Source organism: Schistocerca piceifrons, chromosome 5, assembly GCF_021461385.2.
Source record: "Schistocerca piceifrons isolate TAMUIC-IGC-003096 chromosome 5, iqSchPice1.1, whole genome shotgun sequence".
Lineage (NCBI taxonomy): Eukaryota > Metazoa > Arthropoda > Insecta > Orthoptera > Acrididae > Schistocerca > Schistocerca piceifrons.
In genome coordinates, this window is record NC_060142.1 from 546004409 (window position 1) to 546148587 (window position 144179).

Sequence of the window (144179 nt, forward strand, 5' to 3'; positions counted from 1 at the left end):
GGTTACCAGTTCACATAGCATGTTTATTAGAATATTTGGTACAATGATGCTTTAATTATTAGCCAGTGACGTAATACTAACATAGCGGCTCTTGTTGCATTGGTCAGTAAGGTTGTCACAGGGGACAAGAGTTTGCATTGCACAACAAATATCGGAATTAACTGATGCATTTTGATGTCGTGGACAGTAATGATCTTGTTGGTGTGTTTACTGAAGCCAATTATTTGCATTATCACAGTGGTGATATTTCACATTAAAGTGTAACGAAGGCTAGTCAAAATGCAAGTTCTTGTCATCTAAATGTGTAACAACAGAGAAATGAGCAGTAGAGTAAGATACGAGAGCTACTGGTGGATTCAAGCACTTATTGCTAACTATTTACTGCGTGTATTGATCAAAGTTGGTGGACTGACTAGCTCAGCAGCAGGTCTTTGTACTGGTGGACAAGGATAAGGTTAAACTCACAGTCGAGTAGTGGTGGCAATTGCTTAAGTGATGATAGTTAATGAGGTATGACATGATGTCATAGACTTACTATATTACGTAACCAGTATGTAACTTGTGGTATATTTCGTTGTTTTTTTTTTTTTTTTTCTCAGTTTAATTTCTCTGTAGGTTTGATGTACATTTTAGAGTAATGGTATGGAGCCTGATATTCTACATGTAACTAGTGTACGCAATTTTTTTTCTTTTGTTGATTTTGTTTTGTATTTAGACATTGCCGTGTAAAGATTATTACAATGCAATTTATGAATGTCAGATTACTTGTTCTGTGTTTGGACGGTGAGCTAGTTAAAATTTTATGAGTACAATTAGTATTTTTTTTATTTGTTTTAGAATTATTGAAGTTTGGATTACTCCTAAAAATAACGGAGATCCCGGTAACTAAGCAAATTCTTATCTCACCATTATTTTTTATTTTTATGATGTAATGTTTTATTTGTCATGTGGATTGTTGTAAATTTGTATGTGTACGTTACTCCGGATTGTGGAGAGTACAATAATGCAACAACTGTGTCAATAATTTGGTAAAGTAACAGCATTTGGTTGTCTATTTGAGGTCACCAGGGGCTAAGGTCTCCCCTGGTTATTTTGATGACTTGCTACGTTTGTTCTAATACAGCTTTCTTAAAAAAATGTTCGGAACTACCCTCGCATTGCAAGGATAGTACCGTGCCATTTTTTTCTGCATGGGTAGCCGGTGGTGAAAGGGTACAGTACCGCATGACATTGAAAATAGGTACAACATACTTCATTATTTTTATCAGAACAACACATTTTTTTCTAATAATAACTCAATTTCAATTCATACAGCGAAGCCGGATACCAGTGTGGGAAAGAATGACAATTTATTTATTTAATTGATCACATGTGCACTCCCACAAAATAAATCCCTACATCCAGTTTGGTGAGATCTGTGAAATGAACGAATGTATGGTCGTCTGCTAACCGCAGATAGTGAATGTGAATATATGATCATCTTTGAGACGATCCTTTGGCCACCTTTGGTGGGACCAAAGAGATGAAATTTACCTGAGCTTTGAGCGCCTGAAATGTGGCTGACCAATACGGTAGCAAGGTGCTCCCCCACTTCGGCAGAGGTGCGAGAGAACCTGAAGAACAGCCATGTTTCGGCACTCTGCCGCTGGATCTTGTGTTGTTAAGACCTGTCTTAGGTGTGCTCCATAAAGACAAAAGAGTGGAGACCTGGTATGCATGTGGAATACTTAAGAGTAGTTTAAAATAATAATTTCTCTATTTCAGGAACTTTTGTGGGGAGAATTAAATGTCAGGCAGGTACTATTAATGGGACCTTAGTAATCTTCGGAAGTGACCAACGGTCACAATGAAACCACGTGTAGCAATAAGTTGAAATACTTCCGTGTGCTTAAGTTAAGCTGAATTACTAGCGTGTGTACTATAAGTTGAAATGTTTAAGAAATGGCGTGTGCAGGACTTGAAATTAGAGACCAGTACTTCCACGTGGTGAGTACTGTGTGAGTCTCAATCTGTGTATGAGACAAAGGATAAAGAGAAGTATTCGTCCATGGTATCAGTTGAGGACTCGCATGTGTGATGAATATGTTCTTAATATTACTTTGTGTGATATGTTTGCGTGTGACGTTTGATTCAAACTCTGAAAGAGAAGCAAGGTGAGTCAGCCGTCTATCCAGCAACGCCACTTGGCTTGCATTGCACAGGAAGACGTGCATATATCTCCAGAGTTCATAGTAGGAAAGTAGAATTACGAAGTGGGGCAGTGTCATGTGAAACTGGGATAAATACTAATTGAAGTGGGAAAGCTGAAAGTGATAATGTTGTGACTATTCCCTGTGTTGTATTCCATGTTGTAGTGTGGTGTATGTCATGTAATTTAAGTATGTGTGGTTTGCATGGGAGAGTAGCTAGGTAGTTTCAGAGGTAGTGGGTTATGCGTGTTCCTTTTGTACCGCTCGGTCTGGAGGAAAGTTTCGTGATGATGGTTGTGAGAGTCGAAGTGTGAAATATAGAAAAAGATCCACCATCCTATCCAGAAAGTGCACTGTAGCGTTAAATAATTACGAGACCATAAGATAGAGAATCACCAATGTAAAGCCATGCCCACTGGGCGGAATTTCTCATGTGTTATTGTTGTAGGTTATAGAATTTGTGTGTTTAGGTTATAGAATTTATCGGAATAAATAAGATAGTGAAAAGAAAAAGATTGGTGGCCTTTTCCTTCGAATTGTATGTTGTCATAATATCCAGAATTTATAATGTGTGCGCCACTCATATTCAGTGCGATGGCCACGTGTTGATAAAAGCTGTTAAATAAAAAAAAGAAAATGTGCTATTGCCAGTGCGTAGTGAACGGTCAGAGTTATGTAAATTACTGATAGTCAGATGTGCGTTTCCGTTGTGTATTATTCATACAGGAGGATAATTTGTAATTTAATTGTGAGTACGAGAGTTCATGTTACTCGATAAATAAGAATGAATCCACTCGCTTGGCAGACCACTCATCTTGCAGGCCTGACTGCTTGATGCCACAGTATGAGCAAGGCATGTGGGTGCCTCTCAAGGTTACTGTATGTTCTATTCGTGAGATTCAGATACGAGGAGTTACTCGTGCCATGCAGCTGTTCATGGGCAATGCAGAGGGTAGTTCATACCAAAACGAAGTGATGGAACCAAAGCTGAACCTCCAGCAAGCAGGGCTACATTGAGTGTTTTCAGTGAACAAGATGTGTATTCGCTATTTTTGGCTTCATTAAAACAGCAAATAGTTAATACTTTCAGCCAGAAGGCAAATACTTGTTTATAAAGAATGATTAATGTATAATAGGCGTCGCATAGCGACGGTGTAATTTTCTAAATAATGTAACTCGTCGTCTTTGGGCGCCATATAAACAGAAAAATATGGATAGATATGCGATCCTTCACTATTTTGTTCGCTAGAGAACAAATGAAGCCTTGAGCGCTAAGAGACTTGTACTCTTTTTCTTAAGTAAGACGGACGCAGATTTGTAGCATATCTACGATCATGAAGTAATTAGAAAGACAATAATGCAATTTCTTAATCAATAGCACGCTAGCTGTGACTGCTTCAAGCCACGAGAAACTGGAAGTAAAGACTATTCACATTTCATAATTTTATGATAATGGTCAATCCATGATTCTTACGCCAATTGTGATTAATAAAACAGTAAGTGAAATCTCAAATTCCAACTTTTCCATTGAATAACATCATCACTTTTATTTTGTTACATCACAAAGAACACAGTAGTGGTTGGGAGTTGCTACGAGCAAAGGAAGTGCAGGGGGCCAGACGCTAAGAATTAAGATGCAGTGGGTAGCTGATAAACAGAACCATGTGTGATGTTAGGTGACCAAATTTTCATTTACTGGCTATCACGACATGAGTTACTCTGTTAAATATAATGCAACTGCAGCTGTATTGGCCAGACTAGCGCTTGGAGATGTTTCCTAAGCGGAAACTAACCTTCTTGAATGATACATGGGAACCAAGCCTAGTCCAGTCACTAAGTCAGACGATAGCCACACAGAAGGTGCACATCACGGCAGAGCAGTTAATGCAGCACGTGGAGTTGGATCAAGTTGGTAGACAGTAAATAACTGTGACTGACTCTGATTTCGCTTACCCTAGCTTTTGTATATCTGAGACGTTGAGTTGTTCAGAAATCTGATCCATGGGTAATCCACAAGCTGGTGGACTAGATCCTAAGTGCAAGATATGGAAAGAGAAACTGTAGAGTGAAGAGGATAGGAAGTAGTTATAAAATTTTAATATAGTTTTACTGACAACATGACTCGTACATGTGATGTGATTTATATGTATTTAACGATGGTGGTGCTGATTCCGCATTTAACATTTGACGATGCCACTATGGCTGCAGTACATTAGGACGTTGTTTTTATGAAACAGATCTGATGATGGTCATTAAAGATCGAAACCGGTAGTCTGTTAAACAAAAAAGATTGTGACCATAGACGTAAATTAAAAAAACTTATTTAATATAGTAAATGTACAATATCTGTAGTTGGCAGCTTAGTATTATCGTGGAACCAGCCCTAAGCAAGACCAGAGGGTCCATGTCTTCGCCATGGAAGGAGTTAATGTATTGTCACTACCTAGTTTAAGTAGAATTCTCAATAATTTGTAAGAAGCCATTGTGTAAAATTGCATCGAGCTACCACAGTGTATAACGTAGGGACTGAGTAGCCTAAGTACGAGTGTCCACTGTTGCAGGGTGTTGTCACAGCAGCACAACACAGGGTGATGCTGACGACGAGGTCGAGACCCACAGTCAGGCCATCAACCATCACGCTGCCCAGCTGAAGTACCGCAGAGTTCTGACACTGTTCTTTCTAGCCAGAGCAGAATCCGATGCCTGCGAGCATTCACCGGCCTGGGTTGCACGAGTTGGACGTGTCTGCCTCGCATTGTTAATGACGTGATGTTAATAAAGTACTGTTTCTCAGTCATCAGCGTATCTACTAGGCTTCATCAGCCTGCAATCTCATCACTGACACTACTGGATGCTGCTATTAGCACCCACCAGCATTGACTGTTGTACAACAGCAGCAATGAATGAATCGGGCTTACTCAGGAGAAAACTGGAAGCCATGGGAAATGGTCCAAGTGGAGGCCCTACAGATAGCGCCTTTGAGCTGGCGTTAAGCCAAGGCTATAGATAGGGATATGTATCAGGAGGAAAAATCATTGACATGTAACCTGCTGGTGGCCAGTGGACCAACAGAGATCACTAGCCCACTGATGGTGATGAGGAAGACTGTAACATTCATCCATGAGCCCTCAACTCTTTTCATCCTTTGAGGAGCTGAGTGTTGTACCAACCCAACCCGCAACCACTGGTAAATTAAAAAAAAAGTCGAATGAAAATCATTAGGGAGCCTTGAAAGCTCAAGTCAAAGAGAGTGAATAAAGTGTGACGTCACCAAGTGATTGCGTGTCCCTTATGTAGGTCAGAATGACTGTAATGAGAGGTTGGCGTTTAGGAAAGCCTCTCAGATTGCTGTTTCCGATCTAACCAGATGATTTGGTGTGGACTGTCCCACCCAGAAACCACACTGATAAGGATACAGCATAATTGTCAAGCTATCATCGTTTCAGGCAGCAAACCGAATGTTGTCTGTGCATGGACATTGGATTTTTGCCTTGTTCAAGGATTGAGATAACAATGCTATCTCGCCAATGTGAAGAGAAAACACCTTCCAGCGAAATACAGTAGAAAGCTCTGAGAAGATGGAGTCTTTGAGTAACATTCAGGTTTCGGGGCATCTCATTATGAATCAAATCAGGAACGGAGGCAATGTCATGTGATGAGTCAAGATTTTGAAGTAGTTCCCAGTCAGTGAAGAATTCATTGTATGGTTCTGCGTGATGGTGAGAGATGTCTTCAGTTGGTCTTTTATGTGTTCGAAAGGTAGCTGTGTAGTAAGAGAACACCAGTGCAATAGCCAAGTAGATCATGAGGTGTTGGGCAAGAACCAATGTATCAGTAGACATACAACCAATAAAGAGGACACCAGAAAGTTATTGATCTTTGGTGGCCCAGAACGCTACAGAGCTTGACCCACACCTAGGGTAACAGAAGCATACAGCTGCTAGTTGGTCCTTCGAAGAGACCAGCATGGTAAGTGGCCTGCTGAACAGTGACAAGAAAGTGACAGTATCACCGAAAAGTTCCCATTGTCAGAAAAGTTGGCATGCAGAACCATTGTAGCAAAGCCAAGATACTGTGCGAGGAGACCGGGGAGGTAGATAGCCAAAAAGGTGCTACATGTGGCACTAAAGTGGGTAGGAGTACCGTCACTGAGGGGAGAAACATCATGATAAAAAAGAAGCTGGCCAATCAGGTCCCTGTAAGATGATTGTACTTTCCTCACAATTATATAGCTTTCAAGATGATGTGGAGGGGAATCCACTCACTGATGACATCTGTGTGAACCAATTTACAGACCTCTCCAGACGCTCTCTCAGGACCAGTACATTTCTGACAGACACCGCTGTAGCTTTGAAGAGCTGGAGAATGTGCTGGCCAGGGCAGCAGTCGAACATTTTCTGTATCCAGAAAGGCCACTACAGGACCTGCAACATGCGGTCGTGCATTATCCTGCTGAAATGTAGAGTTTCACAGGGATCGAATAAAGGGTAGAGCCACGGCTCGTAACACAGCTGAAATGTAATGTCCACTGTTCAAAGTGCTGTCAATGCGAACAAGAGGTGACCGAGACGTGTAACCAACGGCACCCCATACCATCACGCCGGGTGATACACCAGTATGGCGATGACGAATACATGCTTCCAATGTGCGTTCACCGCGATGTAGCCAATCACGGATGCGACCATCATGATGCTGTAAACAGAACCTGGATTCATCCGCAAAAATGACGTTTTGCCATTTGTGCACCCAGGTTCGTTGTTGAGTACACCATCACAGGCACTCCTGTCTGTGATGCAGCATCAAGGGTAAACGCAGCCGTGGTCTATGCTGCTGCAAACGTCGTCGAACTGTTCGTGCAGATGGTTGTTGTCTTGAAAACGTCCTCATCTGTTGACTCAGGGATCAAGATGTGGCTGCACGATCCGTTACGGCCATGCGGATAAGATGCCAGTCATCTCGACTGCTAGTAACACGAGGCCGTTGGGATCCAGCACGGCGTTCTGCATTACCCTCCTGAACCCACTGATTCCATATTCTGCTAACAGTCATTGGATCTCGTCCAACGCGAGCAGCAATGTCGCGATACGTTAAACCGCAATCGCGATAGGCTACAATCTGACCTTTATCAAAGTCGGAAACGTGATGGTACACATTTCTCCTCCTTACACGAGGCATCACAACAATGTTTCACCATGCAACGCCGGTCAACTGCTGTTTGTGTATGGGAAATCGGTTGGAAACTTTCCTCATGTCAGCACGTTGTAGGTGTCGCCACCGGTGCCAACCTTGTGTGAATGCTCTGAAAAGCTAATCATTTGCATATCACAGCATATTCTTCCCGACGGTAAAATTTCGCGTCTGTAGCACGTCATCTTTGTGGTGCAGCAATTTTAATGGCAAGTAGTGTATATTTAAATGATACAGGTATTAGAATTGAACAGAAGAAAGGAAAATGGTAATGACCGAAAGGAGATTCTATCAAGTGATTGCCACTCTTGTGCGCGTTATATATTCTACACTTAAAGGAAGTGCTCGAAGAACATGGGCCTTTGTTTAAAAATTTGATTCCACGTGAAATCGACCTCAACCCCCCCCCCCCCCCCCTCCTCCTACGCAGCGAGCGAACACTCTGCAAAGGAGCCACACTGCTTCTCGAAAAATCTCTCTCTTACAGTGAATCAAACGGCAATTTTCTTAGGTTTCCGTATAACAATAAATGAATGAAAGGACAGGAATTTTTCCATAACAGACGCCAAGTGTGGCCTGCCAACATGGCACGAGGAAGAAAACAAAGACTGCATTATGTATGTCTGAAACAGTCGTTATTGTTACAGTATAAGTATATGGTTCAAGTAATAGCATGATAAACGTGGTCAGAAAACTTTGAACATGACTTTCTCAAGAATTTTTGAGACTTGCACCGGACTTACACAGGAGAGGTAAATTTGGATTCTGAATTAGAAGTGCTACAAAAATGCGATTGTCATGTGGTGGTCTACCAAGTGCATTTTACAATTAAGAGCTTCAGTGTACGCGTTGTGAGACAAGCGAAAACATGGGTCGTTTGACAAACATGACATACTGTCCACGGAGATTCAGTAACTAATTATGTTCTTAATTATGCTCTTACAGTTTGTCGTAAAAAATTAAAAAATAAAAGAACATGGGCGTTGGTAGTACGTAAACAACATCTTTGATAAACGTCGAAAGAAAGAAACTGGATGGTGGTGTGTTCGTCGGTCATGGAGCAATCACTTTACCTACAGAACTTTTTCCAGGTGTCGACAATCCAATTTTGCCAGGTAGTTGCACAGCTTGAATCATTTTCGTATACGAGTCGAAGGGAGGAGCGGATGACGTTGCACGAGTACGAAAGTAGTGCGAAAATAGTACTCTGGGGAAGTGACTTCCATCGTAAATGTACCACAAACAAATCTGATATAATCTTGATGCACTGAAGAGACCCAGTGTCTTCCTATTTTGTGTTTCTACATTCGGTTCTGTAGTGGCACAAAGTTCCAGCTGCTTCAATCAGAACTCAGGGTGTGCTCGCGAATGTAACTTTTTCTGTCAGCCTGAAACTACAGATGTGCAAGGCAAGTTACTTGCACCAGAAGGCACAATAATGATCTCCCACAACTCTACCCTTTTTGAAACACTACTTGCCACATAGGTCGTGTACCACACACCGCCAGGATGATTTTAGAAATGCGAATTCGCAACCAACATAAAATAACGAAATTATTTCCCCGTCACAATCTAATCGTCATCAGCGACTTTAATGTTAGAAGACTAAGGCAGCAACAGCGGAACAGTAAAGACAACCAACTTATTTACTTTTGAAGCGGAGACGTGTGGTATCACCGCTTACGGTCATTAACGTGCGGTGAACCGGCTTTATTGCCGTGACCACGCACTGTGTTCAAGGGAGAGGCTTGGTGACGGAATGACTAGAGCAGATTTGGTCATGACACATTTATTCTTTGGAAGTCTTACACTACGTTACAAATGCAATGCATCATTAACATTCGTCCGTACAGGCGTGTTGCCCTAGTGGTACGGCTCGAACACAGGTCCCGGAGGGTATACACTCCAGTGACGAGCCGCGGCGTGACCGCTTGGACCGAGCGAGACAAAGGCCGCGTCGCCAAATGTCCAGCTCCTGGGAGGAGGGCACTGTCAAATGGAAGGCTGCACTCCGCGAAACGAGCGACTACATTTCAGAGCCGGCCACGGTGGCTGTGCGGTTCTAGGCGCTGCAGTCCAGAATCACGGGACTGCTACGGTCGCAGCTTCAAATCCTGCCTCGGGCATGGATGTGTGTAATGTCCTTAGGTTAGTTAGGTTTAAGTAGTTCTAAGTTCTAGGGGACTGATGACCTAAGATGTTAAGTCCCATAGTGCTCAGAGCCATTTTTTGCATTTCAGACTGCGCGTATGCGTTTGCGGGGGAGTTGCGTTGACTCAATGCACGTGGTCAGCTGCGGCGAAGTCGGTGGAGCGGAGACATGTGTCGCGTTGCGTTGACCGGCTCGCACTGTCTACTTGCTTTGTTCCGTGCGTCCGGTGCGCAACGCACCGTTGCCAAAATTTGGCGTAGCGGTATAGCTGCACTCGTGAATGCCGGGCGTCGCTCACTTGTGTCGGCTGTGCCGTAGTTCATCCCTTCGCGTATTTGAATGGTGCGGCCGCCACACTTTCACAGGAGCAATGGTACCACGACTGGCAAAAGCTTTGTGCATTGTCTCACATCATCTATGTCTGCGAGTCAAAACCACCTATAATCACCAAATAAATTCATTTCCTACACGACCCAACCTTAAACAACATTATTTATGAAATATCCACAAAGTATGTTTTGCCATAACTGTGGAGCCACCTTTTACACACTCCAGGCTCCAGCCTTAGTCTTCTGAACAATGATGTCTCCTCCTGCCTGCTGTCCCTCCAGGGTGAAAGTGACATCACCTTTACTAATTGTTAATACTTTTTGTATTAGAATACTTTCTATCGATACCTCCGAATGACTCTCCTAAATATTACAGTCCGTAACATTATCAGACCCTACTTTGTCTCTGCCTTTTTATGTTACTCTGTACTCCCAACTGTTCGGAAACGAGTGGTGCCCGCTGCTGCAAACTATGCAATATTTCTGGATGAGGACACGTTTTATATCCACCTGCCAGCCTTCGAACTTTTCAGAAGTGATGGCTGTTCCCACTCCCAGACGTCTTGCATTTCTTGAACAACAACACCCCACTCTGCATCACTGGCTTCAGGCATTCGTAAATTGAGATCGACCAACTGAACTACAACATAAATATCTCACGGTCACCACTGCTATTCTAATAAAATTCTCTATACACTGAGTATACTAATACTTGTGCAGTTCTTCTTTAATCACGTTAATTTACCCAACAAGCATTGACAGTGGCCAGGCATACCACTGCCGTTTCTCGATCAGCAACCATGAATTTTAAAACAACAATACTGCAACCTTATCTTTTTCTGATTATTCCATTATGGATATACATTTCGTTTTCTTCCTTATTTTCTTTTTTCTTATGCAAGAAATTACACTTAACAGCCTCCGAGTATGGATTTTTCATCTACTTTACTAATTGATGTAGAACATAATTCTATTATAAAGTTAATGCTGCAACATCAAATTACACTCATCCTATTTTATGGCTAATTATTCACTGTATTCATGGTTACTAGGTTGCCTCGGATAACACATAAAATCAGATCTCACCACACTGTTTCACATGCTAGAGTTGATATGGTAATTGATAGGACCTGGAATGAGCGACACTTAATCTCCACCTTGAGAAGTATCACTACACTTGAAACCAAGAAGAGTACTGACACACATCAGCTCTGTAGTGACGTCGCGTCGTCCTTCGTGACTGCTGTTGGGTTCTCCCACCATAGTCTCTTCGCTCCCTTACTCAACTATGGCCGAGCTTTACAGTTCTCTGACTTTCGGCCATGCAACGATGCCTGAAGGCTACAAATTCTCTCACTGTGTAACAATAAGGATTGTCGACCTAGATCCAAATTCCTCTGTTATTAATTTGATAATTATTAAGTTAATAATCACAACTATTACGTTAAGAAAATTAACAACTCCTTAGACTCTGCATACAATATGATGCAGAAAGATCCATACCACAGAGGTCCAACATGCCTTGAGCACCAACAGCTTCTAATGATGAGTTATACAGTATGACTTCATTTATACATTTTTGACTTTACTTTATTTTTCATGTCCTGGTGAAATACCCACAGTGTGCACAAGTTATGGTGCAGTGTTTCAGAGTGGGTTGCCAGGAAGTGGATTGGTAAGGCCCAAATTAGACTATAATAAAATTTGATAGTGTAATAAGGAACTTTTTCAAAGTTAGGCATTGCTCAAATTTTCTTTGAACAAATCTAGCGCCTCGCCTTAGATTTGATCAATGGAATCGTTTGTCTTATGTTTACTGCATGGAGAAATCAACCGCTTGTAGTGCTAGCACCACTACAGCTGTCTGACACACAATGTTTATCAATATGACTCCCAAATTTACATGGTGCACCGCATATCTAACGAAATTGACAAAGATATTGGAAACAGATGAAGCACTGTGTAAACATTGAAAAAAAAGAAGAAATGAAAATAAACATTTTACAGGTACGATTTTTAATTGCCACTTATATCATGTTGAGCTACTGGAGACAAAGAACACTTCAAGAAATCATTAATGAATTTGTTTCTTCTGATAGGCAATGCACTACATTTCAGCTTCATGACACAGAGTTTCAGACGATATCATTCGGAACAGTTTCCGAAAATCTGGATTTGGAAATGAAGTCCACGATCATGGTGGAAATGATCATACTGATGATATTTCACCTAATGACGAAGAATGGAACAAATTTGATCAGCAGGCATCATTTGAGGATTACGTGAACGTTGATGAAAACATCGTCGCTACAGAACCCATGACTATCGCTGAGATAGTTCAGTGTGCATCGCGGGACATGGACGAGGAAGAAACTGACGATGAGGATGAAACAGAAGAGCATCAGCATTCCTCCATGACTACCGATGCAGTAAATGCATTAGAATTAATTAAACAATTTGTGACGCACCACAATGTTTGTGATGAAATAATGACAAAGTTATCCCGTTTTGAGGGGTACAGTGTATGCTATTGCTGAGTCAAAGAAAAACAAGCAAAAATTATGATCTTTTTTACAAAATGACGTTTTCTTCTGTGTAGAGGTTTACATTTATCTTTGTTAAGTATGGTATCTAGTAAGCCTATATTGCGCTTTGTAGAATGTAATCTTTTTATTTACTGGATGTTTCATTTTTGTTTACAAATTAATTTGATAGTACGGTGCTATATTTCATATATACATTTTTCACTCTTAAACTTTTTTTTCTGTAGTCCATTAGTTCAAATGGCTCTGAGCACTATGGGACTCAACTGCTGAGGTCATTAGTCCCCTAGAACTTAGAACTACTTAAACCCAACTAACCTAAGGACATCACAAACATCCATGCCCGAGGCAGGATTCGAACCTGCGACCGTAGCGGTCTTGCGGTTCCAGACCGCACGGCCACTTCGGCCGGCTGTAGTCCATTGAAAAAAACGTATAAACAAAGTTTTACTGTATATGCCAAAATGGCCTGTGCCTATTTGTACTGACACAGTAATCTTTGAATGTACAAAGCAAATTGAAGGGAATGTTACTGATACTGGTGCTATCCATTCCACTTGCTGATGCTACTGCTTACAGCAGGAAGACTATCACAAATACATAAATGTGAAAAACCACTGTGAGAGTATTTCCATAGAGAAGAAATCTGTTTTTCATATAGAAGTGCAAAATACTGAGTGATAGCACAGTTCGTTTACTATAAAGAAACTATAGTTTCTATCACAATAACTTTCTTCTCACTTCTAAACAATGTCAACGGTCTACAAGCCAGACTGCATATACTTATGATGGATGGAACCATGAGCTATGAGTTACCATTTCCCTTGGTGAGTTTGTGGCCCTATATGAGATGTAAGCAGCGCAGCAGGCAAATGATTCAAATAAGCCACTAAAGAGAGAGCACTATCAGTGGTACCACCAAGCTGGATGGAACTTACATGCTACATTATGTGTTGACCTGTGAAAGGTCAGCTCACAAAGTAAATATCTGTCCTCAGTGCGTAAGTATAACAGTTTCCAACAGGAGGGTAATAAAGCAGCTGTAAAATAATTACCAACAGAGTTGTTTCCTTCACAAAAATAGTGCAAATTGAGTTGGTCACATTACAGAAAAATCACTTTCATTTTGTCCTTTACGGCATCAGAGTGCTACAAACAGCACAGCAACTACACATAAAATAAAAATGCCACATGGACTAAAATCTGAAATGGTAACCTTTTGGCTTCTGAAATAGACTAGAAATTCATAAACAAGTACTGTTGTAATAAACCACCCAAATAACTAATCACTGCTGCATGACAGCAGACTTCATTACTTTGTCTTCAAGGTAAAAAATTCATTATGTGATGATCCAACGACTGTCAGAGAATCAAATGAAACCTTCTGGCCATTTGCTTATTTTCTCTGCAACCTTCTTGCATATCAACAGCCAGCCAACAGCTATCTCAGTAATAATTGATAGATGGCTGGACAAGTTGCAAAACATATTTTCAGTGATTTTCCATCAACCCAGATACAAATTCCTTGACATTTCTAGCAAAGACTGCCTCTGTATTTATTTTATGAATTAAAAGTCCATACATAACTCAATAATTAATATAATTTTGCTTGTTATAAGCCCCATTGTTATAAATGATCTAGTCTTATGAACGAATTCATTGTTTTTATACCCTACATTTAAAGTATTTGAGGTCTTCTGAAATCAATTACTTCGTTATTGGTTTCACAGCCATCTAAAAACATCTTATGCTACATTTCCTCTTTGTCACATGCTTCATCATTCTGGCAGCAACTTCCATGATCTAGTGATTAGTGTCATTAGCAACTGAAAATGAAGTCTTGGGTTCAGTTCCCAGTGATCATCACTGATTCTTCTGGTGAGGCAAGTTGGGGGATGCAATAAATTTTTATTTTTTTTATTTTTCAGAACATGCTGTTGAATTTTCCTGATGCCTCACGTGAAATGTAGTCCCTGTTATGTGATACACCAAATAATGTTTAACAATTCATAAGCATACACTTTTGCTGAGGAAAGGGCCAATAAGAAACGGTCAGTAGCACAGAATGGACGGCTACAGTGCCACCAGTTCCACATGGCTTGTGTAGTGTTGGCCTTATGCCACACCTAACACTTCAATTGCAAATCAACAACACGTATCAGGGAAAAATAAAATATTAAAAAGCAAACAATTTTTTATCTTTACTTAAATACATTCAGTTAATGTTAATTTCAGTGAACACAAATTTTAAATATTTTTCACTCTACTGCACTATAATAAATACATTCAGTGTCACAACTGTTCATTCCATTTTCATATTTTAAGTACACCACAATCACTACTATTTTTCATTAACTGTGTGGCAATTTCTATGCCTTTACACTCTCTGACAAGTTTCTGATGGCTGACAAACCAGAGAATTCATTCTCACTCACCAATACATAGTAAAGCCTTACAAACAATTAATGACTGACATTTCACATATGTAGCTCTCATACCTATGAGTTTCATGCATATGGTTAATAACTCTCTTTTTCACTATATAAATACTTTTTAAAAAGAACAGAAAATTATAAAGAGGCACACTCTAACATTAGTCGTCTTGGATTATAGGCACTGATAAATATCAATTCCTTGCGCCCGTCTTCAGATAGTCCTCTTTCATTTTGTATCCATCGTCTGTCTGCATAATAGTCCAGGCAGCTATGGATTTCCTTATCACTGTATTCAGGCACATGAATTGGAACAAATGGATCCAGATGCTCAAAACCCTGAAATGTATAGAGCATACAGCACCATGGCAAAAAAGGGAAAAAAGAGAACAAATTTAGTAGATAGGCAGTAAAACACAAAGAAGTGCATGTGACATGACAGACACTGTTGAAGTGTTCTCAGTTTACATTGCACAAATGGTTAAATAGGGAAAAAGCAGGAATCCATGAATTTCACTTGATCATGCTAACAAATTTATTTTTAGGAAATTTATAAAAGAACTAGGCTTCCCATGTGCCATTATTTATGTATCAAATAACTAGAGTGGAAAGACAGTGATCTATTTAGTGAACTATTTGCACCTAATCCATTTTCTGTTTCAATTTTTTTACTGAAGAAAGACAGCAGTTTTAGTCATGACATGCAGTTTGATGTTATCTCAATATTATTTATATTCAGTATACACACAACAGCAGCAAAAATCACGCTACGCTAAAAACAGTGTTTACATAAAATGTAACCCACCTCTTTCCCAAGCAGGTTTACTGGTAAATCACTCTGTCGTCTCTCCCCATAAGCGAGAAGTTTATCTACAGTGAGAACTATTGCACCATTGCACTGAAATTACAAAATTAATCAAAATTTTGCACATTATTATGCTTACGGTGCTATTATAAACAGTCAATTAATAAAATTATACCCAGTCAAACTTTGTGATGTTTAACAATGCTTCAGTTAAAGTTATATTTGATGGAGGAACAGCTTTCTTTGTCTCTGAAAAGACACGAGTTGTGGGGTAGAAGAATGCATTGAAGCCATCAATGACAACAAGAGTCTTGCACCTGAAACAAAATAACGAGTAGGAAATAATCGAGTTTTCTTTTATTTTTTCTTTAACTATGATTTCAGTATGTTCCAATTTACCTCCCAGCAGTTGAGTGTAATTTAATTTCTTCTGCAATTACACTGACAATGTCACAAGCATACTTTACTCGGTTAATTCCCAATTCAATCAACTCCATCAAGGGTGCATCTTTACTTGTTGATTCTCTTTTACTCCACGTAAGATCCCTAGATACCCTGAGCTGCAAATTAATTCATATATTTATGAATCTAACACAAATTTGGTAAGAAATTTCTACACAAATAAATAATCACTAAAAGAGTGTGAAGACATTAACTTCTTACAAACCTCTCCCATCAAGCCCTAGAACTGAGTTTGAGATAACAGCCTAAGTAAGTTAAATAATTAAATTGTGGAAGTTTAAAAGTTTCTTTGCCAATGGCCTTCCTGCAATGGTGGCACCAGTCCCCATCAGATCACCGAAGTTAAGCCTGTCAAGCTTAGCTAGCACTTGGATGGATGACTGCCCAGGTCTGCTGAGCAATGTTGGTGAGTGGGGTGCTCTCAGCCCTTGTAAGGCCAATTGGGAAGCTACTTGACTGAGACATTGCAGGTCCAGTCATGAAAGCTGATGATGGCTGGGAGAGCAGTGTGCTGACCACATGTCCATTCATATCTGCATCCAGTGATGCCTAATGCCTACCACCTGAGGATGATACAGCCTTCTAAGGCCTGCTTGAACAGACAGAGAGAGAGAGTAAGAGAGAAAGAGAGAGAAAGAGAGAGAGAGAGAGAGAGAGAGAGAGAGAGAGAGAGACGTCTCTTTGTGGGCAGTGGACTGGTAATATGTAAAGGCCATTTTATATGTGGAAGGTCTATGAAATCCTCATACTAACAGAGACTTTCAATAATATTTTTTGTGCATGTATATAGTGTTTGTTTAAAAATGTAATTTCCCTTTCTCTATTTCTAACGACTAGTGACTTAAGAGTAGAACTAGCTGTAGCTCCAGAAGACACTGTTTGCCGCTACCTGAGTAACTGAGAAAATGATGGCAAATCTAAATTAGAACACCTGGTTTAGGATTTGAAGCTAGCTCTTATCAAACACGTGTCCAGCAGTTTACGACAGTGCCCCTCCAGTTTATGGACTTTGCGTGATTCAACATGATCCAAGAGCTGACAGCACAGTTAAAGACCCTTATGATAAACACAAACCTACTGCAAAATGGTGACACAACCAGTCCGTAAATGTAGTAAAGGACAGTAGAATGATTATCCACCAAAAGTATCCTGCCATGCTACATATCTCACACAGAAAATATTAATTCAACAGTTCATTCTGAGTTACACAGATTCCTTCTCAAATAAGGTTCTCCAGGGATGTAGTACAACTCAAGGCACTGTACACACTATGTAACTTGGCACCTGGGGGCGGTAGGTGCAGTTGTAAGTGAACCCTGCCTCCCAGATACTCTCTTCCCAAAGGTGAGGCAAGATGTAAATCAAATATGCACTGGTTTTATATAGTCAAAATTTTCATTAAATGAAACAATCGAAATCCAGGGTGGACTGTAACAATATTATGAGAAGTTAAGTTGCTACTCACCATATAGCGGAGACGCTGAGTCGCAGATAGGCACAACAAAAAGATTTTCACACACACACACACACACACACACACACACACACACACACACACACATAGACACACACATGCAAACGCAACTCACACACATGACTCATGATTGCATTTGCATGAGTGTTTGTGTGCATATGTGTGCCTATTGTTGGCAAAAGCCATTGGCCGAAAGCTTTTAAGAGTGAAAATCTTTTTGTTGCACCTATCTGCGACTCAGCATCTCCAGTATATGGTGAGTAGCAACCTTCCTTCTCACAATATTGTTATTTTCGTTAAATGATGTGATATAATCAACACTGAAAAACTGTTTATGCAAATCACAAAATACTGCTACACGATGCAATGTGAACAGTACTATTTGCTAATTAAGGTTGGCTATGAGCAAAAACAATTCAACACCAGCTGACTTCTACTAATTTCACTGGTCTCAGCAGCTCCTGCGGCAAGTGCCTCTTATCATACTTCACACATCAAAACTCCATTCATAAATCTTGGTACTGTACAATTTCCAAACTAAGACACCAAATAAAGGACATTTATTAAGTTAATTAAGCAGAAATGTCATCCACAGTGTGAACAAGACAGATCAAGGCCTTCAGTATGTAGCAGACGTAGTAATGCATTAACAATCCTGAGTAACATTCCTCTTTATCTTCAAAATTAATTTTTATGATGACATTGTTTAACAGAGCAAGGTTGGATTATCTTACTTGTTCCCATACCAGTCTTGATGCCAATAATATTTTTCCCCTTTTCTGATTCTGTTCATTACTAATGCATATACTATGTGTACACAGAATTACCAGATTCTTATTCATGCAGTATTTCTCAAAATTTCATTATTCACAGTATAACTAACCAATTATTGATGACAATGGTATATTTAGTTCACATGGAAACACTTTATTTAAAGTAATATTAATAATTTACTACACCTGTAAACCAAGTGCTCATAAAAATTCCATCCACCTAAAAACTGCTTGTTTCCAGACTGACATAGCTTGTTCAAATGCCAACACCTGTTTGAAGGAAATATTTTACTTTTTCTGAAAACGCAATATTTCAAACGTTGTGTGGTGACCATCAACCACAAAGAGAAATCTGAAATCAATATCCTGGCATATCTTTTGTATGTATTTGACTTTTCTTCAGTCTCTGCTTCTCTCCCATGTCCTTCACATCTGTTTACTGTGTCTACTGAATACAGTAATTTGGATAATAAGTTGTTGGGATTCGTTCTACTCATAATCCAGCACGGTACCTGAATCCCACATTGCTGACCCTAATGATCACGAAGACCCCAACACTCAGACAATCAGTTTTTCGATGACTACAATGTGTTTTTGACATCCACCATGAGCTAGCAATTCAGTGCTGTTCTGATGTTTTGCCTTTCATCATATCCAAGAGATTTTTCAACATGGATTATCTACTTGGCATGTACAGTGCACAACAGTGATACTGTGTTCTTCCATTGACTATTTTGACTTGTGTGTTTTCCTGTAGTGTTACTACACAACAGATAATGACACTCTTCATATTGTTGTTGCTACAGGACCTGATTGTTACTGAGAATTGTGTTCCAAACATTCAACATGTCACCAACAGTGTTCACTGCACTGCACACCACAGTGGCGATGCCAAATATCATTCGCTGGACAGCTCATCATTGCAAAGTTTATTTATTGCACAATGTTGTTTACTACACACAATGCCTCATCCACCATTTCCAACGCCATACCCAGTGCTTTCACAGAACATTCTGCAATGGAACTGTGGAGCTCCAGTGCAACACTCAGTGCAGAATACTGTAGAAACGTAATAAGAATGTGAAGCACACTGCAATCGCACACCCTAACCCATGACGGCGCGATCTTGCGCAGCATTCCATGCACGAGGCCATCTGTTTTCCGCACTCATTTCCCACACAGTTGCCTTTCATGTGAACCGCAGCCTGTCGCAATGGGCTGCCCACTTCTGCATTCCTCACCCCTTCCACAAGGGTCCCATGTGACACACCACATCTTGCAATGACACCGATAATGCAATCAATGACCACAGCCATCACAGCCACACTGACACCACAACAGGCACTCACATTACGTGCCACCATGAAGGGCAATGCCCTCAGTGACCACGGCCATCGAAGCCACACTGATCTGGTGTTCGCATTACATTCTGTGAATGGCGACTGTGCTTCTGTATCACCCACTGCCCCCCACCCCTCCATGGGACTCTCGGGTGATCCACCGTGCAACACATTCTCATCACACCCACAGACTGATCATTGCTGCTACGCCGGTTGACTCTGTCACCATATCCACTACGTTTGGTTCCTTATGTACTACACCATGATGACATCGGGTGATGATCCTACTGGATAAACTACTCTAATCAATCACGATTTTGCCACTCACAACCATTCCTGCCGTCAAAACCTGTCAAACCTGCTATTGCCACCATTTTGTCCAGACAACCCCCAAACATTGTTTACAATTATGGAAAATATGCTTGCTGTTAACAACATGATGCAAGATGCCAACATTTAAGTGGCTACTATGTGATTATCAGTGACATTACTGTTGCACCACTGACTCACGATAAGTACAGTGCTGCGAATTCGGCACTCGTGTAACAAGTTTTGCCTGCCTCCATTGTGCCACCTCCACAAGTTTACTATAGCTAACAGTATCAACACATTCCCACTGTGTACGACACCCACTACAGTGCTACAACTGAGTCTGTCCAGACCCACAGAATGCTGCCAATGGTGACATCACAGATGTTGCCAAGCAACCCAGCATTTGCTTGGTCAACATAAACAATAACATGCAGCCCCAAGTCATTCCTATTACGTGTGATGCCCACCTTCATGCTTCACCATGGTCCATCTGGACCCACAAGAGTGCTACTGACAGTGACGTCACAGTCACTTTCCAGCAACTGGACCTTCACGCTGTCAACACAAACAGTAACACGTCGGGCGACCGTGCCCTCTACGCTGGTGCACTCACGCGGGAGGAGTTTGTTGCCAGCATACCCCCACAATAACAAGCTGCACGCCCATGCTTACTGTGCTGCAGACATTGAGTGTGTCTATTTTCCGGCTTGGCTCTTCTCTAGCTGCCTTCTCACTTCACACTGCATCAATTCTTCATGCCCTTCACTGACTACGACTGCTGTCGAATAGCATGCTCCAGGCTGTGCTCGCATTGAATATGACTCTGCGGTCAGTTCCAAGCTGTTGCACTTGACTGACACAAGTTCCGAATTCGACGTGCCTCGTGTTTTGATTCATTGATGGCAAATGGGCACTCGCCATTGCTTCTTCCCAAAACTGACACTGACCTCATTCGTCTTAAAAGTTCGATGCCCTGGATCTCATCTATACTCTTCCAAGCTGCCTTTAATGGACATTCTCCATGAGTGAAACTGTCAAACCCAACTTCCAGGTGACACTGTTGCGCCACACATGCTTTACTCTCCATGTCGCATATGCCTTGATTATGCACAACCACTGAGGAAACCGATCACCCTGATTTCACTAGTCCTTCCAGATCTATCGACGACTCAAGCCCAGTCACTCATGGATATGAACATGCTGACCAACTTCACCCAGACTACACTCAGCCACACTGGTTTTATCCTCCCTGGTTACCACACACTCACCAACTCAATATGCATGGTGCCATATACAGCAAGACATGGCATGTTCCACCCCACCTATGACAAACATCTTAACTACACATCATAAGGTTGGATTTTCACGTCTTCCCTTGCCACCACATGCCAATACCGTGCCATTCAATGACGCTGCCTGCTACTACTACTACTACAAATGCTCCACACCGATTGTTCAGCTCATCACTTTACTGGTCGAGCTTCCCTTCAACCACTCCACAAATGACGCCCCACGCATTGCTATGTCGACCTCAAACAATGGACCACTGCCACGTCAGTTAAACTGCAATGCACGTGCCACACTACATCACAGCATCCACTGTGTCACTGGTACACAAGGTTATTGTCCAAGGATGTTTCTGCCATTGATGAACCCCCAACATCCACTCCTCTTACTGACAGTAGTTCAGTGCGGCCGACCTCGTGATGACACACTCTCAGTCTTCAGCCTCACCCTCTTGCCATATTCACCATGCTCCATGCTACTGAGGGACTGTGAGGCACCCTCTGTGGTGAACATCAACCACAAAGAAAACTCTGGAAGCCATAACTTGGCATATATTTTGTAAATCTTTGCTTTTTTCTTAGTCTCTGTTCTTCCGCCATGTCCTTAATATTGTCACGTAGAAGAAGGTGTAATCGGATGAATGACGAACACTAACTTCGCTTAACGAAGGTTTATTCAACAATTGCACATACAAGAGCGCGGAGCGAACTGCCTCTAGCCATAACACATACAGTATATACAGCTACAGAACATTCCAGTATAATGATGCTTGACATTTGTGGATACTTCTAGAATGTACTCGAACTGAATAGAGAGACTAAAATTGTACATTCCAGGTGAGTTTTGAACTCACGACCCTCCATGCAACAGTTTAGTATCATAACCACTATACCACAGTGCTATTCAGCTTCTTCTGCGACATTGCTCCCTCCTTAAGATAACAGTGTCTCGGTGTTACGTCATTTTAGTCCGGGAACAAGTCATCAGTCCAGCATACTCCAACTCCCAATGACTGGTGCTCGCCCAGGCGGTGATCTTCTTATAACTTCTTTTGCCGCTACCCGCTACGCTCTTCATCACCTTGCCGCTTGTTGCCTATCACTCTAGCTTCAAATTTACCCTGGGTGGCAGGACCCTTGTAGGGCTCCATTCGAAGGACATGGACCATATCTCTGATCTTGCGCCGGGGTCGAAATCTTCAACTTCATAGCTAACATCAGACAACTGTCTGACAACCTTATGACGCCCAAAGTAGCGCCTAAGGAGTTTCTCAGAGAGACCAACCTTCCGAATAGGAGTGAAGATCCAGACGAGGTCATCAGGCTGGTAGATAACAGGGCGGTGGCTCGCATCATACCTTCAGCGGTCGTTTTCTTGAGCCTGCAGCGTGCAGAGTCGAGCTAACTGCCGGGCTAACTCAGCTCTGGTTAACACCTGGCCGATGAAGTCGTCGTCCATGTCATCAGGCTGTAACGGAAACACAGTGTCCATCGTCACAGTCGCCTCACGCCCATGCACCAGGAAATTGTGTAAATCCTATGGTGTCTTGTTTGGCGGTGGTGTAGGCAAAAGTCACGAAAGGTAGCACCTCATCCCATATGTTCTGCTCAACATTGACGAACTTTGATAGCTTGTCAGCCAAGGACTTATTAAGGCGTTCAGTAAGCCCATTAGTTTGTGGATGGTAGGCAATCATCATGTGATGAGTAATGTTCTACCGATGGTTTATCTCTGTCACAAGATTTGATTGAAAAACTTTCCCTCAATACATAATTGACGACCTCGGGGCACCGTGTTTTAATACAATGTTTTCCACGATGAATTTGGCTACCTCGGATGCTTCGGCTGTTTTCATGGCTTTTGTAATGGCATTGCGTGTCAGATAATCAGTGTAAACAATAATCCATCTATTGCCACTAGCAGACATTAGAAATTGTCTGATGAGGTCAATCCCAACATGCTGGAAAGGTGTTTTGGCTGGTGGAATTGGTATGAGTAGATCAGGTGGTTTCTGAGGAACTGCCTTTCTCCTCTGGCACTCTTGACAGTGTGACACATAGTGACGGACACTCTAAACAAACCTGAGCAGAAAAATCTTTTGCGGATTCTATCGTAGGTCTTAATAAATCCTAAATGTCCGGCCTCAGGTGTGTCATGGAATTTCTATAGAACATCTAAGCACATATGTTTAGGAACCACTGGTAGCCACCTCTTTCCAAACGAATCAAAGTTTTTTTTGCAAAGTGATCTATTAACAACCTTAAATTGTCCTTTCACATACTCTGACCGATTTAAAGCAAGCATAATTTGAGATACCTTGGTGTCCTTCTTCTGCTCAGCAGAGAGATCGTGGAGTGCAACAAGACAGTCACTATCTTCATCAAAGTCTTGATGGTCTTGCACACGGTTTCTTGAGAGACAGTCGGCATCTTGGTGTTTTCTTCCACTTTTGTACACTATGGTAATGTCATACTCTTGAAGACGTAGTGCCCACCTGGCGAGTCGTCCTGTTGGATCCTTAACACATGTCAACCAACAAAGTGAATGATGGTCCGTAACAACTGTGAATGGCCTTCCATAGAGATACTGTCCAAATTTGCACATGGCCCAGATCACAGCAAGACATTCTCTTTCTGTAGTTGGGTATTTTCTCTCAGCTTTTGTAAGTGCCCTAGAAGCATAGGCTATAACTTTATCTTCTCCATCCGAAATTTGCATCAGAACAGCACCAACCCCATACCCACTGGCATCCGTGTGTAGTTATGTAGGTGCTCTCTCATCATACAGACCAAGTACAGGGTCAGTCGTCAGAGCTTTTCGCAGCACATCGAAAGAATCTTGTTGAGCACCACTCCAGATACCTTCAGCATCAGCTTTTAACAATTCATAGAGTGGCCTGGCTTTGATACAAAAGTCTTAGGTAAAATGACGGTAATAAGAACATAATCCAAGGAAGCTTCTCACATCTCTAATACTTTTAGGAATAGGAAATTCCGTTATAGATCTCACCTTCTCTGGGTCTGGCCACACACCTTCATTTGACCCAAGGTGTCCAAGTATTTTGATTTCTTTTGCTCCAAAGAGACACTTTCTTGGATTAAGTTTCAGTCCGCCTTGTTGGAGACACTTAAGAATGGCTCTCAGTGTTTTCATATGTTCATCAAATGTCTCTGAGAACACTATAACGTCATCTAAATAACAAAGACACATCGTCCACTTCAGGTGACGTAGAAGATTATCCATCATCCGTTCAAAAGTTGCTGGTGCAATACACAAACCAAACGGCATTACCTTAAACTCATACAGGCCCTCAGGGGTGATGAATGCAGTTTTCTCATGATCAGCCTCATTTACTTCGATTAGTCAGGATCCCGAGTACATGTCCATGGTTAAAAAAAACTTAGCACCCTTCAGACAATACAGTGTACCATCAATTCGTGGAAGAGGGAAAACATCCTTTTTAGTCATCTTATTAAGCTTCCTGTAATCAACACAAAAGTGACAACCACCATCCTTCTTCCTGACAAGAACCACTAGTGACGACCATGGGCTGTGTGACGACTGAGTGATGTCATTCATCATCATTTTCTCTACCTCATCGCGAATTATTCAACGTTCCATTGCTGACACATGGTACGCTCTCTAGCTTATTGGTTGATGGTCTCCAGTGTTAATCTGGTGCTTCACCATTGATTTGTCTAATTTGCTCTTCACCTGTGGACTGAAGCATTCATAGAACTCTTGAAGAATGGCAAGTAGCTACTTCTGTTGTTCCTTAAAGAGATCTGTTGATAGTCAAACTAGAAGATCTTGTCTCGTAGTGGTAGCGCTAATTTCGCATACAGACTCGGCATGGGAGTTAACAGCTCAGTGTTTGCTAAGCACATGCATCTTGGAAGGATCTGCGGTTCTCGGCGACAGTTAACTATCCACAATTCACCGATTCCGTTCTTAAACGAGACGACAGAGGCTGGGATAACCAAGTTATGCTTCAGTGGTGTGCTTCTCTTACATTCCACTACAAGATCCACGGGGTGATGCATAGCATGACACATGACAGTTGCCTTTCTAACACTGACTGCAGGAATGATCACTTCATCCAGCACACACACACATCTTCCTGTCCACAGTATCTTATCTCGTCTAGCATAATCTTCGAGCGACCACAATCTATAATTAACTGGGAAGCTTTCAAAAAGCCATCCGAGAATGACGTCATGACTTCTCTCTTGTAAGACGAAGAATTCTAAGGGCTGTGTATGGCCACTTATACCCACACAAATGGTACAGTTTCCTGTAAATTCTACAAATTTACCATTAGCCACCTTCAGCAGACTTATTTTGCTGTCAACAAACGTGATTTTCTGCAACAGGTGACAGTACTACTCCAAAATATCTGAATTTGATGCTCCGGAGTCCACAAGAGCTTGGGCTGGTTGGCCATCCATGAGGATATCGACGTAGTTTCCTACATTTCTGTAGTGATCGACGACAGAGGATTTTTCTTTTCAGTGGCCTCACCTCCAAGGAAGGTCGCACCCTTTAGTTTTCCAGGTTGCACCGGCTAGGTGATCGGCTGGAGCTTCAAAACGGCGATGGAGACCTTGATCGGCATGTTGGGAAGCGTCCTCTCCAGCGGCTAGCTTGCGGCAATGGTGACCTGCGTCATCCTGCACCCACATCTTCTTGTTCATCTTCATCGCCCCAGAGTTAGCATCGGCTAAGATCTGTCTGCTGTCTTCTGGCGTGGGCGTCATCAAATATCCACCGTCTTTCTCGACAACAGCACATCACATGTCCCATTCATCCGCAGTGGAAACATACTGGTTGGTCATCCTGGGTCCTCCAGACATAGGGATCCTCCAGACGTCAGTCTTCCTTGGTGCCCAAACAGGTTCCTTGTACGGCATTGTAGGAACATAACTCCGCCTGGGTCTCAACTTTTTCAACGCTTTAAAGTAAATGAAGGATGAGAGATTGGGTTCAATGTCTGTTCCACTTCCTCCCTTATGACCTCTTGAAAGGTCTCAGCATTTTGCTTGCCGTGCAATCCAAGTGCCTTCTGAACTTCCTCTCTCACTATCTGATGAAGAACACTTGCGAAAACAGTTGCTTCCTCCATCACAGTAATCAATACAACGTTTGGAAGCCATTCAAACTTCTTGCATGTAATTCTTTTTTGATGCATTGTCTCGATATACTGGCACCATTTTATGAAATCATCTGCTGTCGATACCTCCTTCAGGAGTAGGGCTTGATACATGTCCTCAGCAAACCCTTCATGATATGTGCAACCTTATTTTCCTCCTTCATTCTAGGATACACTATTTCACACAGATCCAAGACATTTTGAATGTAGGATGCTGTAGTGCTGTAGTTTCTCCTGGATGCTGTGACCTGCACTTTAATTTATTTTCAACCTTGCACTTATGTTGTTGTGTGTCGCCGAAATACATTCGCAGTTCTGCCTGGAATACTTCCCAGTTTGTGAACTTCTCCTCGTTGTTCTCATACCATTGCTTGGCAGTGTCTTCTAAGTAACAAAATACGTTAGCCAAACACACGGTTTCATCCCATTTGTTAGATTTGGCTATATGCTCATATACCTTCAGCCACTTGTTTGGATCTTGACCATCATACCCAGAGAACCCGGAAGGATGTCTCATGTGATGGCACACAGTTGCTGTCATCGTAACGTCCTCTTCTTCTTCTGTCTCTGGTAGATTGCAATCTGTTGAATATGGCTCGAACTCGGGTTTCTCGCCATGTAAATGGTGGCTCTGTCATTGTCTGACGGGAGCCACCGTGTTGTCGATAATGTGCGCTATCAGAAGTTTCAATACCTGGCGCCTCCACCAAAACAGTGTCACACAAAAGAAGGTGTAATTAGGTGAATGATGAACACTAACTTCACTTAACAAAGGTTTATTCAGCAATTGCACGTACAAGAGCGCGGAGCGAACTACCTCCAGCCAAAATACATACAGTATATATACAGCTACAGAACATTCCAGTACAATGATGCTTGACATCTGTGGATATTTCTGGAATGTACTTGAACCGAACATAGAAATTAAAATTGTACATTCCGGGTGAATTTTGAACTCACGACCCTCCATGCAACAGTTTAGTATCATAACCACTACATCACAGTGCTACTCAGCTTCTTCTGCGACAATATATATGTACAATATTAATCTGCTGAATAAAGTGATTTAGATAATAAGCTACTATTCGTTCTACTCATCATCTGCTGTAGTACCTGAATTCCTTTGCATTCAAAATTTCCATGTTACATAATGTTCCAATACTAAAGTGTAATTCTTTCCAAAATCCAGTATTAGTTTAGTAGCCACGATTTTTATGTTTATGGAAATGTATACTTTTTCTAAAATAATATGTCAGTTTATTAATTTTCCCAAATACAAAATCTCACTTTCTAGAAAATTCTTGGGGAACTTTGAGGATCCCTGTGCATATTAAAACTTCCTGCTAATAAAGTAGTACTTATTGTCATTTTCTAATTACTCAGATTTTGGTTAGGCTAATTTACCTAACGGCCTATTATAGCTTTGCATCTTCTATTTTCACTGTATTTATGTTAACATTTAAAATGCAATGGCTCTATACTTTAATATTTTTTAATATCATACTACATGTACCATAAAGAGACATATAACACAAACGCACCATCAGTCAGAGGTGAGCATTCAATACATAAATACAGTATAGTTTTCAGAAATCATGGACTAGCTTTCAGTCTGTACAGTTACTATGTCAACGTGTAATTTCAGTGTCAATCTATTGTAAATAATCATTTAATATACTAATAGCAATTTGTTGTTTATGGAGTTGTATAACAATTTTGTTGATCATTGCCACTTATGAAATGTTTGAAACTTCAAGATGATGTAGCTTACCAGTCCGTGTTAACATACAGATGCTCACATATTCTCAAAAGCTGATCATCAAAACTGAACTTGGTACCAATAAATGAGAAGAGAAATGAAAAGCAAATTCTATAGTCTTCTGTAAATTATCTAATAACGTTTCACACATTTAATAGTCACAGGAGGAAGGTTAGAGAAGTCATTCGATGTGGCAAAGTCATATGAAACATCTTGTTACATTATACTTGGTAATTACCATCTAGAAACAATGAATAACCCTAATAATTTAATGAAAGCTAAAAACATTTCTTCGCAATTCCTGTTCTGTAAATCCCTACATAAAGGACAACCTTCAGGAATGTGGAATGAGAAGCAGCCACTGCAATCTACTGAAACTGATAATTTTTGAAATTACTTCTATATTACTTTATATATGTATTTTAGGAGTGAAGCCACTACTTTGATTTGAAAATAAGTAAGTAATAAATAAAAAAATTATGCTCTTCCTCTTACACTACTTAAATACTATTTTGTTTATAAAATTCTTCTACCAAATCATTTATTCAATTTTCCATAGAACTCTATCATGTATATACTTATGGCAAAATTAAAACCTGTTTAATGGGAACATAGGGTTATGCAGATTTTATGTCCTAGAGTGATAATATTCTGATAAATTATAGGAGTGGCTAATATAGTCCTAATATATTAGGGGTCAGAGGCAATGGGATACAAGTGACACTTCCCAGAAAATGGGATAAGTGCATCTGGTGCATTCTAAGGTATGTAACATAGCTGCTCCCTGGTGAATGAAAAGAAAACTAGTTACAAAAAAATCACTAAACAGTTGACACCAAAGAGATACAGCATACTTGTGTCTAACAATACACAACAGAAAAGGTGGAACTCCCACAAATGTCATCTTGTCACCTCTATACAACCAATCTCCAAAGTTTAAGCTTCCAAATTACAAAAATCTTTTGAATTTGCTTCCATTTATCCCAGCTAACCATCATGAATTATTCTGTTCACTTTCACATGAAGACAGACAACCAAAAAGAACAACCAGGGATGACCCACTTGAAGTACTTAAACCAGATGAAGAGAAAGACTTCCTGGAATCAGATTATTAATAGATTGTTTCTTGGAACTTCCTGGCAGATTAAAACTGTGTGCCAGACCGAGACTCTAACTTGGGACCTTTGCCTTTCACGGGCAAGTGCTCTACCATCTGAGCTATCCAAGCACGACTCACGCCCTGTCCTCACAGCTTTACTTCTGCCAGTACCTCGTTTCCTACCTTACAAACTTTACAGAAGCTCTCCTGCGAAACTTGCAGAACTAGCACCCCTGAAAGAAAGGATATTGCGGGGACATGGCTTAGCCACAGCCTGGGGGATGTTTCCAGAATGAGACTTTCACTCTGCAGTGGAGTGTGCACTGATATGAAACTTCCTGGCAGATTAAAACTGTGTGCCAGACCGAGACTTGAACTTGGGACCTTTGCCTTTTGTGGGCAAGTGCTCTACCATCTGAGCTACCCAAGCACAACTCGGTCCAGCACACAGTTTTAATCTGCCAGGAAGTTTCATATCGGCGCACACTCCGCTGCAGAGTGAAAATCTCATTCTGGAAACATCCCCCAGGCTGTGGCTAAGCCATGTCTTCACAATATCCTTTCTTACAGGAGTGATAGTTCTTCAAGTTTCGCAGGAGAGCTTCTGTAAAGTTTGGAAGGTAGGAGATGAGGTACTGGCAGAAGTAAAGCTGTGAGGATGGGGCATGAGTCGTGCTCGAGTAGCTCAGATGGTAGAGCACTTGCCCGCGAAAGGCAAAGGTCCCGAGTTCGAGTCTCGGTCCGGCACAGAGTTTTAATTTGTCAGGAAATTTCATATCAGCGCACACTCCGCTGCAGAGAGAAAATCTCATTCTAGATTGTTTCTTCTTTTGTAGCACTATTTTACATGCTATACTAAGAAAATGAATTATATTCACATAGGGTATAGTGATTTTTAATGTTGATATTATCAAAATAATCTTTTTGTAATACACGAGAAGAGATCACTGACCAGGTTGATCGAAATATTTTCAATAATGGGTTAATGCATTGACAAGAATTCTTTCTTATCTTGTTTCACTATTGTAAGCCACAAAAGAAATGGTATTCAAGTAGCATTACAGAAATGTTCCTTGTTACAGCTCTAAATACAAGTTTCATGATACTGAATTGTTAACAACCAATAATAAAGCATTATAGAGTAAGCATAAATCACATTCTTCTTAACTCACAATGTACAACAAGCAAAGGAGTACAAGTGCATATGGATTTTGCGATACATGATATAAAACTAATCACTTGCTATTCCAACATGGAAAAAGAAAGTGCTACAGAGTATTCTTGTGCCTAATACACATAAAAAATTCTAAAATTCCATTTTGAAATCTAAAGACAATTCTGAAACCTTGTGAACTTTAACTTCAGCTTTTCTCAAAACAGCATGAAGTACACTTATAACCCTTTGCTTCTGACCCGCTCAGATGCAATATATTCACATTACATGCACTTACAAACAGCAAAAACTGGAACATACCTGACAGAAACATTTATGAGACAGTTTCACCTTTCAAAATCTTTATCAGAAACACTTTGCCACTTTCTCCAGTTATTTTCAAGCACTTTTTACTCTCAGTTGTTTACCTCTTAGTTACTCATAAAGACCCTCTGACATAATGGGATATCAAATGCTTGATTGAGAACTGTAGCAGCTAAGAGTACATGCAAGCCACCACCCATCTCTAATAGTAGTACTACAACTGTGGTAAAAGTCTGCTATATGGATCTAGCTGTATTTTTGTCCAATTAGTTTGTAAGAATATATTGTAATTATTAATGTGTGAATGTTAAAGTTTTTGAATATTTTGTAAAAAAGTTTTTTTTTGTAAAAGTGAGAGAATGAATTCAAATATCTTGAGTCTATATATAACATGATGAAACAAATGTGTGTTCATTATATTTTCACGGGTGGCGACTGGTGTCAAGCGTATCTCGACAGAGATATTTTAGAGGTTTTGATACATATAGTCACGAATTAATAATTTGCCTTTGGAGAATAATAATCTGATCACAATAGCACAATCAAGAGAAAAGGTCCAAGGATCTTAACCGCCATGTAAAACAAAGCTGTCTCCAAACCACAACCATAACAGTATGCATTGTTTGTTTATTATTGGACTAGATATCTATCAGTTGAGTATTCTTTGATAAACAGTACTCAGTATTGTTTTATATTTTTCACTCTGATCTCTCACTTAATGATGCTTAAAAACTGAACAATGACCAGACTTTACATTGTTATACTGTCATGAACTAAAACGGACGATTTTCAGTTTACCTGTCGAGTTACGTATAGCACACAAAGTTATGTAAGTCATCTATTATTGAACTGGAAAATGTGGGAGATGATGAAGGAATCAGAACTGCTTTTTTTGATATGTTATTTATTTGATGTGCAATAAATGATACTTAGTTTTCATACATTCTTCCTAGTAGCGGATTAGGTAATGATTGTGTGGACTTACAGAATAGGTGATTAGCTAAGATTTTATTAGCTCAAGGTGACCAACATTAGAACAATTATTCACTTTAGTATAAACATATTTATTATTATTATTACCATTTAATGCTATTGACTATAATTATTGATGTTAATAATTAAACTGATTAATTAATTATGAATCATTGGGAGATAAAGAAATCCCTAACAATTACTGTCTGATTGTCTAGCTATCTACATTTTATACGGGTCATTAATTAAATAATTACATAAAAGTCTAAAGTGAGTAACTAGTGAATGTTATACAGGCTGTCCACATAAATGTTTCTGTCAGTCATACTGCAATTGCTGCTGTTGGGTCAAGTGAGTTATAGTTGATTATTCAAACAGTAGAAAGATAGTAGGATAGAATACAAAATAAATAAACTTCTTGTTCTGTAAAAATGCTTACATCAAGCCTGTTTAAGAGAGTACTGTTCTGCATTTTGAAATGAGCCAACCACTCTGCAGCATCTATTGGTAGATCCACACAACCCTCCCTTGTCTGTGAATTGGCAACTTCTTTGGGCATGTTCAGCCAGTTTCGAACTGATTCAAAAAGAAAAAAAAAAAATGATTTCACAAAACAGGCAGTTCAAATATATCAGTTATAAACAAAGAGAAAACAGTCACTATTGAAAGTTGCAACAACCTGGGTTTTGATCTGTTGTTATATTTTCAAGAATCACATGTGACAGCAACATTCTATTTAACCCACAGTTGAAAATTACAAGTTAATATATGTATCCTATGTTCTTCATAAGAACAACCCTGATGTAAACAAACACATATGTGGTAATAGGTTACCTGCTGTAGCACACATTCATGAGTGTTATCACCCTAATTACATATTAAATATTTTATGTTTTACTACCATTAATGAGACTTTAGGACAGTCTAAAGCACTGACAGACAGCAATGGTTTTGCTGATCAGGACCCTAAATGCATATTTCTTATTTTTAATATCAGTGTACAATCACTTTCTCTGAACAGTTCTGTGCGTAACATTATAGTTAGTTCTGACTGGTACATATTGGCCTGGTTTGTAAATAGTCTCTCCATTTCTCCCTTGGATGTGAAATGCCAAAGCACTTAAATTTTCTCCTTTTTAACAAATTTGAGAAACATTGTATAACATCATTATAAAAATATCACCAAATCTACACAGTTGTGGTAGTGAAGTGAATATAGTAATTGACTTGTATATGGAAGGTTGTGGTTCGATCACACTCCAAAATTTTTCTTCTTTTTTTAATGTTTATCAAGATGATTTCCTGTGTTGTACACTTGAGAGTAAATTCCTGCTAATCATTTCTTAGTTTGTTAGTGGTGATCTCCCTGTACATGAGTGTTCAGTTACATATGTCACATAATTTAGTAAACCATCACTATTTCGTTAAAAATGCTGTGTGCTCAAAGGTGCATGCACTTTTCTTCAGGAATAAAGTGCCTACAATGAACAAGATACTTCAAGCAGTAGATAATGATGACGAATTGCCTACTTCTAAAAGAACATTTCATAAACTGATAAAGGATATTGGTTTTCATTTCAAAAGTACGAAATGAAATAGCATTATTACCGTTAGAGAGGATATTGCTTTGTGGAGGAGATGTTATCTCCAGCAGATTCAAAGTTCAGATACGAGAAATGAAAGATTTATTACCTAACAAAACATGGGTTAACGCGGGACATGTAACACAGAAAGTGTGCACTGACAAAACAGTGACTAATAGAGACAAGCTTTTGTTGCAGGTCTATCACCAAGGTAACAAAAACTGACTATGCTGAGTCGCAGATAGGCACAACAAAAAGACTGCCACAAATAAAACTTTCAGCCAGTAACGGCTTTGTCAACAATAGACACCCCACACACACAAACACACACACACACACACACACACACACACACACACACACACACACACACACACCCCACACACACACACACACACACACACACACGCACGCACGAGTGACTGCAGTCACAGGAAGCAACTGAAACCAACTGGGAGCAGCAACACTAACACATGATGGGAGTGGCGACTGGATGGGGGTAAGGAGGAGGCTAAGGTGGGGAGGAGAGGGGATAGTATGGTAGGAGTGGCAGACAGTGAAGTGCCACAGGTTAGACAGAGGGGACGGGAGAGATGGGGAGGGGTGGGGGTGGGGGTGTGGTGCTGCATTCTATGTGGGCATGACAACCAACAAGCTGTCTGTCCACATGAATGGCCACCGACAAACCGTGGCCTTGTTTCCAAGGGACCAACCTGTTGCTGAGCACATTGCCAACATGACATCCTTCACTTCTATGACTGCTTCACAGCCTGTACCATATGGATCCTCCCCACCAACACCAGCTTTTCTGAACTGCACAGGTGGGAACTTTCCCTGTAATACATCCTACGTTCCCTTAACCCTCCTGGCCTCAATGTTCATTAGTCACTGTCCTCACCCATCCAGCCCCTTCTCTGTTCCCATTTCAGCGCTACACAGCTGCCATTCTACCATCACACCCAGTCTTTTTACTTCTCTCCTTCTCCACTATTCCCCCCCCCCCCACCCCCACTCCCGTCCCTCACCATCTCTCCCCTGCCATCTGTCTAAACTGTGGCACTTCACTGTCTGTCACCCCTATCATACTATCCCTTTTCCTCCCCACCTCAGTTTCCTCCTTACCCCCATCCAGTCGCCACTCCCATCATGCGCTAGTGCTGCTGCTCGCAGTGTGGTTTTAGTTGCCTGAGACTGCCGTTGTGTGTGTGTGTGTGTATTGTCGACTGAGGCCTTACTGGCCAAAAGCTTTATTTGTGGCAGTCTTTTTGTTGTGCCTATCTGCGACTCAGCATCTCCACTATATGGTTTGTAGCAAACTTTCCTTTCCATAATAAAGTCTTTCCCTCTCATCCCATACAGAAAGTCTCCCCTGACCCACGGTTCTGGATGAGTTTCCCAAAATATATCCCTTTTCCTTGACCTCTCCAGTCCTTTTCCTTCATCCTTCTTCCTTCCCCTTCAAGCCTTCTGCCTGAAGAACAAGCCATTGGCTCCAAAAGCTTGCCAATTACAACCGGCATTTTACACGTGTGTTCTGCCGCCACTTGGTGAATAGATTTTTTTTCTATACAATGAAATAATTTTGTCAATAATTGATTGTTTTTGTTGTTATAAAATGATTCATTGATATACCAACCAAATTCAATCCCTACAGTGTTAAAATTATGGACAATGCTTCATATCATAGTTTGAATATAGGCAACAAAAACATTGGAGGAAGGAAGACATTGTATATTGGCTGATGGAAAAGGGAGCACATGTTGATTCTACTGCAACTAAGCCTGAATTACTGAAACAGGTTGAAGCTTACGTTGTAGATCAGTACAGTACTGATGAAACAGCACTGTTTGCTGGTCACACTGTTGTTAGCTTACTGCCATACCACTGCAACTTGAACGCCCTAGAACTTGCCTGGAGAAATGTTAAAAGATATGTCGAAAGAAATAATATGACATGTAAGGCACCAGATGTGCTTAAATTAATGCAAGAGGCTCTGTCGCATATCACTGCCAAATGCTGGTGAGATGCAGAACAACACGTAATAAAAGAAGATGACAAAATGTGGCATTTCTAGGGTTTCATAGATTGTGTTGTTCATTGGCGACTCATCAAAGTTGAAGGTATCTTCTTCAGATTCAGAGACTGAAGGAGTTTTTTATTTAATCGTATGGCTAGGGTCCACCGCCGGGCAGACCGTTTGCCAGGTGCCGGTCTTTCAACTTGACGCCACTTCGGCGACCTGCAGTCGATGAGGATGATAGAATGATGATGATGACAGCACAACACCCAGTCCCTGGGCGGAGAAAATTCCCCGACCAAGCCAGGAATCGAACCCAGGCCCAGAGGACCGACAATCCATCACACTGACCATTCAGCTAGTGGGGGTGGACGTTTGAAGTAGTTCAGAGGTTCTCACATGAGTAATACCTTGACTTCAGTATTTCATTATAAAGTGAAATCTCTGCAATATACTCTTAAAATCACTAATTGCTCTCACAGACAAATTATGCTGTGTTTATTCACGTATTTTTTTAATATTCTTTTTATGCTCTTTTTCTAAGTTATTACCAGAGTATTACTCCAAATTAATCCATCCCTTTTAAAATTTTAATAGTACTTCAAGATTTATTATTTATCCGCTGTTTGATGATTTTGTTATCTGCAGGTGTAATGTTTGGTCTAATCTGTTACCAAATGTTTTAATTGTAATACTTCTGATGTGAATAATTTCAGTGTTCCAGCATTTTAAAATACCTGTCTGAGAGAAGGGTTAAAATAAAACAACTGGAAATAGATTACATTAAACATTATTAACATTCAATTGTGAAATATCGAAGAGAAACAAAAAGCTTCCGCACGATTATCTGCAGTTGCTCACATCCTTGCAGTCTTGTTGGACCTGCTTCTTTGTTTAAAAGTGCCAGTAATACATTGTGCACTGTGTTCTCTTCGCTGAGCACTGCGAGTGAGCTACGCTGCCGCATAAAACATAAGGTTACTATTGTATTCAGCTGAGGCTTTGGAGGAAATAAAATCCAATGAGGTAATAGCAAACATGGAAGAATACACAGCATAATGTTTACATGAGGATTGTTCTGATAGAGGAAGGTCTTTCACATTCATGCTTCACACAGTATTCATTCACGGACACCATTGAAGAAGCCAGGTTTGCATGAGAAATCTTTTATGATTTGAAAGTGGATTTGACTACAAATCAGTGCCTTGAACAGCAGTCAACATTTATACAGCTTCTTATCCTTCCATAACAAATGGTACTTTGGTTGTTCAATGAGTTAGTAAAGTCAGTGGTTAGAAAGTAATCAATTAACATTTTTATGCAAGTTAGTGTCCATTTGGATCAAGTTATCCAGTGAAAGATACAAAAGTTGCCCCCATCCTACTGGATGAAATAATTAACATTTGCATGCCATTTATCTTGTTAACAACATGTCTTAGAGAAATATCTCTGTGAACTTCTTTGGTTGTTGCAAACATGAAATGTGTTTACCGAAAGTGTTGCCACTGAATATGTGACTGATTTGGCAGTCTAGCCTGGTTATCTTGATAGTATATGACTAGAAGTGTTAATGAAGTGGTCATCACCCAACAGGTCAATTTCAAGTTAGTAAATATAATGGAAGGAAACATTCCACGTGGGAAAAATTATATATAAAAACAAAGATGAGGTGACTTACCGAACAAAAGCGCTGGCAGGTCGATAGACACACAAACAAACACAAACATACACACAAAATTCAAGCTTTCGCAACAAACTGTTGCCTCATCAGGAAAGAGGGAAGGAGAGGGGAAGATGAAAGGAAGTGGGTTTTAAAGGAGAGGGTAAGGAGTCATTCCAATCCCGGGAGCGGAAAGACTTACCTTAGGGGGAAAAAAGGACAGGCAAGTCTTTCCGCTCCCGGGATTGGAATGACTCCTTACCCTCTCCTTTAAAACCCACTTCCTTTCGTCTTCCCCTCTCCTTCCCTCTTTCCTGATGAGGCAACAGTTTGTTGCGAAAGCTTGAATTTTGTGTGTATGTTTGTGTTTGTTTGTGTGTCTATCGACCTGCCAGCGCTTTTGTTCGGTAAGTCACCTCATCTTTGTTTTTATATATAATCAAGTTAATAAATGTGTGACCAGGTGAAATTAAAAAACAATGGTGTTTCATCAAATATTGTATATAACATAGTTCAACACCAAGTAACTTTTCGGTTTCAAGATACTTGTACTTCTACATTACTGAGAAGTACAAGAAGGTGAGGCTGGAACCAGGTTAGCGCTGTTCCAAGTAGTGCTGCCACGTTAAGAAATGTTCTTGTTTTGGCTCGGTGAAAAGAACTTATGAACCTAGTGGACAGTGGCACTGCTGTTAATAAAGACAGTGACCTCAAGAACAGTGACAGCATACAGTATGTAAATAAAACTATATGTGGTACATTAGTGAAAAAAAGTGTTAGGGCAGTGAACATAACAATGTATATGGGATTAAAAAGAAGAAACAGAATTAGATGAGCTAAACCGCATAGAAAGACCCAACAAGAAAGCTCCCAAATTGAAAAACAATCAATAAGAAAAGTGAGAACCAGCTGCCATCTTTAAAAGTAATTGCAGCCAGCAGAAGAGCAGAAATTGAATAGCTACACTTGATACACCAGCCAATGAGGACCCAACTGGGAGTTCAGATGTCAACACTGCAACCTGGGGTGGGGATGTGAGTTAGCTGGAGTGACCAAGCAACAGTATCAACTAACATGCAAGAATTAAGGTAACATAGTCCTCCTAACAGTATCAACTAACATGTAAGAATTAAGGTAACATAGTCCTCCTACTAAGTGTTGTTCACTATTTGTTCAAAATGAGTGATAAAATAGTGAAAGACAGCGTTCTTTAGATGAAGAATAGGCAGTAGAAATTAAAAGTGTACCTTGTGCGGACAGTTGGTTCAAGTCAGAGTTAGATTCAATCTTGTTTGGAGAAGTGAATGACTGTCCAGTTATCAATGAAACATCAAGGGCTTCCCTACAGACTACTGTGACAATGAAGTAGAGGGAAGTGAAGCAGGAGTAATGAGTGAAGTGGATGTAAAGCCAAAAATACAGGCAGAAAGATATTTACAACAAGGAGCAGTAAATGTTGATAATAATGAGTGGCTATTGAATGCATTGAGTAAACTGAGCGAAAGAATCGTCCATAACCTTAAACACCAAATAAAATGTGACATTAGTGATCTAGAGTTGGAGTCAGAACATACCAACAGTGACATTAAGAAGGAAGTTAATGAGGTAATGGTTCATACTGATGGTCTGAACAAAAAGATGGACTCTGTACAAATTTGTTTAGAAAATAAATTAGAAGAAATAAAAAAAAAATTGGATTCAATATTAGATGTTTTTGGAAATGAAACGAAAAGAAAATTAAATGGAAAACATTTGTAATACGGGGATGAAAGTTGATGATTTTAATTATTGCCAGGTTAAAGCTGCAGAAGGCATGCAAATTTGCTCTGGTAATGTTAGTGTAATGAACTGATTTCTGATACTAAGCATAGAGGTAACATCAATGTTCAGAATCTGGAGGTAGATGAGGAAACTGTTAACGTAAATACTAACGCATGTGATTATGCTGAAACAGAAGATATGCAAGTAATGAATGAAATTACTGATAAAATATATGGCAGTGTGAATGAGCGCCAGTTTCAAAAAGAATGTAGAACTTTAGTAATTAACTATGGTGTAAATGAGATGCAAATGGTTACGAATAATGTCAACAATGTTGAGTTGAATGGGGCATAGGTAGGAAATGAAAGTGAAGACAAAGTTAATGATCTTATTAAAAAGGAATGTAAAGCCTTAGTAATTAGTAATAAAGTAAAGGAAATGAAGTTAGTAAAGACTGATTCAAGCAAAATTGTGAGGAAATGTGTGCATGCTGGAGAAGAAAATATTATTAAGGTAAATAAGCCTGTTGCTATATTACCAGTAGTAGCTATTTCGAACATATTAGAAACTGATAATGAAGCAGACACTATGCTGAATGCAGTTTTCGATATACATGGGCTTATGACAAACTTCAGCATGAATGCAATGTTGAAAGGAATTGTTTTTGTGAGGTGTGGAATGTTCAAAGATTTTGGGTGGAGTGCAATATTTGCAGGTGATGTGAATAATACGAGTAAAATTTCACCCAGTGTTGCAAAATTAGATGGAGGAGCAGGGGGTCAGGGTAACTGTGACTCTATGAATATGTAGGAACTTCACAGAACTTTACTGAACACGCTATTTGGCAAACAGTGCCTTTCTCAGCTGAGTGATTTGACTCCCCTTTTTTGAATCACTCAATTCTCTAACTATTCCACCCACAGAATGCAAGAAAAAAATAATCATCCTCTACTATTTTCAGTTCTAATGTGTAAAAGTATCAGGTCTGTATTTGTATTTTTCTATACACCAATAAGAGTATGGAAGCATACGCTGTGTCAGCTAAATTTTATGAAAAAATGTTTTCTACATGGTCAGATTTAGTTATGGTGAAAATTACATAAATAATTTAAAAAATCTTTTTCAGCTCAATGAGTAGTAAAATTAAAATGCAACAAGTAATGCAAATGTTAAATAGCAGCAATAGATGAAAAATGTTGAGCAACTAGGTTTCATTTTCGCAAATGTTTGACATTAAATTTAAGTTGATTACTTAAACTAAGGTAAAACTAGATCCAGTTTGCTGCACTAATGGGCCAGTTTCATAAAAACATATCACCATGCCGCCCTTCAGGTTGAAGTACAAACTAAAGAAACCTAAGTGAATTAGGTTTAAAGTAAAGTAATACCCTCACCTGGTGCAATAAAATACAGTAAATAAGCTTTTGTCTGTCAATAATGCGAGGGAGAAGTTTGTAAATAATGAAGAAATTTTGTTGCTATGATGTGGTATTTAGTAGAGCCATTTTTTATAATAAAAGACAAAGCATGGACTTTCATGTTTAATTATTATGTAATGAAGGAATATATGATACATCAGCAACATGGATTAATGATAATGAGGCAATCAACTGACAAAGTATAAGTAAGGAATGGGTCAATGAAGTCTAATCAAGTAATACTGTGATGAAATAATAACAGAATGTATGGAATGATGACTGTAATGAAATAGTAATGAGGTAAATGAAGCAGCAACAATTACAAAACCTGTCTTTGCACTATTTTATTTTGCAAATGCATTACTTCAACCAACAGGTTTGTACGAGAAAAATGTAATGAGAAAGCAGACATGAGCAAGTAATGAAGTATAAGTGTGGGTAAACCAATATGTTTTTGTAGTGATAAGACACCTATATGACTGGAAGCACGAGTGAAATAATTTATCTAATCTATGGCAATATAAGTAAAAAACCAAATGAATTCACAATTTTAACGGCTAATCAAATACACACTGCTGCATATTCTATTTTCAAAATGTTATAATACGTATTTAACTTATTCATGAAATAAGACTCATGTAAACTTATTTCAATTTGAATGATTCCAAGTAAAAAGAATTAAATTGATAATTAATCAGTTTCAACAAATGAAGAAACTATATTGGAATCTGACAGGAAAAAACAACAAAAAAGTCATTTTTTTTATCAATTTAGCAAATATTGAGAAATTGAGTAATTCAGATTTTATTTCAAGAGAACTGAGTGCTTAACAGCAGCTTCCATACCTTTAAATTAATTAACTGACAAGTATATAAAATGTTGTACACTCTTTTGAATATATGGACACTGAGTACTATTGGAACCACGGGACTGACAAAAGTACCTGGAAAACAGACTCACAGCCTGGGCCACTGGAAGCTGGGGGTCAGACTCAAAACAAAAGTGTGGTTTCCAAAACTCAGCAATATAGTGATTGATTAAATTTGTGAAGTGTATTTTGTTATTTATTGTCCAATGTTTCAAATTCTGAAAATTAATTTCTTTGTTCCAAAAAAATTATACATGTATATATAAATGATAGTAGAGAGTTTCTATTTTTTGTGATGAAGGACCATGGCCAGGGGGTTTCTACTGCCCAGGAATTTACAGTCCACAATCTGCATCTAATTTCAAAATATAGATTAAGACATTTGCCTGTTTGTTCAGCACTGAATCATCCAGTCATCTATTTATCAATATACGTCTGTATGATTCAAAAGGGGGGTTACCAATGAATTTTTTCCCCCTAATTTTTCATTTGAAGCTAGTTAGCTACAATCATATAGCAAATTCAATGGCCAGGAAGTAATCAATTAACATTTTAATCAAGTTTGTGCTCATCTAATTAAGTTATGCAATGAAAGACATGAAAGTCCACCATTTATGGAACAATTAACATTTCTTAATTATTTCTCCTGTTAACTACACATCTTAGTGGAATATCTGTGAGAACTACTTTGATTGTTGCGAACATAAACTGTGTTTTCAATCTACATTTGATGGATGTATAGAGTGTCTGTGTCACAATATATAATTACATCAAATGTATTTGCAGTTGCGTGTATGGACTACCATCAGCTGTATAATGGAATGATGACAATGAAGATTTGTGCTAGACCGGGAGTGGAACCCGGATTTCCTGCTTAGACTATCTGAGCATGACTCACGACCAGACCCAAACTTCCATTTTTCGTCAACCATGTGTCTAAAACCTGTACTTGCATATCCATTATGTATACACCCGCACAGGGGAGACATTTTACCTGAAAGTCGCTTGCCAGTGTCAGCAGATAAATACAATATTGCAGTGCCTGTGTTATTCCAAATTATGATGTAATGTTCCTTTGGACATGCATGTGTGTCCAAAGGAGCATTACACTGTAATTCAGAATAACACAGGCACTGCAATCCCATATAACTGTTTATGGTGACTTTAATAACAAACTGTATTCAATGTTCTGTTTCACAAAACTGTGGTTTATGGGATGAGGAGATTCATGGTAAGTATTGGCACTGAAACTGTGAGTGACTGGACGGTCTAGTCTAGTTATCTTGATACACACATATCAACAAAAGTTTTGCATCACACATTTAATTCAACATTCATTGCACAGAAAACAAAAATGGGCTCCTGGCATGCAACTCATTTGCAATCCCGTCATTCAATGCATTTGCATTGTGTCCAGATCACAAAAAAAGTATAACAAAAAAATCATGTTTATCATGGGAGGGTTTTCACAGCATTCCTGAGCAATGTTGGTATGTGTTGTAACATTCTCTTGCTCAGATACAGGCTTGAATCCATCGTGGTAGACCAAAAATGAGACCTTCATGCCAGACTTGGTCCAAATAGTCCCACTCTTCAATTGTAATTCTGCATAAGTCACACAGAGTACGTAGCCATTGTTGATGTTCAAATAGAGTTTGTTTCAATCAATCCCAGACATAGAGAAGCTCGGCATGAACTGGAGGTTACATGGGAAGGCAAACGACTGGAGCATTTTTCAACACCAGTATATCAGGGTGTTATCCTTGACCAAACTCTGTCCTTCAAGAAACATTGCCATAACACCAGGCTGAAAGTTAGTTAGTTCATGGAATAACATCTTGAGGAGGCTCACATCCACCACCTGGGAAGCAAGTCCTCCCATCCTGAGAATTTCGGCTCTTGCTTTGTGCGTATCCACTGCGGAGTGTGCTTCACCTGTGAGGAGTGCATCTACTCAGACCAAACAGGTTGATATTGCAATCAATGAGACTGTCCAAATCTTTTCGGGATGTATGAAGCCAACTCCAGTTGATAAAATCTATCCGATTGTTGGTATAGCTCCGCCCACTATTAGAAGGGCTGTTGCTGCTGTTGTAGAGAGGGTTAAGCAAACTTATGATCCCCGACATCCACCGCATGATCATCAGGCTGTAGTCAGTTGACTGAAGTCAAGAAAGAGCTTCATCGTCAGGACTCGGCCACTAGAGGGAACACCAGAGTCTAACCGCATCACCAGGCACAAGAGCAAGCTACCACCTGATATCGCTGTAAAGGAAGAGCTAGCTCCTGGAAATGACATGCCCTACCCTATTTGGAGATCGCTCAATCGTCTTAGGGTGGGCATTCCTCTTTGCAAGACCAACATGCAAAACTGGGGCATTCTTCCAGCTGATGGAGAGTGCAGAACAACCCAAGACCCAGCCAACCTGCTAATTTGTCCTCAACTTCAACAACCCTACACAACATAGGACCTGATGGAGAGAAACAACAAGGCAATCGGAGTTGTTACATTCTGGAAATGCTGACTGGACACAGAAATAAATTAAATGAATGATGTTTAATTGGATTCATGTTCTGGGAACAGGCAGGCCACTCCATTCTGGTAATCCTAGCAAGCTGAATGAACATGTTCTGGAGAACAGCACAGTGAGCAAGTTGTCATCCACCAAGATGAAACTGTCACCTAAATACTGGTGATACGGTACCACTATTAGTTGCAGAACCTCGTGGAGCAGTGAGCAGTGAGACTGCCCTCAGCACACACAAGAGGTTTATGGTAGCCCCATTTAATGCTACCCCAGAACATCACTCCACCACCACCTTGTTGTACACATGGGACACAGTGTTGCAGACAGTGAATGTTATAAAGTTGTCTCCAAAAACATTGTCTGTGATTATCAGGGTACAAACAGATCTGAGATTCATCCACAAACAGCATTCAACACTAATCTTAAAACATCCATTCTGCATGATTTCTTGTCGTTCTGTCACTTAGTCCACGGTGTTGTGGTATTCAATGTGGTGTTCACTGCGACCATCGGGAATGGAGACTCTCATCACGCAATAATCTCCTAACAGTTGGATGTAATACCTAATGTTCTTGTAGCTTCTTTGAACACCAAATTCAGTACTGGAGCACTCAGCCCACAGTGCCTTTGATTTTTTATCTTAAATATTGATCACGTACACCTGTCGAAGCTGGGTGACCTGTGTGATGTAACTCTACCAGTTAATTGGAACTGGCTCCATGTCCACACCACGTCACTTTGACTCTGGTGTAAACAATGAGCAGCTTCTCTGGCTGACCAACCTTCTACACGTAATGTAATGATGCGGACACGATCACTGGTCGCGATTGTCCTTCACGACATGCTGGATGTTCACTCTACTGCTTCATGGATGTCTCCACTACGTCCCTACTGGTAAACTACTTCTAACTGAAATGCTGCAATTGATTCAAGTGCAGTGTTCTGCCCGCAGGTAACAGTTACAAACAAATGTCAGGGGTGACCATCCAATCAGTACAGGAACAGTCACAAAGCATCACACTTGCACGAAATGTCGGGGTGATGCAACACTTTTATTGATATGTATATGAACAGAAGTGTTAGTGAACTGGCCATTGCCCAACAGATCAATTTAAAGTTAATATAAGTAAAAAAAAAAAAAAAAAAAAAAACGACAACAACACTGGAGTTGCATCAATCGTACAACATAGTCCAATATCCGAAAGTCTGGATTTTTGAGGCGATGAACACTGTTGAACACTGCCAAGAACAAGAAGGTAGGGCTCCAACCAGGTTAGTATTGTTCCATCTTGATAAAATTTCAAAAGAAAATGTTGTCCACTACAGGCTGAAAATTGTTTTCTTTTATTTGCTACTGGCCAATTTCAACTGCAGAATCATTATCAAGCAACATATGTGATATAAATGAATCAATCAGTCCACTTGTGGAACTCTACATAAATATTAGCATTATCTGTATCAAATATGGACAGTAAGTTTGTCACACTCTTGAGCGAACCATGTACAATACATATTAAGGACAAATTTGACATCCTTTCACTGAAGAACCCCATTTTTTCAATTAGAACATCAACTTGTTCTCTCTTTATATCCATATGCAGATGTATGTTTTTTGATGATACTGTCCAGCAAATGAAGAGAACATATGGAGTGAGTAAAAATATAATAGTCACTTTCGCACTTGCAAATGAACACACAATCAAAAGCACAGCTGATAAAACTAGGACAACAGGCACTAATATGCTCAGCTCTGGGTTGAAAGGTTGGAAGTCCTGATATCTCTAAAACCACCTTTCTGTACATATCTGGAAAAACGTGATTTTCTTTGTGCTCTTAGAAATGGCTGTTTGCCTTCAAAGCTCCCAGACCAGTATCATTACCAAACAGGTGCTTTACGGAGCTGTCAGTAAGGGTACACCAACCCATTAAACTCTATCAAAAATGCTTAGAAAAAACATCATTGTATATTAAAAAGACGGGAATCTGTGTTGCTGTTTTAAAACTTTCAAAGTGGCCAAAGTAAAGATGTGCAAAACATAGCAAGTAATAAGACAACAAGACTCTTGTCTTGAAATCTAGTGTAAAATCCAAAGAGATTCTGGACATATTTAAAGCACATCAGCAGGAAGACACAATCAATACCTTCACTGTGCGATAGCAATGTTAATGTTACCCATGACAGTGCCATTATAGCAGAGTTACTGAACATGATTTTCTAAAATTCCTTCACCAAAGAAGACTAAGTGCATGGTGCAGATTTCAAATCGAGAACAACTGCCAATGTGAGTGTAGCGAAACAGCTTAAATCACTTAATAAAGGCTTTTCCTCCAGTCCTGACTGTACATCAATTAGGTTCCTTTCAGAGTACACTTATACAATAGCTCCACACTTAGCAATCAAATACAACTGCTAGCTCAGCAAACAGATCCGTATACAAAGAGCGGAAAGTTGCACAGGTCACCTAAACAGTTGAGAAAGGAAATAGGAGTAATCTGCTGAATTACATATCCATATCACTATCGCCAATTAGCAGTTGTATTCTGGAACATATACTGTTTTGAATATTATGAATGGTCTGAAAGAAAGCAATTTATTGACTAGTAGTTAGCATGGATTCAGAAAATATCATTCTTGTGTAACACAATTAACTCTTACCAACATGAAGCAAGGGGTGCTATTTCAAACTGATTCCATATTTCTGGAGTTCCAGAAGGATTTTGACACTGTTCCTCACAAACAACTTCTAATCAAATTGTGTGTGTATGGAGTAATGTGTCTGTTGTGTAAATGGATTCATGATTTCCTGTCAGAGAGGTCACACTTCGTAGCAACTGATGGAAAGACATCAAGTCAAATCAAGTCAAATAGGAGTGATATCTAGCATTCCCCACGAAAGTATTATATGTACTCCGCTATTCCTGATCTATATAAAGGATTTAGGAGACAATCTGAGCAGCCTTCTTAAGATTGTTTGCAGATGATGCTGTCATTTATTGTCTCATAAAGTCAACAGACGATCACACTCAGTTGCAAAATGATTTAGATATGGCATCCGTATAATAACAATTAAATGCAAATGATGGATTAGGCATTACAATTACAAATATCTTAAACTGGAACATTCACATAGATATTGTTGTGGGGAAAGCTAACCAAAGACTATGTGATTTACTGGCAGAACACTTAGAAGATGCAACAGGTCTACTAAAGAGACTGCCTGCAATACACTTGTCCGTCCTCTCCTGAAGTGTTGCTGCACAGTGCGGGATTCGCAGCCTATAAGATTCACAGAAACATCAAAAAAGTTCAACAAAGAGCAGCTCGTTTTATATTATCGCGACATATGGCCCCGTTTTATATTATCGTGACATATGGGAGAGAGCGTCCCAGATATGATAAATGAGCTGGGGTGACAATCATTAAAAGAAAAAACAGAAAAAAGGGCATTTTTCATTGTGGCAGGATCTTTTCACAAAATTCCAATCACCAACTTTCTCCTCTGAGTGCATGAATATTTTGAAACAATCGTTGTAGTACAATACGAGAAACCAGAGCTCACAGGGAAAGACTGAAGTGTTAGTTTTTCCCACATGCTGTTTGAGAGTGGAACAGTTGACAAATAGCTTGAAGACGGCTCAATGAACCCTCTGCCAGGTACTTCACTGTGAATTGCAGAGTAGTCACAGAGATGTAGATGTAGACTTTGTCAAAGATTAAGAAAAGGACACTAACAGTAAAGAGATACAACCATTAGTTAATGTTACCAGCAAATTAATTATGTACAAGCAATAAATATCCATCTAATAGTTCTTATTAACATATTTCAGGTACACGTTTCATATTAAAAGTACTTAACAGTTGTGATGATGAAAGAGGAGAAACACGATTTCTCTCAGATGAGATAGAAGTATGCAAGGTATGAAACCACACTAAGAAAACTAGAGGCATGTGAGTGACAGAGGACAAGCCATTACGTGAGTGTAGTGTCTGGTGAGTGTGACACAAAGAATGGAGATGATAGATTCAACTCTACAAGAGGACAACAAGAAAGCTGCAATTTTTTTTCCCAGTTCTGGAAAATGCTTAGTAAATTTAAACCCATATGTAACTGTCGACTGGTCAATGATCATCATTTCATCTAGTGAGTGTCATAAGCCTATCTTACAACCCCTTTTCCTCAAAAAGTGCACATCCACTTTTTTAGATGACATGCAAATTGTGTGTCCTTTAAGGATGAATTGACTGGTAACCCCTACATCACTAAACTCTACCACAAACTTGAAGAAACTAAGTCCACTCTAAAACATCAGATATGATTTAAATAAAAAATTAATATCACTGAATAGTACTGAAAAAGCTGGAAATTATTTTGTCTCTCTAACTTTTTACCCTAAATCACCAAATAGTCTTCCTGAAATGACTATTAAAAAACAGTCTTGGTCGCAAATTTCTTTTAACTGCAGCAGTCAGTTCAGTGTCGTGGATCGGCGCAACCTGTTCTATGGAAGTCCACCTGCCATTCTGGAGTCTGAAGATGATCCTTAAGGATTGAAACCAGTCACTCCGATTAAATTTATTTATTTATTTATTTATTTATTTATTTAGCTTATGGCATGTAACACATCATATAGAAAAGACATAAAAATCATAAGACAAAGAAATAAAGAGTAGTCACAGTGTGTAACATATAATTGTAGATATAAAAGTGTTTAAAAATAGTATATATTAAAAAACAGTCTTGGTCGCAAATTTCTTTTAACTGCAGCAGTCAGTTCAGTGTCGTGGATCGGCGCAACCTGTTCTATGGAAGTCCACCTGCCATTCCGATTAAAAGAAATTTGCGATCAAGACTGTTTCTTAATTATCATATTAATATAAGATCGCTGATAATGTTTTCAAAAATTTTATGTCTTCCTGGTACTGGCAAGTTGAATAATGATAAAGAGATACTGAAATTTCTTGTCATTCCAATCAAAACAATATCCTTTCTTGTCACTGTACATGTTAAAAGAAAATATTATTTTAAAATAAGAATAAATTATATTTTTAGAGGTCTTCAACATGCCTTCCACATTTTAATCAGTCTTGCCCTGACTTGATGCACTTTGTCTATCCTAAAGTGCCTCTGCTACTGGCAGCAAAACACACTTCTTTAATTCAGTCACACCATCAAAATAAAGAGAGAAAATTAAAAGGAGTTAAGCCTGCCAACTATGACAAATGAGCCAACGGCCCCTTTAGTATTCCTGTCGGCAGATGTCAAGAGGGGTGCAGATGAGCTAGCACGGGTATCATAGCACAATAGTGCAAAACACTGACACCGAGGGCGACTGCGAGGAGTTATGTGGCAGAGCCACTGATCGCCGACGGCAAAATGCCTGGCTCAGTAGTTCTTACGCAGACATCAGCTACCTCAGACCTAGCCTTTGCCTTGCACTGTGGTATGTTTTACATGTAGTTAGTTACTCCACTGCTCATGCTAGTTGTGTTGTGTTTGCTGCGTGCTCATCTCTGCACAGTGTTCGGAATCTCTGCTACTCCGTAGAGTGACTCGCACATCGAGTTTTGTTGCCTCTTCCCATGCTCAGCCCCCAAAACTTGTAGTCGAGCCACCATCAGCTGCTACAGTAATATTTTGTGCCAATAGCTGGGAGCCAATTTATCGAACTAATTAATCACAATGACTTTGTTGCAGCTACCTCTGGTTTTGCTGACATAGAATTTTAGAGTAATTGCTGCCCACTGGCAATGTTTTTGAATGCAGTGTGACTGTTGTTGCTGAGTTCCAATACTGGATGGCAGTTGACAGTCTGCAGTCAGCAGGCAGAGCTGTGTTGCATGAGCCTCACAGTCAGGCTGTGGAATATGTATGGGCCGGCAATGTTCAGTTAAAGTTTTTAATATGTTTTGGCCTATAATTACTCACATCTCACATTTAAGAGTTTCAGTGTGCAATGATAGCAGTCACATAGTGGCATGCAGAATATTAATTAATTGTGAACATTTCAAAGTATTTGCTGTGACACATCTTCGACTATAAATAGTACTGTTCATGACCTCATAACAATAACTGTTCTTCACAGCAACCGTCACTATCCACTTCCTCAATCATTGGATCATATCAGTCCCTTAATGAATAGAGTTGAGAGCGGCAGCAGCGTCATCTTAATAAGAGCGTGCCATCGCTGTCCTGCTAAAGGTTCTTACTGTATACCTGGTACACCCTGCATTACGGGAATGGTTTTGCATCCTACCTACTCCTTTTATCTGTCAACTGTAACAAAAAGCAAATTTTGTTTACACCCAGATAAATAGTTTTTGAGAATTTTTTATTTTAAATGCCTTACCTTTTGGTGCATGAAAAAGCAGCCACTCAGAAGAAAGACCGTAATGCAGAACATGGGCCAAAGTCAAGGTCTTCCCACTGCCTGCACGGCCAACTGAAAGTTGTGCTAAGCAAAATAAAAGAAAAAGTTTGAAGACAGCATATGACTGTTGTTTAGGCAGTGATGGCAAAGTGTTCTTTCCTCAGTTTACTGAAAAGTCATCACTATTTAACTAGCAGCAAATGCAAACTGTATTATCCACTTCCCACAATATTTACGAATAAATACGAAAAACTGGAAACTGTATACTTCAATTATTACCATGTGTTGAACCAACAGCCTTCTTGAATATACTGGTTATAGTCAGATTACTGAAGTTAAGCAATGTTGGGCATGGTCAGTACTTGGATGGGTACTCTGTCAGTTATTTCACTTCTGCCTTTACAAAAAGAGGAAGAGGTGTGGTGGCAAAAATTTCCCAATAAACAGACTTTGTACCAATACCATGGATTACATTTCAAATTTCTCCATAGTGTCTCATGAAGAGAGGGCATGTGACACTGTTGGACATGATCCATTCATCAGATGGGGACATCAAGCTCAGCAACCGCCTTGATGCTGTTTGAGAGGAATAGGTTATGGCCAGCACTGGGTTACTCCATCTCCCTTCTCTCATCATCGTCCAACACAAACATGACACCACACTCCACCATAACTTTCACCTACACATATCAGGTACACTTAAATACACAACTAGCACACTTTGCAAAGGAAGGTGGTGCTGTGTGCAAAGGACAGATAAACCTTTCCAATTAGGCAGCTGAACCTGCCCTTCAGGGTCTCCCAGCCAACAATGCCACACAACTTTACTTTTTACTACCATCTGCTGACCCAATGGAAACTAAATAACAATACACATTCAAGAGGAAGTGATACTAAACAAAAAGCAGCTGAGGCGAACATGCCTTTTCTCTCAATGCGATTAACATCAAAGGTGTAAACTATCTACCAACACTTCTCCAAAGCAGCCATCTAGAAAAAATTATCACCTTACAGTACACAACAGTGCCTGGTATGTATCTTGTTTCTCCATCCATTCTTCTTTCTTTGTTCTATTTAATATTTTTCTTGGATTCATACAGGAGCTGAGAGAAATCTTATCTCTCATATCTGGAATTTATTATGATATGCAGCTGTGCCTCAATCCCTTACAAGAGGAAGTGAGAAATCAAACCACTATTAAATTCTTTTTATATTATACCATGCAGCTTTACTGTATGATTAAATGATGATGGCGTCCTCTTGGGTAAAATATTCCGGAGGTAAAATAGTCCCCCATTCGGATCTCCGGGAGGGGACTACTCAAGAGGACGTCGTTATCAGGAGAAAGAAAACTGGCGTTCTACGGATCGGAGTGTGGAATGTCAGATCCCTTAATCGGGCAGGTAGGTTAGAAAATTTAAAAAGCGAAATGGATAGGTTAAAGTTAGATTTAGTGGGAATTAGTGAAGTTCGGTGGCAGGAGGAACAAGACTTTTGGTCAGGTGATTACAGGGTTATAAATACAAAATCAAATAGAGGTAATGCAGGAGTAGGTTTAATAATGAATAAAAAAATAGGACTGTGGGTTAGCTACTACAAACAGCATAGTGAACGCATTATTGTGGCCAAGATAGACACGAAGCCCATGCCTACTACAGTAGTACAAGTTTATATGCCAACTAGCTCTGCAGATGATGAAGAAATTGATGAAATGTATGACGAGATAAAAGAAATTATTCAGGTAGTGAAGGGAGACGAAAATTTAATAGTCATGGGTGACTGGAATTTGTCAGTAGGAAAAGGGAGAGAAGGAAACATAGTAGGTGAATATGGATTGGGGGGAAGAAATGAAAGAGGAAGCCGCCTTGTAGAATTTTGCACAGAGCATAACTTAATCATAGCTAACACTTGGTTCAAGAATCATGAAAGAAGGTTGTATACCTGGAAGAATCCTGGAGATACTAAAAGGTATCAGATAGATTATATAATGGTAAGACAGAGATTTAGGAACCAGGTTTTAAATTGTAAGACATTTCCAGGGGCAGATATGGATTCTGACCACAATCTCTTGGTTATGAACTGCAGATTGAAACTGAAGAAACTGCAAAAAGGTGGGAATTTAAGGAGATGGGACCTGGATAAACTGAAAGAACGAGAGGTTGTAGAGAGTTTCAGGGAGAGCATAAGGGAACAATTGACAGGAATGGGGGGAAAGAAATACAGTAGAAGAAGAATTGGGTAGCTCTGAGGGATGAAGTACTGAAAGCAGCAGACGATCAAGTAGGTAAAAAGATGAGGGCTAATAGAAATCCTTGGGTAACAGAAGAAATATTGAATTTAATCGATGAAAGGAGAAAATATAAAAATGCAGTAAATGAAGCAGGCAAAAAGGAATACAAACGTCTCAAAAATGAGATCGACAGGAAGTGCAAAATGGCTAAGCAGGGATGGCTAGAGGACAAATGTAAGGATGTAGAGATTTGTCTCACTAGGGGTAAGATAGATACTGCCTACAGGAAAATTAAAGAGACCTTTGGAGAGAAGAGAACCACTTGTATGAATATCAAGAGCTCAGATGGCAACCCAGTTCTAAGCAAAGAAGGGAAGGCAGAAAGGTGGAAGAAGTATATAGAGGGTTTATACAATGGCGATGTACTTGAGGACAGTATTATGGAAATGGAAGAGGATGTAGATGAAGATGAAATGGGAGATAAGATACTGCGTGAAGAGTTTGACAGAGCACTGAAAGACCTGAGTCAAAACAAGGCCCCGGGAGTAGACAACATTCCATTAGAACTACTGATAGCCTTGGGAGAGCCAGTCCTGACAAAACTCTACCATCTGGTGAGCAAGATGTATGAGACAGGTGAAATACCCTCAGACTTCAAGAAGAATATAATAATTCCAATCCCAAAGAAAGCAGGTGTTGACAAATGTGAAAATTACCAAACTATCAGTTTAATAAGTCACAGCTGCAAAATACTAACGCGAATTCTTTACAGACGAATGGAGAAACTAGTAGAAGCGGACCTCGGGGAAGATCAGTTTGGATTCCGTAGAAATGTTGGAACACGTGAGGCAATACTAACCTTACGACTTATCTTAGAAGAAAGATTAAGAAAAGGCAAACCTACGTTTCTAGCATTTGTAGACTTAGAGAAAGCTTTTGACAATGTTGACTGGAATACTCTCTTTCACATTCTAAAGGTGGCAGGGGTAAAATACAGGGAGCGAAAGGCTATTTACAATTTGTACAGAAACCAAATGGCAGTTATAAGAGTCGAGGGGCATGAAAGGGAAGCAGTGGTTGGGAAAGGAGTGAGACAGGGTTGTAGCCTCTCCCCGATGTTATTCAATCTGTATATTGAGCAAGCAGTAAAGGAAACAAAAGAAAAATTCGGAGTAGGTATTAAAATTCATGGAGAAGAAATAAAAACTTTGAGGTTCGCCGATGACATTGTAATTCTGTCAGAGGCAGCAAAGGACTTGGAAGAGCAGTTGAACGGAATGGACAGTGTCTTGAAAGGAGGATATAAGATTAACATCAACAAAAGCAAAACGAGGATAATGGAATGTAGTCAAATTAAATCGGGTGATGCTGAGGGAATTAGATTAGGAAATGAGACACTTAAAGTAGTAAAGGAGTTTTGCTATTTGGGGAGCAAAATAACTGATGATGGTCGAAGTAGAGAGGATATAAAATGTAGACTGGCAATGGCAAGGAAATCGTTTCTGAAGAAGAGAAATTTGTTAACATCGAGTATAGATTTAAGTGTCAGGAAGTCGTTTCTGAAAGTATTTGTATGGAGTGTAGCCATGTATGGAAGTGAAACATGGACGATAACTAGTATGGACAAGAAGAGAATAGAAGCTTTCGAAATGTGGTGCTACAGAAGAATGCTGAAGATAAGATGGGTAGATCACGTAACTAATGAGGAGGTATTGAATAGCATTGGGGAGGAGAGGAGTTTGTGGCACAACTCGACTAGAAGAAGGGATCGGTTGGTAGGACATGTTTTGAGGCATCAAGGGATCACAAATTTAGCACTGGAGGGCAGCGTGGAGGGTAAAAATCATAGAGGGAGACCAAGAGATGGATACACTAAGCAGATTCAGAAGGATGTAGGTTGCAGTAGGTACTGGGAGATGAAGAAGCTTGCACAGGATAGAGTAGCATGGAGAGCTGCATCAAACCAGTCTCAGGACTGAAGACCACAACAACAACAACAACCATCATCTGCTCCTGTGTAAATCACTTTAATCAATAAGTAACCAAGGGAGTCCCTTTAAGAGCTAAACAGATCATGTATAAAACCTATCTCTCGCCAACCAAGATGTACAGTCTGGAGACCTGCGTCATAAATAAGAGAGTAAAATACAGGCATGTGAAATGAAGTTCCTTAGGTCAGCTCTAAAAAAAAAAAATAAAAAAAAAAAGCAGGAGGGACAAAGTCAGGAACCAATATGTGAGGTGAGATCTGTGGAACACATTGACCATAAAGTAAAGAATGAGTGCTGCAAGATTGCGAGATTAGGTTATGTGCCCAACTCGAATTCTGCATCAGTATTTGGAGATGGAGGTACCAGGAAAAAGACCGATTGGGCAGCCTAGGAAAATATGGGCAGACAGGTTAATGAAGATCTCAAGAGAGGAATAATGTTGGATGCAGTGGTGAGAGAAAGGCTATACAAGAACAGAAATCAACGGAGACATGTCATTCACAAAGTTTCTGCTTGGCTCGCAGGAGGGAAATCCTGACAATGATGATGATGATGATGATGACTGAACTCCTAAGGTCTTAAGGTCTCCAAGTGTGACTGATAGAACTTTTGCGAGTAACAGTAATAGTATTATTGGTAAATGTGGATAACTGTTTAACAAACAATGGAAAATCCAGGATGGAATGTAATAATATTATGAGAAGGAAAGTTGCTTCTCACCATGTAATGGAGATGCTGAGTTGCAGATAGGCACAACAAAAAGACCCTCAGAATTAAAGCTTTTGGCCACTGGCCTCCATCAACAATAGACGCTATTGTCTATTGTCAACAAAGGCCAATGGCCAAAAGCTTTAATTGTGAGGGTTGTTTTTGTTGTGCCTATCTGTGACTGAGCATCTCTGCTAAGTAGTGAGTAACAACTTTCTTTCTCATAATATTGTAACTGTTTAACAGTTTTTATATGTAGCTTTCCAAAATGAGTTACTCGTGGTGCAAACTTTAAGTTAGATAGTGCATGAAATGTTGCTACACACAGGTTTATTTATTGTATCAGTGATTCAAGAACTTACAATCTTTGTAGAGCTTTACCACCATAGTATGTAATTATTCTTTGGCTATTTCACTTGCAATAAAAATACTGCAAGGTAATATTCAATATAGTGCATTCACCATCATTATTTAGTCCTTAGGATAAACATTCCTATATCATCATCTCATTCATTTTTTAACCATATAACTTTACAACTGCTTGGTTGTCAAGAGTCATAATTTGATATTCTGTATGCCACTTACATATTGTGTTAATTGGGCCAAAAGGCAACAGTGTTCAGTCAAACCCCTAGAGAGCACAAGTCACATAATTAACAGGTTGCATGCTTGTTCATCCATAGGGTGACTGTTAGGTTCGCTCTATCGTAGTTATCAAAAATTCAAGTCACACACCCCACAGGTACCACTGTGACTGGGTTTGACTCATACATGATTGTGCTCATTAGTCATTATTTATGTATTTTTGGGATCTGGCATCCCAATATTTATTTGTGTCATCTGCAGTAGATAATTTATTTGAGGCTCTCAGCTAAGTTTGTGCAGTAGGATAATATTAGGCATTTTTGCACTGTTGTGTGTCTCCACCCCAGCTCAGTTAGGCCACATGTTTGTGCTGCAATTACGACAGGACAAGATGTGTGCCGCCACATGTTTACAGCAATATTATAGGACCACGATGATTGTGACGTAGTCATTCTCACTGCCTGATGATTCGTGAACACACTCTACCACGGGTGACATCACCGAACACACGTAGTCGTCCGTGCTGTGTCCACACTTTGCCACAGGTTAAGCCATCTTCGACAGAATGTCCACATGCTGCCAAGGGTCCACGCTTTCATCTGCACCACCAACAGACATGTTCACGTGCTGTCAGGTGTCCTTGTCACACCTCCTTGCTCCGCCGACTACGAGTCATCATGTTGCTGTGCTGCCACCGCTGACTGCAGACATTGCATTGCACAAAGATGTAAAAAGATAAGTACAACAGCAGTTGCATTTTCTGTACTGAGATTCGAATTGCCACCCATGGCAAATGAAATTCAGAAATCTGTGAGTGAGTGTGAGTCACATGTGGGAAGTGATGGCAGCAGTCCTCATATGCAACAGAATGAAATTTGAGTTAGTTTGGGAACTGGATCCAAAGCTTAGCAGTAAAACTGAAAGTAGTATGGACTCAAAATTTCTGTAGTTGGGAAATAAAAACTGTACTGCAAGTAATAAGACTGATCAGCTCGAGAATAAATTTGCAGAGGTAGAAAATAACCTTGAAAATAATGTCAGAATGGTTGAAGAAGTTTTTAATCAAGTAGATGTGTTGCAAAAGATATTATCTGATAAAATTGAAGCCATGAAAAGCAATCTTCTAGAGCAAATCCCATTACATGAACAAAGATGCAAATTATTTGAAAAACAAGCAGAGGCAGACATAAATTCCATCAGTGTAGGAATTTCTGGTTGTCATAAGGGGATCCTTGGTGATAAAGAGGAATAGAAGGGGAAATGAATGTGCTGAGGGGAAACAATACTGTAGTGGCAGGGAATGGAAATTTGTAGGTGGGATATCCTATGGGGCAAAGATTTCAATCAAAACCATTTCATAGAGAGATTAAATACCATGTTGTCAATATTTTTGGCTGCATGCAAGGATTTCTTTCTGGCAGGGATGAGTAATACGGCAAAACTGTGTTAAGAGGCAGTTGGAAGGGGGAGCTCAAACATGGGCTAACCAAAATGTTACTAAATTCTCTAATCTTAAAACCTTTGACCCTCTGTTCTTGAATAAATACTGGGACCCAGCAAAACAATTTTTTGAATGGACCTAGTTACAGGAGTGGAAAAGAGAGTACGAGAGTTCTGCTTTAGAGAAATGTATAAATTAAATGAGTGCGATAGGCCACTAGGTGTGTTAACATAAATTTTGGCACTAAGGAGAAGGTTACCAGACAATCTGCAATGGGATCTGATTTATAGTGCAACAGATTCAGTGGAAGAATTTCTAAATTTTGTGGAGCACATGGACAAGGCTTTGTGTTATAGACCTAGATATATGGAACAGAGGGAGAATGGAAGGTTATTACAAAAGGGAAACAGTAAAACACAAAGTACTCACAATAAGAGGGGGAGAGAGGATACAAATGGTCAGAATAATCAGGGTTGAGACTGGAGAAGCAGGGCACAAATGGATAACACAAATTTTGGAAGGAGATGGGACAATTTTGATCAGAGGAGTCCCGGTGAGAGTATGGGAATAGAGGAATTGCCAGATGCAAAAATGGACAGGGTAGGTAGTCAAAAAATTTGCTGATGCCACTGGGGGGCTGGTAATTATAATGTAAACAGGGCCAGACAAGGACATGATGGGATAAGGAATAAAATTAAGAAGGAAAACAGAGAAATTGGGATGTGTCATATGGACACTGTCTTAGGTAACAAAACTTTATGGAGACAAAAGGTAAAAAGGACAAAATGGTACAATTCTAATATCAGTAACTAATAGTGTGACTTAAGCATTTATAAGATGTTTAAGAGAGAAGAGAAATCAGAGGCAGATGATAAGGACAATATTGGTTTGTGTGCAGCAAAATTCATTGAAATATCATGAGACAGATGATGTGGTTTCATTAAAAGGAGCAACAGAAGTGAATATGTAACCAAGGGTCAATGTTCTCAGTAATCATGGGTGTGACAAAGGAGATTGAGTACAGGTAAAGTCTCTAGTGAATAGTACGGAGAATTATGCAGAAAGTGAGGATATGATTAATCATTGTGATTTAAAGGGTAATATGAGTGCTTTCTTTGATAATACAGCAAACGCTTATTGATAATGTTGTTGTGCCTATGTTTACAGGTGATATTGAATTAAATGTGGATATGGAAATGTGTAATGATACGGAAAATTTGCTATGGAATGGTCGAGAATAAAATCAAAGCCTATGTATTCTTAAATAGTGAACATGAAAGTCTGAATGATGTCAACTGTAACAAACAATTGAAAGCCCAAGTTGATATATCAACAATGAAGGAAGGGTACAATGCCACTCACCATAAAAACGACATGTTGAGTGGCCACAGCCTTCACCAGAAAAGAGAAGCACATGTGCATTCACACAACCAAGCACATCTCTCTCTCTCTCTCTCTCTCTCTCTCTCTCTCTCTCTCTCTCACACACACACACACACACACACACACACACACACAAAGCGCGCGTGCGCAGACCTGCCATCTAATTGCTGCTTCTGCTGGACACAACATCACTGCATTCTGGCTGCAGCCGGTGCAGAGAGCTGTCATATATGCATGATGTGTGCTTGCTTGTGTGAATGTGTGTGTGTGTTTTGTTTCCTATTCTGAAGAGGGCTATGGCCAAAAGCTAAATGTCTTTTTGTTGTGCCTCTCTACAACTCAATGTGTCGTCTTTACAGTGAGTATCAATCTTTCTTTTCTAACAGTGTTGACTTTCCAACCCCAACTTTCCTATTTCTTACTCATTCTCTCCCAGGGATGTGGTCTTATTGTAACACTGCCTGAATGGGCAGGTTACTGAGGCAACATCAGCAGAAATTGTGGCAAAACTGCAGGTGGAAAAGAGAAGTAGTGGTGGTGGTGGGGGTGGGGGTGGAGGATCATACGTTCCTATGGGACCACACTGGTGAGGTCATCGGTTCCTAGGCTTACACACTACAAAGGGGAGGGGGGAGCCACACAAACTGTGGCAAGGCACCTCAGATCACACGGCTACGCCATACAGCATGGAAAACAGATGCTATTACTTGTTAAACCTGGTATTAAAATGTAGAAACATATCACAACAATTGAAAGTAAGACTATAAAAAACACTACTGGCACAAGATGAAATCATTAAATCAACCAGAATGATACCCCTCCAGTGTGTTTGTATCTACAACGCAGCTACATGTGTCATTGAGGCACGCAAGCCATGGCATCTCAGCAACGTCCATGGATCAGCAGTCAACAGAACATGTATTCTTACCCTATTTCATTATGTGCCAGATAATGAAGGATACAAAGCACATATCTGATAGCCGGCTTTGAGTAATCAGCAGATCTGAGATACTCAAAAACCTCCAAAGCAGGTCTTCGCACCATCACACAAGTTTCTGCAAAAGTCTTCACTTGCTTCTTAAATATTGTAGGTAATCCTCCAAAAGTAAATAGCTGTTTTTGCACCTCAGGAGATATTGTGTAATACTTGGCTTCCTGTGATATAGTGTGCTGAATCTGCAAAAAATAGATATGTTCTTTATGAAAAGTATAGTCTAAACTTGTTTTGCTTATAGTGAACAGTTGTTTATAAAGTAATTTATTTGTTTAGGGTAATATCTGCAATTTTTACGCAAAAAATTTAAAAGATTTTACATGGCTGAAACACAAAAGAACTCTTAAAAATTGGAACTGTGTTGTTTTGGTTACACTTGTACAAAAATGCAATATGTATTTTGTTTTGTGTTTCATCTCAATTTATTATGAAGCATCTTTCATTGCCTGAAATATATCTAGGTTATACACAGTTATGGTTCTTCTCTGGCTTATCATATTTAACATTATGAGAAGGAAAATTGCTAGTCACCATACAGCAGAGATGCTGAGTCACAGATAGGCACAATAAAAAGACACTCACAATTATAGCTTTCGGCCATTAAAGCCTTTGTCAACAGACACGTCCGTGCACGCAACTGCGCGTGTGCCCCCCCCCCCCTCCCCACACACACACGCACATGTGCGTGCGTGCGCGCGCACGCACTACTACAGTCTCAGGCAACTGAAACCACATTGCCTATCTGCAACGGTTGGGTTGGGTTGGGTTGGGCAAGGAGGCCAGACAGCGAGGTCATTGGTCTCATCGGAATAGGGAAGGAAGTCGGCCATGCCCTTTCAAAGGAACCATCCCAGCATTTGCATGGAGCGATTTAGAGACATCATGGAAAACCTAAATCAGGATGGCCAGACACGGGATTGAACTGTCGTCCTCCCGAATGTGAGTCCAGTGTTCTAACCACTGTTTGTGACTCAGTGCCTCCACTATATGGTGAGTAGCAACTTTCCTTCTCATAATATTGTTACATTCCATCCAGGATTTTCCATTGTTTAATATATTTAATAACTGATAATGGGAATATTCTGAAAAGGGATTGACATCAACTATGATAAAAAGTGATTAACATATTTCTGGAATGCATGTATGGAACTACTTTTCCATAAACAAGTTTACTGGTCTCCTACCACTCTAGTTTTCTCTCAGTTAAGTTTTCCTCATTCTTTGTTCGATCCTTAATGGACTTCAGCAAAGCAAAACTGAGACAGAAAATGAATGATTAAAATCTTTAATTCTGTTACCTGATGTTACACTGAAGCACCAAAGAAACTGGTTTAGGCATGCGTATTCAAATACAGAGATAAGTAAATAGGCAGAATACAAGACTGCGATCAGCAACACCCATATTAGACAACAAGTGTCTGGCAAAGACACATCTCTCTATGGTATTTATTACTACCAATGCTCTTTTCTAAATGAACAAATGTCTCTGAGCACTATGGGACTTAACATCTGAGGTCATCAGTCCCCTAGAACATAGAACTACTTAAACCTAACTAACCTAAGGACATCACACACATCCATGCCCGAGGCAGGATTCGAACCTGCAACCGGAGCGGTCACGCCGTTCCAGACTGAAGTGCCTAGATCGCACGGCCACACCGGCCGGCTCTAAATGAACACTTCACGCCAGAGCAACACATGTGAAGTGATACTTCAGACTACTACTATTTGCACCACTTTCTGTTCTATTCAGAAATGGGGCTAAAACAATGGCTATTTGTTTACAGTCATGTGTGTCATAGTTCCGTGGCCATATCATTACAAAGTGAAATATATGAAGAAATATTTTACAGCCTACACTGAACAATCATTCATCAAACCTAAACGACTGACTCTTAAAAGAAGTAGCTTTCTTTTGATTCATCTATAATTCCCCTTGTCATTTCCTTAACACTCATCTATCATTGTAGCATGATTAAGGTAAGCAGTATTCAGTGTATCAAAAGATAATTGTGTTTGTATCATACTATGATGGTCTTCTGTTATTCTGAAAAGACACTTCTGTACGGACATTACCACTGCTAGTGAATCATCAGAGTAACTCTCACTCTGGACAGATTGACCTTTTACACATACTGATACATGAGAAGCCCTTTCAAACTTCTTGTAGAACAATACCTTTGTTTCTGACTGACACACACTATTCAGGAATATGCCAAAGATGTTTCACATCATTCACATACTTGATATATACTTCGTACGGCTGTATCTGCATTAGCAGCCTACAATGGATATTGCTGCTTCTGCACTCTCACTGTCATCAGATCTACTTGATCCTTTGCTCTCCTAACCACAGTCCAGAATACCACTGTATTTGGCAACCCACAAAAGCTATTCCACAACAAAGGACATAATTTCATCTTTTTAGCTTCCCAATAAAAATTAACACTGACAAGTTAAAGTCCTTATTTCTAGCTAAAGAAACTTCTCCTTCAGCAATTCTGCTTTGAACCCCAACTTCATTATGACTATATTAGACAGTCTCAAACATTAGACAAACGAATGAATCTATCTCATCTAGTAACTAATTTGGTATTAACTTGCAACTTAATCTGTGCCTTATTATGTTATTTTTAAACATAATTAATTTTGTACTCCAAATTTTTCTCAATATCTCATGAAATAGGTGACAAAATCAAACATAAAAATCAATGGACTAAGGCAAAGCAAAACTGTGACAGAAAAAGCTTTAGCTCTGTCACCTGATGTTACACTGAAGTGCCAAAGAAACTGCTATATTCAAATACAGAGATACGTAAACAAGCAGAATACAGCACTGCGGTCAGCAACACCTATATTAGACAATAAGTGTCTGGCACAGTTGTTAGATTGGTTACTGCTGCTACAATGGCAGGTCATTAAGAAGAAAGTTTGAATGTGTTGTTATAGTTGGTGCATGAGCGATGAGAGACAGCATTTCCAAGGTAGCAATGAAGTGGAGATTTTCCCGTACTACCATTTCATGAGTGTACTGTGAATATCAGGATTCCAGTAAAGCATCAAATCTCCAACGTCACGTTGGCCGGAAAAAGATCCTGCAAGAATGGCACAAACAACGACTGAAGAGAATCATTCAACATGATGGATGTGCAACCTTTCCACAAATTGCTACAGATTTCATGCTGGGCCATCAACCAGTGTCAGCGTGTGAACCATTCAACGAAACATCATTAATATTGGCCTTTCAGAGCTGAAGGCCCACTCATGTACCCTTGAAGGCTGCACAAAACAAAGCTTTCTGCCTCGCCTGGGCACGTCGACACCGGCATTGGACTGTTGATGACTGGAAACATTTTGCCTGGTTGGACGAGTCTCGTTTCAAATTGTATCAAGCAGATCAACGTGCATGGGTATGGAGACAACCTCTTCGATCCATGGACCTTGCATGTCAGCAGGGGACTGTTCAAGCTGGTAGAGGTTCTATAATGGTGTGGGATGTGAATAGTTGGAGTGATATCTATATATGATGCTCACAGGTGACAGCTACATAAGAATCCTGACTGATCACTTGCATCCATTCCTGTCCACTGTGCATTCCAACAGACTTGAGCAATACCAGCAAGACAATGTGACACCCCACACATCCAGAACTGCTACATAGTGGCTCCAGGAACACTCTTCTGACTTAAAACACTTGTGCTGGCCATCAAACTCCCCAGACATGAACATTATTAAGCATATCTGGGATGCCTTGCAACATGCTGTTCAGAAGACATCTCCACCCCCTCATACTCTTACGGATTTATGGACAGTCTTGCAGGATTCATGATGTCAATTCCTTCCAGCACCACTTCAGACATAGTCGAGTCCATGCCACATCGTGTTGTGGTACTTCTGCGTGCTCGTGGGGGCCCTACATGAAATTAGGCAGGAGTACCAGTTTCTTTGGCTCTTCAGTGTAATATACTTAACTATCTGAGTAGACTCCGTAGGTCAGAAGCTATTTTAGTCTCTCACAAAGAATATGTAATAGTTTAGCTGTTAGGCAAAAAAAATAATTCAAATGAACTTAATGTTACCATTCACAACAATCTCTGACATAACAAACTGCTGATTCATTCATCTCAAACACCCCAGTCATCAATGTTACTTTAAACTCTACTCCTGTTTTAATATTAACCCATTACAGAGACAGACTTTACATCTACTGCATTACACTTAGCATACTTACAGGATCATTTTCAGTAGTACGGAAAGTTTGTGTGCTCTCATTCTTGTTGATGTGTGGTACAGGCTCCGCAGATGCAGCTGACATGAACCGAGATGAAGGACTTCTTATAGCATTGCGCATAGTATCACAGACCACTGAAAATTAAAATGTTAGTAAAACTAAAAGAAAACATACAGCTATGCAAAGTAGCATTAACTTCACAACAGTGTAGATGTCTTTGTTGTAAAACATCAAATCTGAGTACTGTGTAACAGACTAACTGATAAACACACACTCTAGCCACTACTTTTTGCTTCCCTTTCTTTGACTAATGGTCCTGGGGGAGGAGGGGGGGGGGATATAATTTCTAATTGCCTGTGAAGCTCTACCAGCAATAAAAAGTGACAGACACTGCATGATACAATATCAGGGAAATATTCAAACACGTAATACTGGCCCATATTTTTCAGAGTTGAGTTCTTCATTTATCATCAGAGACATGCAATGGTCTGATTTTATGTCTCTATTTAAAGGGTGAAAGGTTCTCTGCATACCTCAAGATAAACAAACGTACAAAGAGATGAAAACAATGTCCGCCACCGTAGCTGAGTGGACAGCGCGCCTGCTTGTCATGCCGGGGGGGCCAGGTTCGATTCCCGGTTGGGTTGGAGATTGTCTCTGCCCAGGGATTGGTGTTTGTGTCGTCTTCATCATCCTCATTTCATCCTCATTGACGTGCAAGTTGCCGAAGTGGCGTCACCTCAAAAGACTGGCACCAAGTGGTCAGGCCTAACCTCCGGGAGGCCCCTGCCACACGACATTTCATTTCATGAAAACAATAAATCATTGTATTATGTATCTGAGGGATTTGGCTCATGACACAAACAGAGAGCATCAGGAGTGCACAGATTACACACTTTTTTTAGGTTAAAGAAATCCATCCATAGGTTTAATGTTCAAAGACCTGCTGTACTCAGAGAGAATAATATATCATCCACATCAAGTACAGAGGACACTATTTTGTTCTTGCAAGACACAAAGAGAGGATGTTAATACAGCAATGGATAAGGGCATGGGCATCAATAATGAAGTCCCCGAATTAGTCTCACATATTGATGGTAATAATGAACACATATTTAAATGAAATGATAATTAAATGGACACCCTAGCTGCAAACAGGGGTTGATGTACTTCATTGGGGACATGTTGAAAATGTGTGCCCCGACCGGGACTCGAACCTGGGATCTCCTGCTTACATGGCAGACGCTCTATCCATCTGAGCCACCGCGGGCACAGAGGATAGTGCGTCTGCAGGGACTTATCCCTTGCACGCTCCCCGTGAGATCCACATTCCCAACAGTCCACACCACTATTGGGAACAGATACTACCGTCATATATAACACATACTTAAGTGAACAGAAAGCTGACTCAAATCAGAAGTGAATAACAGCAAAGTCATAAGATAGACATCAAGAGTGGTGCCGTATTTATCACATTTCAGTAAAAACAAACAATGGAAACTCTATGTTGTAATATCAAAAGGAAAAGGGCAGATTGCTACTCCCTGTAACGCTGACCCACTGAGTTGCAGACAGGCACAACAAACAGACTGTAACACATGACAGCTTCTGGCCAAAGCTTTCTTCGGCAAAGAAAACACACACACATTCACACAAGACCATTACCACCATCAGCTCTGACTTGAATGCAAGTGTCACATGAATAGCAATCTGGAGTGTGGCAGGGAAGGGGGAGAGACAGTGAGGTATGGATTAGGGAAGAGAAGAACACTGTCTGGGAGAGCATGCAGGAACTAAGACTGTCAGGTGCAATGTCAGGAGCTCAGAATGTGCTGTAAGGATAACTATCTTCAGCACAGTTCAGAAAAGCTGACGGTAAAGGGATGGATCCAGATGACCCAGGTTGTGAAGCAGCCATTGAAATCAAGCATGATATGTTCAGCTACATGCTATGCCACAGGGTGGTCTACTTTGCTATTGACTGTAGTGAGTAGTGGCCATTCATCATGGTGGAGAGCTGGTTGCTACTCATAACAATATAGAAAGCTGTGCAATTTTTGCAGCAGAGCTGATATGCAACATGGCCATTTTCACACGTGGGCTGGGCTTTGATGAGGTGTGATAAACCTGTGACAGGACTGAAATAAGAAGTGTTGTGTGAGTGGACAGGGCAGGACTTGCACCTGGGTCTTCCACAGGAATATGATCCCTGTGGCAAGGTGTTGGGATTGGCAGTGGCAAGGGATGGACTAGGATGTTGTGGAGGTTGGGTGGGAAACAGGACATAACTTTATGAGGGGTGGGAAGGATCTTGAGTAGGATGCCCCACATTTCTTGGCATGATGATAGATAATCAAAGCCCTGAGGAAGGATGCGGTTCAGATATTCCAGTCAGAGGAGGAGGGGGGGGGGGGGTGGACAATGAAGGGGGCATTCTTTTGTAATTGGCTCTTGGTGGGTGGTGGGAGGATTGGGAATGTGTGGGGAAATGGCACAGGAATCTGTATGTGGCCTAGGTCTAGGGGACAGTGCCTGTTTGTGAAGACTCTGATGAGACCTTCCGCATAACGGAAAAGAGAGTTCTTGTCATTGTAGATATGCCATCCCCCGGTGACATGGGTGTACAGGAGGGATTTTTTGGTGTGGAAGAGATGGCAGCTATCAAAATGCAGGTACATGGGTTTAATGTGGATGGAGCCATCGGAGAGGAGGTGATCAATGTCTAGGAAGGTGGCACACTGAGTTGAGAAGGACCAAGTGAAGCAGGTGTGAGGGAAGTTGTTGAGGTTGTTAAGGAATGAGGGTAGGCTGTCTTGGCCCAGAGTTCAGATCATGAAGATATCACCAATGAACCTGAACTTTATCAGGGGTTAGGGGTTTGGGAGGATAGGGCAGTTTCCTCTAGATGGCCCTTAAACAGGTTGGCATAAGATGGTGCCATGCAGGAACTAGTGACTGTACTTCAGACTTGATTGTATATCTTCCCTTCAAAGGAGTAGTAGTTATGCATTAGGATGAAGTTAATTGGAATGATGAATGAGGTCATGAGTTTGGACTGTGTTTTAGCCACAGAAATGGGTACTTTGCTGAACTGGGCAGAAAAATGGAGCACAAAATGATGTAGGAAATGGCAAATGAAAGTGTCGCATGGTTGTGAGGTGAGCTGGATAACAGAAAAAGACACACAAAATATTTACAGGCACACAAAAACACATATGCAAGGATATACACGAACGCAAAACACACACAAATATGCAAAAACATGAAGATATACAATTTTTCCCCCACAACTCACCTCTCAACACTTCGCCTGGCAGTCTCTAGTCTCTGCCTGTCCCATCAGACAGAGCTCTTCTGTCCTCCCACCCATACCCAGCTATACCTCCCCCTTCCCTGCCCCACTCAAGATTGCTATTCACATGATAGTTCCATTCCAGTTGCAGCTGCCAGTGTCAGTAATCATGTGTGCATGAGTTGTTCTTGCTTGTGGGAATTATGTGCACTTTCTTTGCTGAAGAAGGCGTTGGCCAAAAGCTATAATGTATAACAGTCTTTTTGTTATGCCTGTCTGTGCAACTCAACAGGTCATTTTTATCATGAGCAGCAATCTATCCTCTTTCCAATGTTGTTTATATTTCAGTAAAGAACCCTAGCATATTTAGTGACACTATTACAGACTTTGATTGTAAAAGAATTTGGCTGAAAGTAAGCATCAAAGGTGTGTCAAATGTGGTAATCAGATGCTTTTATTAACCATCTTCGAGAGGAATTGTAGCTGCAGAATGCTTCAGGGAAACTTGGAAAATGTCAGACATAGTTTACTGATCATTCTGTGGTAACTGAAGAGCACAACAAGTCAGATACACACTGAATGAGTGTCAGGGGCAGTGATTAATGCAATATTACTGACACAATGTCCAAATTTATGTTCAGAAATTTCTTAGAGAATTGACTCAAAATAATAATGTCTTAGATCTTCTGGTGATAAACATACCCAAACTTCCCAATTTAGTTAATGTAGAGAAGAAAATCAGTAATCATACAGATGTTACAGCATCAATGAGAAAACAAGAAAGAAGAATGATAACAAAGTTGGGAAACTACATCTACTCCAAGTGCGACAAAAAACAGATTTCTGCGTATCTGAGTGGTCAACATCAAACATTTGTACCTGGAACTGAAAAAATGGAGTATCAATTTATACAATTAAAGAGTAATGCTCAATACACTTTAAACAGGTATGTGGCACAGAAGAGGGCCAAACTGTTGTGTCAGTGGTGCAGGCATTTACCTTGTAGGTGGATGTTGGCAATCCCAAGATGGCAGTAGCCAATGTGAGGATGGTATGTGGTAGTCAATGAGAATTAATGAAGCCAATTATGCCAATATAAAGGTTATGTCAATACATAAGTTGCATATCTATTTGAATCCTTGCATGTATCATGTCATAACTTGATTTGTATGGATATGTTATCTACATCTACATCTATATTCTGCAAACCATCGTGATGTGCGTGGCAGAGGGTACATTCCATTGTACCAGTTATTAGGGTTTCTTTCTATTCCTTTCATGTGTGGAGCCAGGAAGAATGATCGTTCGAATGCCTCTGTGTGTGCAGTAATTATTCTTATCTTACCCTCACAATCCCTGTGTGAGCAACATGTAGGAGGTTGTAGTATATCCTTAGAGTAATGATTTAAAACCGGTTCTTGAAACCTTGTTAGTAGACTTTCTTGGGAAATTTTACATTTGTCTTCAAGAGTCTGCCAGTTCAGCTCCTTCAGTGTCTCTCCCATGGATTAAACAAACCTGTGACAATTCATGCAACCCTTCTCTGTGTACGTTCAATATCCCCTGTTAGTCCTATCCGGTATGGGTCCCAGACACGTGAGCAATATTCTAGGATGGATCGAATGAGTGATTGTACACAATCTCTTTTGTGGACTGATGGCACTTCCCCAGTATTCTACCAACAAACCGAAGTCTACCACCTGTTTTACCCAGGAGTGAACCTATGTGATCATTCCATTTCATATCCCTACCAAGTATTATACCCAATAACGGAAATGCTGAATCACGATAGGCGCAACAAAAAGATTCACACAATTATAGCTTTCAGCCATTAAGGCCTTTGTCAGCAATAGACACACACAAACACACGAGCGTGCACTGCGTGCATGCATGTGTGTGTGTGTGTGTGTGTGTGTGTGTGTGTGTGTGTGTGTGTGTGTGTGTGTCTATTGCTGACAAAGGCCTTAATGGCCGAAGGATATAATTGTGTGAATCTTTTTGTTGTGCCTATCGTGACTCAGAATCTCCGCTATATGGTGATTAGCAACTTTCCTTCTCTAATATTGTTACATTCCATCCTGGATTTTCCATTGTTTGACATATTACTCCCAGGGACTCAATGATATTATAGTCATACAATGCTACTTTTTTTTCGTTTTGTGAAGTGCATAATTTTACATTTCTGAACATTTAGAGCAAGTTGCCAATCTCTGCACCATGTTCAAATCTTATCAAGATCTGACTGAATATTTATGCAGCTTCTTTCAGATAGTACTTCATTATGGTTATCATTACAGATAACTGCATCATCTGGAAAAAACCGAATTTTACTATCAATATTGTCTGCAAGGTCATTAATATTCAACATGAATAGCTGGGATCCAGCACACTTCCCTGGGTCATACTCAAAGTTACTTCTACATCTAACGATGACTCTTCATCCCAGATAACATGCTCTGTTCACTCTACCAAAAAGTTCTCACTCCAGTCACAAATTTCACTTGATACCCCATATGATTGTACTTTTGACAATAAGTGTAGGTGTAATACTGAGTCAAATGCTTTTCGGAAATCAAGAAACACTGTATCTACCTGGTTGCCTTGATCCAAAGCTTTCAGTATGTCATGTGAGAAAAGTGAGAGTTGGATGTCACACGATAAGTATTTTCTGAATCCATGCTGCTGTGCATTGAGGAGGTTGTTCTGTTCAAGATACCTCATTATGTTTGAGCTCAGAATATGTTTTATGATTCTACAACAAATCGACGCCAAGGATATTGGACGGTAGTTTTGTGGATCACTTCTACTACCCTTTTTGTAGGTGAGTGTGACCTTTTCCCAAGAATTGGGCATGCTGTTTTTTGTTGGAGGGCTCTATGATAGATTACAGTTAGAAGAGGGGCATAACTCAGCCGCAAATTCAGTATAGAATCTGACAAGGATTCCATCAATCTGACAAGGGTTCCATCAGGGCCTGGAGCTTAGTTGAATATTAACGATTTCAGCTGTTTCTCAACACCAGTGACACTAATTCTTACTTCATTCATCATTTCCTTGGTATGAGGATTAAATTGGGGCAATTCTCCTGGGTTTTCCTTTGTAAAGGAACATTTGAAAATGGAGTTAAGCATTTCAGCTTTTGCTTTGCTAACCTCTATTTTTAGTGGCTGTCTCATTCGCAACGGGCTGGACACTAACTTTGGTGCTGCTAACAACTTTTACATATGACCAGAATTTCTTTGGATTCTGTAAAAGATCATTTGACAATATTTTGCTACAGTAGTCGTTGAAGGCATCATGCACTGCTCTCTTGCCAGCCAAATGTTTTTCATTCCGTATCTGTCTGTCTATAGCCCTACACTTCATTTTACACCTATTAATCAGTAATCTCTGTTTCTTTACAAGTTTCTTTATAGTGACTGTATGCACTGGAGGTTTCCTCCCATTATGAACTGATCTACTGGGTACATATCTATCCAATATGTGGTCAACCATTTTTTTTTAACTTGAGCCAGATTTCCTCTACTTGCTCCTGACATGTGCTAAGAGTTTCAAAAGCTCCTCATTGAGATATGACATTACTCACTTTTTATCTGGTTACTGAACACATATATCTTTCTGCTTGTTTTAGTTGTCCTTCATACTTTAGTAATCATTGTTGCCACAACCGCGTCATCCAATTTATTTCCATCATAAGTGGGGTTCCTAACTATCTGTTATACATAGTTTTCAGAGAAGCCATTTATTAAAGTTTCACAGAATGTCTTATCACACCCACCACTAATAAAACTGTTATTTTCCCAGTTAATTGGATAATTAAAGTCTCCACTGATGATTACAGATAAGTGAACTGAGGTTTTCTCTGAAGTTTTCGGTTACATCAGGTGATGTGTCAGGTGAGCGATAGAAGGAACCAATTATCATTCTACACTCACCCCTGATATGAGTCTTGCCCAAACAATCTCACATGCAGCATCAATTTCTCTCTCAATGGATTTGAGTTTTTTGTCTACCATGACAAATACACTGCCTCCATTTCCCATTTGCCTCTCCTTTTGATATACACTTAAATTTTCCCCATAAATATCACTGTTATCAATTTCAGGTTTCAACGAGCTTTCTGTACCTAGTACTATGTGAGCTTCACTGCTTTTCATGAGTGCTTTAAACTCAGGAAATTCGTTGCAAATGCTTCGGCAGTTTACCATTATGATTTTAATTGTTTCACCAGTGGGAGGTATTTCTTTCGATCTTACATTGGTACTTCTGGATTTCCTATGGCTATAGATATCTGGATTAGATGGAGTCACCTAATCTAGAAAACCCTTGTGTGCACCTCACACACAGTCAGCTACCTGATTAGCAGTCTCTGATGTGTAGTGCACACCTGACCTACTTAGGGGGACCCAACAGTTCTCAACCTATGGCACAAGTCCAGGAAGTTGCAGCCTATCTTGTCACAGAACCTTCAAAGTCTCTGGTTCAGTCCTTCCACTCAAATCCGAATCAAAGGGCCACGATCAGTTCCTGGGACAATACTCCAAATCGTGAGCCTCGTTGAAGCTACACATACAAGGCTGGTCTTCTTAACCTTCCCTGCCAGTCGCCGGTCTGACCCAAGAATGACCTCAGAGCCCAAACGGCAGGCATCATTTGTTCCAACGTGCACCACAATCTGCAGTTGTTTCCTCACTGTTCCTTCAATGGCTGCCGGAATAGCCTCTTCAACATGTTGAATGAGGCCCCAGACATACACACTGAGAGTACCTGGTGTCCTTTCATGTCCCTTGTTGCCGTTTCCATAATTTGCCATACGATTCAACTGCAAATGATTAATAGACCCCAACCCTTTTGCATTTGTCTACTCCTGATGCCAGACAAAACAGGTATCCCCGTAACAGGTGAAGTGAGCCCCACTGGCTCCATTTCAGTTTCAGTGAAAGGCAGCACCTCAAAGTTGTTGGTTAAGGGGATTGGTACAACACCCTGAGTCCTCTCTGGTCCCTGTCCACCCTGTACAGGATACCTACATCTACCACTGCTACACCACTTGCAGTCTAGTGGACAGGTAATGACATTTCCTGTACTTTCTGCAGATCATAGCAGAGGATAGTACATGAGGTACCTCTGGTACAGTTCCACAGGTACACGACTCTCTGGAGCTCTTACAACACACCAATTTGCATCAGCTGTCAATAATTTGACAGTAGGCAACACTATTTCTAGCTGCTTATGAATGTCAACCAACTCAACCCACGATTGAGAACAGCATTCACAGTGGGGCTGCATTTTGGCTGGTGCAATGTACTACAAATGGGGAAAAAAGAAAAAAGAAAAAAAACCTTTAAATTAAGCCTGTTGATTGTCTTTTAATCTATTAAGCTAAAAAGTTATTAATTCCCTATAAGAACTGAAGCAGTTACACAAAACAGATTTCTATTAAGGCAACAGAAAAACCTATGGTAAAAATTACTAGTTTGATGCTAATTATAGTTGTTAGCAAACTTGAAAGTTAACTTATGATAAATGCTGATAACATGTAGGGCTACTCCTCTTTAAGGGAAAACTAGATGTAACACAAGATGTTTGAAAATCTGTTACAGTAACTGAATCACAGACCCCAATCATCAAGTTGTTTATAGCACACTGTGTTATTTGGAAACTGTCATGACTTCTGAGGTGACAGTTACATTGGAACATGATGATGTAGTGGTCTCCAGCCCAAAGACTGGTTTGATGCAGCTCTCCACACTAACATATCCTGTGCAAGCTTCTGCATTAATGTGACTTACATTCATTTGAACCTTTTTACTGTAAACAACAACTCTTGGTCTCTCTCCCTTCTCCTACAACCCCCTCCGCCCATACACAAACAAATATACACCTTTCTCGATTACCAAACTGACAATCCCTTGATACCTCAGATGCTATGAACAAATCCCTCCTTTTAGTCAAGTTATGCCATAAACTTTTTTCCTCCCCAGTTCAATTCAGTTCTTCATCATTAGTAATCTGATCTACTTATTTAATCTTCAGTGTCTTTCTCTACAACCACATTTCAAAAGCTTCTATTTTCTTCTCGCCTGAACCATCTACCATCCACATTTCATTACAGTACAAGACTACACACCATACAAACAGATTCAAAGACTTCGTAACACTTAAATTTACATTCAAAGTTAATAAATTTCTCTTTTTCTTGCTATTGCCAGTTTGCATTTTATATCCTCTCTAATCCAATGCCAGAATAGAACAACTCATCTACTACTTTTAATGTCTCACTCCCTAGTCTAATTCCCATAGCATCATTCCATTGCCCTTGTATTGCCTTTGTTTATAGCTTGCTCAATGCAAAGATTAAATAACATCGAAGACAGGCTACAGTCCTGTCTCAGTCCCTCTCAATTACTGCTCCCTTACCTACACTTCAACTCTTACAACTGCAGATGAGTTTCTGTAGAAGTTCTAGATAACCTTTCACTCCCTATATATTATCCCTCCCACCTTCAGAATTGTAAAGATTTTATTCCAGTCAACACTGTCAAAAGTTTTCTCTAAATCTGCTAAAGCTTTGTGATTCTTGACGTTTTCCCAGTGTACTGAATATTCTATGAGATTTCAGGATTGCAGCCAGATCACATTGACTTCTTGCCACAATACTGCCGCTGGTAACCATTCAGCCATAATATTGTGGCAAGAAGTCAACATGATCCAGCTGCAATTTCAAAACCTCATAGAATACAAATGCTTTAACTGTAGGTTTAGTTTTCTTGAATGTATCTTCTAAGATATTTTGCAGAATCAATATTGTCCAATGCATTTCTATATTTCTCAGGGACCCAAACTGATTTTTGGTGAGAGCAGCTTCTACCGGCCTTTCCATTCTTCAGTAAATAATTCATCTTAGTATTTTGCAATCACAACTTATTAAACAGATGGTACAGTAATAATCACACCTGTAAGCACCTCTTTCTTTTACCTGTAATTGATATGAAGGTAGAATGAAAATGATGGCTCTACCTTTCTAACCTGTATTTCAATGGGTATATTTTAGTGAATCAAATGCAAAAATTATCTTCTTATTACCAATATTGACTTTTTTACATAATTACCAGACAATTCGACAGACTTCTGCCAACAATGAACAAGTTTTCTGAAGGCTTAGTCAATGATGAAGTCAACACACTGTTTCCACAACAATTCTCTAAAAGTTCTCTCAAATTCTTCATTGACTGTGTAATCATATCCCCAGATATCTCCTTTCATTATCACAAACACATGGGAGTCAGACAACACCAAATCTGAACTGTATGGAGAATGTCATATGGTTTTGAGCTTCAGTCTTTTAAATTTTGCTCTGTGGCACGTGAAATGTGTGGTCTGGCACTGTCATGCTATTGGAAAACATTTCCCTTTTCCTTTGGACTCTTGTTAACAATTATATCACAGTTAGCAACCTTGGGATGTAACACTCTGAAATTACTGTTTTTCCACCTTCAAGAAAATCAACGTGGATAAAACCATGTGTCTCCCAAAACACCGATGCCATGATTTTTTTTCCAGCAGAGAACAGGGTCTTAGATTTCTTTTTCTGGAGAAAGCCTTTGTTTTGCTATTGATGGATTGCTGTTTTGTAATGGTGTTGTAATGTCTCGCCTCCTGTCACAATCAACCACAGAAAAGTGTCACAGTCAATTTCATAAAGGAGATCATGACAAATTTCTTATTTGTGCACTTTCATTCCAGACAACAGGATCTGACATACCAATCATCCACAGATCACCTGATAACCAAGCAAACCAACAATATGACCACACATTTTTGTCAAATGCTGATTATACTTGCCATTTCTCTCTCTCTCTCTCTCTCTCTCTCTCTCTCTCTCTCTCTGTGATACAACGATCATCTTGGATCAGCCTGTCAACATCTTGGATGTTCAGCTCAGTGGTTGCTGTCAGATAAGTAAGACATTCCCAACTCACTATTTTTAAAGTTACTCGACCAATGATGCATTGCACTCACATTAACAAAAAGACACATATGGCTTTCATTCTCTGAAGAATTTTCATTGACTGACCATTTCCACAAGATTCCATTTTTCAGTGCTGCCACCTTCTGAGGAGTTACAAAGGTGAAGCCATTACCATCCATTCAACCCTTTTACATTTTTGCTACAGTCTGATAGTATTTTGCATGTCTCATATATTTTGCATACCAGGTGCAATAGTTTTGTCATGATTAGCTCTCCAAAAGGCTACTCCAGTGTCCTTGTTTCAATTAAAGTCTTTCATTCTCTGTCATATTATTCTTGCAGTGTCATATCTCCCATCTTATCTTCATCTATATTCCCTTCCCTTTATATAATACTATTTCAAGTTTGTTTCCTCTGTGCAGTCCTTCTACGCATTTCTTCCTCCTTTCAGCCTTATCTGCTTAGTACCGGCTTGGCATCTGAGTTCTTAATGTTCATACAGGTGCTTCACTTTTCTCGAAAGCCTTGTTCTTTTTCCTTTAGGCAGCATTCTTTCCCATAATCATGCATGCTTCTCCAGCTTTGCATTTTGCCCCTAGCTGTTCCTGCTTTTCCATTTTGCACTTTCTGTCAATTTCAATTTTTAGATGTTTATAGTCTATTCAGTTTTGCATGCTTCATTTACTGCAATTAAAATTTTCTCCTTTCACCAATTAAATTCTTGTGCATTATCCAACAATTTGTACTGGGGCTTGGCTTTTTTCCTACATTTTCTACTTAACCTCTCAAACTCACCTATTCTTGCTATATTGTATTCCCTTCCCCTTTTCAGTTAATTATTGCCTAATGCTTTCTTCATAGCTCTCACCAACCCCTGGTTCTTTCAAATTATCTAGGTCCCATTTCCTTAGTTTCTTATCTTTCTCCAGTTTCCTCATTTTAACCCTCAGTTCATAACCAATGAATAGAGGTCAGAGTACACATCTGCCCATGGAGACTCCACATATACAAAATCTTTCACACCTCTTAAATCAAATGATAGCTATCGTTAAATTTCCCCCAAACCATGTTCTCCCACTATATTCTTCTCTTCATCTTTCTACAATCAAATTTCAGTCCCCAATCACAATTAAATTTTGGCTCCCTTAACAATCTGAATAATTTCTTTTATTTTATCATACATTATTTTAACCTCTCCATCAATGTCAGAGCTAGATGGCACGCAATCTTGTACTACTTTCATAGAATTTTTGTGTCTTGCTTGGCTATGATGATAAGATCACTATGCTATCTGTAGGAGTTCGCCTGCTTTCGTATATTCTTATTCATTATTAAACCTACTCCTGCATTAATCCTATTCCATAATCTTCATCTGGTGGCATATTTTTGCTGCCAACACAAACTCCTAATTCCCACTATATCTAACTTTAACCTATCCAATTCTGTCAAAAAAATTTTTAAACTAAATACACAATTAAATTCTGAAAGTCTTGTTTAAAATGATTCTTTGTTTAAAAAATATAATGATGGATTTTATAGATTTCAGACTGCTTAATCCAATGGAAGGGAGGTGTAGCCTCACAATGTAAGCCATGCCCATATTTCAGAAGCACTCATCAGTTAGTAATGATTTGTATAATTAATAATCCTGCTAGGTTTCAAGTTAATCTTGAGTGTCAATTTCTGAATGTTAATTGAGCCAAAACATTCAGCAAATTGTCATGAATTTAATTACGTTGTCATACCAGGGGAAAAAGTGTCTTCATGCAGGTTGATTTCAAAGCTGGTTCAATCATTTAACCATTAAAGTACTGAGGAAATGGTATGTAACATTTCTGAACATTAGGTGCAACGCACAGTGGTTTGGGATAACTTGTAACCACAACATAGCTGCTTCTAAAATCCCCTAGTGGAGAGAGACTTCTACCAATGGTAGTGCAGGAAATATTAGGGAACATCCCTCTTGGAAAGAAGAGTTGAGGGTCATCAAAGTAAAAGATGCAAAAGAATAATTACATCACTAAACAAAGGACAAGGGAAACCTATTAGTAGATGTGCCACACCTGTTTCTGGACTGCTTCTGCGGCAAAGCTGGCATTGGGCATCTTGTTGACACTTTATCATCTCACCAATACACTGTAGCAACGGCTACTGTGCCACCTATCCAAATATAGTAGGTATCTCTGATCACTGTGCAGACATTCTTTGTTTCCACACTTCCTCTGATTTAAATGTAGGTAAGCCAACATTTTACTACATCCATGTCTTAACAACTCACATCTACTGAAAAATGGTTAATTAATTATAAACTGTGAATTCAATACTCGTAATTTGAAACTGAGCATGTGTCAAGTAGTGTAACAATTTAGCAGCACATTTGTATAAGACATATTGAGTTTATTGTACCAAGAGTGACTGAGTTTAATAACACCAGTCTTACTCTGACATGCTCCATGGCTACAATGACTTTGTGTAGAAATACGTCAAAAGAAGATACCACCCAGGTGTCATTGTCGATCCCGAAGGCTTCCTACACACACACACACACACACACACACACACACACACACACACACACAGGGTGTCTCATGTAACTAGATACTAAGCGAAATTTTAAAACGTAAACAAGTACTACTTCAACACAAACTTGTGTATTTTAAATGGACACCCCTATTATTTTGTAAGCAGTCAATAGCATGAAAAATCACAAAAATAATGGTGTTGGTTGGATCGCAATACGCCAATTACATCCCGACAAATTGCGAAGCGAAATTGGCACTTGAAATAAATGAAGCACACAGCTAGCGCCCGTCCTGAGGCTCAAGCATGCACCTCATGCTGCCAGTACTCGTGATGTGATTGACATGCTACGTAAGAGGAGTGTTAATGTATGGTGTGGTATTCTATGACAACGCATCATTGGCCCACATTTCATTGAAGGCACTCCTAAATGGATATAGTTTAGCCCCTTCTTGAGTCGTACCTTACTTGAACCAGTCCACCTCTTATAATGTGTCAAATAATGCGGTATCAGAATGATGGATGCCCTGCGCATAATGTTTATTGTTGCGGAATGCCAACTAGAGGTACTATTACTTTAACACACTTTGTTTCATGTTTCTAAACCTCACAAGTTCTGAAATATGTGGCTTGTAAAGGATAGCAACTGTGTCACAGTTTCTGGCGTAATGCATTGCATGTAGTACTGTGCTCAGAGCAGGGGTTACCTGCACTGGCGCCTGTATCCTGCCATAAACATACCAATATCACCAAGGCACCCTCTACCTTCAGGAATGTAATTCACATATGTTACCACATTAAAACCTGTTTTCTTGCAGCTTGTTACATTTGCTGGCCTTCAGTACTGAAGAAAAACTAGATATTATTTTAATTTATGGTAAATGTCACAGAAATGCAATCACAGCTGTGAGACTGTATGCTGAATACTACCCAGATCGGTGGTGTCCATTGGCAACATCTGCAAGACACTCATGGAAACAGGAAGCTGGGCTCCCACAAGAAGTCGATGCACAACGCCAGCGACTGGCAATGGAAATAAAATTGCTGTTCTGGCTGATGTAGCGCACAATCCTCGGGTGGGTGTGGGAGAAATTGCACGAGGTGTAGGAATAAGCCACAGTACTGTGTGCAGAATCTTGCATCGACATCGGTTTCATCCGTTCCATATCTCACTGCACCGAGAACTGGACGGGAATAACTTTGAATCCCGCATTGCATTCTGTCATTTTGCATTTCAGCAGTTGCAAGGTAATCCAGTATTCCTGAGCAATATGTTGTTTACGGATGAGGCTCCATTTACAAATCATGGTAATGTGAATCTGTGGAACATGCACTACTGGTCCCTGCAAAATCCCCATTGGATTTGCCGAGTTGTTCATTAACAACAGTGGAGTGTCAAGGGGTGGGGAGGTACTGTGCGATGACCAGCAAAGTGCCTTGACATGATACAATTAGACTTCTTTCTCTGTGGCGCAGTGAGAGACAGGGTGTATCAAGAACCCCCAATGACAGTAGAGAATATGCAACATTATATTACTGTGGCATGTGCGGAATGTCATTTCGCTAGAATAAACACACATTTACGATTTGAAAAACATAAATTTGCGTTGGACGTGTTACTTGTTCATTTTTATGGATTATGCATACCTTCCCATTGCGTGAGCCCCTGACACAGGCAGCATGAGGTCACGCTTAAGTCTCAGGATGTGCGCTAGCTGTGCACTTCATTTATTTCAAGCATCAACTTTGCTTCGCAATTGCTCAGGATGTAATTGACATATTGCGATGCAACCAACGTCATTATTTTTGTGATTTTTCATCCTATTGATTGCATACGAAATAATAGGAGATGTCCATTTAAAAATACACAAGTCTGCATTGAAAATAGTACTTGTTTACGATATAGGGAATCATTCCACGCGGGAAAAATATATTTAAAAACTAAAATGATGTGACTTACCATACGAAAGCGCTGGCAGGTCGATAGAAACACAAACATTTTCAAAATGTCTGCTTGTGTCTGTGTATGTGCGGATGGATATGCATGTGTGTGCGAGTGTATACCTGTCCTTTTTTCCCCCTAAGGTAAGTCTTTCCGCTCTCGGGATTGGAATGACTCCTTACCCTCTCCCTTAAAACCCACATCCTTTCATCTTTCCCTCTCCTTCCCTCTTTCCTGATGAAGCAACCATTGGTTGCAAAAGCTAGAATTTTGTGTGTATGTGTGTGTTTGTTTGTGTTTCTATCGACCTGCCAGCGCTTTCGTATGGTAAGTCACATCATCTTTGTTTTTGCTCTTCCTGACCCCTGCAGTTCTTTGAATGTATTATACAGAAAGGGAGTATATATTAATGGTATCCCTGCAGTGATTGTAAAACAGGTAGATGAAAGAGTGTGACTACCAGCTAATCTTCAGAGTGGCTCTATAGTTTATGGTACGTGATTGCATATTCATGTTGGTGCTGTGCATCTCTCTCTGTGTGTAAACATCAGAGAGATTGTATGAGCTCCCAATGAGACGGAGCAAGTTTTTGATTATGTTTAGTGTGTTATGTCACTGAAATGGGATTGGTAGCATAGACTGCTGATACATTGGCACTGATGAAGGCCAATTTTAAGGAACATTTGCCCTAACAAGTGCTGGTAGATGCTTCAGTCTCTTGGGTTTCTGATGGTGTATTGACTTTGATGACTGTTTTCTTCAAGGCAGTTGCAAATGACATAGTAAAATCTGATGGCTGAATTCCTCTTGGCTTCACTGTACACATTTAGTTAACTGTGCCCTGTTTCAACTAAGGTCTATCAGCTCTCTGTCAAATTCTTCTTTCAGTGCCACACTCCATTCTCATCCTCATCTATTGCCTCTTCTCTTTCCACAATACTGTCTTCAAGTTTCTTTCCTTTACGCAGCATTTCTACATATTCCTTCCACCTTTTGGCTCTCCCTTCCTTGTGTAACAATGGCTTGACGGCTTAGTCCTTAACATTCATACGGGTGCTTCTCTTTTATCCATATGTTTCTTTGAATTTACTTTATGTGGCATCTGTCTCTCTCATTGTCTGCCACAAAACTTTGCATTTCTTCTTCAGCCCACTTTGCTATTTAGCACTTTCTGTCACATCATTTTAGAATTCTACCCACATTTGTCAATTTCATTTGCTGCAATTTTGTATATTCTCCTTCTGTCAGCTAAATTCAGCATCACACATGTTATCCAAGGATTTCTACTGGACGTTCTCTTTTAGTCTACTTGATCTTCTACTGCCTTTACTGTTTCATATCCCAAAGTTACCCATTAGTTTCCTCTATTTAAGTCAATTGTTACTTGCTGCTGCCTTTGAAGTTCTTACCAACCGCTGGTTCTTTCATTTTATCCGTGTTCCATCTCCTTTATTTCCTAACTTTTTGCAATCTGTTCAGTGCTTAACAAACAAATTACGGTTACAGTACACATGTGACCCTCGAAATAGTTTGCTGTTTAAAATATAGTTTCCAAATCTCTGTCTCACCATTATATAATCTATCTGTATCCTTCCAGTGTCTTCATGTCTCTTCCACATCTACAAAATTCTTTCATGTTTCTCATACCAAGTGTTTGTAATGATTACACTATACTCTGTTCAAAATGCTACTAGTCGGCTTCCCCTTTCATTCCTTTCCCTTTTCTTTCTTTATTACAAAGCGGTTCTTTTAATTCTGTTCTCTTCAAATTTTTGTCCTTTTTTGTTGCATTTCTTTATACGGTTTGGAATGTGGAATATTATAAACAAATTTACACTGTCAAGGATAGGAGTCTGGGAAGAAACATTCCAATATGAATTAATAAGATATGGAAGACATGAACAGCTTTTAATCATCACCTTTCTGTTTATTATTTATCGTCCCTTGCCAGTACAAGACTGAATATTAATAATAATTTCTTCTAAATATTAATATTTATACTTATGAGTGGACCCATAATCGTTTGAATGGTGTACTATAATTATCCGTCTTTGTTCACTATCTGTGTCTTCAGAAAGAAGGAAATAAATGAAAAGGAATCCATAGGTGAATTATTATTATTGTTATTATTACTATTATTATTATTATTATTATTATTATTATTATTATTACTATTACTATTACTATTATCATTTTGAGAATGAATTTTTCACTCTGCAGCTGAATTTGTGCTGAGAGGTGAGGAGATGAGGTACTGGCAGAAGTGAAACTTTGAGGTTGGGTTGTGAGTTGCATTCACGCAGCTCAGTTGGTAGAGCACTTGCTCGAAAAAGGCAAAGATCCCAAGTTGGAGTCCCAGTCCACCACACACTTTTTAATCTGCCATGACAAGTTTCATCATCATCTTACTCATTATCTGTGAGCTGTGTAATCATAGGTTGTATCTACTTATTGATAACAGCTTTATCTATCTTGTACTTAGTGATTTGTTCATAACTATGTTTAAGGCAAAAAATAAAGAATCTCTTAATACTTTTCCTTCCCTTCCTTTCCTGCTGTCAAATTTCAGTCTCTCATCACAATTAAATTTTTGTGTTCCTTAACTATCTAAATAATTTTTATCTTATCATACAGTCTTTCACTCTGTTCATCATCTACATCCACATGTGTGCCTTTGAAACAACTATGAAGTGCATGGCAGAGGGTGCTTCCCACTGTGACAGTTATTAGGCCTTCTTCCTATTCCATTCATGTAGGCTATGGAGCATGAGAAACATGACTGTTTAAATGCCTCTCAGTTTGCTGTAATTAATCCAACCTTATCCTTACGATCCCCAAGAAGGCAATAGACAGGGGGTTGTACAGATACATAATTTAAAGCCATTTCATGAAACTTCGAAATAGGCTGTCTCGGAATAGTTCGCACCTTTCTTCAAGTGTCTCCCATTTCAGTTTCTTCAGCATTTCTGTGACACTCTCCCACAAACAAACCTGTGATCATTCATGTGCCCCTTCTTTGCATACGTCCAGTATCCCCTGTAACTCTCATTTGGTACAGTTTCCATACTTCTGAGCAATATTCTAAGATGAGTTGCACAAGTGATTTGTAAGACACCTCCTTTGTAATCTGATTGCATTTCCCTAGTATTCTAGCAACAAACTGAAGTCTGTAACATACTTTACTGCATCTGACCTACGTGATAATTCCATTCTAGATTCCTACAAAGTGTTGTGCTAAGGGAATTGTAAAAGTTCACAGGCTCCAAATGTGACTTGTTGGTACTGTAGTCATAGGATATCACATGTTTTCAACATTCAAAGCAAGTTGCCAATCTTCGCACCAGTTTGGAATCTTATCAAGATCTGACTGAAGCTTTTTTCAGATAACCATCTTTATAGGGAACTGCATCATCTGCAGAAAGTCTGAGGTTAATATTAATACAGTCTGCATGGTTATTAACATACAACATGAACAGCAAGGGTCCCAACACTCTTCCCTAGGGTACACCCTTTAAAGTTACGTCTACTTCCACATATGTCAATGAATAACCATAAAAGATAAACTATTTGTACTCCCTACCAAAAAAATTCTCAATTAAGTCAGGAATTTCACTTGGCAATCTGTATGATCATACTTTTGATAATAAGCGTAAATGACGGTACTAAATCAAAAGTTTTTCAGAGGTCACGAAATATTGCACCTACCTGATTCCCTTGACCCGTGGCTTTCAGGATGTAGTGTGAGAAAAGTGTGAATTGCGTTTAACAAGATCGATGTTTTCAGAATCCATGCTGGTTGGCATAGAGGAGGTCATTCTGTTCTAGATATCCCATTATGTTTGATCTCGGAATACATTCTTACAGCAAACAGATTTCAAGGATACTGGACATTGGTTTTGAGGATCAATTCTGCTACCTCCCAGTAAACAGGTGTGACGCATGCTTTCTTCCAACTGTTGGGCATGGTATTTTGTTCAAGGGATCTATGGTAGTTTATCACTAAAAGAGGGGCTACCTCAGCCACAAATCTGGTATAAAATCTAATAAGTGCTTCCATCAGGCCTTGGAGCTCTGTTCATTTTTAATGATTTCAGCTGTTTCTCAATGCCAGTGAAACTGGTATCTGTATTACCCATCTGTAGAAGCAATAAGCATATAAACTTATAGTATTGTGGCACATGTTTGCATCATGTTTGTCTTGGCTATTATAACAGTTTCACTGTGTTGTTCATAGTAAGTTACACATCTTTCTACTTTCATATTCATTATTAGATCTACTCTTGTGTTACCCCTATTTTATTTTGTATTTATAACATTGCATTCACACAACCAAAAGCCCCTTTTCTGCCACCACACTTCACTGATTCCGATTATGACTAACTTCGAACTCCCCATTTCCCTTATTAAATTCTCTAAGCCACCTATCTGATAAGGGGTTAATGTTCAACAATCTGGCCCATAAAATGCCAGTTTTGCTTTTCCTGCTGACTATATCCTCCTGAGTAATCACCATCCAGAGATACAAATGGGAGAGTATTTACCATCAGAACATTTTATCCAGTAGAGTTATAAGACCTTGAACACAACAACAGGTGCTGTTTTCCACCACTGGTTCATCTTGCTTCTCCACAGATATTCCTCTGTTGTGGTTAAACCTATGGTATACGATTGAGGCACATGATGGAAATATTTAGACCTTTTAACTACAAACAGACCTGAACTTATCAACAGTGTCAGTATAGAGAAAAAGGTTTACAGATCCTGGTATCATAATGACACCAGTTACTAAAGTTAATAAAACCATCAAGAAGGCTAGTACAGTTTTTTATATAGATAAGTAGTGGTAAGCATCCTTATCCTTCTGGAAATGATCTGCTGTGATTCAGCAAAACATTGTAGCATTATATTAATTTACATCTTGTCGCATGACAAGCCTCAAAACTGACCAATAATTCATTTATATCAAAAATGCCACTTTTAGAGTCTCACCCCTCCCCACTGAATAAATTTCTGCAGATGCCCATGGATGAAGGTAGAGAAATTATAGGCACAGTTCAGACTGATTGTAAATCATCCTCTGGAGGAGTATATACCTAGTGACAGGATTAAAGACTCTTCAGTCCCACCATGATTCAGTAACAAAATTCAAATAAACACAGAGAAAACCAAGATTTTCACACTTTTGGTTCAAAAAAGAATACAGATATGTCAACTGACAGAAATTAGTAGAGATTCATGCATCTGTAAAAAGATCAGTGCTTGAAGCATGCATAAACTTCCACTGTCATACGTTAGCAACAGATCTTGCTGAGAACTGAGAAAATTCTAGTCCTAAGCATAACCGCTGAGTGAATCAAAGCCAGTCACCAACCAGTTTCATGTGGCAATAGCAAAAAAAAAAACTGATTTCTACGTCCCATGTTAAAATAACATCCACACAAGAAGATCGAACAGACATACCATCATTTGACCATTGCATAGAAATAGGTATCTCCGGTGTTGAAAAGCAACTCAGAGAGTTGCAAATAAATAAGTCAACAGGTCTAGATGGAAGCCCAGTTTAGCCTTATAGGAAGTACTCTTCGGCATTGGCCCCTTACGTAGCTTTCATTTAGCTAGGATTTCGCACTCAGCACAAAATCTCAAGCAACTGGAATAAAACTGCAAGTGAGTCCTGTACATAAGACGGGAAAAAAACAGACCTGGGAAAATTACAGACCAATATCTTTAATGTCAGTTTGCTGCAGAATTTTTTAGCATTTTCTGAATTTGAATATAATGAATTTCCTTGTGACGTTAAAGCTACAGTTCACAAAACAGCAAAGATTTATTAAGCATTGCTAATGAAAGTAAAACTCTGCTTGCCTTTATCTCACACGACATCCTGCAAACTGTGGATGAAATGCATCAGACAGATTCCATATTCCTAAATTTCCAGAAGGTGTTTGACACAGTGCCCCACTGTAGACAGTTAATGAAGGTATGTGCATAAGGAATTAATTCTCAGATATGTGAGTGGTTTGAAGACTTTACTATAAGTAATGGAATCCAGAATGTTGTAGTGGTTGGTGAATGTTCATCGGAGACAAGGGTATATCAGGAGTGCCCCACAGAAGTGCATAAGGTCTGCTCTTGTTCTCTACATTCATAAATGATCTGATGAAAAGGGTGAGAAGCAAATTGAAAGAATTTCTCTTCCATGTGATGAAAGACGGCTTGCTCTAAAGATTGTAAGCTAATGCAGATAAGTATTAACAACAATCCTTTTAACAGAAGTAAAGTAGTAAAGTAATAGAAGTTTCAGTCCGTTTAATGTTCAAATACACTATTAGTGGTATGCTGCTTGACACAGTCATGTTGATTAAATATCTAAGTGTAACATCACAAGGAGCAAGTGCACATAAGGTCAGCTGTAGGGAAGGTGAATAGTCAACTTCATTGTATTGATAGAATTCTAGGAAACTGCAGCTCAACTACAAATGACACCACACGTAGAAAACTTGTGGATCCATTCTCGAGTGCTGCTTAAGTGTCTGGGATTTCACCCAGGTTGGATTAAAGGAAGACACTGAAGCAATTCAGAGGCATGCTGCTAGACTGTTACTTGTAGATTTGGTCAACATGTGAGTATTACAAAAATGTTCCGTGATCACAAATGGGAACCCGAGGAAAGGCCAGTTCTTTCTGTGGATCAATATTGAGAACGTTTACAGAACTGGCATTTGCAACTTACTGCAGAACAAGTCTACTGTCACCAACATACATATCACGTAAGGGCAAAGAGGACAAGACAAGAGGCAAATAGACAGTCATTTTTCTCTTGCTCCATCTGCGAGTGGAACAAGAAAAGGAATGACTGCAAGGGGGTACAAGGTACCCTCCATGATGCACTGTGTGTTCGGTCTGAAACGCGGCAATGTGCTGTGCACGAATTACCATGCTTCAGATAAGCAATAAAACTAAAGTTCTATCCTTTTTAATTAAGTGAGCACCAATTAGAATGCAGTGGGATGGCAGCCCAACAGACAGCCAGAGCGGAGGTAACATGCCAAGGGGTTACGATAAGAGCCAAGTCGGACGTGGTAGGCCAGCACGGTGACTTGCAAGAACTTGAAGGCGGAAGGACACAGAAAAGCCAAGGATACCTTAGAAATACAACGCAGCATCCACAGGCGGATACCCCTTGGGGGTGGAGAAAGTGGACTGGTCCAATCAGAGACTGCTGAAGGGTAAAAAACGTAGCATGTTTGAAAAAATTTTAAATTAGAGAGCCAGAGTAAAATTTGCAGAAGAGTGTAAATCAAAAGTGTATTTGCACAGAGAGCAACAGGCAAAGTATAAGGTAAAATGTGTCTGTTTTAAGGGCAGAGATGGTGGCTGACATCACAAGCAGTTTAGTGGGGGAGAAGGAGTGCACGGCTCACCAGTGTTGAGGGACTAGCGATTAGACCGGGAAGCAGTACGGATGGTTAGCAGTTGTGCTCCTGCAAGATTACCAACTAAGCTTTACTTCTTGACTAAATCTGCATAAGACTGTGACAAAGTAACGTTCGCATAGGTGGTGGAGTTATTTTGACTGTGAACGAATCTTAATATGCGACAATTACTGAGGTATAGCCGCAAATAGTTAACTGAGCAACGCTTAGTGCATGCAATAACACAACAGTCATTGAACATTGTATGTCAACTGCTGTGCTCACTCCTGCTGTTGCAATTCTCTTTTTGTTTTCTGCCAATCATCATTATGACCAATTGGTTATTATCACGCTTATTTTTATGTGGAGTATCTAGTGTAAGTACAGACTGAGCTCCGTGGCATCCGGTAATACAAGATCCTGGCCTTGTGCACTAAAAGACTCGCGTGGCAGCTGAGTGAATTATATTAATGTGATCACAATTGGGGTTAACCTGATTAAGACAACAACCAAATGCAATTGGTATCTGACAGTGGTCTTAAACCCGCTTAGAGGGCCATATCCATCTGACCGCTATATGGCTGCAAACTACGAAATTGCAACTTGTTTGTAATAAATTGTATCAAAGGATTTTGAGGCCAACGTGTCTCTAGAATATAATTACTTTTATCGGAGCTGTGTTGCATTATTTAGTATCACTGGAATTCCTCTCCAAAACCTTAGTTCTACATATTTACTAAGTCCAGAATCCACAGGGTGCCAAATAATGTACGATCGGCTGAACTGCAGGTAAGGGCAGGTAAGACTACAGGTCGAGGAAGTGTGGAGGCTGACTTCGCTGCCACCATGCAGTTAAGTCACGAAGAGGACCTGCCACGCATCCCTGTAAATCTACTGCTTATCATACCATACAGTCCAAGGGGTTCATTAAATTATATGTTAGGGTTTGTCATTCCACAGAGGGGATGTTACAAAGTGGTACGATCAGCCAGAAAACGAGTAAACGATGATGCATCATAGAGTAGCAGGAAGTAATTTACGCAAAAGGATAAGCGTTACAGTAGGATAGGGCACTGTAAGTAACTGCAGCAGTAAAGTGACTAAGTAGTTAGGCTTGCATGCTTAGTACATGGAGACAGTACCAGTTGTAAAGGGTTGCGTAGTAGCCATGGATCGGGTGCGCGTTGTGCAGGCGTGCGGCACAATCTGGTAAGCTACACTGGGCACGACGAACGGCTGCACAAAGAGGAATGGCACCAGCATGTGGTGGAAGACCAGCAGACAACAGACCATGTGAAGAGGGAGCCGGTGCAGAAGCACAGCACCAAGAGGATGGCGCTAGCAGAACAACACGGGGCATGCAGCAAACAGGCAGTACACTGGAGAAGTCGTCAAAAGCTAAAAAACCAAATTGTATACTAACTGTTGAACAGCGTTTTAGCTTTAGAAAAGAGAATGGCTGGGCAGGATAAAAGTAGCATAGCACAGAAAGCCAAGGGTGATACTGAGGAAGTTGTTAAAATGGCTAGTATAACGACAGAATTAGACAGTGCAGAGGTGTTTAGTCCAGATCTGCATTCAACGAGAATTTTATTGGTGGTTGATAGCAAAGTAGAGACCAAACAGATAAAAGAGGTGCCATTAAACTTGAGTGATTCAATCTCAGAAGGGGTTGAGGCTACTCAAGGCAGGTCAAAATCAGTAGTAGGCCAGATGATTTTGGCAGTACCAGGGGAAGAGAAAAATGTCTTCTTGCTGTCGCTTCTTGCAACTCTGACGCAATTTCGGGAAGAAATCAGTAAAGACATTAAGCAAGGTAATGAACAAGTAAGCTTCAGTACTGCATTGGAAGCGTCGAATTTGCCTGAGGAGGTGAAGAAAGACATCACTGAGCAGATCACCCAATGTAAGTTGCAATTGGAGTAGCATGTAGACATTAAACTACAACAAGTGGTATATAAAGTGGGTAGTGAGCTGGACCAAGTGAAGCAGGAATGTGCTAAAGGGCACAAGGGGTTAGATAAAGTAACCAAAGCATTGGATGAGCATGCTACTGCATATCACAACTGAGTTGAAAGTGAAACAGAGGGATTTTGAAATGAAAATAAATACTGAAGTGGGTAATAAAAGTAGTAAGATAAGATCTGAACAAGATACCAGTTTTAAGTTGCATGTTAAGGATATGATTCAGGCATTGGCTGCTAGTCGAGCAACGTGCGTGTCTTTTGAAAAACATCAAGAGGTCCATAATCAGCAGAGGCTGACTGCAGGCAGCTCACTGGAATGGCCCATATAGAAACAGGTGTTCAAGTCCGAGCTGGCAGGGGGGACAAAGTGAAAGGAAAGAGCAAGGAGGCCGTAGGAGATGGCCTTGACATTTGGCAAGGTGCACTGGAGGGGAGAGAGTCAGCTGGTGCTGGCTGGACGCAGATGACAGCAGATGCACACACAGCGAATAGAGAAGGAGAGAGCGAGAGAAGAATGATAGTAGGGAATCCCGCACACAGGAAAGAATGCGAGTAGCTGACAGGCAATCGGCAGTGCCATGAGCACGCTGGAGATAATGAAAACACCACATTAATTGTAGGAGGCAGGAAAACTTATGGAATTGCTCAATTATTTGAAGAGACGGCACCTAGACCTGAGGATAATAAAAACAGTAACATCTCTTTTAGTCAAAGAGTGTAGGAACTATGACATCCAAGAGTAAATATGGACTCTGGCAGTACATATAGTAATGTGAATGTTGCAATAACGGAACAGGAAGGTGCCAGTAGTGAAGAGCAAGAGAGCGACGTTGTGTTTGAGTTCATGTTTGATGGAAAGAAGCAACATGGACAACCCTTAAGGTTGAACGATGGAGAAGTTGAGCTCCTCAAATCTCGCACTGAATGGACAAAAGTTGAGCCTATGTGCGAACTGTTGCTTCACAACAGATTGCTTGAAGGTTCTTCGGTTGGCAGGTAGGTAAATTTCAATCCGGAAATGTTTGAGTTTTTCCAGAATTTGGCCGACGAGAGATAACTGCCGATTTGATAGCTGAAGAGGAAGCCATTGCCATGGTTGCAGATAGTGAGCCTATTGTCGAGGAGGAGGTTGGAGGAGTGATAAGTCAGATGTTAGTGTATGACAGATCAGAAGAGTACTTTGCGAGTTTGCCAGCAAAAGAAGATATGGCAGTGTGACCAGTGTCCCCAATGAAAATATTTGGTGCTACCGGAACATTGTCAAAGGCTATTCGACAGGAAGTAGTGATGCCAGTGCAGTTAAGGGGAGTAATGGTAGAACATTCATTTCTTCTCATTCCCAGGTTCAATGCAGAGTTATTAGTGGGCATGTATTTCCTGAATGAGTTTAAAGGTGAACTAAATTTTGAAGAATGTGAGTTGAGATTCCAAGTAGAAGCTAGAAAACTAGTGGTCCCCTTTTTTAAGAGAAAGGAGGTATTTAATAGTCCTAAGGAGGCACAGTACGTAGTAGAGGGAGGCATTGCAGTAGAAATGAAATTAGTAACAATACATAACTTGAGTCGGGGTAAGGATGTGGTGGAGACGATTCAAGAGAAAATATGAGAGAGGGTGTCAGAGTTGGGGAGTTTGTCTGAACAACAGAAAAGGGAACTGACTAAAATTTTAAAACAGGATTGTAGAGTTTTTTCTGATGCACCAGGTGAGGTGCAGAATTTTGAGTGCATTTTAACTATTAAGCCACATGAAGTCTATGCTCCCCAAGACTTATGTAGTACCATTTGCCCAAAGAAAAGCAGTGCAAGAAGAGACAGACCACATGTTGTCATGGGGGCTAATAGAAAGAGCAAGTAGTGAGTATATCAATCTGTTGTTTGTAGTAGCAAGAAGGAAGAAAGCGTGCGACTTGTCTTTGATGCAAGGAGATTGAATGCAACTGTGGAACAAGAGACCGATTGGCCAATATCAATAGACGAACTTTTCCAGAAGTTCCATGGAGCAAAGTTTTTTTTTTCATCCATGGATGTGACCTGTGGATATTGGAATATAAGGTTAGCACAACAATCTAGGAAATATAAAGCGTTCCTGCATAAAGGAATCTGTTATCAATTTTGCGTCTTGGCATTTGGTCTTAACATTTCTGTGTGTGTCTTTGTAAGAGCCATGTACCAGGTGTTGGGACTTGAGCTAGTGGACCAGCTTACTGTGTATGTTGGCATATTAATAGCCACAGAGACGTGGGAGCACCATTGTGCATTATTGGAAAAAGTTCTGGTGGCAATGAAGAAAGGGAGTATGAAACTTTAAGTTTAGTAAGACAGACTGGCTGAAGGAAAAGATTAAATTTCTGGGGCATATCATTGATCAAACAGGAATACAACCAGAGAGTAGAAAACTTAGGGCAATCGAGGAGCTTCCTTGGCCAAAGAATAAGAAAGATTTGAGGGCTATGTACGGACTGTTTGGGTTCTATCAGTGTTTTGTGTCATCAGAAGCATTTAATAACCCAGCATTCAATCAGTTATTGCAAAAGAATGTGCCCTGGAAGTGATCAGAGGAATGTCAGGTGGCTTTTCAGGAACTGAAGACGCAACTATTAAGTAGCAAAATTCTGTATCATCCAGATTTCAGTAGACCTTTCTACATGTCTTCTGATGCTTGTGAGTATGGCATTGGGGTAGCAATACTTCAGGAGGGAGAAAAAGGAGGGAGAACCCCACCATCAAATAATTGCATTCCCTAGCAGAACGCTTGGTAGCTGAAAGGAACTACTGTGTTGCAGAACAGGAAGCCCTGGCTATATTATATGGGTTTCAGAAGTTTGAGGGTTATTTGTTGGGTCATCACACAATAGTGCTTACTGACCATCAGTCATTAAGCTTTATGAAGAGATGTTGTTTGCGTACTACTAGACTGGGACGTTGGGCGATGTATCTACAGCAGTTTGATATGAAAATGAGATACATTAAAGGATGGGATAAATATTATTGCAGATGCCTTATCCAGAATGCCAGTAGGGGGAACAGAGCTTGAGAAAAGGGGAAACAAGGATGGTTTGCAGGTGTTGATGATAAGAGGATCGAAGCATGAGGCCTTAATTAGGCGAGTGTGTAAGGATACAGGAAGACAGCAGAATCAGGACGAATATTTAACAAATGTTAAGTAAATTTTAGGATCAAAGCAACATCGCAAAGTGAAAATATTTTATAAAATTCATCAAGGTGTGTTGTTTAGGAGGAGGAGAGAGGATCAGGAAGAGTGGAAACTCTGTTTTCTGCAGCAATGTGTAGATGAATTAACACACCTAGTGCACAAAAATTATGGACATTATAGGGCACGAAAGTGCATTGCAAAGTTACAAGAATTGGTAATATTTCAGAACATGTGGCAAAGGGTGCAGAGACGAGTCCAAGGTTGTGATCAATGTCAAAAGATGGGAGCAGTTACGGTTTCTATTCAAGGTTTGCAACAGAATGTGCAAATAGAAGGACCTTGAAAATTGATTGCAGTGCACTTGTTTGGACCTCTCCCATTATCCAGGGGTGGTTGAACCTAAATTTTTGTACTGTTAGATGCATTTGTGAAACACATAAAGTTGTACCCAATAAGGAGGGCGAATACCAGGATATTGACTGAAAAACTGGAGACAGATTATTTGGTGCAGGTGGGGAAGCCAGCTGCTTTATTGTCAGACAGTGGTCCTCAGTTTACATCCCACAAGTTTACAGAAATGTTGGAGCGACATGGACTGAGACATGTCAGAATTTCACCATATTTCCCTCAAGGGAATCCCAATGGGCGGTTCATGAAGGAGTTGAACTGGTTATGTAAGACTTAATGTCACAGGATAAACACAACTTGGGCAAACTTTATTGTAAATTTTGAAGAGATAATCAATATGTACGGCACGAAGCAACAGGTTTTGCGCCATTTGAATTAATGTTTGGGCATAAACCAACAAATGTGATTGGGGGTGAAGTAGTTTTTCTGGTGAGCAGAGTTCTAACTAAAGATGAAATAGAAAAGTTGGCCAGAGAGAGAATGCATCAACAGGCAGCTTAAAGAAGGAAAAGACATGATGCTAGGGCTCGGGCAACTGTGTCCAAACCAAGGGATTTGGTACAAGTTAAGACCAAAGAGCGATCAAAAAAGGTGTTCCCAAGACATAAAGAAATTTCTGCTAGTGTATCATGGCTCATTTTAGGTGGAAAGTTCACCACATATTAATGCCTATAGACTCATCTGTCCTGGTTCCAAACATGTTTTTGGCCTATGGAATGTAGTAGAATTAAAACGAGGTATGTGAGTGGAGACAGTTATAATTAAGCATAGGGAGACTCTCAGTCTTTGAGAGACTTCACAGTTTGCGACTGTGCGCACCTCAGCAGTCTGAAGCAATTCTTCCTTTCTGTGATTCTGTCTCTTCTACTAACCATTTGTATATAAAAAATTCTCCACTGGGGTGTAAAAGGAGGGAGGACAATAGTCCTAGTGGAGAGAAGTAGTTGCGGAAATGCAAAGTAACAGAATTACATGTGGTAAAGGGGTATTTAAGGTTAAAGAAAAGGTTTAATTTTTAGGATGAAGGAACATGGAGTCTAGTACTATATGCGAGGCACTGCTGGAATGTGAGACAAATTGAAAGTAGATAGCAAAGATGAGGAATAATGATTAGAGCCCATAGAAAGCACTAACTATTAAAGAAGCAATACGTTTAAAGTTTTTCTGTAGTAGTAGTAGTAGTAGTAGTAGTAGTAGTAGTTAAGGGAGCAAGACGCTATGACGTAGTTGTAAGATGTGAAAGAGAGTCCTGTACGATGTTTGGAATGGACTGAGCAGCCATGAGTGCCAGACATACACTAGAATAGTCTTGTACATATATTAGGTATATTAAAGTGATTCAAAAATTTAAGAGCATAAGAGAGTAGCTGAGAGTGCAGTTCTGGTAGACACAAAAAAGTAATATGCCAACGTGAAGATTGTGAATAAAGGGGTATTATATAAGATAAAGTAACAAATACAAGAAAACAGAAAATGTAGAGTAAGAGGTGGCATGAAGGATGCTGAGGCCTCAAATCAGTAGGTTTGTATGTTCACAGTTGGTGTGGTAGGCAACCAAAGACAGTAATTAGAAACTGGAGTCATGAAATGATAGCAGTCATAGTGCAAAGTTACTGTCTGTGTAGTATCTAATGAGAAAGTTATTGGTGTCTAGTACTTAAGTGGCAATAGTATTAAGTGGTGTGTTGAGAGGAGAAATGAGAATCAGTAGTATTAAGCTTAATCATCGAAAAGGCAGATTGAAGATGTACCTAAAGAGAAACAAAGGAGCAAAAGATAGAAAATGGGTAATCATAAAGGCATAATTTAAAGCACTACAGAGGTAAAATATCTATCTACACTCCTGGAAATGGAAAAAAGAACACATTGACACCGGTGTGTCAGACCCACCATACTTGCTCCGGACACTGCGAGAGGGCTGTACAAGCAATGATCACACGCACGGCACAGTGGACACACCAGGAACCGCGGTGTTGGCCGTCGAATGGCGCTAGCTGCGCAGCATTTGTGCACCGCCGCCGTCAGTGTCAGCCAGTTTGCCGTGGCATACGGAGCTCCATCGCAGTCTTTAACACTGGTAGCATGCCGCGACAGCGTGGACGTGAACCGTATGTGCAGTTGACGGACTTTGAGCAAGGGCGTATAGTGGGCATGCGGGAGGCCGGGTGGACGTACCGCCGAATTGCTCAACACGTGGGGCGTGAGGTCTCCACAGTACATCGATGTTGTCGCCAGTGATCGGCAGAAGGTGCACGTGCCCGTCGACCTGGGACCGAACCGCAGCGACGCACGGATGCACGTCAAGACCGTAGGATCCTACGCAGTGCCGTAGGGGACCGCACCGCCACTTCCCAGCAAATTAGGGACACTGTTGCTCCTGGGGTATCGGCGAGGACCATTCGCAACCGTCTCCATGAAGCTGGGCTACGGTCCCGCACACCGGTTAGGCCCTCTTCCGCTCACGCCCCAACATCGTGCAGCCCGCCTCCAGTGGTGTCGCGACAGGCGTGAATGGAGGGACGAATGGAGACGTGTCGTCTTCAGCGATGAGAGTCGCTTCTGCCTTGGTGCCAATGATGGTCGTATGCGTGTTTGGCGCCGTGCAGGTGAGCGCCACAATCAGGACTGCATACGACCGAGGCACACAGGGCCAACACCCGGCATCATGGTGTGGGGAGCGATCTCCTACACTGGCCGTACACCACTGGTGATCGTCGAGGGGACACTCAATAGTGCATGGTACATCCAAACCGTCATCGAACCCATCGTTCTAGCATTCCTAGACCGGCAAGGAAACTTGCTGTTCCAACAGGACAATGCACGTCCGCATGTATCCCGTGCCACCCAACGTGCTCTAGAAGGTGTAAGTCAACTACCCTGGCCAGCAAGATCTCCGGATCTGTCCCCCATTGAGCATGTTTGGGACTGGATGAAGCGTCGTCTCACGCGGTCTGCACGTCCAGCACGAACGCTGGTCCAACTGAGGCGCCAGGTAGAAATGGCATGGCAAGCCGTTCCACAGGACTACATCCAGCATCTCTATGATCGTCTCCATGGGAGAATAGCAGCCTGCATTGCTGCGAAAGGTGGATATACACTGTACTAGTGCCGACATTGTGCATGCTCTGTTGCCTGTGTCTATGTGCCTGTGGTTCTGTCAGTGTGATCATGTGATGTATCTGACCCCAGGAATGTGTCAATAAAGTTTCCCCTTCCCGGGACAATGAATTCACGGTGTTCTTATTTCAATTTCCAGGAGTGTATATTGTTTCTGAAAAAGGCAAGCTTATTTTACACAAACAATAGAGGCAGAGTGAAATGTGGCAATGTGCAGTGCACGAATTACCACGCTTCAGATAAGCAATAAAACTAAAGTTTTAGTCATTTTAATTAAGTGAATGCTAATTAGAATGCAGCAGGATGGCAGCCAGTCAGACAGCCAGAGGGGAAGTAGCGTGTCGAAGGGTTACGATAGGAGCTGAGTAGGGCGCAGTACGCCAGCACAGTTACTTGCAAGAACATGAAGGCGGAAGGACACAGAAAAGCCAAGGATAGCTTAGAAATACAACACAGCTTCCACAGGCAGACACCCCTTGGGGATGGAGAAGGTGGACTGGTCCGACCAGAGGCTGCCGAAGGATAAAAAAGTAGTTGGTTTGAAAAAACTTTAAATTAGAGCAGAGGGCCGGAGTAAAATTTGCAGAGGAGTGTAAATCAAAAGTGTATTTGTACAGAAAGTAACAGGGAAAGTATAAGGTAAAATGTGTCTGTTTTAAGGGAAGAGATGGTGGCTGACATTACAAGCGGTTTAGTGGGGGAGGAGGAGCGCACAGCTCGCCATTGTTGAGGGACTAGCGGTTAGACCAGGGAGCAGTATGGATGGTCGGCATTTGCGCTCCCTGCAAAGCTTAGTTGCTTTACTTTTTGGCTGAATCTGCATACGACCGTGACAAAGTAACGTTCGCATAGGTGGTAAAGTTATCTTGACTGTGAATGAATGTTTATCTTAATATGTGACAATTACTGAGGTATAGCAGCAAATAGTTAACTGAGCAGTGCTTAGTGCATGCAACAACACGACAATCATTGAACATGGTAAGTCAGCTGCTGTGCTCACTCCTGCTGTTGCAATTCTGTTTTTATTTTCTGCCAATCATCATTATGACCAATTGTTTATGATCATGCTTATTTTTATGTGGTGTATCAAGTGTAAGTAAAGACTAAGTTCTGTGGCATACGGTAGTACAAGATCCTGGCCTTGTGCACTAAAAGACCCACATGGCAGCAGAGTGAATTATAATAATACGATCACAATTGGGGTTAGCTTGATTGAGACAATAACCAAATGCAATCAGTATCTGACAGTGGTCTTAAACCCACTTAGAGGGGCATATCCAACTGACCGCTATATGGCTGGGTCCTGACATTCAAACTATGAATTTGCAACTTGTTTGTAAAAAATTGTATCGAAGGATTTTGAGGCCAACATATCATTAGAATATAGTTGCTTTTATCAGAGCTGCATTGCATTATTTAGTAGCACTGGAATTCCTTTCCAAAACCTTAGTTCTACTTATTTACTAAGGCCAGAATCCACAGGGTGCTGAAAAATGTAAGAGGGGCTGAACTGCAGGTAAGATTACAGGTCAAGGATGTGCGGAGGCTGACTTCACTGCCACCATGCTGGTAAGTCACAAAGAGGACCTGCCACGCACCCCTGCAAATCTACCGCTTACCATATCAGACAGTCCATGGGGTCCAGTACGCTATAAGTTAAGGTTTGTCATTCCGCAGAGGGGATGTTACAGCTTGTGCAATGTGGGTTTAAATGTACAAGCCAAGCCACCTCAGCATCATCCATGGTTCATGTAAAGTGTAAAAGACCAGTATACCACCACAGTTCAGCAAACGTCTCATCCAGAGTTTGTGGGTATCGCTTCCCTGGTGCATGACAAGACAACACACTCCCAAAGACTCATCCTTGGAACCCATATGGCTAATAGTCTCTTGTTGAGAAGAAAACATTGAATTATGATAGTTTGGAAACAGCAATGTTTTGGATATATTTAGATGAAACCTTTGTGGTACAGCCTCAAGGCAATAACCAAGTACGGACTAAGCGGACTTTAAAATTTTCCGGTGAATTAAATATTCGATGAGGTTTCAGGATTGCAGTCATTGTCGTAAACTCCACTCTACAATATTTCGACTGGACACCTGCCCATTGTCTTCAGGTAAGCCATCAAAGACTAATGGCTCACTTGAAGATGATCGGCAGGTGTCCAGTCGAAATATCATCGAGTGAAGTTTACAGTGACCAGCAACAATCCCGAAATTTCTTCGAACAATCCACATCTACATGTACATGATTACTCTGCTATTCACAATAAAGTGCCTGGCAGAGGGTTCAATGAACCACCTTCAAGCCGTATCTCTACTGTTCCTCTCTCAAACGGCACGTGGGAAAAATGAGCACTTAAATTTTTCTGTGCAAGCCCTGATTTCTCTTATTTTATCGTGATGATTATTTCTCCCTGTGTAGGTGGGTGCCAACAGAATGTTTTCGCAATCGGAGGAGAAAACTGGTGTTTGAAATTTCATAAGAAGATCTCATCACAATGAAAAAGCCTTTGTTTTAATTATTGCCACTCTAATTCACTACCACGTCTGCGACACTATCTCCACTATTTCATGATATTACAAAATGAACTGCCCTTCTTTGAACTTTTTTGATGTCTTCCATCAGTCTTACATGATGTGGATCCCACATCACACAGCAATACTCCAGAACAGGGCAGACAAGCGTGGTGCAGGCAGTCGCTTTAGTAGACCTGCTGCACCTTCTAAGTGTTTTGCCAATGAATCGCGGTCTTTGGTTTGCCTCAGCCACAACATATCTATGTGACTGTTCCAATTTAGGTTATTTCTAATTGTAACCCCTAAGTATTTAGTTGAATTTACAGCCTTAAGATTTGTGTGACTTATCATGTAATTGACATTTAGGGGATTTCTTTTAGTACTCATGTGAATAACTTCACACTTTTCTTCATTCAGGGTCAATTGCCACTTTTCGCACCATCTTATCTAAATCATTTTGCAATTCGTTTTGGTCATCTGCTGACTTTACAAGATGGTAAATGACAGTATCATCTGTAAACAATCTAATAGAGCTACTCAGATTGTCTCCTATGTCATTAATATAGATCAGGAACAATAGAGTGTCTACAACAACTCCCTGGGGAATGCCGGATATTACTTCTGTTTTACTCGATGACTTTCCATCTATTACTACAAACTGTGACCTTTCTGACAGGAAATAACGAATCCAATCTCACAATTGAGGCGATATTCCATAGTCATGCAGTTTGGTTAGAAGACACTTGAGAGGAACAGTGTCTAAAAATATGGAATCAATTTGACATCCCCTGTCAATAGCACTCATCACTTCATGAGTGTAAACAGCTAGTTGTGTTTCACAAAAACGACGTTTTCTGAATCCGTGCTGACTATGTGTCAATAAATCGTTTCCTTCGAGGTACTTCATAATGTCCGAACACAGTATACATTCCAAAACTCTACTGCAAATTGACATTAGTGATACGGGCCTGTAATTCAGCAAATTACTCCAGTTTCCCTTTTTGGGTATTGGTGTGACTCGAGCAATTTGCCAGTCTTTAGGTACAGATCTTTCTGTGAGCGAGCAGTTGTATAGAATTGCTAAATATGGAGCTATTTTATCAGCATACTCTGAATGGAACCTTACTGGCATACAATCTGGAGCAGAGGTCTTGCCTGTATTAAGTGATTTAAGCTGCTTTGCTACACCAAGGATACCTCCTTCTACATTATGTGATCAAAAGTATCCGGACACCTGGCTGAACAAAAGTTCGTTGTGCCCTCCATCAGTAATGTTGGAATTCTATATGGTGTTGGCCCACCCTTAGCTTTGATGACAGCTTCCACTCTCGCAAGCACACGTTCAGTCATGCGCCAGAAGGTTTCTTGGGGAATGGCAGCCCACTCTTCACGGGGTGCTGCACTGAGGAGAGGTATCGACATTGTTCGGTGAGGACTGGCGTGAAGTTGGCGTTCGAAAATATCCAAAAGGCGTTTTATAGGATTCAGGTCAGGACTCTGTGCAGGTCAGTCCATTACAGGAATGTTATTGTCGTGTAATCGCTTCGCCACAGGTCATGCATTATGAACAGGTGCTCGACCGTGTTGAAAGATGCAATCGTCATCCCCAAATTGCTCTTCAACAGTGAGAAGCAAGAAGGTGCTTAAAACATCAATGTAGGCCTGTGCTGTGACAATGCCACACAAAACGACAACCGGTGCAAGCCCCGTCCATGAAAAACACGACCACACCATAACACCACCACCTCCGAATTTTACTGTTGGCACTACACACACTGGCAGAGGACGTTCACCGGGCATTCGCCATACCTACACCCTGTCACCAGATAGCCACATTGTGTACCATGATTCGTCAGTCCACACAACGTTTTTCTACTGTTCAATGGTCCAATGTTTCTGCTGCTTACACCAAGCGAGGCGTTGTTCAGCATTCCCGGGTGTGGTTTGTGGCTTATGAGAAGCCGCTCGTTCATGAAATCCAAATTTTCTCACCTCCTGCTGTAACGTAGCAAGTTATTACAAGATGAAAATCATTCCAGTAAGGCACGCAGCCGTTTGGTATGGTGGCTGCTGGATGGCTACGATTTTTTTCGCTTTACTCACAGCGCAGCTGTCGCTGCCTGCCGCGAGAACTGCATAGAGTAACATCCAGTCAGTATGAAAATTCATACCCTTTACAAATCTAAATAATCCATATTAGTTATTATTTGATTTAGTTCAAATTTGGTACACAGCCTTTTGTTATTAATGGAATGATGTTGTCAAAATTTTTATTTATTATAGTTTCAGAGATAATGAAAATTATCCAAAAGTCCTAAAACCATGGCTTATGTTTTAAAACCCAGTTAGGAACAATAACAAATTGACTTTCATTGTCATTGGAAGCCATATCAGTGTATAAAATCAATTAATTAGAATTTTCTTTTCAAAATTCTAGTTACTTTATATTACATAATACAAAAATCACCCAAAATTATTATTTGCTTATAATTTTGCTGTGTGAGTGCATGAGAATGATTGAGAGAGTGTATTTGTGACATACGCTGAAACTTAATACGTCATTTTATGTAAGAACTTGTACAAACGAACCATGGGAAAGTTATGCTGCAACCACAATTCAGATGACGTATGTCGGTGTGAGTTTGCTTTTGATAAAAAAAAAAAAAAAAGCAGCCAGAATGAAAGTTAGAGGTGGAATAAATTTATTTATCAATTTCGAGAATACTTTCAACTTCACTTATTTTGATTAAACAATATACTAGAAATTGAAGTTTTAATGACATGAATTACTATCACATTAGTGATTGGATAAGACAAGTTTTGCCGCAATAATGATCGGGAAGGAACATTTTGATTAGTTGTTTAGATAAATAGCCAATCAGATTTAAGCTGTTCCTGCACAAATATAGTGAGGTGGGCAGAGAGTAGAGGAGCTCGAGACAGTCACTTGCTAACCGACCTACGGATAACACCGTGTTAGATATCTCCATAAAAATAGTCTGTAAGATGAAGAACTAGTGAGTTCATTTCGGTTAGAAAGTGTCATGACTGAAGCAACTGGAATTACGAACATCTTCATGGAAGTTTGGTGTTTCTAAATTAAATAGCTGGAGATTTATGAGTGTGTGAACTTTCTGGTGACAGTAACAATTCTGCATGGCATATTTCAAGCTCTGTGCGGAATACTTTGGCGAACACTTCTTACTAAGAAGACCACTGAAACGACCGAATGTTTAGCTCACGAAGAGTGGTGGGTCTGTGACTGTTAGATCGGGAAAATTAGTCGGGTCAGACTTACAAAAATTCTGGCTGCTTTCCGAGTGAAAATGTGTTGTACAGAGAGTGAATTTTGAAGGATAAAGTTTACCATATTAAATACAGACTTGATAGCCATTTCATGTGTTTCTGTATGAATAAAAAGCAGATTTTAAATGCTTTCTGTAAGTAGACTGCATCCTCCAAATGCCCGATTTTTTAAATATGAACTTTCAGGAACTGACTTTCAACTCGAGTTACGCGGTTGGTATTAGGTAGTGGTTTCATCAACACTGCTTTACACTGCCTAGCATGTATCTGCTACTACTGAGTGAAGGGACGTCAGAAGGAAGGATAATTCAGAGAGAGAATGAAGACAACCGACCCCGCCCCACCGCCTAACTGTCATAGTACTTGCACTGGATTCTGATCCAGTTTGGAATTCCTGTGTGATGGTCTGGAAAGATATTTGCCTATTACACATTACGACCCTCTTCAACTGTAGGCGGTCTCTGTTAGTCAAAGATCGGCGGTCTCTGTCAGTCATATCAGAGATGAGGTCGGCCTGTACGCTTTTGTGCTGTACATGTTCCTTCACATTTCCACTTCACTATCACATTGGAAACAGTGGACCTATGAATGTTTGGAAGAATGGAAAGCTCATGTACAGACATATGACACAAATGACACTCAATCACATGACACGTTCAAAGTTCATGAGTTCCATGAAGCACCCTATTTTGCTCTCTCACGATGACCCCTGATTGGTTGGTTGGTTTGTGGGATTAAAGGGACCAGACTGCTACAGTCATCGGTCCCTTGTTCCAAAACTTAAAAACACCCACACAGAATAAAAACAAACAGTGGAAAAGACGACGGACGACACAAGACAAGAAAGACGCAGACACAGATCAGACAAAACGAATTAAAATCACACAGAGTGTGACAGTGGTTGGCCGACCATAGAGATAAAAAAGGAAAAGCCAACCACCGAGAACACATTAAAAACTCAGTTTAAAATCGTAGGCCAAAGGCCAGAATCAACACAAAAAAACATAAACACTCAGATTAAATGATAAAAACCCCCCTGCCTGTATAAAACGCATAACTAAGTCCACCATGGAAGAGTCATCTGTTAAAAGGGCAGGGCGCATCAGGCAGCGCAAACGTTTGCCTGAGCACACTTAAAAGTGTACAGTCCAACAAAACGTGGACCACCGTCAAAGCCGACCTGCATCGAAATAGAGGCGGGTCCTCATGCCACAGTATAAAGCTGTGTGTCCAGCAGGTGTGGCCAATGCAGAGCCGGCAAAGGACCACTGAGTCCCTGCGTGTGGCTTGCAGGGATGACCGCCACACAGTCGTCGTCTCCTTTATAGGATGGAGTTTGGTTGGCGTGGTCAGGTTGCGCCATTCAGTGTGCCAAAGCTCGAAAATTTTGCGGCGGAAGATCGCTCGCAAATCAGGCGCCGGGAGGCCAATGTTCAGAGATGGTTTACTGGTGGCTTCTTTCGCCAGCCGGTCAACATTTTATTTGCCGGATATCCCAACATGGCCTGGGGTCCACACAAAGACCACAGAGCGGCCGCAATGGGCAAGAGCATGCAGGGACTCCTGGATAGCCATCACCAGACGAGGACGAGGGAAACACTGGTCGATAGCTCGTAAACCGCTCAGGGAGTCGCTACAGATAACATAGGACTCACCTGAGCAGGAGCGGATATACTCTAGGGCACGAAAGATGGCAACCAGCTCAGCAGTGAAAACGCTGCAGCCAGCCGGCAATGAACGTTGACCACTGAGGTCACTGATATGGAGTACCTGGCAGCAGGTGCCAACACAATGCACCTAATATGAAAAACATATGTTTTTGTGGGTGTCCGGATACTTTTGATCACATAGTGTATGTTTCTCATCTTGGCAGTTGTTCTTGACTGGAATTCAGGAATATTTACTTCATATTCTTTGGTGAAGGAGTTTCGGAAAACTGTGTTTAATAACTCTGCTTTAGTGGCACTGTCATCAGTGACTTCACCGTTGTTATCATGTAGTGACGGTATTGGTTGCGACTTGCCACTGGTGTGCTTTATGTATGACCAGAATCTCCTTGGGTTTTCAGATTCTGAGACAGTGTGTCGTTGTGAGAATTATTAAAAGCATCTCACATTGAAGTACGCACTATATTTTGAACTTCTGCAAAACTTTGACAATCTTGGGGATTCTGCGTTCTTTTAAATTTGGCATGATTTTTTCATCGTTTCTGCAACAGCGATCTGATCCATTTTGTGTACGGTGAGGATCAGCACCGTCACTTATTAATTTATGTGGTATATATCTCTCAATTGCGGTCGATAGTATCTCTTTGAAATCGTTCCAAATCTTTTCTACGCTTACGTGATCAGATCAGAAGAAGTTGAGACTATCTCTTAAAAAGGCATTAAGAGCATTTTTATCAGCTTTTTTAAATAGATGTACTTTGCATTTCTTTTTGATTGTTGTAGGTGTTACGGTATTCAGCCTAGCAGCAACTGCCTTGTGGTCACTAATCCCTGTATTCATCATGATACTCCCTATTTGTCCAGGATTATTTGTTGCCAAAAGGTCAAGTCTGCTTTCACTACCATTTAAGCTTCGAGTGGGCTCGTGAACTAATTGCTCAAACTAAGTTTCTGAGAAAGCATTCAGTACAATTTCGGATGATATTTTATGCCTGCCGCTGGCTTTAGACATATAATTTTTCCAGCACATCGAGGGTAGACTGAAGTCACCGCCAACTATAAATGTATGAGTGGGGTACTTATTTGAAATGAGACTCAAATTTTCTTTGAACTGTTCAGCAACTATATCTTCTGAGTCAGGGGGGTCGGTAAAATGAAGCAATTAATAGTTTAGTCCGATTGACAAGTATAATCTCTACCCATACTATTTCGCAGGAACTTGGATTATCCAAGTTCCATCCACGAAAACGTTCAGTTTAATGCAGAAATTAAAAAAAAAGAGGGCTACCCCGTATACTACGATCATGGCACATTGGGACCTACAACACACAGGTATGTTAGCACAAGTAGACAGTTCTTTCAACCATAGCACACAAGGCATACAGTTTGGCTTTTTATGTTTCAAAGCTATTTTTTAGGTATGTCATTTGAATTTGTGAGCCGAGGGTGTCAGGTTGTTACCGGAAGATTTTGCATATTTTGGCTGATGGATTCGTGTTTGTGTTTGGAATTATTGGTTCAATGTAGTTCTTATGGTCAGAGATTTAATATTATTTTTCTTTTCTTTTTTTTATGTCATGGCTATGACAGAAACTCTTCAGTAGGTCATTGTTGCATTTGGCAAACATATGTTGTCTATGGTCATGTTCCTATATTTATTGGAGCTGATTGCAGATGATGTCTCTGGTTGTTAAGTATTTTTTGTGGTTTTATTTATTTTTTATAGTAATATACATGGTACGTGAGTTTATTTTTATAGGCATAATCCATATCACTTCAGGCGTGGGGGTAACCTTCATAGTCTCAGATGTTATTGAATTTAGCATAGGTTGAAGTTCAGGAGTAAGAAAGAAACAGGTATTTTTTTGTTTTCTCCAAAAAAATTTCCTGCCTCGAGATACAGGCCTCCAGAGATGACACCCCAAACATCATTTTGAAGACATGCGAATTCCGGAAAACTTTTTTAAATGCTGTATCTCTGTAACTGTTCTAGATATTTTGTTACAGTTTTTTTTATTTGAAAGATAATTGCTTTATGGTTACAATGGTATCCTCCACTTGGACATATCTGTCAAAGTTCTTTTACTGTCGCCTTTTGAATTTTTTTATAATTTTACAGAATTTTTTTTTCTTTTTTTTTTAAAAAAAGGACAATCCAGAAAAGTTAAGATTTTTTCCTGTTGATTAGTACCATGTAGTACGATATCTCTGTAAAGGAGAGCTTCCACTTTTAAGTTGGCCAGGTTTTATTTTAAAAAACCATTTTTTTAACTTTCAAGGGTAATGTATGTCTTCACTGAAGTTGTTTCTTGTTAATTTCTTTGTTACAATTTTTATTTCTATTGTCTTTGTTGCTGTTCTTTCTTATAACTTTCTTTGTTAAAGATATTTCAGGCAGTTTGTTGTAGTTTCTTATCAGTTTCTTTGTTGCGGTTGTTCACTGCTAGTTTTTGTATTGTAGTTGTTCAGTGCTAATTGTTTACTGAAGAGACTTCTAAGAAATCTGAGACCATCCAGTGAGCTCTGTGTTTTCATGAGGAATTTGCCAGTTGACACAGCTGCAGTGTGTTTTGTGAAAAGGACTGTCTGAAATGTCTTCTGACTGGGGTCATAGGAGAGTGAAGTGCGCTGACTATTTGCATATCCATAAAAGAGTGATATATAAGACAGACAAAAAAAAACGTATTTTTGACTTGTGTTTGTAATTTTTTTCCATAACTTCCAACTGAATCTCAAAGTTGAAATTCATACTTAAGTTTGATATCATAAAAGTCTATTAACTACGACATTTTCAATTTTTTATCTGGTCCCCCAACAAAGACATTGCAGGCTATAAAATGGAAAAATTTTAAAAAATCCATTTATAAAATGGTGTATTTTTTTAAGTGTAAGCTGCTCACCATTGATACTCTATAAACAGTAACTATACTATACAGTGTAATAGCAGAAAAAATATTAAAGCTGAGAAATTAATCTTTCTTTGGAAAACTACTATTAAAAAATTGAGTTTTTTAAATTTGTGGCTGATAACTTTGAACTATTAAAAATATATTGAAGACTATATTCAGCTAAGTGATAATGATGTTAATCTGTAGCCCAGTGTGTGTTGAACTAAACGCATTTTATCTGAAAAACTTAGGACAATCCACTACTGAATAATTGTAAAAAATGTAGGTGCTTGCAAATACGAAAAAACGCATGCGGCCTTGAACAAATATGGCCGCCAATTCAAAATATTAAACACTAAATTTTTAAAAAAAATATTTTTGTGACTACAAAACTTTGGGGAATTCACCCAGCAAATAAAAATTTTTTCTGAGATGGTCAAGCAACCAGTGCTGGTCCACTTGGTATGGATTGACCCACATCTGAAGAAATTGCAACACCACATTGCAGAAGTGAAAAGGTGTGTACAGGCCGAAGAATTATGATTAGTGCTTCACTGTTATTTTGCTGAGAACTGGTCTGTAATTCTCCCACAAGAAGCACAAGGGTATCATTGGAGTAATGACCAGGTTTAAACTTTTACAGGAGTGACATATTTTCAAAACAAGACCGCAAGTGCTGCAGTTATAAGTGATGACATAGGACATTACTCAGCACATGCTTTGCCAACAATGCACAAAATTCTTCAACTGCAAACAGGGGCAGATAAGATCATCATTATTTCTGATGGTGCTCCTAGTCATTTTAAAAGCTGTTACCAGCTGTTTGAATTGAGTAAGTCACCTGTGCCAACTGACTGGGTATACAAGGGCCTTGTGATGGTGTAGTAGGCCTTCTGAAGCACCATGCTACAAAATATAATCTTTCAAGACCAAATACAGCTATGATTCAGAATGCTGAGGAATTTACGAGAGTCGTGAAAACTTACACATCCGCAGCCCTCATTCGTTTGTCCAAAGAGGAAATCGAAAAATTCTGTGGACAGAAAAAAGAAGAATGCTCCAAACATACTATTCCTGAGAACAGAATTGTGAAGACACATTTTTGGACTCAAAACTGCACTTTAAAGAGGAAGAAAGAAGAAATTTCGGTTGTTCGACCAACACCTTAGAAACAGCAGGATAATATTCAGATTCACAACCTGAGAAGTGGGGGGTGTTTGTGATGTGTGTGTGTATGACTGCAACTGGTGGACTGCACAGATTATAGACACCAGTTAAGAATTAAACAAAATTGTAGTGGACTTCATGCAAATACATGGACCAGCTGCTGGACATAGGTTTCCAGCTGAAGGACAGCAACAACGTCATCAGCGCTCTCTTCCTGTTCACAATCTTTTGAAGATTGAAAGTGCTCCAGTTCCTATTGGTTCAACAGCAAGACATCACTCTATATCAAATGAAGATACTGAAGCAGTGGAAGACATTTTGAGTTCATTGACTGTCTAATTTCAATAAAAACACAAAGTGCACAGAAGTTGTATAAACTGAAACCTTTAAGTCTTAGGACCTTTCACATACATTTTGAAACCATTTAAAATGCTTGAAAAATGAGACTCTTACTCATCTTTCAAAACTAAAATTATGTTAAATAAGGCTAGATTTTGATTTTTATGAGCCTGTCATGTGATAATGTTGTGGTAATAAAACAGGTTTTACATCTGGCAAAAATTTCAGTTGTTTATAAAACCTGTTCAACTTGAAAGTGGAAGCTCTCCTTTTCAGAGAATGTAGAACTATATGGTACTAATCAGCAGGAAATTAAAAAAAGTATTAGCAGGTTCAGAATGCTATATAGTAAAAGAACTGTAACAGATGAGGATTTCTTTGTAAATCATAAAGCAATTGTCTTTCAAATAAAACAAAAATATCTAGAACTGTTCCAGAGTTACAGCATTTTAATTTTTTTTTCCAAAATTCGCGTCTTCGCACAGTGTCATCTTTGGAGGACTGTATCTCGGAGCAGAATTTTTTTTTAAGAAAACATAAAAATACATGTTCCTTAATTAGTCCTTCATTTTAACACATGTTAAATTCAATAACATCTGAGACTATGAAGGTAACACTTTTTCCTAGCCTGCCTGAATTGATATGGACTAAGCTTATAGTTGTTTGTGTATATTGCATTTTTCGTGATGATTCAAATTTTCTTGAATTTCGCATTTTCCCTTGTTAGTGTCTGATAATAGTGTTGGATTGTGGTTGATAGGTATCACAGATATTGGTTTACAGTCACTGGTTAGGTTGTGTTTTTTTTTGTATTAGTTTTGTGAGTGAGATTTGGTTTGTTGTATTGTGGACTTCATTTCAAATAGACAGGGTAAGTGAAGGTTTGGAAGTGATTTGACAATTTTACTGTGTTGGTTTCTGCTACTGTGGGTTTCATTTTAGCTATCATATAGGTCAAGTGAAATATGGGGGCTTCGTTTGAGCTATATAGATCAAGTGAAATTTGTGATAACGGGCTTTTGAGTTTTGTGTGGGTTACTGTTACTGTGGTTTTCATTCAAGCTATATACATCAAGTGAAATTTATGATTCCAATGCTTTTCTTTTTAACATTTTTGGATGGTGTTCAATGATGAGAATTTCATGTGTTTGATACTTGGGTTAATATTATTTTTAGAGTGGTGGTGTTATTATTACTGTTGTAAATGTAGTCTGACCCCACCCAAAACATCCTATGCCCCACAACTGTGTTGTTAGTTTCGTTCTATTGTTAAAGTTAAATATTTCAAGTAAGTGTCTTTTAATTGTGCCCGTTTGCAACCTGACTTGTCTCCTTTACGATAAGCAGCAATCTGTCTTTTCCTACACTGTAAATATTTCATGTGTTATTTATGTTTTTTCATGGGTGCAATGTGCAAATTTATGATTTTCATATTATATATGCTTGAAATAGGGACGTCCACCATCTGATGACACCACAGGTCAAAGCAGACAGGGAGAATTGCAACTTTCAGTTCGTCCTTTTTTGCCACACATTGGAAGTATTTCCTCACATATGTTGGATCATTAGAGACCAGCATACTAAAGGGCCTTTCACCCTTCAGTGAAGTTGGTAGCTCCACCTATTCCAAGGACTTTGTGTGACCCAAGGTAGGTATTTACTAGAGCCCTGGGAGTGCAGAGTTTCACAGGACCAGTTTGTTTGTGTAGAATGTTCACGAAGTTGACAGCATCAATACCTCTAGTTCCATGGTTTATGATACTAGCATCCACTTTATCTTATTGTGACAGTTGTTAAAATTACATCTGCAATTTGCATGTTGCCAGATCTGATGAATAGGAGTGGTGGATAAAGCCACAGTAAATTTCCTATGAATAACTATGAAAGACATTGCAACAGTGATACTTTTATCAACGATTCTAAATCACAGTTTTTATGTCCAACTGAGAAGTCCTTCCTCAACTGGTTAAGGACACTACTTCATATCGCTGCTGCCCAATTACCATTTATAAATGATTAGCATATGTGGAAACAAGTGTTGTGTAGTGTCCCACAGATTTAAATGGCAGTCACAAGTGCAGAAGTGTCAACTTGTTGGATCACACATAAGTTGGCCACAAGCTCCACATGCCTAATCATCAGTGAAGGAATTAAGATTGTTATGACTTCATGCTCAAAGTAATACACACCATTAACTGTGTGATGAAAATAAAAAATAACTGCAATAACTCTCTGACAATTAGCCTGCCTGCTTACAGAGCTAAATATTCAATTATGTCTCAAGCTGATGAAAGGTCATCACAATAATCCTTTATGTGAGACCTTGCAATGATCTAGAGATTTAAATTACTATGAGGCACCTAGTAGGGATGACCATACTGGAAGATCGATGAAAACAGTCTAACTCCCAGTAACATATCTCCCCAAAACATTAAGCACGGGCTGTAAACAACACAGAGGAAGGACGGGATAAAGAACAGGATCAATCATCATTTGCTATCAACACTAGAAAACTGAAAGTTAACTGGAGGTAGCCTACAAAGAAGCCAATCATTCACAGGTCAAAGCGATGTAACAGTGAAAGATTTGTAAGTTTATACCCGTGAAGGATCTGTGTTACAGCAAGGAGGACGCAAAGCTACAGTTCTCAAACTAACACCACCCTTTCGGACAAGCCACAGCCAATAATCCGTAGTTCTGGGTTTCTAGCAACATGATATTGAGCTTGATGCTGCACATTCTTGAACACTACGGGATGTCAAACATTAATCTAAACTGCTGTTATTAGTAGTTTCTACATTTGTGCAATACAATATCTGAGAGAAGACAGTAGGTTCTGTCTCACCACTTGCCAAAATAGAAAAAAAAATGGATCACAGGAAGATGGTAGAAGTTCACACACAATGAATCGTTGTGGCTCATTTCAAAGCACTGGTTCTGACAATCCAATGACAGGTACAGATCATCACATTGTCAACATTTACCTAGTTGGAGACAGGAGATGAAGTGAAGGTATAAATGTCTCATGCATATTGTGGACACAATGTGCAATGAAATTTTGAGAATTGCTAATATATGTTGTTTCTTTAGGCATATATCTATCCAAAACATTCTACAATTTATTAACTCCTTTCCAACACAGAAAACATCCAGTATCATTTACACATACAAGGTCAAATTGTGAGCACGTAAACATATGTCCCACACTCAAACAAATTTGTACATAAGGTTTCAACGCCAGCAAAAGCAAGCACTGTGAGCTTCACGTCAAGAACAATCCAACAAGTGGTGTTATTATGAATATCAGTAAATCTAATCTGGACTAACCGAGTCCTAAAGTTCGAGAAAACATAACAAATCTAGCCTACTTGGAGAAGCTGGAAGGGATCCCAAATAAATACTCTCATGCAAACGAGGCATGTATATTTATTTCAACTCTAATCCGCCTCCTAAGATTTTACAGGTCATTCGTAACTGTGCTGCATGATTAGACTGAAAATTTCCGCTTCATTTGTTACTTCATCATAAACATATTTTCAATTTTACTAATAAATCTAAAACAGGAAATGGACAGCACAGTAAATTGTCAAACAAGATTGTAATCTCAATGACGCACACAGGAAAATTGTGCACATTGGTCCACCACTTTATCTTAGCTCCATATTTCCAGTACGACAGCATTAAACACCCACGGCATACATAGACGCATGGTAAGGCTGAAGAGCTGTATTTCGAATTACAGCTGAATATTAATTTTAGTGAGTAAACAAAATGACGCATACGACCTTCAGAGATGCATACCAATTGGCATTTACAACGAAAAACTGATAAAGCACTGCATTTTATTTTTTAAGGGTATAATATTATAACCAACAGCATTAATGCAAAACATACACACACATGTTCCGTGCTTCCACTTACATGTTCTCAACACCATTTTCATTTACAATCACATAAATAAGCACCAAAATTATGTTCAACCAACACAAACATAAACCTCCCCAAATTTCTGTAAAAATTAAACAGCCCTCGTTGTTTACAGCATGAAAGCAAACACATTAACTATGAAAGATGCACCAATCATAATTACTGCTGCAGGTCGATTAGCATCGATACATGGAAAGGATCCGAACATAAAAACATTCCATAGTGCATTGCAAGTGATGGCATTCACACAATCAATCATAGGCACCTAAAGGGATGGAACTGAACGAAAGAGAAAAGTCTGCGTCAAAAAATCAGCATGGATTCAGAAATCATCGCTATGGGAAATCCAATTTGCCATTTTCTAGCACGTTATCCCGCGAACCATGAATGAAGGTCAACAGGCGATTCCATATTCTCAGATTTTCGGAAATCTTTCGGTACAATGCCACACTAAAGGCTCTTAACAAGGGTGCGCGCTTGCTAAATAAGTTCTCGATTATATGAGTAGCTCGTATATTTTTAAGTAACAGACCCGTCAGGAATACTCTGAGAAGTATTATAGAATCGCTTACATTTTCTACATGCACAAACGATCTCACGATAAGGGTGAGAAGTAAAATGCGACTATTTGTTGATGACGCTTTAATATAAGAGAGAGTGTTATCGATGAGTGACTACAGGAGGATACAGGATCTCTTGGACAGAGCTTCTCTTTGGTGTGATGAATAGCAGCTTGTTCCAAATGTAAAAAAACAGTAGCTTAATGTAAATAAATAAGACAACAATCCTGTAATGTCTGAACAACAATGTTAGTGACGTGCTGCTTGGGACAGTCAGATTGATTAAACATCTAGGTTAACATTGCAAAGCTACAAGATATAGAACGGACACTTAAGGTCAGTCATGGGGAAATTGTATGTTCGACTTCAATTAATTGGGAGAATTCTAGGAAAATACAGTTCATCTATAAAGGAGACTACATACAGACACCTGTGTGACTCATTCTTTTGCACTGCTCGAATGTTTGGGATCGTCATCAGATCGGATTAAAAGGAAGATATCGACGCAATTCAGACGTGAACTGATAGACCTGTTACCGATGGGTTTGATAAACACCCGAGTAATATGGAATTGGTCCGTGAAAAATAAACCCCGAGGGAAAGAAGGCGTTCATTTAGCTCAGAATTATTGAGCAAGATTACGGAAGTGACATTTGTGACTTACTGCAGCATGACTGATTGTAATGCCACCGATGTACACGTCACGATAGGACCATGAAGACAAAATAAGAGAAATTATTTCTCCAACAGAGGCACGTAGTCAGTCGTTTTTCCATTGCTCCACATGCGAGTAGGACAGGAAAAGGAATGACTAGCTGTAGGAGAAAAAAAACTGTCCACCATGCTCTGCACAGAGGCTTAGGGGATATGTATGTAGATGTCAGTAAATAGGCTGGGCAGATTGTGTTACGCCTTTCATGCCCTGAGCAAAGCCCATGATATCAAATCATTAAAATGCGTATATTCTGCAGCTGAGCACTCAATGCTAGTACTTTGAATCGTCTCCGAAAGAGAGAAATTTATTATGCAGAACAAAATAATTAAAATAATGAGGCACATGCCTATCTCCTCCACAACTAAACATGTATTATGGATCTTGCTACCCTGTTACTGACTTGTATTTATATTCACCAAACAGTATGTTTTATTCATGAAAATAGGTTTACAAATAATTAAAATGTAATTCTTCAGACTTCCCTGTCGATCTACTGACATTTTGACGTGTATGTGCTGACGAATATCAGTGTCGTTCATTTACAATATTATGACAATGTGACTTGTTGTCATTGTTGGGTGCTACCCGAGTTTACCTCAGAATACCTGTCATCTGAAGATGTCAAAAAAATCTATTATCATCAGATCCTTTATTACAATGTCGTATCCATAAATATTCAATGGCAATGTAAAGGACATAGCAGTGTAAGACACATCAGCATTATTCTATACAAGAAAACTTAAAGCTGAATAGAGAAGCATTCAGGCGAAAAGTAAAACCAAAGCTTCAGAAGCACTGCATCTGTACAGTAGAAGAATTTAAGAATGGCAGTGTAAGGTAAACTGGTTACATATTATTTTATGCACCCCAAGTTTAAAGCTGATTAGTTCATTCTACAGATGTTACTCTTATTTTCCTGATTATAACATTCGAAAATATCCACTAGGTTTTAGCTGATTTATTTAATTGTACAAATGTAACTGTTATGTGCCATTCATACTAAGGTAGTGTAAAATAAGCGATATATCGTAAGTGATATACGATATGTGACACGCATGGACGATACTAAAAATCTAAAGGGAGGTGATGGAAAGGGTTTACAGTCATGTGATTGCGAAGAAGAAACTTCTCAAATTATTTTCCGTGTGCAACGGGCCATTCGGAGTCCAGAGGTTCCCACATGCAAATGCAGCAGAGCTAAAACCGTTGAGATCAAAAAATATCAATCAGGCTTCACCACATCAGCCGTATGAAACACTTCCTAGAACAGTATGTTTGTTTTCTTTTAGATATAGAATATCCTTTTTATTGTCTTTTCGTGAGTGTAGTCATGTAAAGGGATAGGTATATTGGTTATCATATAGGATATTTTTTTCCTTCCATTTTTGTGTGGGTGACGGAGGTTGAGGGCACATACCTGTTAATAAGAACAAAAGACTGGCATTTGTAGGGTCATGATGTCATATATAACAGAGGTGTTCTAGCATATCTATGATTTTTCTCAACTGACTGCTACATGTGTATGGTCGCCTTTGAGGCTCCTATGAGTAATCACCTTTAACAACGACATGTGCTGAGTTTGGACTCGTGTTTTGGTGGCGTTTTGGGATCTCAAGGCGAGACATTACCTCATTGAACATTGAGCGTGCCTTGATAGTGCTGCACCTGCCTCAGTTGGTTCCTTAGTTAAACACGGACATGCATTTTTGTGTGGGACTGTTTCCATGTTAATCGCCGTTTGCCTATGGTGCTAAGGTCGCCACCATGCTCGCCCTCACCATTGTTGTGTATAGTCATTCACTTGAGATTTCCTTTTATGAGCGACAGGGCACACCAGCACTGGGTACACTAAGTTTCATTACTAAGTTCACAAGGTGCTAAGCTGGCTATTGACCCTACCCTCGTCATCACTGTGGCAGATATTTGAGTCTGTCACAGTACCACCACACCTTTCTGCCTGTGAGCAGACTACTGAGACATGGAGACTCGAATAGGTGGAGAAATAGGAAGTACCCCATGACAAACGCAATACGCTGGACCAAGCACAGTAGATGTTGAGTCGTCTACCCGATAATATCGCATGCCTTCCTTTCAGGTTGTAATTTATCTATGAGAGGAATTTCACTCCTAACTCTTGTGCAGCAGCATGATCAATGTGGAGCAACTACTTATGTGCACTGACCAGCACACAACCCGATGAACCCTCTCATCAGCGAGTCATCATAAGATACAAGGCCTCAACATGTCGCTAGTTCTGTAGCCTCGCCAATCAGCATAATGAAAACGCTAGAGGGGTTTAATGTGTCCTACCATCCCATTCTTTTAGCTCTCAATGTGTATTAAAATAAATTTATTCAAAATCCCATCGAAGTCATACCATATCTTTTATGTGATGTGACTACAGGGGAATTTTCCTAGACGATGTTACCTGAATTTTTTTGTTTCCTTGTGTGGTGGTACGTTCTCAATATGTTCAACAGGTGCTGCACTCAAAAAAACACACCAGAGAGAGACTGGATACACATGGACATGGCGCTAATCCAACAAAGAAACCAGACTACGTAACTGTTTTTTAGATCACAAATACCATACTTAAACATCCCCTACTTTCCTTTCTAGTTTTATCACATTGCACGCTAGTTTTATTAATTTCCTTATCTTACATGTTAGCTCATAATTATAATATGAATAGTAGATGGTAGAGGATAGTCTTATACAATGAAGCGCCAAAGAAACTGGTATAGGCATGTGTGTTCAAATACAGAGATATGTAAACAGGCTAAATACTGTGTTGCGGTCGGCAACGCCTATATATGGTGCAATTGTTAGGTCGGTTACTGCTGCTACAATGGCAGTTCGTCAAGATTTAAGTGAGTTTGAACTTGGTGTTATAGTCGGCGCACGAGCGATGGGACACAGCATCTCTGAGGTAGCGAGAAGTGGGGATTTTCTCTTATGGCCGTTTCATGATTGTGCTGTGAATCTAGGAATCCGGTAAATCATCAAATCTCCGACGTCGCTTCAGCTGGAAAAAGATTCTGCAGTACCAGGACCAATGGCGACTGCAGAGACTCGTTCACTCTGACAGAAATGCTACCTTTCCGCAAACTGCTCCAGATTTCAGTGCTGGGCCATCAAGAAAAGTCATCATGCGAACCATTCAACGAAACATCATTGATATGGACTTCTGGAGCCAAAGGCCAACTCGTGTACCCTTATGCCTCACCTGGGCCCATCAACATTGACATTGGACTGTTGATGAATGGAAACATGTTGCCTGGTCGGACGAGTCTCGTTTCAGATTGTATCAAGCATAAGGACATGCACGGGTATGGAAACAACCTCATGAATCCAGGTTCCTGCATGTCAGCAGCCCTGCAGGATTCATGATGTCAATCCCCTCTAGCACTACTTCAGACATTAGTCGAGTCCATGCTATGTCGTGTTGTGGCACTACACGATATTAGGCAGGTGCGCCAGTTTTTTGGCCCTTCAGTGCATATCAGTATTTATTGGCAATAATCGACAGTCTTAAAATAGTCAGTAAGTGGGTACCTCATACAAACAATTCGCTTTAGTTGCACAACATAAATATTCTTAAGAGGGACAATAACAATCTGCTACATTTCATGTTACGTTAGGATCTTCCTTTGGAACTGCAGGTGGAGGCTCTGTAATGATTTGAGTGTTTGCAGTTGGGGTGATATGGGACCCCTGATATGTCTATATTTTGACTCTGTCAGGTAACACATACGTAAGCATCCTGTCTGATCACCTGCATGCATTCATGCCCATTGCGCATTCCATCAGACTTGGGCAATTCAAGCAGGACAGTGCGACACCCCACAAGTTCAAAATTGCTACAGAGTGGCTCCAGGAACACTCTTCTGTGTTTAAACGCTTCTGCTGGCCGCCAAACTCTCCAGACGTGGACATTATTGGGCATATTTAGGATGCCTTGCAACGTGCTTTTCAGAAAAGATCTCCACCCCACATACTCTTGCGGATTTATGAACAGCCCTGCAGGATTCATGGTATCAGTTCCCTCCAGCACTACTTCAGACATTAATCGAGTCCACATCACATCGTGTTGCAGCACTACACGATATTAGGCAGGTGTAACATTTTTTTGACTGCTCAGTGTATATCAGTATACATTGGCATTAAGTGGTAGTCTTAAAATAGTAATGAGGTACCCCACATAAACAATTCGCTTTAGTTGCACAACGTAAGTATTCTTAAGATAGACTAAGAATTTGCTACATTTCATGTTATGTTAGAATCTTCCTTTGCAACTGTCATGTAAACACATTACCATTATAAACTTTGTGTAGTTATTATTTTTTTATATCCATTTCGGATCGCTTCACAAGAGTGAAGAATATTAGTGAATTTTATGATCCTTAAAACTATTTTATTAAGTGATACAGCTAACATTCCTACTGATAACACTTTTACAAGGTTTATGGTCAGTGCATCGACGAATTTAGGTCTTAGTACTGTGCAGGAGACAACTGAGGTGGAAAGGCAGGAACACCTGTGGACACACAGCGTGAGTGGCACTGAGGGATGCTGCACCAGACATGGGGGCGCTGGCCTCCACTTGGCAACAAGGAGAGGTGAGCTGGAGTGGGCTCATTCCTGGAGCCTAGAGGTAAGTGGGGCAAGGAGAGAGGGATCCTCAGTCGACCGATGTGACCACTGCTGGGCCAAGTCACTCCCACCATTGTTAAGAGGTTGGGCAGACTGTAGTCCAGTATAGGCCCTGCCAGAAAGTATGCCATCGTGCCATGCCATTGTAGCTGGGCTGTGCCAACACCCAGGGTCAACACGTCTTCTGTGGGCAAGTAGCTGATACAAGCCATTGGGTCGCACCATGGACAAGGCCACCAGCAACTGCTGAGATTTCAGGACTGCCCATATGCATGCTAGCCTACAGGTAGAGCATGAGGAGTCTTTCAACCCGTCCACCTGCTGTAGGTCATTTTTCATACATGAGGCAAGTGGAAAAACTGAGCATCTACAAGGATGAACACCTGCAGTACACTTCATCTGTCTTGATGTGCCCTTTACTGCTGGACAGCCATGATGATTTAGGTCTGCCCACTTGCTGTGCAGGCATGAAGTAACTTCAGAATGGTGAGGCATCTGGCTCCTGCACTGAGTTTCCTCTGACAGACTGGTGCATGAGAGTCCACACACCCACAATGGCTGCAACACACCCATGTGCTTCCTCATTGGCAGGGTGCATGTGACTACCTGTACAGATTAATTTTTTTCCAAATGTAAGGTTAGTGACACAACTCATTTTGGCAGAAAATATATATTTTGTGTTTTCATTCTTGTAAAACGTATTACATGTACACCATTTTCATTTTTTTGTAATTTCTTTTGTTAATTTTTGACAAAATACCATATGTCATGTGTAATTTCTGCTTTCACACGTCATCGCTCATTTTCCTGTATTTTAGTTAATTTCAATGTCTGATTCATAATTATTTATTTGTGGGAACATATTAATATCTAAATATTGATTTTACTTTAGACCAAGTTTGTTTACAAGTATCACTCTTATAGCATTTTCAAATACATTCAAGTAAATGCCTACATAAGATTACAATATTCACTTCATAACGTCATTACTGCATTTATTTTCGCATTTTTATGGACATCTTATTTATGAGATTCTTAATTATTACCAACATTCAGTTGTTCTAGTACTTACTGATATTTTTTGAAATGTAATTTCATATTAGGGTTCACACCCCTCAGGACAGAATGACTGTATGTGTGTGGGTGTCCCTAATCGACATGCAAATTAGTACCAGAGTGAAACTTTGGTGCATACCACACTCATGAGAGCACCATCAAATATATGCAAGGAAAGACCCTGAATTACTTTGGCCCTGAATTATTTGAGCCAGTTAAACGTCACATAAATTTAGTTAAGAGACTGATTGTTATTCCCCCCCCCCCCAAATAATCACAGGTAGGAATGCAGGGAATTGTGTAATTCAACAGATAAATCCTGACCTATAGTATTAAAATGAGATTTACTGACTAAAAGACAAACATATGTATGGAATTCAAATACGAGCTGTATGAGAATCATAAGCACCTAGAATTATTGACAAATTTGCGGACAAAAATAGAGGCACTGTCAAAATCCAATAGGGGAACTATCTGACCAACTGATGTGAGGCACCTACGTGTGACTGGAGCCACAATGAGATACAAATTAATTGTAATCACAGCTAACATATCAGTAATCAAACACTTTGCCAATCTATTTGCAATGAAAGGAAATTGATTCTAAGTGCTTTTGTTGTGAAGGCAAGGCTACTATGTTGGCGCTTGAAATCTATTGACGGATTCCCTGTTAACTGCAGCAGCATATATTATCAAAAACAGCCTATCTCTCTGCGTAGACAGTGGCTGCAATTGATGGCCAGGTAAGCTGTGATGAGACTGATGTCATCTGAGGTAGAGGGCTCCAAACTAGACTGTGTATTCTATTTGTCCAAGTTGTTGCACAGGTAAGACACTAACAAACTATTCTCTAACCAAATACAGAAAAATATGTGATGACTGACTCCTGTGACCCTTTTTTTTTTGCCGCAACTCTGCCAAAGCTTCTGGTCAATTGCACTAGCGACCAGCCTTTCGCGGCCCAACAACCATTTTTCCACCAATCATAGCTATCAACCAAATATGACAGATCTCCCACTACAGAATTACGTCTCCATAGCCGCCAATGACACCTCTTCCTGCCACCCTTATAAGAGCCAGACCTTTCAAACACAGCCTCCATGACATATCTGCGCAGGAAGCCCTTCAGGCGTGAAACATCAACAGACTACGCCAATTACAGGGCCTACTAGAGGTTCCGTGGTGGCGCATCCTCCCCTCCCCTCCCACACAACCCCATCAGAATGGACTCCACTTCCGTGAATCCCCAGCAGACAATGCCAGAGGCAGTAGCGTCTGTGCACCGTCCTCTCTCTCAAATCACGCTGCTATGGACAACAGCATACAATGATGTCTGAGGTGTCCACTAGCCGTCGATTGCTAAAGCTAGAAGGCAGCTGTGGTTGATGTCTTACACGCCTTCCTACAGCCAGTAACTCGCCCGTGTCAGCCTATTCATCGCTGGCCCGACACAACTATTGTGTGTGCCACCTGCATTTCTGGGAATCCATCAGCTTTTTCCCCTCGCCGACCACACTCAAAGCTGACAACTGAAACCTCCACAATAGTCATAAGGTGGAAGAAGAAATGATTAAAAAAATTATATCGATCACCCATGTAAATTATTTCCCTTGCATGCCAGTACATCGCACATTAAAGGCAGATTGCATGTACAAGTATGCAGAATCAAACATAATAATGGAGAAGGTCTGGCTTGATGGGTGTTGCTGCTATGTGTGGGTGAAGGGGGGCAGAAGGCCTGCCATCTTACAATTAATAGGAATAAAGGACATATGAACACATGACAAACTGTGTATGCAATGTCATAGCCATGGAATAAAGAAAAAAGTGACGTGAAATGCGATGCCATAATACCAACTGAACCGGCTCTCTAACAATAATAACTAATAGTTATGTGCTTTTATTCCACAACAAGGTAACATCTGTATTTACCCCAAATTTGATACTGGTGTGTGAAGGCAGGTTCATGTACACATTGGGAGAACCTGTCCTGCTAAGCAAAACACAGTCGAGGGAGAGGACGACTGCATGACAATGCTTATCAGCAACCCAGTCAAGCAGCTACAAGACTGAGGGTCCTGATATCACTGTCTGACACTGTGTTGAAGTTGGACATATCTTGACTGTATGATGATGTGAACAAACCAGCAGCAGATGGTGATAAAGAATTGTTGTATACTCCAACAAAAGCCATTTGTAAAATACACATGTTAGACTTATACTCATTTTGTTTTGTAAATGATCGAAGATCAAATATGTTCCCAATGAGAAAAACTGAAAATATGAAATGAAATATTGATTCAAAGATTTGTCACTCCTTTTGAGAAAACTTTGGTAAACATATCTACGTGAACAACTAATGTAATATAAGAGCTAGGCTCCTACCAAGACTGAACACTAAAGCAGCAAAACTGCTAAAAATGTGTTTCTTCAGAAGCACTGATTGCAGTCGCTGTATCAGCTATTTACAAATTCAAAATATGTTACAAAATTTTACATATTTCTGAGTTTTTTATTATTTGAAATATATGAAGCATGAAAATTAAATTGGGATAATCTATTGCTTTGTTTTGGGATTTTTCCTTGGGTTTTTCAGTGACCTAGCCCAAATGGGAGAGCATAAAGTCAATATTAACCCCAAGGAAATTGTATAATGATACACACTATACCCACAGTTGCAATAAACAAAAGATAAACTGCAAATAAAAGCTACCCTTATGAAGTCACATTGTCGATAAAATATGATGCAAAGACTTATGAATGTACATTTTCGTAATGACACCATTACCTGTGTGTAAACTAACGATATGTGAATGAACACCCTAAAATGTGAACTCTAGTACTGAAATGAACAATAAATCAAAATATAATGGGTAGCATAGTATGAAACGGTAACGGCCTTGTGTAGTGGTTACACTGGTTCCTGTGAGGTCACCAAAGTTAAGCGCTGTCAGGCGTGGTCGGCAGTTGGATGGGTGACCATCCAGGCCACCATGTGCTGTTGCCATTTTTTAGGGTGCACTCAGCCTCGTGATGCCAATTGAGGAGCTACTCGACTGAATAGTAGCGGCTTCGGTCAAGAATACCATCATAACGACCAGGAGAGAGATGTGCTGACCCCATGCCCCTCCTATGCACATCCTCCATGGAGGATGACATGGCGATTGGATGGTCCCGGTAGGCCCCTCGTGGCCTGACGACGGAGTGCTCAATGCTCACCATAGTATGAAATACCTGTCACAAACATTGTAAACATATGATCCTAGCATTCCAGGGGGCTTTCTAGTGTCCTTGTGTATAGACACATTAAATAACGTGATATGATAAACAAATCACAGTGAAGAACAGTACATTTGCATATGATTATTATTTTTAATATTTATTATGATAAAAATGACATAAATGCTGTCTATGTGAGAATAATTATAAAAGAATTTTAAGTATGTAAACAAGGAATAAAAAATGTGCCATAGTGTCTGTGAATAGTACATTGTGTAATGAACTCTGAGGTGTTCTTGGTAAAATGATAAACGAAACCAGACATTAGGGTACTTCTTTCCTGGCTGTAGCCAAAGGTAGATGATTATTATTTACACTTTTGTATACATGTCTGTATTGTGAGAAATAAGAATATTGTATGTATTAAGTATTAATTCTGTGGTTTTCTATGTAATACTAGCACCCTCCATGTCAAATATTTAGGCACTTTCAGATTTTACTTAAGACTGCACCTTCGAGATATAATATTGCTGGCATGCAACAATATACGGCCATTAAATAGCAGATTCAAATTTCTCTAAGTTGTGAGACAGGCATGAGGTTCCACATAAAGTAAATTATGTATTCTGATTTACAGCATATTAATGAATGTGAGTAACATAAATTAAAGTCAACTTTCAATTTCTTGATCAGTATTTTTGTAATAGGTTGTGACCTGTACCTACAAAATGATAGAAATATTTCCACTAAGGGTTTTATCCATTGACCTTACTCAAGGACTTGAAAAACTAAAAACAAGATAGTAAAAATTTAAATTTTAATTCAGGGATTAACAGAAAGAACAAATAAATATTTTTTATCGTTTTTTCTATTTGTTAGATATATGTTTGTGAATATATATATATATATATATATATATATATATATATATATATATATATATATATATATATAACACATAAAAATTCATTACTAAAACAAAAGAGATAAATATTTTGTAGTAGAGAGACAGTATAATGACTGTTGCACATTTACATACAACAAAGAATATTCGTAGTTCAAACTGTTCAATGTTTTCTCACACTTTTTGCGTTTTTGCATCTTTTCACGGTACAAAAACACTCTACTATCCTTAAAATCAGTTTACTGTACTAAAACAGGACCACTTTTGTGCTGTCATACACATTGTGATTCGTGATATCAACAAAAAATACTCTAGACATAATTTTTTGTATAATACTTATCCACTGCCTACGCAATTACATAAGCTCGTTAAATTTCCAACAAAAAGACAATGAGAACAACAGTAAGGGGTACGTTAATCCACATTTGGAGAGCATCAGACAGCTTTGTCTTAAATCTTTAAAACAGAATTGACCTGTTGCCTCATCAGAATCGGATGAGCCTCATGTAGCTGAAGCTGTAGAAAAGGCACAAGAAGCTTTCAAGGACTTGAAAAAGGTAGGGAAATTTGTAAAGCGAGAGAAAGTTCTGTTGCTAGGTAGTTCCCATGGTAGAGGTATTGGCCAACTACTGCAGGAAAATCTAGGTCCAGAGCACCAGGTCACAAACTTTTTCAAGCCTAGTGCAGATCTAGGTCAGGTAACAGAGGATGTAGATTCTTTATGCAAGGATTTCACAAAGGAGGATGCCGTGGTTATAGTGGGTGGTCCGGGAAATAGCATTAACAGAGACTCTGAATATTCCATAGAGAGTGACCTGGTGAAGATAGCATCAGCAACGAAACATACGAGTGTGGGATTTGTGTTTGTGTTGAGAAGCCATGATCGGCCTTATTTGAACTCTTCCGTAGGGAGAGTGAACTTGGAGTTGGAGTGGCTGCTTAGGACAGGTATAGGTTCCCATATTGGTTTGATTCCTGTGGATGCTATCGATAGGTGGGACTACACTAGGCATGGCCTTCACCTCAATAAGAAAGGGAAGGGAAAACTGTCTGGGTTGATTGCAGAAAAATTAAGGAGGGACACTGTCACAAGTGGTAAAATACCAGTGATCACAGGTGTCAGAGGAATGCCTTTTTTAGGATAGGGAAGGGGGAAAGAAAACGGGTTTTAAGAGAGATTGGCAGACACACTCAGTTTGAGAAAACAGATGAACAGGAGTAAGATTTTAGCATACAGCCTCCATTTAAACAATGTTTAATAGAAAGTAATCAGAAACTGCGAGTTCATCTTCACCAAAGCAGTTATAATCCCATTAGTATGCAGTATCAGTTATCGTTATTACATGAGAACATTCCAGGACTCAGAAATAAAGTTGATGAACTATTCATTTGTATCGATGAAATGAATTCACCTAACCAAATTGACATAATCTGCCTCTCTGAACATCAAGTGACCACTGGTATTGATATGTTAGACATTTCAGGATTTAAGCTAGCCTCCTACTTCTGCAGAGTAGACATGGATGGAGGAGGAGTTGCCACATTTATTAAAAACTGCCATAAATTCAAGAACATTGACATTAATTAATTCTGTTTAGAGCAGCATCTAGAAGCGTGTGCAACAGAAGTAGAGTTCCATAACAGATACTATATCATAGTAACTATTTACTGAGCACCTGCAGGAAATTATAATCTATTCATAAATCACCTAGAAGCTCTTTTGGGTTCTTGAACAGGAAGAAACAAAGAAATTTTGATTGCTGGTGACTTTAATACCGATTTTCTAATGTAATCTTCCAGTAAACATTTACTGTAGTTAGTAATGTTGTCTTTCAGTCTTACTCACACTGTAAACTTTCCAACTAGGATCACTAAATCCTCAAGGACAGCCATTGATAACATTTTTATAGACAAATCAAAGGACCAAAATCATGTCATAAAACCTGTTATAAATGGACTATCAGATCATGACATGCAGCTCCTTGTTTTAGATGTAAATTCTAAGCTGATTATCAAGACTGCTAAATCTGAGTACAGGAGAGTAGTCAATCAACCAAAAATTGAGTATTTTAGAAAACTGCTCAAAGATATGAACTGGAAAGATGCCTATAGTGCTCATGACGTGAATGAAAAATATAACACATTCATGAACAATGTCAGTACCATGATAAAAAAAATTTTTCCTCTAAAAGTTACTCAAATTAAACTGAAATCTATAATAAAACCATGGATTACACAAGAAATAAAGATTTCCTGTAAGACAAGAATAGCTCCAATGCTGATTATTTAGCTAAATACAAGGAACACTGTAAAATATTTAAAAGAGTAGTTCAGACATCTAAACAAATGCACTACGAGAAGAAGATAGCAATGTCAGGGAACAAAATAAAAACAATATGGGATATAGTGAAAGAGGAGACTGGTAGAACCAGAAAGGAAGAGGAGCAAATAGCACTAAGGGTAGATGACACACCAGTAACCGATGGGCATAGTATGGCAAATCAATTAAACAAGTACTTTATATCTGTTACTGATAGAATGGGATTGTCAGGATCAATAAATAATGCCCTTGAATATCTGAAACTAGCCTTTACAAATAGCTTCAGGTACATGAATATGTCACTCACTTCACCAAAAGAAATAACTTCCACAATAAAATGTTTAAAAACAAAGCATTCTAGTGGTTACGATGAAATATCACCAAAGTTAATTAAGGCACGTTCTTGTGAGTTTAGTACAATTCTAAGTTACTTGTGTAACCAGTCAATTATAACTGGGACATTTCCTGACTGGCTAAAATAGGCAGATGTTAAGCCTCTATTCAAGAAAGGGGATAAAGAGATACCATCAAACTACAGGCCGATTTCACTTATGCCAGCATTCTAAAAATTTTTAGAAAAAGTAATGTACAGGCAGCTTCTCAACCATCTGACCACAAATAACATATTATCAAGAACACAGATTGGATTTCTGAAGGGTTCTGATATTGAGAAGGCTATTTACACCTACAGTAAAAATGTACTTAATTCATTAAATAACAAGTTACAAGCAGCAGATATTTTCTGTGATTTGTCAAAGGCATTCGATTGTGTGAACCACAACATCCTTTTAAATAAATTAGAATTCTATGGTGTCACGGGCAGTGCTGCAAAATGGTTCAAGTCATACCTTGCTAACAGGAAACGAAGGGTGTCAGTGCAAGGGACTAGTGAATTAAGTCAACTGTTATCATCAGAATGGGAAGAAATTACATGTGGTGTCCCACAAGGATCCATCTTAGGGCCATTGCTTTTTCTTGTGTACACTAATGATCTCTCATCAGTTACACTGCCAGAAGCAGAGTTTGTTTTGTTTGCAGGTGACACAAGTATTGCAATAAATAGTATGCTGAGTGTAGTTCTAGAAAGATCTGCTAATAATATTTTTATGGATATTAATAAATGGTTTAAAGCCAACTCACTGACATTAAACTTTGAAAAGACTCACTATATGCAATTCAGAACCTGTAAGAGGTTTCCACCCAGCATATGCATAAAGTATGAAGAAGAGCAGATAGAAGAAGTTGACAGTCTTAAATTCCTGGGATTACAACTTGATAATAAATTCAATTGGGAGGAGCACACCACAGAACTGCAGAAACGCCTTAACAAATCTGTATTTGCAATTCGAGTGTTAACAGACATAGGCGACATAAAAATGAAAAAGCTTGCATACTTTGCCTACTTTCATTCCATAATGTCATGTGGTATAATATTTTGGGGCAACTTTTCAAGTCAAATAATAGTTTTCAGAGTCCAAAAGCGTGTAATACGTGTTATTTGTGGAGTAAATTCACAGATGTCCTGTAGAAACCTCTTCAAAGAACTGGGTATACTAACTACTGCCTCTCAGTATATTTACTCCTTAATGAAATTTTCCCTAAATAATATATCTCTTTTTCCAAGAAACAGCTCGGTTCATACATACAATACGAGGAACAAAAATGATCTGCACAAGGACTTAAAAGCACTTACTTTAGTTAAAAAAGGGGTCCAATACTCAGGAACACTCATCTTCAATAATTTGCCAGCTCACATAAAAATTTTAGTTACAAATAAAGATCAGTTTAAAAGGAGCCTGAAAGACTTACTAGTGGCCAACTCCTTCTACTTCATTGACGAATTTTTTAATAGAAACAAATGATGTATTGTATATATTCATACTATTAGTATTGTTATTTCAGCTGTAAAAAAAATTTACATGTTCCACATCCATGAGGGTCTCCTCAGCATGGATCCATAGAACAAAAAACTAATCTAATCAATCTAATCTAAACAATCTGTTACATGGATGCTAGTGATCTCAAATTACAGTATACAAGTTACACTGAATTCACATGTTACAAAACTATGATCTACATTTTTTCTGGTATTTGCATTATTTACAATCAGTCATCATTTCTAGTGCACTAATGTTCCCAGGCCAGTGTATTTACTTTATCTGGAAACATATGATGCTTATCATACTTTGGAGATAAAGAGTAATTACCTTAGCCAACAAATTCTGCAGTAGGTTTACTGTTCAGTTCGTCTTTCGTTAACCCAACCTCTTTTTTATTCACCTGTGGAATATAATATTTGTTATTTTCTGGGAAACCCAAACTGTGGAGCATTATATGCACGTCATTTCTGATACACTCAAAGATATTCGGAGGTGTAATGATATGTATGAGGGTATCTGTGTCTGCATAGCACAGTTTTACATGATATGGAGGAAATTTTTTGTTATATATCCATAGTGGAGATCGAAAAGAAGCATCTCGGAAATATACAAAATGTGCATTCCATCTGCAACAGGTTTATCAAAGACCACACTAAGCCTGCACAGTTCAATGGCAATTTGTTAAAATAACTATCCTTTGGAAATGTTGTTTAGCAATTAATACAGCTGCCCCAAATCTGCCTTCCCACCACCTTGCTAGTCTTTTGTCTCACATCTGTTGCCAATTTTGCGTGGTTTTTCCGAACATTCATCAGTTTGAAAAAGTCCTTCTCCTACTCAGTGATTACACTCATGCGATTTTGTGCATAGATATCAATGTATGGTAATCCAGGGAGCTTATCTAAACGATAAAATGCGATGAATCTTTTCAAAAATTAATTTATTCTGTAAATATTGTTTCAAATTTCTAAAGTGAATGACATAGTTTTTCTTATCATTCTACGTTGAAACAGTTCCTTTGGTTTTTTATGGTCTGATGATTGCGTCATTTTTACCAGACGAAAGGGCAGATCCGAAAGTAAACCGTGAATATTTTCAGGGTATTTGGGATCTACTTCCAGTATGTACACTATGTTCTAAAATCTGATACGCTTCCCACATCAAAAACTTCCACGCTGCCTGGAGGAAGCTATTCAAAATTGGACATCGGAAGATACTGCAACAGCCCAGCTGTATATGTTATTCAAGTCAAGATAAATGATGCAAGATTCAGCAGTTTTGTCATAATAATCGAGCATGTATTTGTTGCTGGTAATTGCTTGTCTGCAAGAACAATGGGAAATTCGATCTCTAATGCCAAGCTCAACAAACTGAAGTTATTCAATATCGATTATTTTGATTCAGCAAAGGAACAGATGATTTTTCCAAGGAACAGTCAAATCCGAACAGTGACAGTAGCGATTATTCAATATCGATTATTTTGATTCAGCAAAGGAACAGATGATTTTTCCAAGGAACAGTCAAATCCGAACGGTGACAGTAGTGAAGGCAGCGTGATGGTAGCACATGGGTAGGAGATGTGGAAAATAAAGTGAGCTGCAGTAATAATCAAGGGAAAGAAGAGGCCACACCACGACATGTGGACGAGGTGGATGGTCAAACACGCCAGTGAGAACTGATAATCCATTGGGTTCCGCATCTTCACCAGATAGACATGGTGAGACAGGAGATGATAGTTCTGGCATCACAGAATTTCTTTAAAAACGACACTAGAAGACAATATGAGGGGACAAGAAATAAAGGATATGAGAGAAAAAATACGAAACAAAATTAAGGCAGTAAAATGAGAGAAGAAAGAAACTAGGAAACTGGCAGAAGAAAATAAGAAACTAGTTCAGGAGGCAAAGATGGAAGCATATGAAGCCAAGATGGTAGCAATGGAAGCGAAAAATGATTGCAGGGAAACTAGAAAGGGAAGTCGTTAGGTGATAAAGAATATATCCAGAGGAGTTGAAAAAGTGTATCATGAACTGGGGCAACTTTCAGTGTGCAGTTGAGTCATTCGAAATTTCAGGAGTGGCAAGGAAAGACAGAGAAGCAGATTGGTAAGATGGAGGTAAATACCTAGAACATGTAATACTAGTTGGAGGTGACTTTAACCTGCCGAGTATACACTAGGATGTCTATGGATTTATTATGGGGAATACAAACAGATAATCACGTGAAATACTTTTGAACACGTTTTCTGAAAATTGTCTTGAGCAGCTAGCTCGGCAGTCCACACGCAATGGAAATATCTTAGACCTTGTACCTACAAATAGGCTGGACCTTATCGACAATGTCAGTATAGAAATGTGGATTAGCGATCATGATGTCATTGTAGCAATTATGGTTATGGAAGTTAATAAATCAGTCAAAAAGTCTAGGAGAGTGTTCCTGCTAGATGGAGCAGATAACCAATTATTAGCATCTCACTTAGTGATTCGGCATCACTTTGTTCCAGTACAATGGATATGGAGGAATTATGGGCGAAGTTCCAGTAGACTGTAAATCGTGGTCTGGAGAGTTATGTGCGTAGTAAGTGGATAAAGGATGGGAAAGACACACCATGGTTTAACAACGAAATTCGGTGGATGCTGAGGAAGCAGAGGCTGTTGCACTCTCTGTTCAAAAGGGGACGCACAAATGGTGGCAAGCGCAGGTTAGTAGAAATTCGTGCGTCTGTTAAAAGGTGTATGGCGAAGCATACAACTACCACCGTCACACCTTAGCAAAAGATCTGGCGCAGAACCCTAGAAAATTCTGGGCTTACATAAAATCCCTAAGCAGGTCTAGAACATCCATTCAGTCTCTTGTTGACCTGTCTGATGTGGCAAATAAAGACAGCAAAACGAAAGCCGAAGTTTTAAACTTCCCATTCAAGAAATCGTTCACAGAGGAGATCATAGAAACGTACTATCACTTGACCATCGGACAGACTCCCGTATGGGTGACATAATAATAAGCATACCTGGTGTAGAGAAACAACTGAAAGATTTGAAAGCAAATAAATCACTAGGTACAAATGGAATCCCAGTTCGATTTAACAAAGAGTACTCTACGGCATTGGCGCCTTACCTAGCTTGCATTTGTCGTGAATCTCTCGCCCAGTACAAACTCCCAAGTGAGTGGAAAAAAGCACAGGTGACTCCAGTATATTAGAAAGGTGAAAGAATGGACCTGCAAAATTACAGACCAATATCCCTAATTTCTGTTTGCTGCAAAATCCTTGAACATATTCTTAGTTCGAATATAATCAACTTTCTTGAGACAGAGGCTTGTGGCCACGAATCGTCATGGTGTTAGAAGGCATCGCTCGTGCAAAACTCAGATTTTCCCTTTTCTCATTTGATACACTAAAAACTGTTGATGAAGGACAACAGGCACATTCCATATTTCTAGATTTGAGGGAAGGATTTGACACGGTGCCTTATTGCAGACTGTTAACGAAGGTACGAGCATATGGAATAAGTTCACAGATATCCGAGTGGCTCAAAGACTTTTTAAATAACAGAACCCAGTACGTTGTCCTCGATGGCGAGTGTCAATCAGAGATAATGATATCGTCAGGAGCGCCCCAGGTAAGTGTGATAGGATCACTGTTGTTCTCTATATACATAAAGTCATTTGGTGGATAGGGTGGGCAGCAATCTGCAGTTGTTTGGTGATGATGCCATAGTGTACGGTGAGGTATCGAAGTTGAGTGACTGTGGAAAGATACAAGACGACATAGACAAACTTTTTAGTATGTGTGATGACCGGCAGTTAGTCCTTTATATAGAAAAATTTAAGTTAATGAGGATGAGTAGGAACTGCAAACCTGTAATGTTCTGGTACAGTATTCCTACTGTCCTGCTTGATACATCCAAGTCACTTAAATATCTGGGCGTAACGTTGCTAAGCAACATGAGGTGGAACGAGCGTGTGAGAACTGTGGTAGGGAAGACGGGTTATAGGGAGAATTTTAGCAAAGTATGGTTCACCTATAAAGGAGACCACATATAGGACGCTGGTGCGACCTATTCTTGAGTACTGCCCGAGTGTTTAGGATCTGTACCAGGTCGGATTGAAGGAAGACATCGAAGTAATTCAGAGGCGGCTTGCTAGATTTGATACCGGCAAGTTCAAACAACACGCAAGTGTTGCAAAGATGCTTCGGGAACTCACATGGAAATCCCTAGAGGAAAAGCGACGTTCTTTTCGAGAAACACTATTGAGAAAATTTAGAGAATCGGCATTTGAAGCTGACTGCCGAACGATTCTACTGCCGCCAATATACTCGTACAATGCGCGTAAGTATCACGAAGAAATTAGGACTCATATGGAGGCATATAGAAAGTCGTTTTTCCCTTGCTCTGTCTGCGAGTGGAACAGGAAAGAAAATCACAGGTAGTGGTACAGGGTACCATCTGGCATGCACTCTAAGTGCCTTGCGAAGTATCGATGTAGATGTAAATGTAGCTGAGGAGCACATTGGCAAGGTTGAAGAGCCTATCAATAAATGGTTAGAAGAAGCACAAATCTGTTAGAAATCCAGAATAGGAAGAAAATAGAAGATGAAATTTGGGAAGTTAGAGTGGACTCCGATATTACAAACCTGATGTCAATAGCAGAAACTGAAGAGTTACAGATACTTCTTCCATTCAAGAAGCAACAAGGAAGCATCACTGCATGGCAGGGAAAAAGAAACGAAGAGGCAGACAAGAATTACAGAAATCTGCAACGGGAAATCTGAGTTTTTTCAGGCTAGGAATCAGGTTGAGTGAAACATACAGTTGTGTGCCACAAAGCAGCAGTGGAAGTGAATGCAGGGGAAGATAAGATGAAGAATGTAAATGACGGCCAGGGCATGGATTAGTGAAGTGGAGGCATTTAATTTTAAGCACATTATCCAAGTATGGATTTTTCAAATTTTTAAAGACAATGGAACCACGCTCCACCTGACACTTGGATTTCATAGTTTTATTTGCCGATGCCACTATCTCTTGCCAATGGGCACTGGTATACAAATAAGAGTTAATGAATGGACACGTTGAAGCAACTCTAGCAGATAAGATGAAAGGGATCGCTGCCACTTGCATATCTTACAAGGAGCTCAGAGAGGCTTTGTTGTCCAGTTATAGCTCACAAGAGACACAATAAAGAATGAAATATGAGATGATGATATGCAAAGATTATGCTGGATTCGGTTTCAAAAGCACAGAGAAATTCTAGATGCAATGGTGAAGAAGAATCAACTCCTAGATGTGCAATGCACTCCCAGGGATACTGTTCGATATTGCTGTCAAATTACCAACAGATACTGCCAGGGACTATGCAACAAGCATATAGAAACATTTTGAAACACACTTGGTGAATTGGAGTTTGTGTTCAACGAGCAGAGTAGTAACAAAAGAAGGTGAAACCATTACAGCAACTTCAATGGACCTCCACATCATCACAACGACAGTAGGTGAAACAATAGATACACATCTTTGGATGGAGGTAATTATTTCCATGCAGTATCAGGAGGAGTCTTTAGATAGAGGTAATTATTTCCATGCTGTGTTAGGAGGAGAAAATTATGCACACATTTATGGAGTGCAGAGAGGAGACTGGAACAACCAGTAGAACAATAATAATGGTCAGTGGTTCCTGCAAAATGGAGCAGCAGGCGACAGAAACAGAGAATGGGCGGAAATTACAGAAATGAGGGAGCCAAATCCACAAACTAACTAGCGCATGAGTAGCCCGTCAGGGTACTGACACATATATTTGGCGCTGTAGCGGCCTGCAAGGTAACGTCCAGAGGTCCAGACAGGCGACCTGCTTACACAGTGGTACACTGTCACGGAGCACTGATTCAGTGAAAGTGCAGAGACTACACGCGGCTTGGCTGCAGCACAATGCAGCAGCGGGTATGTCAGCCGGCATAGCGGAAGGCCACAGTGCTACCCAACATCTGATGCTGAACTATTGGTTGTGCTCTGTTTTTGCCGAGCAATCCCAAGGGAGTAGTGGCTGGAGTGGTGGTGGCTGCCCAGGCTGGGCAGATAGGAACGGGTCCGTCCTTGATGGCCAGGAGACGCCAGAGTTACAACGATGGCACAGACAGACACAGACTGAGCGTGACTTACCGCCCAGCTGGCTGAACACACTGATGGGCTGGTATGGCCATGGTTAAATGCTACTTACACGCACTGACAATAGCGGAAGGTGAGACGTTTTAGTGTCATTTGGAACCATCTGGAACAGGGCAATGGGTGGTCTCTGGCTTAATCGGCAGTGTGCATCAATAACGTGGAAGTGAGTCAAGCCACACAGGCTTCTCAAAGGCTGGCCCCAGGGCATTGACACATGGAACAGTGTCACAGATGTTTTGCTGCTGCTGAAGGCTGCTAATAAAGCTTAGGTGACGGGCAGCTATGGCTGTGCCCATGGCTTGTGGCCTGATTTTGGCACTTGTGCTCTGACGACACAGGAGCTAATCACTCAGTCCAGTGACCAGCACCTGCTGCCTGGCTGTGACGTCCTGGCAATCCTGGGCTATGACCTTTGTTTCGGGATCTATAGTTTTACCTGTTACAATCTCCTCCCTTCTGTGAAGAAAAATAGCCCTCGAATTTTGGCCGATACTTAGCCACTGGAAATATGTAGTACATTTTTTTGGCACAAACGTAAGTCATGGATGAAGTCATCGATGAGTCATGGGATTCCCTGCCCCCACCCCTTTCCCCATGGTCACCCTCACCCCCACCTTCACACCCAACCTCACCCCATCTCCACCCTACTCGCAATCTGCCTCCATCCTCACTCCCACCCCATCCGTCAAAACCCGACTGTCCTAGTAGATAATGGTGGGAATTCAAATTTTAGTGAGAAATTAAAAAATATCCCAATTGTATCATGTGTGTCATTGGGAGTATGGTTGTAAGTAAACGTCGTTCAAAATGTTGGATTGTCTCGCTGGAATACTGGCCCTTGCTCTATGACTTCACAATCTGAGACTTGGAATATGAGCACCTGCCTTATTATGACACCCAAATCCCAGATGTCTACCTGGAATACAAGTTGGTGACTGCAGCATACTGGCTCATCTCTGCCATGCCACAATCCAGCTCATTCCCTTCAGGCCATTTATAACAGTCAGGAATTTCGGCATGCTGTCCCAGACTTTAAATACCGGCACAAGTTCTATAATGTTAGCATCCAAGTTCCAGAATACTGGAATGTTTGTGCAGATCCAGCCCAGGTTTTCCCCAGTTGCTATCCACTCAGAAGTCACTGAGTATTGCTTCTCCTAACACTAAGTTTGGATCTGTAAACAATGGGAGGGATTTAAACAAATACCTTACCAGGGAGCACAGGGGATGTGGGAGGAACACTGGAATTGGGAAGCACCAGAGAGCTGCCCCAGCTATGTCTACTCAGTAGGGAATGTGCTGGCATCGTTACTACTGACAAGCACCAGAGAGTTGCCCCAAGCAAGACCACTCAATAGCGAATGAGAGAGGAAAGCTGGGACAGCTAGTGCAGGTGCTGATAATCTTCAGCCTACAGATATACAGATACATTCTGGATGGAAATTGAAAAATTAAGAGATGCACATATGTCCTCCATATGCACAGGCTCTGAAGCAGAAAAAAAAATAAATTTGAGAACTATGCTTGTAAATTTCAACACAAAGAACAAAAATATGTGTGGAGCATATGACATTTGTACCGTAACCAAACACCACAGAGCTGTATTTTTTCCTTTATTGTTCTTTCATCCCCACACCTGGCCTGCATGAGCGGGTGGTGGGCTTTCAGCTGCACAATACTCCACTCCAGCTGAAAGCACTCTTAAAAAAATAAAAAAGATGAGAGAAAAAAGAATATGGGGACTATTTTGTTTTAATTTAAAAAGATTAATGAAAAACAATTTAAAGCATGAGAAATATATACAATTTAAAAAGCACAATTGCAATATAATCTTCTTCCATAAAAAAAAAAAAACACTGGAGCACTGCGCTTTCACTTAACATCTGAAGGACCTGCAATGGGTAAGAGGTATTGTGGGGGGAGAGAATATGTTTCCTAGACCTTGAGGGGTGTGGGTAACGAGATGGGGATCTGTTAGTTGAGGAAACTATGAAGGTGATAATTAGGAGGTGAAGAGGATTGTGGGAATATAAACGATGGGAAGACAGAGTATGAACAAGAGAATGGCGTGTGGGGAGTGTACTGCTTCAAGAGGAAAGGGATAAGGGTGGTTCGAGAGATAAAAGGAAAGAGGAGCCCTGTTGTAGAGTGGGATAGGTGGAGAAGGATTAAAGGCAGCAGGAGATACAAATATTGGGACAGATCTCATTGTCTGGGACACAGAGTTGGTTAAAGTTACATTAAGATAGGATATGGAGTGTGTGTAGGGTAGGGATGGAGGGATCTGTTTGTGAAGCTGCAGCAGCGTATCAGGCTTGGTGATCGATGGCAAAAAAAAGAGATTATTGGAATCTAGTTTGCGGTAATACATGAGATGTGGAGGTGTTCGATGTGGGTGAGAACAGGTGCGAATTTGATGAGATCATAGAAATTCTCATGGGGGATGGTAGATGGATGTTAAAAGTGGCGTGGTGTGCATTGCATTGGAGGATTTGGAGGGACTTACATTTGTTTTTGCTGTGGTTATCAGTCCAGAGACTGATTTGATGCAGCTCTCCATGTTACTCTAGCCTGTGCAAGCCTCTTCATCCCCGAATAACTACTGCAATCCTTCAGAATTTGCTTACTGTGTTCATCTCTTAGTCTACCTCTATAATTTTTACCATCCACACTTAGCTCCAATAACAAATTGATGATTCCTTGATGTCTCAGAATGTGTCCTATCAACTGATCCCTTCTTTTAGTCAAGTAGAGACACAAATTTCGTTTTACTCCAGTTCTTTTCAGTACCTCCTCATTAGTTATGTGATTTACCCATCTTATCTTCAACATTCCTCTGTAGCAGCACATTTCAAAAGCTTGTATTCTGCTGTTGTCTAAACTATTTATTACCCATGTTTCACTTCCATACACTGCTACACTCCACACAAATACTTTCAGAAAAGATTTCCTAACCCTTGAATCTGTATTCAAAGTTAACAAATTTCTCTTCTTCAGAAATGCTTTTCTTGCCTCTTCTAGTTTATATTTTATTTCCTCTCTACTTTGGCCATCATTAGTTATTTTGCTGCTCAAATAGCAAAACTCATCTACTACTTTAAGTGTCTCATTTCCTAATCTAATTCCCGTAGGAGTACCTGATCTATTTGACTAAATTCCATTATCCTTGCTTTGCTTTTATTGATGTTCATCTTATATCCTCCTTACAAGACACTGTGCATTCCGTTCTTCCAAGTCTTTTGCTGTTTCAGAAGAATTACAATGCCATCACCAAACCTCAACGTTTTTATTTCTTCTCCCTGAACTTTAATTCCCATCCAAATCTTTCTTTGCTTTCCTGTACCGCTTGTTCAATGTACCGATTGAATAACATTGGGGTAGGCCACAAAACCTGCTCACTCCCTTCTCATCACTGTTTCCCTTTCGTGCCCCTCGACTCATAACTACCATCTGGTTTCTGTACAAACTGTAAATAGCTTTTCGCTCCCCATATTTTACCCATGCAATCTTCAGAATCTGAAAGAGAATATTCCAGTCAACATTTTCAAAAACTTTCTCTAAATTCTAGAAACGTAGGTTTGTCTTTCCTTAACCATCTTCTAAGAAGGGTTGTAGGGTCAGTATTGCCTCACGTGTTCCCATATTTCTATGGAATCCAAACTGATCTTCCCCGAGGTCGGCTTCTACCAATTTTTCCATTCGTCTGTAAAGAATTCGTGTTAGTATTTTTCAGCCGTGACTTATTAAACTGATAGTTCGTTAATTTTCACATTTGTCAACACCTGCTTTCTTTGGGATTTGAATTGTTACATTCTTCTTGAAGTCTGATTATATTTCGGCTGCCTCATATATCTTGCTCACCAGAGGGAAGAGTCTTGTCATGGGTGGCTCTCTCAAATCTATCAGTAGTTCTAATGGAATGTTGTCTACTCCTGGGGCCTTGTTTTCTCTTAGGTCTGTCAGTGCTCTGTCAAGTTTTTCAAGCAGTATCATATCTCCCATTTCTTGTCCAACTACATTTTCTTACGTTTCCATAATATTGTCCTCAAGTACATCGCCCTTGTGTAGACTCTCTATATACTCTTTCCACCTTTCTGCTTTCCTGCTTTACTTAGGACTGGTTTTCAGTCTGAGTTCTTGATATTCATAAAGGTGATTCTCTTTCCTCCAAAGGTCTCTTTAATTTTCCTGTAGGCAGTATCTATCTTAGCCCTAGTGATATATGCTTCTACATCCTTATATTTGTCCTCCAGCCATCCTTGCTTAGCCATTTGCACTTCCTATAGATCTCATTTTTGACACGTTTGTATTCCTTTTCGCCTACTTCATTTACTGCGTTTTTATATTTTCTCCTTTCAACAATTAAGTTCAATATCTCTTCTGTTACCCAAGGATTTCTACTAGTTCTCATCTTTTTAACCACTTGATCCTCTGCTGTCTACACTATTTCATCTCTCAAATCTACCCATTCTTCTTCTACTGTATTTATTTCCCCTATTCTTGTCAATCGTTCCATAATGCTCTCTACAACCCTGGTTCTTTCAGTTTATCTAGGTTCCATTTCCGTAAATTCCTACCTGTTGCTCTTTCCTCAGTTTTAATCTGGCGTTCATAACCAATAAATTGTGCTCAGCGTTCACATTTGCCCCTGGAAATGTCTTACAATTTAAAACCTGGTTCCTAAATTTCTGTCTTACCGTTATACACTACTGGCCATTAAAATTGCTACGCCAAGAAGAAATGCAGATGATAAATTGGTATTCATTGGACAAATATATTATACTAGAACTGACATGTGATTACACTTTCACGCAATTTGGGTGCATAGATCCTGAGAAATCAGTACCCAGAACAACCACCTCTGGCCGTAATAACGGGCTTGATACTCCTTGGCATTGAGTCAAACAGAGCTTGAATGGCGTGTACAGGTACAGCTGCCCATGCAGCTTCAACACCATACCACAGTTCATCAATATTAGTGACTGGCGTATTGTGACGAACCAGTTGCTTGGCCACCATTGACCAGACGTTTTCAATTGGTGAGAGATCTGGAGAATGTGCTGGCCAGGGCAGCAGTCGAAGACATTCTGTGTTCAGAAAGGCCCGTACAGGACCTGCAACATGCGGTCGTGCATTATCCTGCTGAAATGTAGGGCTTCGCAGGGATCGAATGAAGAGCCACGGGTCGTAACACATCTGAAATGTAACGTCCGCTGTTTAAAGTGCCGTCAATGCGAACAAGAGTTGACCGAGACGTGTAACCAATGGCACCCCATACCATCACGCCGGGTGATACACCAGTATGACAATGACGAATACATGCTTCCAATGTGTCACCAAACACGGATGCGACCATCATGATGCTGTAAACAGAACCTGGATTCATCCGAAAAAATGACGTTTTGCCATTTGTACACCCAGGTTCGTCGTTGAGTACACCATCGCAGGCGCTCCTGTCTGTGATGCAGCGTCAAGGGTAATCGCAGCCATGGTCTCCGAGCTGATAGTCCATACTGCTGCAAACGTCGTCGAACTGTTCGTGCATTTGGTTGTTGTCTTGCAAACGTCCCCATCTGTTGACTCAGGCATCGAGACGTGGCTGCACGATCCGTTACAGCCATGTGGACAAGATGCCTGTCATCTCGACTGTTAGTGATACGAGGCTGTTGGGATCCAGCACGGCGTTCCGTATTGCCCTCCTGAACCCACCGATTCCATATTCTGCTAACAGTCATTGGATCTCGACCAACGCGAGCAGCAATGTCGCGATACGATTAACCGCACCGCGATAGGCTACAATCCAACCTTTATCAAAGTCGGAAACGTGATGGTATGCATTTCTCCTCCTTACACGAGGCATCACAACAACGTTTCACCAGGCAACGCCGGTAAACTGCTGTTTGTGTATGAGAAGTCGGGTGGAAACTTTCCTCATGTCAGCACGTTGTAGGTGTCGCCACCGGCGCCAACCTTGTGTGAATGCTCTGAAAAGCTAATCATTTGCATATCACAGCATCTTCTTCCTGTCAGTTAAATTTCGCATCTGTACCACGTCATCTTCGTGCTGTAGCAATTTTAATGGCCAGTAGTGTATAATTTATCTTAAACCGTTCAATGTCTCCAGGCTTCTTGCACGTATACAACCTCCCTTCATGATTCTTAAACCAAGTGTTAGCTATAATTAAGTTAAGCTCTGTGCAGAACTATACCAGGCGCCTTCGTCTTCCATTCCTTATGCCCTGCTCATATTCACCTACTAGTTTTCCTTCTCTTCCATTTCCTACTGTGGAATTCCAGTCCCCCATAACTATTAAATTTTCGTCTTCCTTAACTATCTGATAATTTCTTTTATTGCATCACACATTTCTTCAATATCGTCATCATCTGCGGAGCTAGTGGTTGTATAAAATTGTACTACAATGCTGAGCGTGGGCTGCGTGTCTATCTTGGCTACAATAATGCATTCACTGTGCTGTTGTTAATAGCTTATCTGTGTATGTATTTTTTATTCATTATTCAACCTATTCCTGCATACCCATATTTGATTTAGTACTTATAACCCTGTATCCACCTTACCGGAAGTCTCGTTCCTCCTGCCAAAGAATTTCACTAAGTACCACTATATTTAACTTTAACCTATCCATTTCTCTTTTTAAATTTTCTAACCTATCTGCCCGATTAAGGGATCTGACATTGCAAACTCCAATCTCTAGAACGCCAGTTTTGTTTCTCCTGATAACGACGTCCTCCTGAGTGGTCCCCGCCGTGGGATCTAAATGGGGGACTATTTTACCTCCAGAATATTTTATCCAAGAGGACGCCATTATCATTTAACCAGACAGTAAAGCTGCATGCCCTCAGGAAAAATTACAGCTGTAGTTTCTCCTTGCTTTCAGCCGTTCTCAGTACCAGCACAGCAAGGCCGTTTTGGTTGATGTTACATGGCCGGATCAGTCAATCATCCAGACCCCCACAACTGCTTAAAAGGCTGCTGCCCTTCTTCACAAACCACACATTTGTCTGCCTTCTCGACAAATACCCCTCCATTTTGGTTGCACCTATGGTATGACTATCTGTATCGCAGATGCACGCAAGCGTCCCCACCAGTGGCAAGGTCCACAGTTCATAGGGCCGCAGTAAAGCTGACTAATTAACTGAAAGTGCATATATCGGAAGTTTGAAAACGAGACTGGGATGCCACACATAGTTGCAGGATTTCTCTAGGTCAAGGGACACAAAAATAGCAGATTTATGCGAGTTGCGTTGGTGGGATAGGGGATGGGTGAGGTGAAGAAGCAGGTCATGAGGAGAGTAACTGGGACAGAAGCCACACCCGTTAACTGGGAGAAGGTGGTGTTGTTTCAGGTGTTGATGGGTGCATTTGGAGAGCATAGGTTCGAAGATCTTGATGAATATTAAGGTGAGGCAGACGGAGTGATAAAAGGAGGGACCAGTAGGGGGTTTGTGTGGTTTGAGGAGAAGTAAAATTTTGGAGGTTTTCCAGAGATCTGGATACTGATCTGTAGAGAGGATAGCGATATAAATGGTCTCACAGGTGATGAGAAAAGAGAGGGAGTATTCTTTAAGGTGTCGATAGGTGATGCAGTCATGACCAGGGTTGTGTTACGCTTTCTGTGAAGTACTTGTTTTATGTCATGTGCATTGATTTATGTATTTAATTCTGTTTGTAGTATGTTGCCCAAGTACTGGAAGCTGGGAACCAGGGTTGGATAGCAGTGTTAGTTCGTTTGTGGGTGGCAGGGAACAGGGAATAATCAAAATGAGAGTAATCAGGGATGGAGAATGCGTCAGAGAAATATGATGCAAAATGGTCAGCTTCACTCACGTTGTCAGGAGGTTGTTGTGGAGGAGTGGGTAGTGAGGTGTGGGGTTATCGCCTGAGAGTCGATGGAATGCTTTCCAGGGCTTGGAAAAGCTTATGGGGAATGTTGTGTTGAGTCTCATGCGTGCCTGGCGCCAATCCCGGCGTTTTTTTTTGCATGTAATACATTCCTTATGTATCTCTATATTTGCCAATGTTGTGTATCCCAGTCATGAGTTCACAGGAGGGAGTGGTACATGCGATGGAATTCTCAAAGGAAGGTTATGGCTAGGGGGGGGGGGGGGCAGGGTGGAATGGTGAGGATATATGGTCGTGGTAGGAACATTGGTAGATATAGTGTCTAACAAGCTCTGCTGCAGAATGGATATTAGTGTGAGGAATATTGTCAGGTTTTTGGAAGGTGTTTCTATGGTATCCCAGTAGGCATTCCAGCTGGTAGTCTTGGATAATTCTTAGATGGATATTGGAATGGAATGCACAGGTATGACGTTGTGTGTAGGAGATGATGAGGAGTGCATGTAGGTGGTCACTTCCGATTTGATAGAGGACTTCTGCAGTGAGTGGTCCAAGGAGTTTGAGAGAGGATAGGATGACATTGGGGGTGGTGTTATTTTCAGGACATGTGTGGTCTCAGACCACAGAGCTGTCAAAAACGCGAACTTATATGCCGAAGCCATGTAGCATCGACAATTGAGAATGAAACGTACCTATATTTATTTACAAATTGAATCATAAGCGCCTAAATGCAGCAGACACATATGATGGGGAAGTGTGATTTTTCTGTGGGAGTAATGGTCTACACCACTTGTATATCACATCTCAAGACGAGAAACTGAACTGCCACCACCAAGTGAGTGTGGCTGCAACTGGTGGTAGGTGACTGTAGCTATCACCAGCGACATAACACAGGTTGCTAGCTCCAGCTGAAAGAGGGAATATGGACACAATAACTCGAGAGTACTGTCAGAAACCTAAGAGGTGTCACATGGCGAATGCGGCAGCACTTTGTAAATACCGGGTGGCTGTAACTAAATTTTCATACGCTAAAACACGGAAACTAATTACCGTATGACTACCAGCATTAATGGCAGCATTAATCTCCAGAGTATGGGGTGCATGATTTCCATGTGGCACAGCACCACAGTCCAGTTCCAACTATCGCCACCAGGTGGCATGATCAGTCATTGTGATTCACAGTCTCACATATCTGCCCACTCGCAGGGCACTTGTTGATGTGTCAACATAAGCTGGGAGCACAGCATTATTGGTGAAGCTCTATTATCAAAACAACATTAATTTTGCAGCTGCACTTCGAGAATATCGCCAGCTGAAAGGAATACAGAAGAGCGCTCTTTCTCCACCTGCTGTGCACAGCATAATGAAAAAGTTCGAATCACCAGGCAACTGGGCATTGCTCTGGGAAGAGGCCGACGACCAGCTGCACCACAGATGGTAGATGAAGTTGCTGTTGCTGTGGCAGACAACGCTGCACACAATTCCCGATCGTCAGGCAGTGTGCGTGCTGTATCACGACAGTTGAACATCCCGTGGTCCACTGTACAGAAGGTGTTTCGAAACATTCTCAAATGGTATCAGTACAAGATCCGTATCATATAGCAACTTGTACCACAGGACGCACAGCGACGTGTTGACTTTGCTCTCCACTTTATCGCAAGGATTGAAGTTGGCAAGGGCTGGCTCTTGACCATCTTATGGACAGACAAAGCTCATTTTTTTCTGGTGGGTGAGATGAGTACACAAACTTTCCGAGTGTGGGGATCTTCACCTCTGGTCACTGTGCATGAAGCTCCTCTGTATGGTGAACGTGTCACCATATGGTGAGGCTTCACGGCTGTGTTCATCATTGGCTCATTCTTTTTTGAATAGGTTGGTGCTCGAAAAACAAAGACTTGTAGTGTGACTGGCCGGCCTTACTGCGACATGCTTCGCCAGCACGTCATACCCGCCATACAGGAAAGAGACGTATTGAACTCCACAGTTTTCAAGCAAGATGGGGCCCCGTCACACATCGCTCATGAAGTTCACCTGCTTCTCCAAAACACATTTGGAAACGATAGAATTATCAGCCGGTCGTTTCCAAATGCTTGGCCGGAACGATTACCTGATCTTACTCCCTGTTGATTTCTGGTTGTGGGGCTACCTGAAGGATGGGCTTTACCAGGGGAACATTCACACATGTGCTGATCTGAAGCGCAACACATCAAGAGAGGTAGCCAGCATATCTACGGACATGCTTCATGCTGCTGTGCACAAAGCAGTCGTGTGCATTCAGACTCTTCTGAACACTGGTGGGCGCCGTATTGAGTCGTTTTTGTAGCAGTAATGGTACCACTAAGTAATGGTATAATGTACGGTAGCAACACATTAAAAGTGTTGCATTGATTCAGCATTATTTCTCTTCTCCATGTGCTTGACATTAATGCTACCAAGTGTGTTACTTGTATAGTAATTAGTTTCCCTGTTGTAACGTGTTAAATAGAAAAAGTTTAACTATAACCATCCGGTAGTTATGAATCATTATTCACTTCGGCCCGCCGGCGACCAAGACAAGCAAACAGCAGCCCTCAGCAGCTGGCGTCACTCATGTACCCAAGTCTAACACACACTGTTAGCTGACCGCAGTTGGTCGAATTTTTCGTATCAGTATGCATTACAGCATCAGTTCTGTTACACAAGAACAGAATGTTCCTCATGGCACTGACACATTTCCAATTCGTCAGGCCAAATGTAAATCTATCCCTTAATGTCTTTTACTTTACAATAAGACCTGTACTTTACAAAATCATAGACCTTTGGCACTGCAACGGCGAAAGGTTTCTGTGATCTTAATCGTTTGACTGGAGGTGAAACCAGCCATTGCCACTGGATTTTTAAGACAGACTTCGAATACCATACGCAAAGCGATATCGTTATCACAGAGGCAGAAAACATATCAGATTTACTGTCAGTTCTTGAAAATAGGAAAGGCTGTACAAAATAATCAGTTTTCCACGTAAATTGAGGAAGTTCCGCATCAAAATAGTTAACATCAGTCGTCTCCATAGGATTTCTAAATGGTGTGAGGTGACATACATACAGTTAATCACTGAATTTTCATGTCAACTTGAACGAGTGCAAAATAGAATCCAAATGTCACAAATCTACTAGAGAAGTGCGGAGGTACTGTATGTAGTGTTACAGTAACATGTGTAGTTCCTGGGGCTCGTAATATAGGAAGAATAGCTAGAAATCTGAAATCAACACTGTAGATGCAGCGTCAGATATATTGGAATAGTACCTACTTTGGTCACCGAATACAACATCAATTCTGCCTGACACAACTCGTTTATAGTTTTCCAGAGGATTATAGCGTCAATTATTAGCAAATTCACTTCCGATACCGTTTCAAAATTATAGTATGTTTACATCATTCCTATAAAATGATCGTCAGTATGTATGTGACGAAACACCGACTTGTTAAGGGAGTAATATCTCCTGTAGATCGAAAAACGCGACGACTTGGAAACTGAGAACACCACGCACATTTTCAACGAATAGTTTTCTATAAGATACACAAAACTCCAGCCTGCTCATATGTAGGAGTTGATGCAGCTTTTCACAGTAGAGCATTCCCTGCAATTTACAGAACACACCTCGTTATGAAAGACTGCAAAAGCCTCACACCTCAGTATACAGAAAAGACAGACATTTACATCAAACGTTTCCAGGAGATTTATAAATCATTTATGATTAATTTTTA

The 144179-nt window shown here is 40.1% G+C and overlaps 1 protein-coding gene and 1 non-coding gene across 2 annotated transcripts; both read right to left on the minus strand.

The window, feature by feature from the left end:
* Positions 1 to 14576: 14576 nt before the first annotated feature.
* On the minus strand, positions 14577 to 111232 carry LOC124798709 (28S ribosomal protein S29, mitochondrial). Its single transcript, XM_047262224.1, has 9 exons — positions 111103 to 111232; positions 63509 to 63642; positions 59246 to 59459; positions 49925 to 50017; positions 32181 to 32317; positions 16037 to 16197; positions 15813 to 15954; positions 15638 to 15730; positions 14577 to 15171 (listed from the first exon to the last, which is right to left on the minus strand). Exons 1-9 carry the CDS (start codon positions 111122 to 111124, stop codon positions 14971 to 14973), a joined length of 1197 nt encoding a protein of 398 aa, XP_047118180.1. The 5' UTR covers positions 111125 to 111232; the 3' UTR covers positions 14577 to 14970.
* Positions 64705 to 64779, minus strand: Trnat-ugu. The gene has a single exon. It is a non-coding gene; the product is annotated as a tRNA-Thr (tRNA).
* Positions 111233 to 144179: the final 32947 nt, after the last annotated feature.

Coding starts and splice junctions, on each gene's coding strand:
- LOC124798709 (XM_047262224.1), bottom strand. CDS start 111,124: ATGAAAATGGTGTTGAGAACAT. Junction 50,018..59,245: donor GGCTATCAGATATGTGCTTT/GTATCCTTCATT, acceptor CACAACTTTCAG/TTGGCCGTGCAGGCAGTGGG. Junction 15,731..15,812: donor ACATCACAAAGTTTGACTGG/GTATAATTTTAT, acceptor TTGTAATTTCAG/TGCAATGGTGCAATAGTTCT.